Source organism: Meriones unguiculatus, chromosome 9 (assembly GCF_030254825.1).
Source record: "Meriones unguiculatus strain TT.TT164.6M chromosome 9, Bangor_MerUng_6.1, whole genome shotgun sequence".
Classification (NCBI taxonomy): Eukaryota; Metazoa; Chordata; class Mammalia; order Rodentia; family Muridae; genus Meriones; species Meriones unguiculatus.
Window position 1 is genome coordinate 38,885,173 of NC_083357.1, and position 132,077 is coordinate 39,017,249.

The following is a 132,077-nucleotide window of genomic DNA, read 5'->3' on the forward strand; positions in this document are numbered from 1 at the left end:
TTCCAGATGACATAGGTTAATTCCTAGCAACCACATAGCAGCTCACAACCATCTATACCTCTAATCTCAGGGTGTCCAAAACCATCTTTTGGTTTCTGTGGACATCAGGCATGCCTGTGGTACAAGGACATGCATCTGACGAAATAAGCATGTAAATAAAGATTAATAAAAATAAAATAATACACTATGTTGTTAGTGCTGCCTGCTTGTATATGGGTGAGGGATTATCCACTATCATTTAGTAGTTTCCAAAACCCTGAAGAAACATGACTCTTCCTCCCCTAGTATCTATTAATTACCAATATCTATCTGCTCAACTAGGGGTGTAACCTCATGGGTTCTTCTCCAACCATAGAAGAATGTTGGTTGTCTTGATCATATACTATTATTATACAGGTAACCAAAACTTCTTTGAATTCATGAGTGTAACAGACCTGCTCTGTCCTGGAGGCAGTATTTCAGTGCATTCTGCCTCATTCTCTGGCTCTGATGTTCTTTCCACCCTCCTTCTGAGATGTTCCCTGAGCCTTGCAGACAGAGCTATAGATCTCTCATTTATGTGACAGAGCACTCAATAGTCATTCATTCTCAGCACTGTGGGGAAGTCATGAGGATCCGCACTACCAGCTGACCACTGCAATACGAGAGTTCATTGACAGTTGAGAGCAACACATATCTATGGATGTAAACAAGTATTTTGAAGACAGTTTTAAACAATATGACTATTTAGCAAAATAGTTATAGGTTCCTTCCATTGGACCGTGGGACAACCCCAGCCATGGGCTTTTGACCAAATTTACAGTACCTTAAGTCATGAATTGCCACCTGTAGAGCAGGCTTCCATTGTATCCCTTGATTTCATTCTCTTATTACTCTATGATTTCAAGCATTACTTTGAATAAGAGTGGGAAAAGTGGACAATTTTGTTCCTCATTTTACTAGAAATGCTTTGAATTTTTCTCTATTTAATATAATGTTAGGGAATAAATTTGTCATATTTATCATGTTGGTATATGTTCCTTTTACTCTGTGTTACTTTACTACTTTTAGCATGAGGGGATTTTTTATTTTGTCAAAATCCTTTTCTGAGTTTATGAAGATGACCATGTGATTTGTCTATTTCTGTCTATTGTGTCTATTTATGTGACGCATTGCATTTCTTCATTTATGTGTGTCCCTGCATCTTTGAAATAAAGCCAGCTTAATCATGGTAGGTGCTCTTTGAGATATGATCTTGAATTGGTTTGCAAATATATTTTTTTGGAATTTTGATGGTCATCAAGGAGATTAACCCACACTTCTATTTTTTTGTTGCATCTTTACATGCTGTAAGTACCAGAGAAAAAGTTTAGAAATGTTTCCTTCTTTTGCTATTTTATAGAATACCTTGGAAAATAGATATTAGTTAACTTTCTTGAACATCTGGTAAAATTCATCATGAATCCATCTTTGTCTGGACTTTATTGTTTAGTTGGAAGGTTTTTGTTTTTTTGTGTTTTTTTTTTAACTGCCTCCATCTAATTTAGTGAAATGAATGTTTTAAGGTAAGACTTCATTGGTGTTTCATTGGTGTCTTTCACAATGACTCTTTTCTGTTGTGGTCTGAACGTGGGTAATGTTGGTGCCATACTTGTGGACGAGCACTCTGTTTCTCACTGAAGAAGACTGCATTGGAGAAAACATATTTTTCCTATGTGAGCAGTTATCAATCAGAGATAACTTCTGGGTTAGGGATAGAGGCTTGTGTCCACTTCCAGATTATCTTTTCAAATATATATATATATTAATTATATGTTATAATTAATATATATTAATTATAGTTTATTTACTTTATATCCCATCTGTAGCTTCCTTCCTCATTCCCTCCCAATCCCACCTTCTCCCATCTCCCTGCCGCTCTCTATGTCCACTGATATGGGAGGTCCTCCTCCCCTTCTATCTGACCTTAGCTTATCAGGTCTCTTCAGGACTGGCTGCATTGTCCTCCTCTGTGACCTAGCAAGGCAGCTCCTCCCTCTGGGGTGGGGGGAGTTCAAAGAGCCAGCCATTGAGTTCATGTCAGAAACAGTCCTTGTTCCCCTTACTAGGGAAACCCACTTGGATATTGAGCTGCCATAGGCTACGTCTGAGCAGGGGTTCTAGGTTATATCCATGCATGGTACTTGGCTGGAGAAACAGTCTCAGGAAAGACCCCTGCAGATTATCTTTTTATATATTATATATATAGTTGTGTCTAATTAGACCACTGTTTCTTTAGGCCTCATCCCTTCCTGTGGTTTTCCTCTTGTGTCTGATTAACTAAATGATCTCGGCGATCCTGGCAGTAGTGTATTGGTAGACTTTCCTAAACACTGCTTGTGGGATCATCCTTCTTTCCCTTACAGAGAGCTGCATTATAAAATATAAGACTGTACATGTTCCTTTACCAGAGAAATTATAAGTTCAATAGAAGTATACCACACACAATCTATGATATGTTGCCTTTGGTAATATAGATGTATACCTATTCTTCCATGTTAGCTCTTAGCACACAGGAAAAGACTAATGTAGGAACATCAAGTATAGATGCATCACTTTTGCCCAGGGCACTTTCATATTTTCAAGCATTAATTATAAGCCTACTCTCTCTGTGTCTGTCCTTTTGTTGGAAATATTAGGGACTGCTATGATTTCTCTCTTTCTTACAGAAAGAGACAGAAACACTGTCTTAACAGAGGCTGTGAATCCAAGTGGGTAGTGCTTTATTTACTGATATGTAATATATCTCGTAGAAAATAAAATAACTTGGAATAAAAACATTTGCTTTTTTGTTCGGTTTTTTTTGTTTGTTTGTTTGTTTGTTTTTTTATTAGATAAACTGTATGTAGCTCTGGCTGGCCTGGATCTCACTGTATAGACAAAACTGACTCTTGCCTTTGCCTTGTCAGTCTGAGGTTACAGATATATGTTGGCCCACTTAGCTTTGGATTCTGAAATCTTTGTTTTTAAAAGAAAAAGGGATGGTCCCAACATTTGCCAAGATGGCCAAAAACCACCTTTGGATCTTTGGATTCTTTTGTTTAGTTTACTTGTTTTTCAAGAATTACTAACCAGCCACCATCTGCCTGCTGAGCAAGTCCAACATGTCTCCTATGGCATGTGTTGCAGGCGAATGGCACCCCTCAGTCTACAACTTCATGATTATTAGTGCTGATTGCCATCGTGGATTGAAATCTAGGAACTTCCAGCAAGTTTTACTTGATTTCTCATTCTTCTCACACTGGGGAGTTTGTGTCTCTGAGCCAGTTTTTCCTTATGTTTGACGATCTCATAATCCAGGATATTGTGATTATATTTATAGCCCTGTGATTTTTGTTTCCCTTCCTTTCTGGGACTGTTCTTCCTCCCACATATTAGCCCCAGTGGCTACACTATTAGACACCTCCTTTATCCATAATAGATAGCTGAGGGTCCAATGCAACAGCTGCATAAGTAGATAGCAGCGTCTCATGGCTCTTTCCCCACCTTTGGTCATTTACATTCTTTCTGTCTTTATTTCCACAATGTACCTTGAGCATTGGGTGGTGTGATATGAATGTCAAATTTAAGACTTAAGGGGTCATCATTCACTCTCAGAACTTTGCTCAGATCTACTCTCTGCATTAACTGGCACCTTTTGCAAAAAGGAACTTCTCTGCCACCAGCTGAGAGCTATGCTAGTCTGTCCAGTTGGAGGATAGGCTAGGGTGTTGGAAATGTCTTGAGACATACTTTAAATTTTACTAAAGTGTCCTTGATTGATACTCATAAAGTGTTTTCAGAAGGAAATAACAATAGTTAATCAACAGGCTCCATTCTTTTAACAAGATTTCACTGTGTAGTGCAGAACTTGTGATCCTCTTGCCTAAATCTCTCAAGGGTTGGTTTATAGGTGTATGCCCCGACTCCTGGAGGCATACACATACCTAACACTTTAACAATCATTACGCGTCTAGCTGTTCTCTAGCTTTTGACTACAGAGGACCCCACATCATTGCCCTAGTCTTCTGTCTCCCACCCCACCTCCCCTCACCCCCACGAGACAAGGTTTCTCTGTGTAGCCTTGGCTGTCCTGGACTTGCTTTGTACACCAGGCTGGCCTGGAACTCACAGAGATCCGCCTGCCTCCCTGAATGCTGGGATTACAGGCAAGCTCCACCGTGCAGGTAGGTGCCCCGCCGACCTGGCTTTCGTTCTCGTCATGCTCAGGTCCAACCTTGAAACCTCCTGGAATAGGCTCCCCACGGGCCACTCAGCCCGAACTACATCTCCCGTCAGTCTTTGTGCCTCCCACCTCCGGCGTGGCGCGAGGCCTGCCGGGAGCGGGCTAGGAGGTGGCGGCTCGGCCCAATGGGTGCTGGCTCCCGAGGAGAGGGCGGAGGAGAAGAGGAAGCAAAGCCAGTTGTGGGCCAAGTCCCCATTCATTGCAGTAGCCTGTTGGTTTGGGGTCTTGTGTTTCCAGAGTCATGGAGGCGCTAATCCCGGTCATCAATAAGCTGCAGGACGTCTTCAACACGGTGGGCGCCGACATCATCCAGCTGCCTCAGATCGTCGTGGTGGGAACGCAGGTAAGATGGGGCCGGGATGGCGAGGCCTGGCCTGCCCGGTAGGCCTGCAGGTGTCAGCGGGAGGAGGCCGGCCGCCTGTTTCTCCCTGCTGGCCTCGGGGGCTCAGCGGAGCCGAGCGGCCTTGCAGTCTGCGGCCGGCCGCGGCTTGGCCCAAGGGCACTCGGGGGACGCGCGGGCGGGCAGGCGGCCGGCTGTCGCTTCCTTCCGGCGCCTAAGGACGCGATAGGTTTTGGAGTCGCCGTGGGGCCGAGGGTCAATAAGCTATTGGCGAGTCGGCTGCCCACGGAGCATTACAAAGTAAAAATACGATTAAAAGAAAAACCCGTGTGTAGATGGTGTTCTGGGGTTAGGGAGGAGCATCAAGTTTTTCTTTTACTCCTCCATGACTTTGGTGTTCATAGTTTTGTGACTGTGACCCAAATTTGGCATAAGGTTCTCGGGCCTTTTCATGTTGGGTACGTAGATGAGTCAAAATGAAAAAAAGTGTTGAAGAAATAGATATCTAGACTGATCTTATGAGAGTTTCATTTTTTTTTAAATGTCTGCTTTGGGCAGAAGAGGAATAACAGAATGAATATGATATGAATGAATAATATGAATAACAGAATAATATGAATGAATGTTTTCTCTGGTGCTGGTTAGAAGAGGGTATTTGATCACCTGGAACTGGAGTTACAGACGGTTGTGAGCTGCCACAACCGGTTGTGGGTGCTTGGAGCCCAGATCTTCTGGAAGAGGAGCCTTTGCTCTTAACCTCTGAGCCATCTTCCTAGCCCTTTTATAAACATATTTTTAAGTGTCCCTGTTTGTTAGTAGTATTCTATTCTGAGGTGATGGATGGTTTCTCCATTGTCCTTGGGTTTTGTATGGCTACAACATACTACAGAAAGTGTATAAATATGAGAAGAAATAGATGAGAGACTGTCAGAAGATAAGCATATACTTCAAACCCTCCTGTACTTTATTATTATTTATTTGGGCTTAAAATGTTTAAAGCAATCGAATTATTTGTGGACCATTTGCTTGGTTTCTTAACAGGGTAAGGTAACTTAACAGAAGTTCTGTCAATCATGTCTGCCTAGTGATGTTGGCAGCTAGCAGAGGCTCAGTTATTGAGTATACTTTAAACACCATGTACATACATATATAACATTTTGTTCACTAGGGTTATTTAGCAGGTCTCTATAAAGATTTTTAGTGATGCATATTGCTCATTGTAATGAGATGTTTATTTTTAAAGTTATTATTTGTTTTTGCTTTATGTGTTTGCCTGCGTGTATGAGTATACATTGCATGCTTGCTAATTCCTTTGGAAGCCTTAATGGGCAACTGATCCCCTGGAACTGGTGATATAGATGATTTTGCCATATGTGTGCTGGGAAACTGAACTTGGGTCCTCTGCAAGAGCAACAAGTGTTCTTCACTCCTGAGGTATCCTTCAGCCCCTGAGTTTTAAAACACTGGGACTTTAAAAACTAGTTTTTGTAAATAAAATTAGAAAAGATGACATAATTAAAAAATTTTCTTTCATAACAATTGAGAATTGTTACCTAGTTTTAGAACAGAAACTTTTCAGACTTTTAAGAGATTTCCAAGTGCATTTTAACCACAATTCAGTAAAAGAATCAGTGTAAAGAGTTTAAAATCAAGATGGTTTTTCTTACACACAATAATGTCAGTCAGTAGAGAGTTAGTTGAGGGAAGAAGGCAGGCCTTTGAAACTCATCCCAGTAATGATACTTACATGCCGTTTCTGTGTATTAATGTTAGAAATTTTCAAAGGATTGGTTTTTTGTTGTTGGTTGTTGGGTTTTTTTTGTTTTTTGTTTTTTCCAACTTGACAGGCATTATCACTATCTGATGCATATTGCTCATTGTAATGAATTTTAAAATACAATGTTGGAAAAACAGAATAATTTGGGGATTCTGAGTCTTTTTTTTCCCACTCCTTCGAGGCAGCGTTTCTCTTGTGTAGCCTTGGCTCTTTGGCTGTCCTGGACTTGCTTGTAGTCTAGGGTGGCCTTGAACTCAAAGAGATCTGCCTGCTTCTGCCTCCCAAGTGCTGGGAATACAGGCGTGTGCCAACATGTGTAGTACCTGGGTGGCATTCTTAGCAGCACACTGTGTCTTGATTTCTTATGTTGTGCACATACTTCCCTGGGGTCAGGAGTTAAAAGAGTTAGGGAGAAAGAATTGTGTTTAAAGGTACCAGTCATTTATTTTTTTATTACTTAGCTAATGCTTTCTGATTTCTGAGATGGTCTGCAAGGAAAGAAAAGAAAATGGGGAAGAGAAGGTTGATACTTTTAGACCATATTGTACTTTGCAGGTGGAGAAGATGATGAAATTTAACACAACTTTTGTGATTCAATTTGGGAAAATTAATCACTATTTTTTAAGTTGAGAATCAGAAAGGGCAGCCCTGTAGGTATATAATCTAAACCTCCATCATCCAATGCTGGCATCATAGTGCAGATAACATCAACCTGAGGCTATGGCTTACTGTAGCTTATGATGCCATTTTTCTTTGCCCTTTATTTCAGTAATTTCAGCACTTCTTCAATGATTAGGACAAATGTAACATTAATTTAGCAATCACTTTGTAAACTAACTTTAAAAAGTTTAACATTTAGAAAGTTGAAATACTTATACACCATAAAAGTTATAGTGAAGTACACCATTTGGTGATTTTTATTATAGATGCAGAGTGGTGAAATTATCACTAGTGTTTTATTCCATAACTTTGTTGTTCTGGCTAGTGTTTTGACATAAGATAAAGTCATTCAGGAAGAGAGAACCACAATTGAGGTTTTTTTCACGATTGAGAAAATGCTGTTAATAGATTGGTGAGTCTGTGGGTCGTTTTCTTGATTAAATAATTTATGTGGGAAGTTTCAGCCCATTGTAAGTACCACTGCTGGGCAGGTGGTTCTGTGTTCTATAAAGAGGGCTGAGTGAGCTCTGGTGAGCAAGCCAGTAAGCAGTTTTCCTTCATGGTTTCTACTTCAGTTCCTTTTTCTAGGATCCTGCTTTGAGTTCCTGCCCTGACTTCTCTTCATGATAAACTATGACCTATTCAATGAAATAAGCTCTTTCCTCCCCAAGTTGCTTTTGTTCATTGTGTTTTTTTCACAGCAGAAGAAAGCATGCTAGAACCTTTGTACCTTTGTATTACCCCATAAAGAAAGCCTTTTCCCCCAACCTTGAGACCTGTGTAGCCCTGGCTGTCCCATTAAGGATGAAAACCTCTACCCATTAAGGATTCACTCTTTTATTTTACCTTCCCCTAAGTCCTGATAAGCACAATCTAATTTTCATGTATAGTTTGCCTCGAGTATATATTTCATGTAAATAGAGTCCTATAATATGGTCTTTCATGTGGTATCTTTTACTCAGCATGCCTGTTGTGCTACGTATTAGTGTAACTAGAGTATTTTTACTGCAAAAGTGCTCCAGTATCTAAAACTTCTAGCGCTGGCATGATGCCACAGTATAAAATTCCATATGACAAATAGTGTGGTCAATACATAGATACAAGTTAGAGAAATGACTCAGTGCTTGTTGGTTTTGCACATCACGTATTTATCAGCTGCCTATAACTCCAATTCTAGAGGATCCAGCATCCTCTTTCTGGCTTCAGTGGATATACCTGCACATGTGTGGCATCACTCATACATACACAATGTACACATAAATAAACATAAACCTTTTAAAAACACAAGCACATGAAGATATTGATAAACACGAAGCATAAATGAACTGTGTTTAAATTTGTATCATTATACACATGCAAATATTCTAGAATTCTAAGAATCACTAATCAGATGCTTCCATTTTTGACCCAAGCATTTCAGAGAAAAGATATTCAACCTGTGTTTCTTCCTTTCTCCCCCTGTCCCTCTTCACCTTTTTGGTTGAATAATACTCTGTTTTGTAGGTTTGGTATAGTGTGATTATTCACTTAGCATAATTCATAAGTGAATTCATAAGCCTTTTAGGATTTATCCTAAAGGTAAATATTGTGGTACCTACTACTGTAGGTTGAATATTCTTGATAGACACTGGTTGTTATTATGTTTTTGCTTATATAAATAATGTTGCTGCAAATATTTATTTGCCAATTTTTGTGTTGTTTATGTTGTTTTGCTTCATTTGCTTTGTGGTTTTGAGACAAGGTGTTTTTTAGCTCAGGCTGTCCTGGAACTTTATGGTAATGTATCTACCTCTGACTCCTAAGTTTGGTATTACTGGAGTATTTTGCCTTATTTTGTTTAAATTAATCATTTAAAGAGACAATTCAGTGTCATTTAGCACATTCTTAATACAAATTTGCCACCTCTGCCTCCAAAATATTGTATTACAAAAGAAAACTGTAGTCCTTAGTTGCTCCCCATTTCTCTTTATGCACATGTTGGTCTGCTTTATTCTCTAAATTTACTTATTCTGGATATTGTATGGGAGTAGAATACAGTGCATGATAATTTATATCTGGCTTCTTTCACTTTGCATAGTTTTTTTATGTTGTGGTATGTACCAGTATTTCATTCCTTTTAAAGGTTGAGTGGTGTGTGTGTATATATATGACATTTTGTTTATTTTTCATCCCTGATAGGCCTTTGGATTGTTTCTGCTACTTTAAATAGTGTTGCTCTCACCATTTAGGTGTATTTTTGAGGGCCAGTTCTTAATTCTTTGTATATAGCTAGGATTGAAATTGTAGGGCCATTAAACTTATAATAGTGGCTGCACCATTTAAAAATTGCCACGGGAGAGTGGAATTGGGAGGAGCTAAGGGAGGGGCTACAGCTGAGATACATAGTGAATAAACTGTAATTAATAAAAATAATAAAATAATTTTAAAAATTGCCACAAGCAGTATAGGATTACAGTTTTTCTATCCTCACCAGTATTTATCAGTGTTTGAGCCATCCTAATGATGTGTGTATGCTAGTACTATGTTCTTGTAGATTTGATTTACTTTTCCTTAGTGACTAATAATCCTAATTTTATGTGCTCATTGGAATTGCCCTTTTATTGTTGAGTTGTTAGAATTATTTATAAATTTGGACTCTAGAGCCTTACACAGTATGCTTGGAAATACTTTTTTTCTTTCCCATAGATTGCCATTTCACATTGATTACTGTCCTTCGATGTTTTGATTTTGATGAAATTGAATTGATGCTTTTCTTTGTTGATTGAACTTCTACCATGTGCTAAATTCTGGGGCATAGAGGTTTATTATGTTTTATTCTAATGTTTTAGCTTGCACATTTGCATTTTTAATCTATTTTCACTTTTTTTTGTCTGAGGTAGGAATTCAGCTTTATGTTTTACATATGCATATTTACTTGAGTATGTACCATTTGCTTAAGAGTTAGTCATCTGTTCATCTAATATATCGGCATTATTCAAAATCAGTTAACCATACATGCATTGATTTACTTCATATGTCTATTCTTAGGCCCTTTACCACACTTCCTTATTACTTTGCTCTTATTTCTAGATGGTTATGTGGACCCACTGACAATCTATGTGAGTTTTAGTATTAGTTTTCACAGTTCTGTAACTAAGAGTGTTTGGATTTTGACAGGCTCTACAGTTTACTTAGGCGAATATTGTGTACATATTCTTATTGAGTCAAGTCTAGTTCTGTAATTTACTCTTTGGCTTTGAATCTTTCTTTCTTTTGTTTTTATTTTATGTGCATTGGTGTTTGCCTGCCTGCATGTCTGTGTCAGATCTTGGAGTTACAGACAGTGTGAACTGCCATGTGGGTTCTGGGAATTGAACACTGGTCCTCCAGAAGAGCATTCAGTGCTCTTAATCACTGAGCCATCTCTTCAGCCCCTGGTAATCTTTCTGAATCAACTGCCTGAGTGCTGGGATTGTAGGTATTAACGCTGGTTAATAGTTTTTCTTTCAGCACCTTAAACCACTCCATTGCTTAGCTTTTGATGGAAAGTCTATTATATACATTGTTAATTCTACTAAGGATAACTTCTATGTGTTAATCATTTCTCTGATTCTTTTTGTTTGGTATTTGTGTGCTTTTCTACAATTTGATTCTATTTTGCTACAACGGGTTGTTTTGTAGTTCCTATTTGAATGGAGTTCATTAGACAGCTTGTTTGTAGATTCATGGTATATTATGCTTTTCTGGAAAAGTGTGGGGGCTGTATTCTTTAGGTCAGACCATAAGGATTGAACCCAGGGCTTTCTATACACCAAGTGCACTCCATAAACATGAGTTATGCCTATAGCTCTGTAGAGTTGGTGGGGAGGGGTTATGGATGTAAATTTGGCTGTATCAAGTATCTGAGTATTTTATGATCTGGAATTTCATAGCCAATAAAACTTATTTTCTAATGACTGTTAGGAGTATAATAGTTTAGAAAGCCTGAACTCTGGGGGTTGATATGTTAAGATTTTGAGTTATGGATACATTCAGTTTAGAAAGAGTATGGTAATGCCACAGGTTATAAATGCTCTTAAACTTCTTACTTATATTTTGTCCTTAGGTAGAGTGTTATATCTGTAAGGAAAAAAGTATGTTAGTTTAATAAAAATTGGTAAGAATATTCCTAAGAATTCTCTGAGAAATGTGTAAGCAAAGTAGGTATTAAGGAAAGTACTATATATAAATCAGTCATTCCAAATTAAATGAAAAAAAATTAAAATTGTTATCAGTTACATTAATAGCAGGGTATTTATGTAGAAAAAAAATGCAAACTTATGAATTAAAAAGTTGAGTGGGCATGGCAGCACACATCTTTGATTTCAGCACTTGGGAGGGAGCATGCAGCACAAGAGGGTCTCTGAGTTCAAGGCCAGCCAGGACTACGTAGTGAGACCCTGTGACTGACTTAGCCTTGGTTAATGTGTCATAGATGAACTGATGTTAGTTATTGGTGAAAAGAGCTGAGACTATTAATAAACTTTTTAGTGACAGAGCATATCTCAGAATTGAACTGAAAGCACAGTAAATCCCATTACAATATAATTTTTAAGAAACTATGAAATTACTATGCGATCTAGTACACAGCTCATACCCTAAATGCTAAATCAACTTCGGAAGTAGAAATGAAAGAGTTCCAGTAAGTCCAATTTTCAGAGAAAATCAACTGTAATTTTGCTGTTTAGAACTTTTTTGTGATAGCTATCCTACAAACATTTTAGAAAAAGTGAGTGAGCGTAGTTTTAAGTCACCAGCTGAAAACAGGCACGTAATGTATTGTTGAAGAAGCCAGTTCTATTTATAATACCAAGTCTAGAGAAGAAAAAAGGACTAGCAACTCAGATATGTTTTATTTGGTCTGCATATGTTGACATGTACATCATCAACAACAAAAAAATAGTTGATTGTGTTTAAAAATTGCTGGATAGTTGGCTGTACTTTCTTTTTAAAACAAATAAAGCAAACAAACAAACAAACAAAAAAAAAACACTAGAAAATCTGACAACTGAGCCTGAATTCCCAGTGGATGTAAAATAATGCCTGCTTTAATCTAGGTTACTTAGCTACTGCTCCCTTTGTTTCTAGTTGCCTTCCTTGTGCATTCTTATGAATGTGCTTATATATGTGCTTTCTTTATATATAGTGTAATTAGGATACTGATATATTTTGTTTTCTTCATCTGTATAAAAAAAGTGAAAAAAATGAAAAACACTTATGTCATGATTTAGTTGTGTATTTTTTTACCTAAATATGCTCATATAATTTGTGTTGGGGTGGGGGTTGGGAATGGTAGTCTCACCTTGAAATCCATGCTAGCTTGGAATTTACAATCCTTTGCCTCAGCCTCCTAAATCCTGGGATTATAAGTGTGTATCATGTGTTTGACTGCCATTTTTTAAAATGAGACTCAATGAGTCTTAAAGGTATTTGATGTCAATCATGTAAAATGGTAATGTTCAGCAAATGTTAGTGATTAAAGTGGCTATGTAGTTTAAGAAAAATGACATTTTGAGGGACTTTGTGCATGCGAGGTAAGTTTGAAGTTATAATTATAAAATTTTCTCCCTTTACTGCGTCCAACCTCTTTCATGTCTCCCACCTTTCATATTCATGGCCTTTTTTTCTTCTTTGTTACTATGACACACACACGTATATACATGCACACAAAATATGCTTTGTCCATCTAGTGTTGCTTGTATGTATATAATTTCAGAGGTATGATATTGGATAACCAGTTAGGAGGTTCAGTCCTGAGGAAGACTATTTGCTCCACTCTCAGCATTCCTTGGTTGCTTGTAGTTTTTTGTCTGTGAGAATTTCCCCCATTCATGTTAGCATGTCTATTGGTGTTGTGCTTGTTTGAATCTTGTTTAGGCAGTCATTTCTAGGAGAAACAATCTCATGGCGGATGTTGTGTTCATCTGGCTTTTACAATCTTCCTGCCTCCTCTTCTGTGATGTTCCCTGAGGCTTAGGTGTAAGAGTTGTATTGTAGCTGTATACCTTGGGTCTGGGTATCCCACAGTCACTTGTTCTCTGCATTTTGTGGTTTTCTGTAATAGTCTTAATATATTACAAAGAGAAGTTTTCTTGGTGAGGGATGAAATTTACACTTACCTGTGGGTACAAGGATAAATATTTCTAATGAAGTTAGGAATTATGCTAGTTGAATAAAGTGGTGGTAATAGGTTCTCCTCTAAGATCCACAACATTGGTAACCCCAAGAAATAAGATAGGTTTCCAGTACTAGTTGAGTAGTTCTTCAGTACAATCAGCTATTGGTAACCACCAAGGTATGTGTGCTACTGCTTGCCATACTGGTCACTGTGATTTATAAGCATCACGTCTGAGTAGGACTTTTGGATGCTTCCCTCTCATGGAAACTTGAATAGCACATTCCTGTACTATGAAGGTTAGTCCTCTGGGAGGCAACCGAGGGCAACAAAAATAATTTATGCTATTTTAGAAGTCTTTTGGATTTTCTGACTGTTGCCTCAAAGAGGGGGTTCTCGTGACTGGTACAGGGGCATTGATTAGATAGTTTGTGGCACTTATTAGCATTGTCAGTCCAAGTGGCATAAGTTTATATGTATACTTAATGTATTTTATGTAAATAAAATATGATATAATTCTTTATGGCTTTCCCAATAATTCTTAGTATAATTTGTCCCTCCTCCCCCCTTCTTCTGTATTGACCTACTATCTCCCTCTCCAATTAACACCTCCCAAGTTTTTCCCATTTCTCTTTATATTACTTTTATCCTGCTGTTCCCCTCTGTACCACTTCCCCTTGACTCAAACTGTGTTACTTTTTTACTTTCCTGGTTTTTGTGGTTACTCCAGATTATATACTCAAATCAGAAGAGTTGGATCTAGGAACCACAGATGAGAGAACATGGTGTGTTTTCTATTTGCACATGGGTTACCTCACTTAATGTAATAGTTTCTAGATATACCCATTTACCTACAAATTTTAGTTTTATTTTTCTTTACAGCTTAATTGTGTATTTGTACTATGTTTTCATTATCACCTGAAGGACATTTAGGTTGTTTTCATTTTCTAGCTATTGTTAATGAAGTGGCATTGAATATAGCTGAGGAGTGGGATGTTGAGTCCTTGGGCCAAGAGGTGTTAGAGCTGGGTCATATAGAAGATTTATTTTTAGATCTTGGAAAGCTCTCCAAACTGATTCCACCAGTTTGCAATCCCACCAACAGTGAATGAGGGCTCCCATTTCCCCACATCTTCTCTAGCATTTGTTGTTTTGTTGATTTAGATATTGTGACTGGGGTCAGATGAAACCTCAAACATCTTTTGAAATATTTCTTAGTAATTTTGATTTTTTTCTTTTGAGAACTGTTTGTTTAGATCTGTTGCTTTTTGTTTGTTTTGGTTTTGCTGTCCTGGACTCACTTTGTTGAGTTCAAGGCTGGCCTTGAACTCAAAGATCTGCCTGCCTCTGCCTCCTAAGTGCTGGATTAAAGGCATGTGATACTGAGATCAGCTTAGTTGTCCATTTTTGAATGAGTCGTTTTTCAGTTCTTTGTATATTTTGGATATTCAGCCTCCTTCAGATGTATAGCTGGCAAGATTCTCTGATTCTGTGGGTCTTCCCTTCACTCAATTGTTTCTTTTGCTGTACAGAAGCTTTTTTAGTTTTATGATGTCATATTTTTCAGTTGCTGGTCTTAATTCTTAGACAAATGGAGTCCTATTCACAAACTCATTTTTTATACCTATATCACACAGGGTACTACTTATGCTTTCTTCTAGCAGTTTCAGTGTCGTTGGTTTTACATTTAGGACTTTGATCCATTTGGAATTAGTTTTTGTACAAAGTAATGGATAAATATGTGCCTGGTTTTGTGGACATGTAGATTTCTCAGCACCATTTCTTGAAGATGCTGTCTTTTCTCCAGCGTATGTTTTTTGTATCTTTGTCAAATATCTGAAGATGACTATAGTTATATGTCCTTGTGTCTCTGTTTTCTTTATTCCATTGGTTTATATGTCTGTTTTTGTGCCATTACCATACTCAAGCTCTAATATATTTTGTAATCTGGAATGATAATCCCTCTAGAAATTTTGCTGAGGATTGCTTTGGACTGGACTCTCTTTGTAGACCAGGCTGTTCTCAAACTCACAGAGATCCACATGTCTGCCTCCCAGAATTCTGGGATTAGAGGCGTGTGTACTACCACACCTAGCTTCTTTCTGATCTTTTTTTTTCTTTCTTTCTTTCTGATCTTTTAATGCACTAGAGGCATAAATTTCCCTATTAAGGGCTACTTTTAATGTATCCCAAGGTTTTTGCTGCATTTGTTTTCATTTTCAGTTAGTTGCAAGAGTTTTTTGTTGTTGTTATTTTTTCTTTCTTGAATTCTTTGACCCATTCATCATTTTATTAATGAATTGTTTAATCTCTAGGAGTTTGTGTACTTATAAGAGGTGTTTTTATTTTTATTGCATTAGTCTCTATTAAGGATAATTTTAGTTGTTAAACTTGAGTACATCTGAAATAAACTTGATCATAAGATGTTAAGCATTATTTGAAACAGGAAGACTAATGCGAAAGAACACCCTAAGTATGGGCTACAACTTCTGGTGGCAGCCCACATAAAAGAAGGGGATTTTGATTTCTGCGTGTTTGTTCTCATTTTTGCTGGCAAGTTCATCTATCCTGCTAATGAGGTCTTTTTTTTTTTTCTGATGTTAGAACATACTTCATAATTCAAAAAAAGACTGAAGACAGCAGCTCTCCAGGAATCCTTCAAAGACTCCAGTGCCAGAGACTAGGACTACTTAGATATCCAGTCTTGTGATTGTTCTTTTCATATTTATACAGTCATTGTTGGAATACCCCAGCTACAACCTGCAAGCCTGTCTAATAAATTCCATGTACATTTTATATATTTATTAGTTCTGTTAACCCTGGCTGATACAATCAGGATACATGGAGTTACTTCTGTTTTTCTCAGTTTCTTAAGATTTATTTTTTGTTCCAGAATGTGGTCTGTTTTAGTAAAGTTTCCATGAGCTGCCAATAGAATACTGTAGCATTTGAGTGGAATATTCTTTAGATACCTGTTAAGTCCATTTGATGTATGATGTAATTTTATTCTGATTTTTCTGTTTTGTTTGTTTGTTTTAGTAATGTTTGTATTTTTGCTTTTGTCCAAATGACCCGTCTACCGGAGAAAGGAAAAATGATACTGAAATCACTTTTGAAATATTGATTTCAATTGATTGAAATCGATATTGAAATTAGAGGGTTGATTTTAATCTTGTTTCTAATTTAAGTAGTATGCTTTATGAAATTGGATACATCAGGTTTGGTGCACAAATGTTTAGGATTGTAATGTAATTGTTCCCTTGATAAGAGTGAAATGTCTAGCCATTGAGTGTTGATGCATGTCTTTAAGCCTAGCACTCAGGGAGGCAGAGGCAGGCGGATCTCTGTGAGTTCAAGGCCAGCCTCATTGACAAAGCAAGCCCAGGACAGACAAGGCTACACAGAAAAACTCTGTCTCGGAAAACAAAAAAAGGAGGAGGAAGAGGAGAAAATGTCTTTCATCTTTTCTGATTAATTTTAAAGTCTGTTTTATTCTGTTAGTATACAGAATAAAAGTTATATAGCTTGCTTCCTGGTTTCATTGATTTACAGTAACCTTTTTCATCCTTTCACTTTAAGGTATTGCCTACTCTGAGACAAAACTCATAACACCTGTGGTGGTTTGAATGAGAATGGCCCACATAGGCTCATATATTTGAATGCTTGGAACTCAGTTACTGGAACTATTTGGGAAGGATTAGGAGGTATGGCCTTGTTGGAGAAGGTGTGTCAGTAGGGGTGGGATTTTGCCATCCCCAGTTAGCATTGTACTTCGTGGTTGTTGTCTCAAGATGTGAGCTCTCAGTTACTGCTGAAATGATGAAGCCCAACATTATTGGATGGAGAGAGAGAGAGAAGGAGAGAGCAAGACATGATAGGGGAGGGGAAGGGGTGCCCGACAGAAACAGGAAAGAGAGCAGGAGAGAGGAAGAGCAGGCAAGAGCGAGAAGGCAAGAGAGAGACAAAGTGGCAGGTTGGTCCTTTTATGGAGCAACTGAACCATCCCTGCGACTAACTGGCTGTGACATGATGACATCATAGGTTGCTAGGCAACCAAGAAGAAGGTTGCCTAAATACTAACATTCCTCCCTTTTTCTATAATTAAAAAATGAGGAGCTTGAGCTGCTTCTCATGTAAGGCAAGTTAAAGAATATAAATGTAGATTCATTGGAAGCAGCTCTTGGTTGCCATGCAAGGGGGTTAGAGAGAGAGAGAGAAGTAATAGCAACAAAATGTCCAGATTACATAGTCAAGAGGAGAAGGGGACGCCCCTGCCCTAGAAAGTTCAGGTTAAAGGGTTGCCAGTAGAGAGTTGCCAGCCATGTCCAGCAGCAAATAGGGAATGAGGAATGCTGGGAAAATCTGGAACTACTTGTCCAGGGCCTGAAGCACACCATTCCAGCCTTTTGTTAGTAATAAGTGAATTACAGGCGGAGATTCTCTTCTGGCTATTTCCTGCTGACAGTAGGGTCACTGTAGGGAGGTCAAAAGGCTGAAATGCTGGCCAGATCCAGGGAGAATAGGCTGTTTTAATGCTGGCCAAGGTCTGTGAGAATATCTATGGCTGGCAGGTCCAGCTTGATTTGAAATTCTATGAGATCAGACTGTAATCCCTGTGGTAGCTGCTCTGGCAGTGTCGTGGGTGTAGGAAACATCTGGGTCTGGCAGGATACTAGAACATATATAGGCAAAGACAAAGTTAAGTAGGTTATGGAGAAAATTCCTTTAGATGTACATTTAAAACTTTTGGGAGAGAGAACAGAAATGGAAGGTTTGGATCAAAGAAGAGACTTGAACATGAGAACCTCCATTTAACTGAGGGAACCTCCATTTACCCAATCACTGGAGGTAATTAAAAAGGTTTTATTTTGGATCTGTCATCTAAGGGGACTTGAGACCAAGTTTGGTTACAAAGGTGTGTAAGCTTAGAGGCTCTTTAAGCAGACACTAGGTATAGAAATCTGAAATTCTCTAGAAGACATCCCAGAGGAGAATCTGGAAGAACGGACAGACGAATGGATTAGTCCCGTTGGGGAGGTAGGAGTCAGTGACCTGTCAAGGCGTCTGAAGAGCAAGGTTTGACTTAGTAGTGTATAATCTGTTCCAACAGCTTGTCAGCATTGGCCGGAGACCAAGGGCACAGTTGCCTGTAGCAGACACGGTTTACCTAGGTAGGATTTCATAGATGAGCAAGAACGGGAGGGAGGGAAACAATGCTGGTAGAGGGAAAATATTACCAAAGGGAGAAGAAGGTCCTAGATGAAGGATTTGGATGTAGGTTGGCAAGTGGTAGGAAGTGTTTGCACCAACCGGAAGTGAAGATTCACCAATCGACTGGTATTGGATATAGGAATGTATCAAGTAGATAGGAAAGGGAAGTCCAGGGAAAGGGAAGGAATCCCACCCTCTGAGATAGGCATTAGGTGCAGTACTTATCTGGAGCCTAATTGACCTGAGAGGTGGATTCAGGTGGATTTCCTGCATCTTACAAGAGTCACTTTTAAGTTTTACAAAGGAGATAAAACTTTAGATATATTAGCATTACAATTGTAATTTGCAGTGAAATATACATTGTAGAAAAGGCAGTAGATGTAGACATACACCTTTTTGTTAACAGCATAAACATTCTTTAAGGTGAGCCCTGAAAAAGCAGAAGCCTTCCGTGAAGTAGAAGGGACAAACGCTCACTTGATTTAAACTTTTAGTATGATTACACATTATGGAAGAGAGGCTTTTTCCTCTCTATCCAGAAGAAACTCTATGTACGTAAGTCTAATTCTAATACAATGAGAAACAATTTTTAAGTCTACACTTAAAAGACAAACCAAAGGCGATTTAAAATCTTGAGCTTGGAACCATGATAGTGGGTGGTATAGTAGAATGTTTTTGTATTAGAGTTAGATTAATAAATCAGAGATATCTCTCTATTCATGAAGGTCAAAGCTCTTGACAGTCGATATAACAGTAGCATAGCAACAGGAAGAACTATTAAGCATTTTTACCTATTTAGGACACCTTAAATCACCTTAGACCTTGCAACCTTTATAACTTGTATTTACCATGTATTTACCAAGTTTAAAACACATTTTTAGACCCTCATTTTTCTTAGGCCTTTGTGTCTAGTTATTTACCATGAGGCATAGGTGAGACTGCTGTGAACATTTATTGTTCTTTAGCTAAAGGTTACAGCTGAGACTTGAGTCTGGTAACAAAGCATATTTTGTCTAGACCTGACAGTAAGAGTTCTAGAAGTCTTAAGGCTTGGTCTCCTGCATATGAAGAGGACTGAGAAGACGTCTGGAGCCTCCCAATACAGAAGTTGGCAATATGTCTGTGGGACCAAGTGTGAGGTTAAAATAGACCTGCAGCATTATCTGGGCTTGGCAAGGCTGGTGGAAGTTACTGAATCTAAGAGCCATTTTTCCTTCGCCAGGCCAAGGAGCTTGAACGCTGGAAGTGTCTGTGGCTCTTGTGCTGGTTGAGCCTCCATGGCTGGGCACAGAGGAGCATTTTGATTTCCAGAGGCCAGTTAGCAGGCAGGGTGTGGCTTGTTGAGGCAGCCACAGGACTAACGTCCTTCCTGGCTACATTTGAAACAGCTGGTGGAGTTGACTTTTGGCTATACCCCAGTGAGATGGGGCATTGTAGACCTCTTGGGTTTTGTTTTGTTTTGTTGTTGTTTGGTTGGTTGGTTGGTTTTTTTGTTGTTGTTTTGTTTTGTTTGTTTTGTTTTTGTGCAGGAATCAGCACAGCAGCACAGCCTCAGCAGTGAGACCATGTTTGCATCTGTAGGACTATAAATATATTTTTGAACATGTTAAAGGACTTGATCATCTATGAGATGATTGATTATTAACTTGCATTTGTTAGCCATTAAATATTAGGACTTTAGGTTTCATCCCTATTAAGTTGGAGCCTTAAAAGTCATAAATATAGTCCATTAAAGTAGGAGCATAACAGTTTCCTGTATGATTTAGGATATAAAAAGCTTATAGCTTATGAAAGTCTAAGGCTATACTATAGATTAATAATGTTATCATATTTAGAAAACAAGACCAAGCATATTTAACCTTGATAATGAAGATACAGCACAATGACCAAGTTTTAATAAAAACAAATAAATTTCTCTAAAATTAATAGATCTTAATTTAGAGTATCCTTGGAATTTATATTATGTGGTCTAAGGGTATTTAGGCAAAATTTTATTTAGTAATCCCTGAGTTAAAAGTTTTAAAGCCAACAATATAGTAGAACAGTATAAAACAATTTTAAAATTATATTTTAGTTTATTATACTAAATTCATTATCCAGAAAGCTTAGTGGTGAATCCTGATCACAGGCAGCTCATGATGGGAGAAACAGCATTTATTAAATCAGGAATTGATAAAGACATAGGCAATTAGACGTACATTTTAAATTAGCTTAATTTGAATAGACCTTTATAACTTTGAAATTTTAGCATCATATAAAAATTATTTTGAACCAGTCATAAATACAGCATGTAAAAATATAACTTTGAATTTAAAAATCCATACCCATTTATAATGAGACTTATTGCTATCTTACTCTAAAAAGAGATAAAATAAACAATTAATTATGATTAAAATTGTTCATACCATGTGGTCACCTTAGGGTTTACAGTTTAATCTTAAGATTTTTTTTTCTTTTTGAGAGTATATAAAGAAATAAGAGAATATTTTTATTTAGTGGGATAGCAGAGAAAAACAGACAGGACTTAGAGAAAAGAGATACAGGGAATTGCTTTTTCTTCACTGATTACTCTTAGTGTTACTAGATATTAGGCATTTAAGTAGAGCAAATGTCTACAGGTGTAGAAGCTAGAGGTTTCTCAGAGGAGGGAGACTATGAAGAAGCCATTCCTGTGAATGAGAAAGAGGAAATGGAACTGGACCATGTGGCTAGTGGTTTGTCAGCCAAATAGCATGGCAGGTCAGGGACTTAGCCTGGCTAAGCCGGAGAATCTCTGTGCCTGGTACCAGGGCTTTATTAGCAGTAAGGTCAAGTTCTCATAGAGAGAATCTCATTTACGGGAAAGAATAGGGGCATATAGGCAGCTTTAAAGTGTAGGTAGGAAGGGGCGCAGTGGCCTTTTAGGACCTACAAGAGGCTGCAGTTTTGCAGCTTTGAAAGCAATGGGACAGAAACAAAGCAGTAAAAGCAGCTGGCAGCAGGGGAAACCACAGCGGTTTTGTTTGTTTTTTTATTTTGGAAGAGGTTTATTGGGTGGAGATGGAGAGAGGGGAGGAGAGAAAGACATTGAAATAATGATATGTAACCGATATTGTTTGAAAGAGGTTTATTGGATGGAGAGAGAGGAGTGAGGGAGGGAGGGAGAGAGGGGTTGCCCTGACAGAGAAAGGGGAGAGAGCAGGAGAGAGGAAGAGGGCACAAGAGCAAGAAGGCAAGAGAGAGAGGAAGTGACAGATTGATCGTGAACCATGCCTGCCAGGTGCAACTACCTGGCTGCGACACATGATGACATCATGGGTTGCCAGGCTTCAGAAGCAGGCTGCCTAAGTACTAGCAGCTGCTCCTGCATCATGCCTGCCTGATACCATGCTTCTTGTGGACATGTTTTTAACCCTTTGCAACTGTGAGTGCCCCACCCCCACCCTCACCATCTTCTTTGGCCATGGTAGTTTGTTTGTAGTAATAAAAAAGTAACCAAGATAACCTGTTGTTTTTTAATGTGAAGATAATATATCAAAAGGGTACAATGTAAATTAAAATTTTCACTTCATTGAGGTATGATTGACTTTCTCATAGCTTTTGACCAAAATCTATGTTGATTTTTCCTAATTTATTTCTATTGTGGATGATGAAATATGTACTCTGCATTAGTTTGGTAAGGCTACCATAACAAAAACATATAAATTGGTTGGCTTACTGTTATTACAAAGACAACACCTTGGTGGTCTTATTTTAATTTAGCTTCCCTTTTTAAAAGCACTGACTCCAAATACAGTCTGAGGTGCTGGATGATCAGGCTTCCAATTACAAATTTAAGGAGGGTCATATAATAATTTGACTTAACATGTTGTCTTAGGGTTTCATTACTGTGAAGAGACACCATTCCCACAGCAACTCTTAAAAAGGAGAACATTTCAGGAGCCCCACAAGGAAACCAACAAAGCTAAAAAACCTGAGTCCAGGGGGTGGGAGGGTCCTGCAGAGAATGATGTACCAACCAAGAACTATGCATGGAGAGGACCTAGGCCCTCTGCTCAGATATGGTCAATTGGCATCACAGTCTCTATTTGGATTCCCAAGTAAGGGGACCAGAGGCTGCCTCTATCATAAACTCAATTGCCTGCTTTTTGATCACTTGCCTTGGCGATGCAGCCTTACAAGGCCACAGAAGAAAAGGATCTAGGCATTCCTGATGAGACTTGAAAAGCTATGGGCAGATGGCAGAGGAGGAGAACCCCCCCTTTCAGTGGACTAGGGGAAGGAGATGAGAGGGAAGATAGAAGAGGGTGGGGACTGGGAGGAGTTGAGAAAGGGGGCTTCAGTTGAGGTATATAATGAATGAATTGTAAAAAAATTTAAAAAATAATAAAAATGGTGGAGTAAAAAAAATAAAGGAGAACATTTAACTGGGTTTGGCTTAGAGTTCAGAGGTTAATTCCATTAAACCTCTGCCATGTTGGGAACCATGACAGCATGAAGGCAGCCATGCTGCTGGAGAAGTAGCTAAGAGTTTTACATCCTGACTGGAAGGGGACAGGAAGATAGAGTGCCAAAGTTCATTCCCAATGATACACTTCTTCCACAAGGGCATATCTTCCAACAGTGCCACTCCATATGAATCTATGGAAGCCATTTTCACTCAGACCACCACACATGGTGGTGTGGTGTGTGTGTGTGTGTGTGTGTGTGTGTGTAACTTAATCTGGGAGCCATAAAGAAGGACACAAAAGCAAATAAAGTGGTAAAAATGAGTTTATCCGATTCAAAAGAATATTTAAAATGTAGTCTCTATAAAATACCTCATTTAACACCAAAATGTTTACAAAACCATAGTTGCCAAAACATAACTTGTGTAATAAAGAAGTAACTTGGAATTCACTTGGAATTCTTCTGAAAGATCAAAAGCATAAGTTATGGACTTTATTAGAGAAAAGAAACTTAAAAGTTTGGTTTGGAAGAACAGATGACAAAAGAAACTACTCTAATCAAGACTTGATGATCCCCAAGGGATAAGAACTTCAGATCTCAGCCTGGTGTGGTGGTGCACACCTGTAATTTCAGCACTAGGGGCTGGAGAGGTAGGTGGATCTCCCTGTGCATTCAAGGCCAACCTGGTCTACAAAGCAAGTCCAGGACAGCCAAGGCTACACAGAGAAACCCTGTCTTAAAAACAAACAAACGAAATAAAAAAAAAACAAACCCTCAGGTCTCAGCTGCAGAGCATAAATGCTAGGCTAACCTTTCTGATATGGTCACCATTGTTTTCTAACATCCATGCCTCTGTGCTGTCCCATGGATCTGGGTCTTAATAGGTTCCACAAGGTAACAAAGATCACCAGCAAGCCATGGCACAGCCAGTGCCATGAAAGCCACACCAAACATCAACTTTGTGGGAGAAACAGTTCAGAGAGGTGTGTCTTTGCACCTCTTAAGATTTCCAAGAATAATCAGGCACTCAAGTTTGTCAAGAAGAGAGTGGAGTGCACATTCAAGAGGAATCACAAGGAGCAGAGTATGCTGCCATAGTGAGGAATATTGCTGCTAAGGATTGATCCCACCCTACTTGTCTTCTCCCACAATTACTATAATAAACTATAGTCAAGTTTTCATGAAATCCAACTAAAACGAAATACAAAGTTCTGAATAGAGGGATGACATGACAAACTGAAAGCAGTCTTACAAGGGAAGTGTATAGCTCTAAATACCTATGTTAAAATATCAGAACACAAATAAATGTCTTAATGATACAACTCAAAAAGTTGGAAAAACAAGAACAAACTAGAATTAACAGAGTCCAAAATGAACAGGAAACATACACCAAAGAAATTCAGGAATATTTAAAAATATCTCTAAAAATATTTTTTAAAACCTGTAAAATTTAAATGAAGCTGTAAAATCTAAATGAAAGGGATGATTTCCTAGATTCATTGAAACCACCAAAATTAAACCAAGAAGAAACCAACAAACCACAACAAAGAAGAGATTGAAATATTAATAAAAAGCTTCCCAGAAAAAAAGAAAAAGACAGCTAGGGCCAATGAATTTACATCAGAATTCTGTCAGACTTTCAAAGATATCTATATCCAGTAGTTTATTTCCTAAACTATTTAAAACAATAGAAACAAGGAACACTTCCAAATTCCTCCAAGAAGCTAGTATCACTTTAATACCCAAACCACACAAAAATTCAACAGTAAAAGAAAACTGCAGACCTGAGGAACATAGACTAGAAATACATAATAAAGTAATTGCAAACAGGATGCAGAGATGCATCGGAAAGAATATATACCATGACCATGTTGGCTTTATCTTTGAGATGCAGGGATAGTGTAATATGTGCAAGTCAAAAAAGTAATAAATAACATAAATGGACTAAAAGACAAAAATCACATAATCATTTTCAAAGATGCAGAAATAGTCGTTGACAAAATCCAATATTCTTTCGTAATAAGAGTCTTAGAGAATGTAGGGCTGAAGGAAACACAAGAAAAGCTATATATGATTAAAAAAAAAAACTAAATAAACTGAAAAACCACTCTACAGCCAAAATTTTCCTAAACGGAGAAAAGCTTGAAGTAGTCCCACAATGTCAGGAACAAGACAGGGATATCCATTAGGTCCACCCTTTTTCAGTACTGTGCTTAAAATACTAGTTGAGCAGTAAGGCAAGAGAAGGAAATTAGAGTAGAAAGAAAAGTCAGACTATCCCTATGCAGATGACATGATACTATAAAGTAGAGACCCCAAAAATTCTGTTTGGAGAAACCATAAACAAATTCAGTAACATGGCAGGGTACAGAATCTGCTTGCATGGATTAATAGCTTTTCTGTATACCAATAACAAACAGAAAATAAAATACCTAGAGATGTTGACGTTCTTTTTAAAAACTCTTTTTATGTTTCTTGTATCTCTTTCTCTCTACTCCACCCTAATCCCTTCCAACACCCCAACATCGGGTAGCAGAGAGAAAGGGTTAGATAGGGGGAGAGAGGTTATAGTTTTCTTAGCTGCTTCCTGCTGGTTAGGGTGGTTAGGTTCCTTGGAGCCAGTCCAATTCTCCTTTCAGGAGATCTCCAACTTCTTCTCTCACTGCATCAGCAGCAACCAGAAGCCGCAGGGGGAAGCAGTAGGAGCCTTGTTCTTGAAGCTCCTCCACACTCTCCAGGCTCTGGCATTTATTCTCTCTCCAGAGTCCTAAGATTTAAACTATCTGCAGGTGGCAAAGAACGCCTCTCAGAGTCTACATGAGGCAAAGGGTTTGCTGCTGTGGACTATCTGAATCAGTCCCATATCCCACCCCTGGAATATAAACAAAAACATGTTTATATCCACAACATAAGCATAAACCCAACCAGGGAAGTATAAGACCTCTACAATGAAAACTTGAAGCCACCGAAGAAATAAATAATGACAGTAGAAAATGAAAAGGCATCCCATGCTCATAGATTAGTAAAATTAACATTACAAAATTGACCATTCTACCAGAAGCTCTTTACAGATTTGCTGTAATCCTAGTCAGAATCTTCATCTCATTATTAGGAGAAATAACTGAAACTATCTTAAAATTTATATGAAACCACCAACATGCAAGATAGATAAAACAATCCCAAGCAAACAGAACAACAACAAAAACAAAACTCCACAATGTTGGAGGTATTACCATTCCAGGTCTTAAGATATGTTACAGAGCCATATTGAAAACAGTTAGTATTGGCACAAAAACAGACACGTACACCTGTAGAACAAAAATCAAAGACTCAAACATAAGCAAACATAACTTTATCCACTTAACATTTGATAAAGATGCCAACAACATATACCGGAAAAATAAAAACATCTTCAAAATATGCTAGGAAAACTGGTTGTCCACATGTAGAAGACATGCGTGAAAATTAACTACAAATGGACCAAAGCCATAAACCTGAGACACTGAAACTTGTAGAAGAAAACAAAGGCAGTTTCTATCAATAGATAGCAACATGAAATAGATCTGTCTATAAATCTGACAGATTAATATCTAGAATATATAAAAAACTAAAAAAAAAGTAAAAACAAATTAGCCATTTAAAAAGTGAGCGTGGGACCTGAATAGAGAGGTCTCAAAAGAAGATAAAAGATAAAATAGCTAAGAAGTATTACTTCAAAATTTCCCATAGTAGTTAGAGAAATGGAAATCAAAACAACTTTGAGATTTCATCTTACACCATTTAGAATGGCAAAGATCAATGGAAAAAAACGACAGTAAATACTGAAGGGGATGTGGGGGTTGTGGGGACTTTCACTTCCTTTTGGTAGGATTGCAAACTGCTATAGTCACCGTGGAGATCAGTTTGGAGAATTCTCAAAATCTTAATATTAAACATACCGTATGTCCCGTTCAACAAGTGGGATACCATGCCTGGTACTGGAAATCTAGTTACCTAATCAGTGCTGGTAAATCATGGTTTTTGGAGGAGAATCTACAACCACTAATATACTAATCCAGAATAATCCCTAACATCAACCTATAAACATTTATCTTTATACCTCCAGTGTAGTTTTCAACCTTCATCAAGGAAAGTTGTTTTGCAACAAGTGGAGACCACTACAGAAAACCACAATCAACTGATATGCAGACTTGTGGAACCCATCTACAAAACACTACCACACCCAAGCCCTAGGGAATAATCACAGAACGATTGTAAGACAGGATTAGGACTGTTTTGAGATTGTGTCTCCTAGTAACATCAGAAGCTGTATCTATAAAGTTTCACCAACATGACCACTTAAATGTGAGAGCTGAACAAGGACATCAGTGAACATGCTAAATTGGATGGGGAAAAGCTCGTGAGGCTTCAATCCTACACAAAGAACCACAGGCTGGCTACTGAGTAAATATGGAAGCAGAAGCAGAAGAGATGGCTTTCTCCAGGGAAGAACATTCATCCTTGAAAACATACATACAAATAAAATGGATTCAGGCTGGAAAGATGGCTCAGTAGTTAAGAGCACTGTTCTAGAGGACAGGGGTTCAATTCCCAGCACCCACACGGCATGTCACAACTGTCTGTAACTTCCAAGATCTCACACCCACAGACATACATGCAGGCAAAACACCAAGTACATAAAATAAAAATAAATTTAAAAAAATAACATGTATCCAACAGGTTGTATTTGGGAGTATGTGTGTGTGTGTGTGTGTGTGTGTGTCTACATATATATGCATGCAAAAATAGTTGATGATAAAAGAGGCCATGAATTGAAGGAGAGTGGGAAAGGGTATATTAGACGGGAGAAAAAGAAAGGGATAATTGTTGTAATTAAAATACATCTTAAAAATAACAAAATATTTTCTCCCCATGTTGCTTTTGGTGCTGGCTTGTTTTATGTCAAGTTGACACAAGCAACAGTCATTTGGGAAGAAGGAACCTCAAGTTGAGAATGTGACCCTACTAGACTGACCTGTGGGCGAGCCTGTTTTTTGGTTGATGATTGATATGAGTTGTCTCAGCACACTGTGAATGTTGCCCACTCTGGGCTGCTGGTCCTGGGTTTTCTAAGAATGCAGGCTAAATAAGCCATAGGGAGCAGACCAGGAGGCAAGACTTCTGTGGCTTCTGCTTTAGTTCTTGTATTTAAGTTCCTGCTCTGATATCTCTGAATGATGGACTACTAGTTTTAAGATGAAATAGCTTTTTCCAAGTTGATTTTGGCCATGGTAGATGTTTTATCACAATAATAGAAACCCTAAGACAAGCAGCAAAAAGTTTTAAGTATCCACTTCCTGACATTTAGTTTTACACAGAATACTGCCTTATTACACATAGAAGTTGTTTTATATTGTTGTAGGGTTTCTATTGCTGTGAGAAACACAACAACCAAAAGCAACATAGGGAAGAAGACTCTCAGGTTACACTCCATCACTGAATGAAGTAAGGGCAGGAACCTACGGCACGGGGTTGAAGCAGAAATGATAGAGAGACACTGCTTTCTGGCTTGCTCCTTGTAGCTTGTTCAACTGTAGGGGTTGGGGGGAGTAGGGGCCAGCCTCAGCAATTGACATGTTCCAGAGTGAGTGAGTTAGTCAGGTATAGTTGTCCAGAGAATCTTGCAGCTCTAACTGACTAGCAGTCAAGTTGCTTCTTGAGGTTTCACAGAACAAAGACAGACTCATCATTATCCAAAATGTACAGATTATATCACTTTATCTCCAGACATGTGTTTGATTTTTCATTACATGTCTGAAATTACAAGTTCAGTCACAGAAGGTACAAATAGAACAGATTTTATTTTGTTATCAGCCCTATAACTCTAATTCAAAGAATCTAAAGAATGTCTCTGCCCAAGCAAACACATTTGTTTTATATGACACCCTGCTTTTAGGCTGGCGGTATTTGCAGTTTTAAAGCACTCCAGACAAAGAGAAAGTATCTGAACCAGTCTTTTTATGAATAGCAAATACTAATACCCAAGTCTTCATCACCTACTCTATTAAGTATGAAAGTTATTTTAGTTAATCTGTCTTATTTATTGAGTTCTATTCCTCCAAGGGCATATCTTGTATTAACCTCTGTTTTTAAACTACATTTTCAGACTTTTTACATGTAGTCTGAAACTACATTGTAAAAAGAAGCCTTTAATCTGTTACCAATTCTCCTGGCCAGTTGGAGTGTGTCAACTATCTCTAAGTTTATCCTGTTCCAGTTTTACTGTTTGAGTTTGCTTAGGGACTGATACCCCAAGAAGATTTCTGGAGTCATGGTGTCATAAAGAAATTTCTAGTGTTTTAGTGCTTATCATGATCTCCAGGGTATATGGAAGACTTCCAGATATGGCCAGATAAAGTTATTTTCCTAAAAGCAGAAGAGATAGTAAATTTAGGACTTTCCTAAAAAGACTCAGACCAAAACCTAAAAGTGAGAGACAGAATGGCAGCGGTTACAGCATTCGGCTAAGCTTTGCTGGAACTATGTCAAGCAGCTGTGCTGTCTATAAAGTCATAAGATATTCTCTATTTCCAATGCATATGATTGTGTCTCTCAACCTGCTCTCTTGTTCCTGTTCCCAGTGAGTTTGGCCTTTCCTATCAATAATTAGTCAAGCAGTTGGCCTACAGACTTGCCTACAGGCTATCAGATTAAAGTATTTTTTTCTTTGAGGTTCCTCTTCCCAGACAGCTCTGGCTTATGGCAAGTTGACAAAAACTAAACATGAGATATATGATTAGAGGATTTAATTCCTGTTAACTATGTTAAAAATAAAGTTATCAATGCCCTATTTATAGTGAAATTACTATATTGGTACCTATATCATATAGGTTTTAAGACTTGGTTAAGAGACTATCAAAAAGTCATGTGGTGGTGCACGCCTGTAATCCCAGTGCTTGGGGAGGCAGAGGCAGGTGGATCTCTGTGAGTTCAAGGCCAGCCTGGTCTACAAAGTGAGATCAAAACACAAGGCTATACAGAGAGACCCTGTTTTGGGGCAGGGGAAAGAAAGAACAAGTGAACAATTTGGGGGAGAGTGACTTTTTTAATATAATTTTTTATTTATTACAATTTATTCACTTTGTATCCCAGCTGTAGCCCCACCCTCACACCCTCCTAATCCCACCTTTTTTTCTTCCCTCTGTCATCTCCTTCCATTCCCCTTTCCCAGTCCACTGATAGTGTAGGACTTCCTCCCCTTTCATCTGACTCTAGCCTATCAGGTCTCATCAGGACTCTCTTTCATAGTCTTCCTCTGTGGCCTGGTAAGGCTGCTCCCCCCTTAGGGGGAAGTGATCAAAGAGTCAGCCACTGAGTTCATGTCAGAGACAGTCCCTGTTCCCCTTACTAGGGAACTCTCTTGGACACTGAGCTGCCAAGGGCTACCTCTGTGCAGGGGTTCTAGGTTATCTCCATGAATGGTCCTTGGTTAGAATATCAGTCTCAGAAAAGACCCCTGACTTTTTTTTTTTTAATGTATCTTAATTTTAAGTGAGGATTTTTATTTTCTCTGAATTTGAATTATGTAACTTGTGTGTATACGGCTTTGTTTTTAGTACAGTCCATTTAGAGAAATCATTAATTTGGTCTTGTATATTCTGTTTTCAGAGCAGTGGAAAGAGCTCAGTGCTGGAAAGCCTAGTGGGAAGGGACCTTCTTCCCAGAGGGACTGGTGTGGTTACCCGGAGACCTCTCATTCTGCAGCTGGTCCATGTTTCACCAGAAGATAAACGAAAAACAACAGGAGAAGAAAATGGTAAATTTCAGAACTGAAATAAGAATTATTTTAAAATGTTATTCCTTTTTAGTCTGTTTTCAAGATGACTTTCTAAGTAAAAAGTTCATTAATTAATTGGACTAGAGCCTATAACAAAATCAGAAATCCTGTGGCGTGGTATCTATCTTTCATCCCAGCACTTATGTGTCAGAGGCAGGTGGATATCTGAGTTGGAAGCCAGTGTGGTCTACAGAGTCAGTTCCAATACAGCCAAGGCAACACTGAGAAACCCTGTCTCAAAACAAAACACACACAAAAAAAATTTTCGTTGATTTGAAATGCTGAGTAAAGCTGTTGGGAATAGTACCTTTTGAATAATTTAGCTTAGTAAACTGTGGTTAAATAGAAATCTGTTACTTAAAGTAAAAGCAGTTCCTATTTCTTTAGCTCTTTCTGTTTTCATCATGTGCTCACTAATTTTTATTAAATTTTCCTTTAGTCTTTGAGAAGGGCTATTACAGAAAGATTTCTTGGTGTTGTGAGATAGCATAGTCCAAACTGGCTTTAAAAATACTTCAGAAGGACCTCAGACTTGTAATCCTTCTTGCCTCTACCTCCCAAGTACATGCTTACAAACATATGTTACCAATGACAGACAGTAAAATAGGGAGTCCAACCAAGGTGGGCGCCATGGTGCACGCTTGTAATCCTAGGACACTGGGAGGCAAAGGCAGACAGATCTCTGTGAGTTTGAGGCCAGCCTGGTCTACAAAGCAAGTCCAGGATAGACAAGGCTATATAGTGAAACCCTGTCTCAAAACAAACAAACAAAAAAACCAGGGACTCCATAATAACTAAAGAAAGTTAATGAGCTTTGTAAATACCCATATGTAATATTTTATAGTAGGTGATCAGCTTTATAGAAACCCTTTAATTATTAAATATCTTCTTGATATACTAGTATTACTTTATATTTTAATGTTTATTATTGAAATTCTTTTTGTTGTATTTATTTTATTTTGAGATAAAATCTTGCTACATATCCCTTACTGTCTTATAGTATAGATCAGGACAGCTTATCATTTGTAGTGATGCTCTTACCTCTGCCTCCCAGTTTTTGGAGTTACAGACATGCATGACTATGTATTTAAAGTTTGAACCTTGAATCTACTCATTCTTGACTAACCTGTGGCTTAGCCTCAAATACCTAGGATAAAATTTTCAGAATTTCAAAAAAAAAAAAAAAATTTTCAGAATTTCACCATCACTAATTCTATCGCACATATTACCTAATACCCTTAAACCAAGATATTTAGGAACTATATGGCTGTAGGTCTTTTTTTTTTTTCTTCAGCCATTTTGAAAGAACAGTATCTCTATCAGACACTATTTGCAGATGTGGTGTTTCCTTAAATAAATTTTACTTTGTTAAGAAAGGGTGTAGACATGTCAGTTCCTTGATGTCACCTTGCCCAGCATGTTTTGTTGATGTAGGGGTAGATCAGTAGAACTGCATATTTTTCCTCTGCAGTTACATTTATTCTTGAGCTTAGTCCATGTTATGTCTATGTGTGTTTGCACATCACTGTGTATGTGTGTGTGTGTATATATATATATATATATATATATATATATATATAGTGCTTCAGCTTACAGTGATATCTTAGCTACTTTTGAATGCAAAACAAATAGAAAGTTGAGCATTAAATTTCATCTTTATTGTACCATAATTCTTCGGCTTCCTTTTTAAAAACATTTTTATTTTATATGTGAACATGTGTCATTGTGTGTGGATGTATTTGTGTGCTATGGCAAGTGTGCTCCAGTGAAAGATAACTTGAGGGAATTGGTTTTCTCCTTCTACCATGTGGGTCTTGGGGATGGAACTCAGGAAATTAGGCAGCAGAGGTCTTTACCTCTGCGCCATGGTGCTGGCTATCCTTACCTTCTCATCAAAACCACTTTCTCCTTTGGACAAGCAGTTTAGGCTTACAAATCATTCTAACCATGTGGAAATCAAGAACTAATGAAACATTAACATGTAGTTTGGATTTAAAAAACATGAATAATGAGAGAAAATAGTTTTGAAGAAAGCATCACAAAAAAAAGCCAATACAAAGTTAAAACAAATCTAAAACCTTTTTGTATATGATTCTTTTTTATTTTTACTTGTTTTTTAAAGATTTGTCTATTTATTATGTACATAATGTTCTGCACACCTGCATGCCAGAAGAGGGCACCAGATCTTGTAATAGATGGTTTTGAGCCACCATGTGGTTGCTGGGAATTGAACTCAGGACCTCTGGAAGAGCAGCCAGTGTTCATAACTTCTGAGCCATCTCTTCAGCCCCTTATTTTTACTTTTTACAGTTCCACTTTCATTTCTGTACTTTCTGTTAGTTTAAATACATGAGGGCTATAGCTTCACAGAGTCTGTGTCCGGTACCCTTTGTGCAAGTTTGCTTTGGAACTAGGCACAAACCATGCCACTGTTTTTAGGGCCTGAGTTACCAAGATTACTCTTTATTTTCTTTAGCTTGCCTTTGGGAGTTAGTGTTGCTTTGCTTTATACAAACATGAACACATCTCTTGCGTAATAGAATTCAGTTTCATCTTGGATATAAAAGCTTATTATAAAGCTCCTTAAGATTTTATATGTAAGAGAGCCCCAGATAATGTGTAAAGAGCAGCACATTGTAAGATAAAACGAAGTGTAATTTTTAACTGAGGTCTATGAAAACTGGCTAAAATATTTTGTGTTTAATGTATGTAATTAACAGGAAGTGCAAGAATTGTGACAGTAGATTCCGTTGCATTGAGTTCATGAGTTGGAAGAGTTCATGTTTTGTGGTGCTCTGCTAAATGAAATTTTTATTTCAAAGGAAGTACCCTTATAAATAGTCATTTTTAGCAAATAGGCTAATTGCATTTACTTACTAATTATGATAGTTTCAAAGGATGTGCCTATCATATTTCCTAGGCTCTTAAACCACACAATTTATCTTTTCCCACAGTAGGCTTTCATATATCTGAGACAAACTTTTGAGGGTAAAATAAAAATTTCTTTACTGAAATCCTTAAAAAGTTGAAGTATTATACAGAATATGCTTTGCTTATAATATGTAAAAATATAGTTCCTACAATTCTAATAAGCTGTGAATAATTAAATACTTAATGTACATTTGAAATGTTATGTTTTTACACATTTGAGGTTTTTTTTTAAGCTTAAAGTTTTAGGGATGAGCACTAAAATTACTTTGTGCTATTTCTCTTTAACTACAGACCCTGCTACATGGAAAAACTCAAGACACCTTTCTAAAGGTTTCTTCTATCCCTTTGTTTTTAGCTCTTCTTTTTTTTATGCCTGCATGTGTGCTTATGGACCCCTACATGCTGTGTGCATCTTTCTTCTTCCATTTTTATTTGCTTGTTCACATTGATTGCAGGTTTTAATGGTTATTGTTAGTGTTTTGGCATTGCATTTACATGCAGGCCTTTTTTGTGGTAGATTTGATTTTTACAAAATCGTAATTGTGAAGATACTGAAAATTTACATGGCAAATTAAATTTAAAATACCACTTTGTTATATAGTAGCACCTCTGTGAGTCCTGTACTTTAATTAGTCCTTCAAACAAAGAATGATAATACCTTTTACTAAATAAATATTGATGTGAATATCTTAATTTTTATTTCAGATGACTCATAATGCATTAACTACTTTAAATTATTAAGATATTTTAAGCTTCCAAAATTGGTGAAAGCAGAATAGCAGTGCTTGGGTAAGGTATCAGGAGAAGCAGAGTGTGACTAGAAACTAGCAGGAGGTCAGTTCCTTACAGTACAGACATACATCTATTTTCATCCATTTCTGTTCTACAATTCCATGAGAAAACATAGACTTGACCTTGGGAGAAAGCACCTTGGCAGTGTGCATTACAGGACAGCTACTACCCTATCACTGAGAGCCTTATATATAGCCAACAGAAAACCAAATAAAAGGCAGTGATTTTTAAAAAATGGAAAAAATAGCTATTTCATTCATATATTGCATGTATATTTTTAACTTCTATATTATGTATACATTTGTTACATGAGGGTTTTTTTTTGCATTATCTAATGGGATTTTCAGTTTTTCTTTCTAGTTCTTTAAAATTTTTCATTGAATAAACTTTCATATATAAGATATTTAAATAAATCAGTTATCAATTATGTGATTATACAAACATTAGGATTTGTGATTATACAAACAAATAGGAAGTGAACAATGTATTTTTAAGAACTAGATTTTAAATTCTGGGAGTACTTGAAGTTAGTCCTGCTTTTGTAGTCAGTGCCATGGTTTAAAGCTGTGAATGTGTATTTAGCAGACCTTAAAGTACTTATTAACTTGTAGTTAGTTAAAACAAAGTTTATTGTGTTATCTTTTTAAGTTCCTAACCAGAAAACCTAATTTTCATTCTCTAAGAAATGAGTTTTTCTTTCTCTAGGAGTTGAAGCAGAAGAATGGGGTAAATTTCTTCACACTAAAAACAAGGTAATCACTCACAAATACAATGAAGTAATATATAGAAAATATTGTTTTATAAAGAAAGTAGGAAATAAAGTTTCTTACTGGAAATGTGTGCCTTTAAAATAAAACTTGGCTCAGTAATACATCTAACTGCAGTAGTTTAACTTGATCCTTTCTAACTTCGAGATTTTTAAGTTGTGAGATCAGGCAACTTTGAAACATCTTAGAAAAACGCATGTATATATGAGAAATGTAGACTAATTTTCTGCAGTAAATCTAAACATATTCTTTAATGTGCCCTTTACCCCTTAAGAATGTCTGATCTTATTTAGAATATGGTTCTTTTTGTTTCAATAATTTTTAGCTTTACACAGATTTTGATGAAATTCGACAAGAAATTGAAAATGAAACCGAAAGAATTTCAGGAAATAATAAGGTAGGTATTGTTTCAAACCTGAAAGACTTTAAAAAAGTAAATATATTGGTGATTGCTGTCTGTGTATAATAATATATAAATGCATTGCTAAGTCATAATCTTCCCCTCCCTCTAGTACTGACAGTGAATGTGGGGCATAGTACATACTAGTTAATGTTCTATTACTGAGCTATATCCTAAAGCCACTTTTTTAATTATTATTTTGAGACAGTGTCTCATAAAATTACCCAGGCTACTCTTGAACTTGGGGTCCACCTATTTTATCTTCCTTAGTATCTGGGAATTACAGTTATGTGTTGATTTATAAATTTATAATCTTAATCATTTTTTAGTGGCAGTGATGGCATATGCATGCCTTTAATTCCAGCACCTGGGAGGCAGAGGCAGGCAGATCTCTTGTGTTTGAAGACAGCCAGGGCTACACAGAGAGACCCTGTCCCCCAAAACAAAAATAAACAAAAAACAAAAAGGAATACTCCTACTCCACAAACATAAAAACTTACGTGTAGTGGTTTATATCTGAATTCCTAGGATTGAGGAGGTAGAAGTAGAAGGATATGAGTTCAAGGCCAGCTTGAACTAAACACTGAAGTAGTTTCATAAACACCAAAGGCTAGGGACATAAATCAGTGATAGACTGTTGAGTGGAAAGTCCTGGGTTAAATCAACAGCAATACACATTGTTATGAGTTCTTTTCTATTGCTGTGATAAATACTCCAACAAAAGCAAGCGAGAAGGTTTAATAGGGAAAGGTTTATTCCCACTTAAAGTCCATTGTGGCAGGGAAGTCACAGCAAGAACTTGAGGCAGCTAGTCGTATTATATTATGTTCAATATCAAAATAGCTCAGTGAGTGCATGAATACATACTAAATTTTAACTGTCTTTTTCTACCTGCTTAGCTGAGGTACCACTCATAATTCAGATGGGTCTTTCTAATTCAAGAGTGATAAAGACAGTCTCCTACAGGCATTCCCTTTTCAAGGTGATTCTAGTTCCTGCCAATTAGTAGTTAACACAGGTTATCAGACAAACATGCGTGTGTGCGTGCGTGCGCATACACACATACACACACACCTTAAAACTTTTATACCTATAAAGTACTTTATGTTTTGTGAACTTAATTACATAGAACTTATTACAGTCAAATATTTTCTAAGAATGTGAGAATTTAAATCAAGGATCTAAGATATTTTTAATATCAAAGTCAGCTTCTTTTCCTTTTTGTGCCCTTTATTGTAATTACTGTTTTCTTATTGGTTTTATTGCTAGTCTGTGTTATCTGGGGGAACATTAAATCTCACAGGTGACCTTGAGCCTAGTAATATTCAATATATATTTGCTGCCAGATACTGTGATGTAGAAGTTATTTCCTGGCAGAAAGACATTTTGTGCCTGTTGAAAACATTTGACTCTTTCAGTAACTGTTTTTGCTCACTGTCAAACTATAAACTGGTACCTTGGAGTAACTGCTGCTCCCACCATACTTTCCTAAATTTCTTGGAATATGACAGGAATATAACTAGATTATGTCAGGGATAGCTTTTTGTCTTGGGGATCTAAAAATTGAGATGTATTCCCTGAGCGAACTTAGTATATATGTATACTGTATATGTACGCTTAATGTTTAAATGTCTGGGACCAAATTAATGTGAAGAGCTGCTTATCTATTACTTTCTCAACTTAGCACCATCAACTTGGGAACATCATAATTTTGGATAAATGAAGAGTGCATTGTTCTTTAAGTTCTTAATCTGTTAAGCCTTTTTAAAATGGATATATGAATATAGAAAAAGTGAACTAGTATAGGGAAAAGAAATTTTATACATTAATGGTATAGATTTGGGTAGGATTATAACCCTACTTGTCTTCTCATTCATGTTTTGTTAAGCTTTTATTATTGAAAGATTTTAGGAGCCACAGTTTAATAAATATTTTGTAGCATCTAAAGTCTATGCATTTGAATGTAGTTTGCTCTAGCATTTCATAATTAATGGAAAATTAATATGATTGTAATATATTTGAAACTTGTTTTTAGGGAGTAAGCCCTGAGCCAATCCATCTTAAGGTTTTCTCACCCAACGTCGTCAATCTGACACTTGTGGATTTACCAGGAATGACCAAAGTAAGGAATATATGATACTTATGTTTTCATATAAAGAAATGTTTTGTTTTCTGTTTAGCATTAACCTAATATAAGAATGAATTGATTTTGTTGTTACTGTTATTATCAGAACATTTTAAAAAGTTGAGCCCTTCTTTCTCCTTAAAACACTTTCTTCCTAGGGTATCATAGTCTACAATTTTATCTGTAATCTCACTGGCCACCCCTTTTCATTATCTTTTGCTGGTTTCTTCTCCTCTCACCAAGTTTATAAACAGTGCCAATTTTTTTTGACCTCTTGTCCTCTTCAGGTACATGTAACACTCTACTTAGATTGATAGTATTAGCAGATCTTAAAGCACTAAGTGCATGAATTTGATATGTTGACATTCAAAGTATTTCTAGATCCATATCCAGCTATCCTGTTGGCATATTTAAATGCTCTAGTAAGCACTACAGCTTTGTTATGGCTACCAAATTTCCTCATTTTTCTGTCATCTTCCCAACTCAATACATGGCAATTTCACTGTATTAACTGATCAGCCAAAACCTTACAGTCATCCTTGATATTTCTTTGCCTTTTATCTCCCTTCCTTTCAGCAAATCCTCTGGGCTTTTCTTATTTTTATAATATATCCAGAATCCTATCACCTCTTAGCATATTTGTGGCAGAGGTAGCTATTATTATTTCACTTGGATTGATGTAATACATTGCAGGATATATAGTAGGTCTCCTTTGTTTTTTATTTTTAAGTAACCACAGTATTCTACTAAGGTGAAAATTAGATTGTATCATTTCTTAGCTTAAAAATCTTCTTCAGTAGGGCTGGAGCGACGGCTCAGTGGTTAAGAGCACTGTTTGCTCCTCCTAAGGACCTGAGTTCAAATCCCAGCACCCACATGACCGCTCATAACTGTCTGTAACTCCAGACCTGACACCCTCACACCAGTGCATATAAAATAAATAAAATTAAGGAAAAAAAAAATCTCTTCAGTGACTTCCCAGTTTCCTCATTATTGGGAACCTCCTGTATTATTTTCTCACTTTGTTAGTTTATTTCAACATCTCAGGATGGCCTTTAACTGTCTGTGTAGCTGAGGATGACCTTGAATTCCTTATTCTTCTAAATCCTGGGATTAGACTCAGCTCATGTGTTATTTCTCTCTAATTTCTTTTTCCTGCACATCTGCCATTATTCACTCAATGTAGAATGTTCTTTCCCTAGATATTTATGTGGGGTTTGTTTTGTTGCTTGTTTACCTTTAATTTCTGCCTAGTCACCTAAACATCATTATCTTATTGAAGTAAATCCTGATTATTCTGCTTTAAAACATCATTTAAAGCAAGAATTTAAAAGCATCATTCCCCAAACTCTGTTCTGCTCTACTGTGTTTTCTTGATAGGCCTATCTGCTACTTGGATGATATATTTGTGTTTGCTTATTAATTGCCTCTTATCACTAGGACACATGCCCTACAAAGGCAGGAATTTGAGTCTCTTAATTTTATTGCTGTGACCTAACACATCATGTAAAGGAGTACCAGATCACAAAACATTGTATGAATGAATGAATGAATGATCATCTGTATGCAGTTGATACCCAGTAGACTTTAATGTAAGATTTATTCAATAATGAATTTTTGGTATTTGGAAGAGTTACATTTTTTGAGGCTTTGTATATTACCAGATTCACAGATAACTCTATATAGTACATTGTTAATTTACTTTAGCTATTTGTAAGTACAAAAATACCTGTATTCTATGAATTCAATGTATGGGGAAAAGCTGAGTTGATTTTGATTATTGCTTGTCTTTGTTTGGTTTAGGTACCTGTAGGTGATCAACCCAAGGATATTGAGCTTCAAATCAGAGAGCTTATTCTTCGGTTCATCAGTAATCCTAATTCCATTATCCTTGCTGTTACTGCTGCAAATACAGATATGGCAACATCAGAGGCACTCAAGATTTCCAGAGAGGTAGATCCAGATGGTAAGGACAGATGTTTATATTTAATTGATGTTTGATTTACAGTGGTAAATCTTTCCTCAAGAAAAGAGTATTATTGAAAAGAGTGCCTCCAGTTAATACATATCTTAAAATGCTTTCCTACTTTTCTAATAATTTTAGGATACTTGATTGCTAAATTACTTGACTGCTAAAAAGGATAGGCAAAAATACTTCCCATAAGATTTATATTTGCAGTAGCTACACAATAACTTTAACATCAAATTATTTGGTACAATATTTCCTTAATTGTGTAAATGAAATTTCAGTTTTTGAATAGCCAATATTTAGGAATAAATAAATTTATATTATGATATAGGAAATAATTATAAAATCTTTCTGCAGATTAAAAAACAAAACAAAACAAAAAAACACTAGACAAACTCAGTATAAAGGGGAGTCTTTGAAGGCATCTCTTTTATAAATCATTCTTTACACAGATTATGATTTAGTGATTATTGGAAGCTTCTGAGTCTGTATGAAATGCTAGCTTTGTGGAGTAGATAATTGACCCATATGGAAACCTTTTTTTTTTTTTCAACTAGATTCCTGAAGACCTACATCTGTGTTACAGCTTTTTTTGAGTGTGTGCTTTGAAAAATAATTTCAAATAAAAATTTGATGGTAATGCTACAAGTGTTAAAATTTCTATAATTAGTCAGGTATGGTGGTGCACACTTGTAATCCTAGCACTTGGGAGCTAAGAGCAGGAAAAGGACATCTTCAGCTACAGTAAGTTTGGAGATAGCCTGATCTACATGAAAACCTGTCTCTAAATAAATCAATAAAGACATAAATAATAAAAAAAAAAACAAGCAATAAGATGGATATATATTTGATCTAGTAATCTTAGTTTTTGAGACAGTGTCTTACTATGTAGCCCTGGCTGGCCTGGGTCTTGTTATGTAGATGATTTAATAATCTAAATTGTCAAATATTACAGGGAGATAATTTCATCCAATATTAATATATAGTATCAAAAATTTAGAATTATGGAAGGCCAGTTGTAGTGCATGCCTTTAGTCCTAGCACTTAGGAGGTAGAGGCAGGTGGATCTCTGTGTGTTCAAGGCCAGCCTGATCTAAAAAGCAAGTCCAGGATAGCCAGGCTACACAGAGACACCCTGTCTCTTTAAAAACAAAAAACAAACAGAAAATTTAGCAGGAGAGATGGTTCAGTTGGAAAAGTATTTGCAGTCCAAGAATGAGGACCTAGGTTCAAATTCCTAGAAGGCAGACACAATGGAACACCTTAGTAGCCCCAGTACCTGGGCAAGGGTAGAGGGGCTTACTAGCTTACTGTTCAGCTAGCCAATTGGTGAGTTCCAACTTCAGTAATAGACCCTGCCTCAAAGAATAGGATGGAAGGCAATGGAGGAAGACATCCCATGTATAGACTTCACATAACTACATGTGCACATAAACAAAAGCAATTAGGTACAACTTAAAAGTAATGTCTTTTTTGTTGTTGTTTTTATTTTTTGAGACAGGGTTTCCCTTGGCTGATCTGGAACTCACTCTGTAGACCAGGCTGTCCAGGAACTCACAGAGATCAGTGATTGCTTAGCTTGCCCTGGGTTTCTTCCCAAGCACTGCCAAAGGATTAGGTACTGGGTGTGGAGGGGAGGGGGGTCAAAAAATTATACATAGTAATTAACTCCAGCTCCAAGGGATGCTACACCCTTTTTGGCCCTCCAAAGATAGCACCAGCACACGTGCATGTAGATACAAACATGTAGATGCACACATAAATAAAAAAAAAATCTTTAAAAAATCACAATTAAAATTTAAAACGCTTAGAGATCTTGACCTACAAACTAATAAGAAATTACTTTTGGACCCTGGAGAGTTAACTCAGTGGTTAAGAGCACATCCTCTTCTGGCCCCCATTGCATGCACATACATAGACATGCTTATATATGCATAATTTTTAAAAATTACTCGTGAAAACAAGTTTTAAAATTGTATGCCATATTTAAATTTATTTTAGATAAAGGTCTGGAAGCAAAGAATAGAAGAATATTACCAAAATGATGAAAAAGGCAAAATGTTAGGTAGAATTATAGTTGAAGATTTTCCTTTACTAAAAACTTAATGCCTTTTTTTAAATGGTTCTGTCTTCTCCCTCCTTTTTATATTTACCAGGGCGCAGAACTCTAGCTGTAATCACCAAACTTGATCTCATGGATGCGGGTACTGATGCCATGGATGTATTGATGGGAAGGGTTATTCCAGTCAAGCTTGGAATAATTGGAGTAGTAAACAGGTTAGCAATTAAAATGAAATGAAGGGGCTAGAGAGTTGGCTCAGGGGTTAAGAACATTTGTTTCTCTTACCGAGGACCAAAGTTTGTTTCCCAGCATCCACATTGACTCACAACCACTTGTTGGTGGTAGTGGTTTTGTTTTTTTAAGATTTAAAAAAAAAATGTTTTTTTTAACATTTATGTGAAGGTCAGAGGGCAATTTGGCAGGAACCAGTTCTCTCCTCCCATTTGTGTTTTGGGGGTTTAAACTTGGCTGTCAGACTTGGCAGCAAGTGCTTTTACTCATAGAGTCACTTCGGTGGCCCTCTTAAAATTTTTTTCTTCTTCTAATGGAAACTATTTTTAAGGTGAACACAATAGAAGATGATTTCATAATTAACCTTCACAAATTCTTGCCTGCTACTTAAGGTATATATGAGAAGGGCATTGGGTAAAGAAAAAAAAAGTATCTAATTTTTACCCAATCAGGACAATTTAAAGGTGGTGAAATTTATTGACTTTTAACCACATATTATTAGTAATGCTGTGCAATTGCCAGGATGTCACTTGGAAACTTTAAAGATGTATTCTGAAAATTGCTGTTATTAAAATTCTATAGGAAAAAAAAAAACTACTGTTGCATTGTCTGTGTTTTAGACATTTTATAGTGAGCACTTTGCAATGGTATACATGGAATTCTTACAGAGTAGTTGGGCTAGTGTGAGGCAGTGCTGTGCTCAGGTGACATTTTTCTCTAGGTCAGAGCTTCTGTATGGTAAGGAAAACATTTGTCAAAAGACCAAATTCTAATTCTAGTTTTTATATAGTCCGGATATAGTAGACTTTTAATCACTTGTGACGTCTTTGGCCCTCAGGTCATTTAAAAAAATAAATATTTTATTAAGTGATATCTAAGGTTCATTTCAATTGTCTGTGTATATTCCTCCATACATTCCTTTTCCCATTTAAAGAAAACTTTCCGCTATTTTCTTTTCAGGCAAGCATGTGCTATATATGCCTCTGCATTCTGTATTTGTAGATAATTACACTTCAAGTTAACATTTTTTATTCTTGGTAGAAATTAGTCACCTGCCCAAGGATAAAATATAGATGATTAAGATATACTTGCATTTTTATATCAGTCTACAACTTACTTAAGGATACTGCTTTTGGGTGGGTTAACAGTAACAATAAAGCTGATACTATTCAGCCTAAGTTAAGTCATACAGTTCAAATCTTGGCTGTTTTTGCCTTCCTTGGATGAATCCATTGACTGAGACATCTGTGCGTTATGAATGTAAAGATAATGCTTGTTGTAAAGCACTCAAGGACTAAGTAAACAATTAGAAGCCAGGAAACATTATCTAGTGCAAACAGGCAGCCAGAGCAGTGAAAGTATGGTATTGGTTTTAATTAAACAAGTTTTTATTTTTCAACCATAGGAGCCAGCTAGATATTAACAATAAGAAGAGTGTAACTGATTCAATCCGTGATGAATATGCTTTTCTTCAAAAGAAATACCCATCTCTGGCCAACAGAAATGGAACAAAGTATCTTGCCAGGACCCTGAATAGGTAACATTTTTATCTTTTGAAGTTGAGATGTTTTTGTTTTGCCAACAGTTGTCTTAGAATATTTCTGTTTAGTTTCATATGTTCACTGTTCCTTACAACTGTACTTCTGGGTCCTTGTAAAGCAAATGTCTCTGTTTTTATTCGGATGCTTGGTATTAAATCAGGTAGTCTAGAATGAATATTCAAATAATTTTCTTAATTAGGAAATGTTTTTATTTTTTTAGTTGAAACTCATTTCCCAAATTACTGTTATATGGTTTAATACTGAAAGAAAATTTGTTGAAATACAACATTTCATTAGTGTTTACAATCAAGTAGCTGTAGCAGCAAATCTTTGGCAAGCTCATCAAAAGGAGTTTACGCTTCATTGAGGTCCATCCAGGTCCTGTGGAGTGCAGATTCTAAGTTCATTTAAAGTTGATCTAAGTTCCTGGATAGGGGTAAATTTGCTTATGGTGTCTTTCTTTGTCCTTGATAGCCTTCAGAATATAAACAGCACCAGCAGAGTTATATAACTTCCACATGCTCATAAAGCAGCATCAGTGATTTGGTGCTTGGAATCAAATCATAGCCAAGGAGTATGTTCATCTCTTTAGGCAATTCATAGCCATCTATGTCTGGCTTGTTGAAGTATCACTTAATCAACATCAGAATACTCATCCGCTTGATATGACCCATGAGAACAGTAGCAAGCTGACAGCGGTCAGTATAGGTGCAGGAAGCTTTGGGGACTGGTGTTAGGAGGGCAGTTGCAACTATAGTACCCTGACTGGTCAGGTAAGAAAATGTTAACAATTAATTGTGTTTTGAACTTTACTGAGATATCAGATGATTTCCAAACACTGTAGATTACATGAATTTAAGTAAAATTTTCAGTTATCACGATATGCCTCAGACATTACATGTGACTATTACATGATACTTAATTCCTTTTACATTTATTCATAATAGAAATAACATGAGTTTCATATAAGTGACTAGATTGAAAACCATTTTCTTTTATCCTATAAATTGAAGGCAGATGAACTTAGATCTTAATAAGAAGGATTTACTTATAATACTATGCTGAATACCTCTTGTAAAAGTTAGACCATTAAAACAAAATTACAGGTAGAATTGAACTGAGTGCCTTACTTTAGATTATAATGAGATAAAAATAATGTGTATTATTTTAGTTTTATTTATGGTTTTCTAGCAATCACTACAGTTGGTGGGCTAAAGGCATATGTCAAAAGTATTGGTGAAAACCAGTTACTTTTATATAATTTTCTTTAGGCTAAGGATTAAGATTGCTTTATTTCCTGTTCTTATGATATGGGGGGGTGCTAAAAATTTTCTTATTCTTACAGTTACTGAAATGAACAGAAAGTATATCTGACAGCAGAGTTATATAGGGTTTTCACCGTGTACTGTACAAGTAATTCTTCAGTAGATTGTAACTAGATGCCTTCTGACTTCTGACAATATTTACATAGAGACAGCATCACATCCTGTAGGTTAACTCCTCAGAGTTTTATAGATTTCCCTTCTACTTCAGGTGTCAATTGCCAGCAAAGGTTATATGGATGTGCTTCTTAGTAACTATTCCTTAGTGGGATAGGTGCTAGGTCTCAGGGGTCATAAATTGTTTACTCATGCACAAAAAAAAAAGATTATTCTAAAGGACATAGATAAACCAGTTAGAGATAGATAAGGTGAGAAATATGGAATATTGAAAAGTGAACCAGGCTTTATACCCTCTCTGGGCATGCTATTCTGCAGAACCTTTTAGTTTCATGAACTCTGCTTGAGTTTTCATGACAGCTTCATCATATAGATATGATCGATTACCTCACTAGCCATTAGTGATCAACTCAATTGGGACTGATCATCCCAAATCCTTGGGTCTTTAGTAGTTTTTCTGGTGAATAGTCATCAGTTCTCAGACACTTTTAGACTCTGAGTACTAGGATGTTTTCTCTTCTTACACATTTTTAATTGACTTGCTTGAAGTATCTGGTACCTAATTTTATGCTACAACTCTGCTTTTCTAATCTTTAGGTTACTTATGCATCACATCAGAGATTGTTTACCAGAACTAAAAACTAGGATAAATGTTTTAGCTGCTCAGTATCAATCCCTTCTAAATAGCTATGGTGAACCTGTGGATGATAAAAGTGCAACTTTACTCCAGCTTATTACCAAATTTGCCACAGAGTATTGTAACACCATTGAAGGAACGGCAAAGTACATCGAAACTTCTGAGCTGTAAGTAAGAAGTTTTTGCAAAGATTTGTTTGCTTGGATTGCAAGGTTACTTTAGCTTTGAAGTGACTTAGATCATCTGACTGATTTATTATCCATAAAACAGGAATATAAATTTGTCAAAATGACAGGAAGAGGAATATTATTGCATCAAATATTTATAAACTGTATAAAAACATGGTGAAACAACTTAAAAAAAAACTTTTAAAATCCTGTGTTGCTCAGGCTCTCCTCAAACTCATGATCCTCCTATCTCAGCTTCCTACATAGCTAGAATTGTAAGGAAATGCCATAATGGCAGGCTTTGAAATAGTTCTTTTTTTCCCCCCCAATGTTTAAAATGAAATGCTTGGTCTCTCCCTTGCTCTCCCTTCCTTCCTCCCTCTGTCTGTCTCTGTCTTTGTCTGTCTGTCTGTGTCTGTCTCTGTCTCTTTCAGTAGACCTGTGGAGGTTAAAAGACAACTATCAGAAGTTGGTTCTCTCCTGCCACCTTGTGAGATTGAGAGATTGAGCTTGGGTTGTCAGGTGTATGTTCAAGCACTACTACTCACTGTTTCTTTTCCTGGGGAAGCACAAATGAACATCTAATCACCCCAGATATCAGATATGAAGTGGCTGACTTCACCAAAGTCCAACTGATGAGACTACTGAGTATATTGTACTTGTTTACAGAGCACATGTAAAGAGTTTGTTACAGAAGTGTGGTAATCTCATAATAGCTACATTGATGCCATGTCCCACCCCATGTTGGATGGAAGCCTCATGGATTCTGCATTATATGTCCCACTTTCAATCTTAACTTTTCACTTCCTTTTCTAGTCTCATCTCCCAAGATGACTTGCAGCTGAGGGAGGGAATAACTGCTGGAATACTTGGTGAGAATCTTCTGATTCTCTGTAGCAGCATTTCTCAACCTATAGGTTATGACCCCTTTGGAGGTTGACAACCCTTTCACAGGGGTTGCCTAAGACCATCAGAAAACACATATAATTTAATTCATGTAGTAGGAACAGTATAGTTATGAAGTAGCAACAAAAATAATTTTATGGTTGGGGGCACACCACAATATGAAGAACTGTATTAAAGGGTTGAGAACCACTGCTGTATAGTGTGAGTAGTTCCACTGATTGTCATACACCAGACTGCCACTGATAATTGTTCTGCTCTAGTTTCCAAGTCTATCAGGGCAAAGTGCAAGATAGCATCTTGTTACTATGCAATACTTACTGAGCCATCCCACCAGCCTTTAACTTTTAAAATTGTATTAGTGGGTTTTCTGTTGCTATGATAAAACACTCTGACCAAGGCAATTTATATTAGGAAGTAGTTTTATTTGGCCTTATGGTTCCAGAGAGACTAAGAAACTTAGCACCATCACAGTGGGGGAAACATGGCAGCAATCAGGAGACTGGAGCAGCAAGCTGGGAGTGAACTAGGAATGGAGTGTAGCTTGGAAACCTCAAAGCCTGTACCCAGTGACATACTTCTGAGCAAGACCAAACCTAACTTTCCCAAACAATGCCACAACTATAGATGGAGGATTGAAACATTTGAACCTTCTCATCTGAACTTTTTCATTCAAAGTACCACAAGAATAACTGTACTTAAAATAAATTTGGGTCAGTGTTGTTTAAGCAAGTACTCTGTCACTGAGCTACATACCCAGCCCAGTTGTTTCTTTAGTACACTTATATAACGTTCTGGGTTTGAGGCCAAGTGGGCAGATTATCTTATTTGTGAGTTTTACTAGAATAGATTTTAAATTTTAATATCATAGAAGATAGGGCAGACAGCTGCATGGGGAACAGGGGCTCTGAGGAGAGATCAGGTCCACATGGCAGAATGGGGGTTATTCTTAAAGGTTTTAGAGGAAGGAGGGTGGGAAGGATGATTTTTTTCCTCTTTTGTCCATTGTTAAGTATAACCAGTGGGAGTTTTCAGTTTGAAGAGCAGTCCTGGGATTGATACGCATCTTTCTTGACTGGCCATAACTGGGATTGGTAAGGCAGGCATGTTGGTTAGTTTTATAGCTATCTGACAGGAGCTAGAGTCATTTGAGAAGAGGAACTCTTCATCTGGGAAGATGTATAAATATGGTTGGCCTATAGGTGAGTTTGTCAGACATTTTCTTGACTGATTAATGTGGGAAGGCCTAGCCCATTTTGGATGGTGATCCTGAGTTACATAAGAACACAGGCTAAGCAAGCTAGTGAGCAGAACTCCGCCATGACTTCTCACCTCCAGATTCTTGCCTGAGTTCCTGCCCTGACTTACCTTCATATTGGACTGTATGCTGTGAGACAGAGTGAACCCTTTCCTCTCCAAGTTGTTTTTGGTCATGGTGTTTATCATAGCAAAAGAAACCTAAGTCAGAGGGGAAAGCAAGGAAGCCGCTGTCAGACTCAGACCGTTCTTGAGTGGGAAGTGAGGATAAAGAAAACTAAAACCAACATACTACACATGGGATCTGTTTGAGAGGGCTGCCAGTGGAAACTGTCAGCCCGGTTTAATACATAATCCCTTTTCATAGTCAGAGCAAAGCAACTCAGTACAATGAAGAGGTTCATGGAGAAGTCAAACTTGTTTACCTCGACCATCTGTATGATCCTCACATAAACAAAAGGAACTTTGCAAAACATCCTGCCTGCTGTCTCAAACCAAAGGAAGTGAACTTGACAAAACATCTTGCTTATCCCTGACGACAGGTGAAGGCCAGGGTGAAAACATGTTTGTTTTGTTTTGTTTTGCTGAGAGCTCAATAATAAAGCAGCCTGACAAACAAGTGGCTCTCCACAGGTCTCCCTTTTTTGTATTTTAAAAATTGACCATAACTTAAGAGCTATGGAACAGAAGATTGTGCCTGTTTTAGGTTGTCTCTCTTGAAAGATTTATTCTTACCCATCATTGGTACATGAAACCCATCATTCATGCCCTGTCTTAGGTTGAATATTCTTCAGCTATCTTTGGCTGTAAACTTCCACTACGGTAGACACTGGAGTTTAATCTTACGCAGATCAGCTTTAACATTCTAAAAGGCCTTGATGAAGGTTTTAATTATCACTGGTAGGAGACATACTTCTAGTAAGAGTAATAAGCCAAGTCCTATAACATTCCATAAAAGTGACTTAAAAGATGACCCCTTATCAAAATACCAAGCCTGAGAAACATTCACAGGAACCACAATGAAAGGCTGTTGAACAACAAAAACTGTTGCCCATTTGAAAGCTTAGAATATACAGTTGTTAGTTTACATTGATGGCAAGAAACATTAAAGTTTGAATCTTGTATAAAAATGTTAACATTTCCAAACTACAAAGCATAAGGAGAATATACATAGGCAGTTACAGGGCCTCCAAGAGTTTCTGTGGCAAACTTCCAAATGTAGGTCTGCTGAAAACCAGAATCAGATCACCAAAGTCCCATAGACAGTCTTCTTTTTCATTCTTCCTGATTTTGTTGAGAATTGTCCTGATTACCACATCAATTAAGTACAGTCACATTGTATCTTAAGAGGTTTCTCTGCACATCTTCTCTCAGGAGCAGAATGTAACAAAAGTGGGTCAGGAGCATAAGCCCAATATAGCTCTCCATTCACCATCAGGACAGAATTCACCATGGTCAGCAGCAGGAACATCCTCCTTCTGGGGAACACCTCCTTCAAATCGTACCAACCTTTCCGGGATCTACCTGGCTCCTTCAGCATCCTGCGGAAAAACCCAAACATCCCCTCTTCCCCATATTAATACAGGGTCAGGGCCCTGCCATATTCTAGTAATTAGGTGTTTCCATTTCACTTGGGAATAATTATCGATCAGGCGTAGAATGGCCTTGTAGATCCACATTCAAAAACTTTAAAATAAAGAGAGCATCATTAATATAATTCTGTGGTGTTTAGGGATATAACTTGTCCTTTTTTATTTTTTGTAATTGTTCTTAAAGAGATCCATGGGCATGCTCTATAATTTTTTGACCTTGATTATATGGAATATCTGTTTTATGACTTATATTCATTTGTTTATAAAATTGTTGAAAAGCTTGATCCATGTATGTAGTATCATTATCAGTCTTTGTAATGAAAGGAATACCATTGTAGCAAAACATTTTAAGCAATGACTTAGAATGTGTTTGGTGGTTTCTCCTGTTAAGGGGGTTTTTATGATAAGTCTTGAAAAAGTATCAATTGTTATGTAAACATATTTTAGTTTTTATTTTTAATTTTGGGATCTGAGTTATGTTCATTTGTCATAAATGATTGGGAGTTAGTCCTCTAGGATTGACATCTTATTGAGGTATATATAATGTTCAGGACAAGAAAAACATAATTTGTCCAGCCGTTTTTCTGATAATAAGATGATGTAAGGCATGAGATTGTTGAGCCAATTTTTGTTGAATTAATTTGATCGTGTGTGGCTTGATCTGTTAAATCACTGCCTAAAGTTAGAGGTCTAGGAAGTGCTGAATGAACTCTAATATACCCTATACAATAAGGTTGTGTATGGCCCTGGATATTTTGTTATATATTTTAAAATAGATCTTGTATTTGTTTATTAGTTGTATCAATATATGTTATAGTCTCTAGGATTTGTGAAGCCTTAGCAATATGATGGCTATTAGTGTACAAGTTGAAAGAGGTGGAAGCCTTATTTTTAAAGACTGTGAATATAGTTCCTAATTCTACAGTTTGAGCTGAGGCTGGTAAATGTTTGTAAAACAAAAGTTTGTCCCTGCTGTATATATACAGTTTTTTTATTTGAAGATCCATCAGTGAATATTGTTGGAACTTGAGGTAATGGTTCTTGTTTAATTATTTTAGGAAATTCAAAAGCATGTTGATTGACAAATTGAAGTAATTTAACTTTTGGATAATGATTGTCAATATGGCCTAAATAAAGAGCAAAGTTATGGCCCAATAATTTGTGTTTTGAAATAACCAGTCTATTTGTTGTTTGGTAAAAGGAACTCCAATTAAGGAAAGCTCTTTACCAAAATATTTGCAAGATTTTATGCTCGCCATTTGAATTAAACTAGCCAGTGTTTCATAATATGGTGTTAGAACTTGTATAGGAGACATAGGCAAGTGTAACCATAATAATGGTCCTTTTTGCCATAATATAGTAGTTGGAGTCTGAACAGTAGCCAAAATATATATATCCCATTTTTTGAATAATGTATATATTGAACATATTGTTTTTTTAATAGCTAATTTTATCTTTTGCAAAGCATCATGAGCTTCTTTGGTAAGTTCCCTTTTTGACAAAGGTTTAGCCTCTCCTTTTAAAATGTCAAAAAGTGGTTTTAGTTTTCGGTTTCCTAGTAGTTAACTTCAAATGGGATCTAAGCCAATTAATATCACCTTTTGAAAATCATTTAAAGTTTTTAGGTTTTGCCTCAATTGAGTTTTTTGAGGCATAATAGTCTGAGGGTATAATTTATGTCCCAAATGCAAATAAGGTGACTCTGTTTGCACCTTTTCTGGTGTAACTATTAAACCTTGAATCCTTCAAAGTTTGTTGTAAGTGTTCAAAAGCACTTAATAAAATCTTTTCATTCTTATGAGCCAGTAAAATATCATCCATGTAATGAATAATGAATAATATAATGAAAAATATGCTTTTCTAGTTTTAACAGTTTGAGCCATAAATTTTTGACATAAGGTTGAACTGTTTGCCATACTTTGAGGTAATAATGGCCCTTTTTCCAGTTTCCTTGAAATAAAGGGTTTCCTGCAGCATCTCTTTTAGACTTATATTCATTAGCCCAATGCTTTCCTCTTTTATATCTTGGACACAGACCTTTTGACTCCCTTCTTATCAAAATGAGGACAATTTTTTCTTTGATGTCCCATTTGCCCATAACAACTACCAGATATTCCATTCTTTGGGCCTTTTTGTTGTTGAAATAATACCTTGTTAATAGTCTTCTTTTGTAGGGCAGCAGCCATAGCCATTCCTTGAGTATAATGTGGTCTGATGTCAGAACATAACCTAATATAGTTAGAAATATTTCCTTTTTTCCTAAAGGGTCTCAGAGCTGTTTAGCAGGCACTGTTAAGCATTTCATAGGCCAATTGTTTTGCTGATAATAATTCAGAATCTATATCACCCAAAAACCTGCTTGCTGCTTGCATTAATCTTGCTACAGAATCTTGAAATAATTCTCCAGGTCTCTGATAGATTTTTAATAAATTCTTCATCTGTCTACTTGTTTGCAAAAGTTTATTCCAGGCCTTTTGGGCAGCAGCATTTACTTGAGCATAAATGGTCACATCAAAATTCAATTGTTTTCCTGTTTCCCTTCCCAGCAAGCACAAAGTTATAGGTACTCCTTGAGCTCGATTGAGTTCAGCTGTAACTTGCCAGTGCTTTGTAATTTCTGACTTCCATAATAAATGATCTCCTCCTGATAAACATACTTTTGCTAACTGCTTCCAGTCCCCTGAGCAGAGGACCTCGGTAGACAAGGACTCTTAACAGGGCTTGAGTAAAAGGCTTAAGTTTTTAACACTCATAGCCTGAATCGGAGGGTATCTCTCAGAATACATGTAGCTGCTTTTTCCTCCAACTCTGCAACCTTATCAGGATCTAAGTCATCCTCACAGTCTTCTTCTAACAAGGAATTATTATCATCAGTAAGGACATAAAACTCTCTGGAAGAGCTGATGGTTTAATCTCATTTTGTCCTAAAGCCTCCCATCTTTCCAACCTCTTTCTCTCTAACCCTGAACGTTTCACTTTTTCAGTTCCACACCACATATTCAGATTATCTTTAATTAAATTCCCTACAAAAACCATGAAGCTGCCTTGTCCCATTTTTACTCTCAAATTTTACTCATTGCACTCTTTTCTCTTTACTTTATGATCCAATGTCCTTCATTGTTTCACTGTATCTCAATATCCCTGTTCAGACACCAAACTGCTGGAGCCCACCAGCAGAGTTGAACAGTTCTTGAGTGAGTAGTGAGAATTGAAAGAAAATTTAAAAACCAACACACTATACATCCGGTCTGTTTGAGAGGTCTGCCAGTAGAAGCTGTCAGCCCAGTTTATTACATAATCAGAGCCTTAGAACAATGAAGGAGTTCATGAAGAAGTCAAACTTGTTTACCTCGACCATCTGTCTGTGTGATCCTCACACAAACAAAAGGAAGTGAACTTGGCAAAATATTTTGCTTATTCCTGACTCCAGGTGAAGGCCAAGGTGAAAACATGGTTTTTTGCTGAGAGCTCAATAACAAAGCAGCCCGACAAACAGGTAGCTCTCCACACTCTAGAAAAGAAGTCACTTTAGTTTTAGAAATCAAGTTAGTGGTCTACATTTAGCATGTTAAACCAATATGGAAGAGCTTTACATGATGGTCTAGGCATGGCCAGCACACATAGTGTAAGTGGTAGTGAAACTTGTAACTTGTACAGGTAAATAAAAATAAAACAGAAAAACAGAATTACCATTAATTTCACCAATGTGAGATTATTCCTTCTGTTTACTTTGACCTACACATTTCTCTACACATCTGCTGTAAGATAGACTAATGCCTGAATTTTATCAGGTGCTATATGTACTATCTTTGCATCATTTCTTCAGAATCTTTGATCACAAACAACTGACTGCCAGCAGTAAATGAAAGTACCTAACTAAACATTTTCTCCCCCCTCCTTTTTTCTCTTTCCACTCTATCCATATAGTCATTTTAAAAACAAACAAACAAACAACACTTGATTTAAATGTCAGGCTATATGTTTTACTCCAGCATAGATAACTCAAGTCGTTTTTTTATAGATTGTTTTTGTACTTATTAACAGGTTTGGGTAATTGCAACAAATAATAAAAAGCCTAATATTTATTATCTATCCTTTTAGGAAAAAAAAATTGGCTGACTTAGAAACAAATAAGGTACTATTTCATGGAGATGTTAATAAGCTACCTGAAGAAAACTAGGGCAGGGAAACACTATTTTATAATTTTTAGTTGCGTCAACCCTTATTTCACATAATTATATACTAAATCATGTGAAACCATAATATTCATAATCCTGAAATTAATTTTAATAGAGAAACTGGCTCAAAAATATTTTGAGTTGAAGACAAGTGAAAGACATAAAAGAGGGAGGGATAGGTAAGGAAGAAGTCAAAATATCTGTCTTAGTAGATGATGATTCTGTTATTTAAAAAAACCTCATTATCTCTTATTAGAAAACTCTTAACCCATTAAACATAACATAAAATCACAATATAAAATAAAATATAAAATCAGTATCAAAAATCCTTTATGTATATATCAACAGCATACTCTAAGAGAAGGAAATTGGGTAAAATATCCCATTCAAATAACTACAAAATAAATAATCAGGAAAAGAGAACTTCAAGCCCCTAGAAGCGGAAATCACAGAAGATACTAGATGATGACAAGAACGTCTATCCTCCTGGATTGAGGAAATCAATATTTTGAGAATGGCAGTGAAACCAAAATTAATTTACGGATTTAATGGAATATTTGTCAAATTTGCGATGTCATATTTCATGGGTTTAGAAAGTACAAGAATTTGTATGGGACCACAAAAGCCCACATACCAACCTCAGAATATTCAGTAGTACTACAGTGATAAAGACAGTCTGATACTGGCATTTCAAAACAAACAAACCAACAAAAAAACAGATAGATGGAATAAAAATAGTGGACCAAGAAAAGAGAAAGCTATGCCTGTTTTTGACAATGGCAAAATACTCATTTGGAAAAAAAAAAAAAAAGAAAGCCTGTTCAAAAAGCAGTGCTGGCAAAACTGGATGTTCACATGCAGAATGACTTTGGATTATTTAACCTTGTATAAGAATAAATTCAGAATGGATCAGAGACCATTGAAACTTGTAGAGGAAAACATACGGAGTATCCTTCAAGACATTGGGGTAGGCAAGAACTTGAATAGAACACTAAAACGCAGGAACTTGTCCCAAGTATCAACATATGGGGACAGAAAAATAAAAATTTTTGTGTAGCAAAAGAGACTATTAGCAGAGTAACAACCCATAGAATGGGAGTAAAACTTCACTTCAGACAGAGGCTAATGTAAATTCTGGATTTACAACTAATTGCAAAAATTAATACCCAAGGAAATAAAAATTCTAATCAACAACCAGGCAAATAAATGGAATAGTTTTAACAAAACCGCATTGATGGCCAATAATTATTTTAAAAATTGTTTAGTACTTTGAGATTCTACCTCAGCCCAGTCAGTGGTGTTAATCAACAAATTTGCTAAAATGTTAGAGAGAGAGAAATTTTTATCACTTGGGTGCAAATTAGTACATCCATTATGAAAATGATTCTGTGTATGTGCATGTGTGTGTGTGGTTTGGTTTGGTTTTGTTTGCAACAGGTTTTTTTTCTGTGTAGCCTTGGCTGTCCTGGACTTTGGAGACCATGTTGGCCTTGAACTCACAGAGACCCACCTACCTCTGCCTCCCTGAGTGCTGGAATTACAGGCGTACACCATGGCGCCTAGCTGTGTTTGAAATTTTTTTTAAAAAGGTACAAATAGTACTACTGTTTGACACAGCTACTTCACTTTGAGGTATATACTCAAATATATGAAATCCATGACCTACCATAAAGATAATTGCTCCTCATATTTATTGTTGCTTTATTCACTATAGTAAAGAGTTGGAATTAACCTACTTATCCATCAACAAATAAATGTATAATGAAAACTTGGTATATCCATAAATGGAATACTGTTCAGCTTTAGAGAAAAAAAAATCACAAAATTTGAAAGAAAATTAATAGAATTAGAATAGACTTAAGAGTATATATATTAAGAGAGAAACCTTTATTCATTGTTGGTAGGAGTGTAGAATAGTACAGCCATTGGTTAATGAAAAGGCTTTCTCAGAAAATGAAATGGCCTTAAAGCTTAAAGAAATGTGTAACTTTTAGCTTGTTTTCTTTATAGCAATGCATAATAATATAATTCATTGCTTTTCAGATGCGGTGGTGCTAGAATTTGTTATATTTTCCATGAGACTTTTGGGCGAACTTTAGAATCTGTTGACCCACTAGGTGGCCTTAACACTATTGACATTTTGACTGCCATTAGAAATGCTACTGTGAGTATGCTTAACAAGAAAAAGGTTAAAGCTTTGTTTGAGCATGTTTTAAGTTGATGCGCAGTTTATTTTGTTTTCATATTTGAAACATTTTTCATGAAAATGAACAAGAATAAGATTATTTTTTAAATCTTTTGGAAGACCTAAACTTGTACATAGCTATAATAAGAGAGCCAAGTTTTGTTGTTTCAGGGCCCTCGTCCTGCTTTATTTGTGCCTGAAGTTTCATTTGAGTTACTGGTCAAACGGCAGATCAAGCGTCTGGAAGAACCCAGCCTCCGGTGTGTAGAGCTTGTTCATGAGGAGATGCAGAGGATCATCCAGCACTGTAGCAATTACAGCACACAGGTACACATGTGACGGAACAGGCTTATCAGGTCCTTTCTCAGAGTGGGCGGTGTGAGCTAAAAGTCAGAGCACTCATTTCCTGACCTAAGAGTGATTTCAAATGGCATTCTTAAATGTAAGTTCCCAGTCTAACTCAGTACTTCAGTGATTATTTAATTCTCAATTAAACAGTCTGACATTTTTACTTCTTTATTGCATACAGGAGTTGTTACGGTTCCCTAAACTTCATGATGCAATAGTTGAAGTAGTGACTTGCCTTCTTCGGAAACGGTTGCCCGTTACTAATGAAATGGTAAGCCACTGTCAGGTTTGAAAGGCTTAAAACTTTGTTGTTTTTCAGTATAACATTAGGATTGTTTCAGGCATGTTTCCCAGTATACTTTGCAAGTCATAGGTATTTAAATCTTACTCCCAAAGAAAGTTTTTAGTAATTCTAGTATACAGTATTTTCTGACATTTTAATCATTGCTTTCCTGAAATTCCAAATTTTTATGAGGATGGAATATTGTTGAAGTTCTTGAGTAGCTGATTCTCATCTGTGCTGCCATTGATTTTTCTGGGAAATTAGTTCTATCTCTGGACTCAGTAAACCAGACCTTTACAGCAAGTTTACATTTAGTCTGAAGCACATCAGGGTAATTTGGCCTCTTCCACATTTTGCTTGTTCTATGTCCTAATAATTGTTACTGTAAGTGTAGCTGTCCACCCCTATCCCCATAAAAAAATGCTAAAATTGACAGAAATGTGAGCTGAAGCATTTGAAATTACACTTATGGCCCTAATTGGTTAGGAGCTTTTTGTTTTTCTTTTGACCACTAAAACTACATTTGAGCATCACTTGTAGTGTCCTTGGAACTCTTGGTTGAGTGGCTGCTTGCTTAGCAGGAATTACTGTTAGAGTCAGAGGCCCAAGCCTGATCTAACACTATAGAATCATGGGAACTTCATGTCACCAGCTCTGCACCATTAAGTGGTATTCTGGAACTTGAGGTAGTACTGGGCAGTCATAAAAGTCTTGGTTTCTTTTGTGCTATCTGCAGAAGAAATCTTCTGTTGTTTTTTTTTTTTCCTCAGCATATATTTTTAAAAAGTTTTATTCTTTTTTTACACATATTTTGCCAGAACCAAATCCCATTACAGATGGTTGTGAGCCACCATGTGGTTGCTGGGAATTGAACTCAGGACCTTTGGAAGAATGGCCAGTGCTCTTAATCTCTGAGCCATCTCTCCAGCCCACGGTCCTCAGCATATTTCTATCTATATCCTGTGATTTAACTAGAAGCACTATAACCTTGGCCAACAAACAACTATTGGGTTAACAAGTAGCTCACATTGTGTAATAGTTCATTTGGTACTTGATAAGTAATGTTTTGATAACTTTTCTTTTATTCAGAATTGGCAGTGGGGGAGTCAGTTTTGGAGAAAAGCTGTGACCAGAAACATTTAAAGGCTAGAAGATAAAAACAAAAAAAACCAAACAAACAAAAAAAAAAAAACACTTTAAAGGTGGCCATGGTCCTGTAAACAATCCCTTACCCTCTTCAATATTTCTGTAAGCAACCCTAATGAAACTCAGTGGGTCATTAAAGACAATTGAAAGAAGAGGGGCTGCTAGTTGTGAAGAAGAAAGGGATCAGCAGGAAGGGGAGGGGGACTTCCGGTAGTGGTGAGTATGATTAAAGTACATTATAAACATGATGAAAACATCACAAGTAAAGCCAGTTATGAATAACTAATATGTATTATTTTTTAAAAGATAAAGATTGATGCTTAATCTCTGTAAGCCTTAGGAATTCTGTAGAAGACTAAAAACATAAATTTTCACTTTTCCTTTTGATTGCTGTCTCATTGGAATTTTAGCCCTGTTGATTTCAACTATGTGCTTCATGGTTAAGGCTAAGTTATTACTAACTTAGGCTTAAATATGTTTACTATCAGAAGAAAATTAGCATCTTTAACTTATCTCTACTGATGAACTATTCTTGCTAAAACTGAACATAAACTTTGACACTGTAATGCATGGTCTCAAATTTGAATAACAAAGTTGTTTATTGAACTTAAAATTACATCAGGTAGATAACTTTCTGCAGTAATAGGAAAGCTTCCTTAATATCATGTTTCCTTAGAAGTGCAATTTTAAATTTGAAAGGTAAATAATTTAGAGCTAATTGTCATTGGTAATAGAATATTATTTGAGGTACAGTCATGAAGTATTTGAAAATGTTTCTTAAACTTTTGCAATATTTCTATATGTTTTTATATTTAGACTTCTCAAAGTTAGGTTTTCCTGGTAATTTTTTTAATATTAGCCTTATTTTGTTTTTTTTAGGTACATAACTTAGTGGCAATTGAGCTAGCTTATATCAACACAAAACATCCCGACTTTGCTGATGCTTGTGGGCTAATGAACAATAATATAGAGGTAAGTCATTATTTTTCAGAGGTTGGAGATGAGTTGCAAGTAATTTCATACAAGAGATTGGCATATTCTTGTATGCCTAGGAAATATGCTAAAGTCATTACATTGTTCTCATAATTCTAGTTCTCAAAATCACCTGGAACAGTTAGTTTTACTTTGTCCTTACCAAACAAAAAGGATTTATTGATTCGCGTATGGTTTTTGTTTTGCTTTTGTAGTTTGAGTGACATTTAAGGCTTTATATTTTCTATGAGGTATATACGTCTTCAAATTCTTCATGGTGTGTTGAAAGCCTGTGTTCCGTATGGACGTGGAGACAGTTTAAGTCAGTTTGCATAACTTCCTAAGGAAGAGATGTTTGTCAACTCCCTTCATTTGGGAGCTCCTGGTAAAGGAGCCACTGTTGCTATGTGTATTGAATCCCGTAACAGATATGTTTGTGTAAAAACAAACATACGGAAGCATTAGGTTTCATGACTTTGTTTTAAAATATAATCAAGTATGGCGTAAGTTCCAAGAGTAATACAGTAACTCTGTGAAATACTCCATAAAACTTTTCAACTAAGATAAACATGCTGTACTAGGCCCATATCTCAATATTCTGGTAATTACAAAGGCTTGGTTACATTTTATAGGAACAAAGAAGAAACAGGCTAGCAAGAGAACTACCTTCAGCTGTATCACGAGATAAGGTAAATAATCCCCACACTCAAAGATCAGCCTCAAGCCGGGTATATTTCTCTGTGAGAATGTATTTCTCTTCCTCTGTCTCTAATACTTTAAGGGTTGCTGAAATAAGAGTATACAGGTTTTTTAAAGCTTAGAATAATTTAATAATGGCTTTTAGGTGTCAAGGTTTCTTTTTTAAGATTCGTATTTGTTCAACAGTGATTTTATCATAAGTGCTTTTGGAAAGACGAGGGAAGGCAGCTGTGTATGTAATAAGTTTTAATTTTTAGCAATAACTTTCAACAGTTCTTATACCTCTTACCTTGAGTTTCTTGTCAGAAAAGATCTTACTAAGAACCCTTCCATCCACTCCATATCCACCCCCAGATAAAGCAGCAGCAGCAGCTTTTGGATTTGGGTTTTCTTGTTAATCTGCAGAAAATCTTAACAAGTGACAGTGGTATGGGAAATAAGGAATATATCATCTCCATGGTTCCTTTTATTTATTTTATTTTTTTGTATGACTTTACTATTTCATTATAGAAGGAAAATTTTGTCTATGAAATGTTTCCAAATGCATTTTTGGCATCCTTGATTTTTTTTTTCCCTCCCCTGCATTTTTGCCTTTAGTCTTCTAAAGTTCCAAGTGCTTTGGCACCCGCCTCCCAGGAGCCCCCCCCTGCTGCTTCTGCTGAGGCTGATGGCAAGGTCTGTTCTGATTCCTAATCTAAGCCTGCATGCCTAGTTTGGAGACAGTACACTGAATAAAACAATATAATGTCGGATATTGTAGTTAGACTATGTTAGCCTAATGTAAGATTTTAAATGGTAAAACAAAGTATGTGTCATACTATTGTTGACATTCTTTCCTTTGCTTGCGTTATAGAAGATATACACAGAAAAATAATTCTAAAAGGAAACTATCTTCTACTTTAAAATTTTCAAGCCATTGCTATGTAAATCTTGCTTGTTAAATTGCATGTTTTAACATATCTTTTAACAGTTAATTCAGGACAGCAGAAGAGAAACTAAAAATGTGAGTCTCTTGCTTCAGATGGAAATGTTGGTTCCTTTGGTTCTTACTAAAACACTTCAAGTTCATCAAGAACCTGTTTGTACAGTGGCCTCCATTTTTTGTTGTCTGTGTTATAGTCTTAATGTTTAACCCTTGTAAGGTGGCATTAGTCTAGCTTTAACAGTTTTAACTAACCTTTCTTACTGCTGTTACCTTCAAGATTCACTTTCAATGTCTTCTTTTGGAAGAGATTAAGATTTCAGAGATGGAAATGCTCTGACCTCTCCAGTGCTTCTGTGTTTCCCATTCTCTTAAGTATAGCATTTCACATGTGCTTTCAAAGCTTAAGCAAATTCAAAACATGGAAACTGTGAGAGTTTAAGGCTGGTCAATTCTTGGTAATAGTATTTCACAGAAAATCACGTGTAGGATATCCAGACCTATTCCTTTTCCACTTTTTTCTTTCATTACATACTTTCTAAGTTTATCTCACCCTCCAATCCTTACAGATATCTCCATGTCTCAGCTATGATCTTCAGAGAACCATGCAAATCACTGCACAAGTTTTATTTCATTCCTTGTTCATTTTCCTTATGATTTCATTTGATTTATTATAATTAATGTCTATTTTAACAAACACGAACATCTATATACAGACATTGCTTTTATATTTCTGACACTTTGACAGATTTTTAAAATTTTAATGATTCTCCAAACTATTGTTTTTCTTACAAGTACCATAGCACTCCTCCGTTTTTATGATTTAGTCTATTACAAGACCTTAAAGAGTATCTAAGCACTAGTTTTCCAACTATGGTAAATAGTTGTTTTTTTGTTTTTTGTTTTTTCTTTTTCTTTTAAAAGTTAAGTTCTCATAAAACAAGGTTGCAGAAGCCATTGTGATGAAAGGTAGTAATGGATTCTCTCACTAGATTTTTTTTTTTCCCCTCAGGAATACAGCTCATGAGGGAGCTTATATTGTGCTTGTGTTAAATTTCACATTTTAGGTAGTTTGTTAAATCTAATAGTTGGGTTTAAGGATGTGTCTTCTTCCTTTAAAGAGATCTACTTTTACTTTTGACTACAGGGGATATAGTCTAGTTTTAGAAATATGTAGGGCCATAAGCTCACAGCACTGTAAGATCATAGTTCAATGGTTAAGTGTTAAATTACTCTGAGATGAAACCAAGGGCAGTTCTGTTTCCTTGTGTGCTTTTAATATAATGTTTGAGGAGTGGGGGAAAATGTAACATTTTGAAAAGCCAGTAAATAATTAAAAATAGTTAAATAGTTCATGAACTGGCAGAAAGCTTCAAACAGAACCCCTTAGATTTTTAGCATTATATATACAATGTTCTGCCTGCATGTACAACTGCACAGCAGAAAAGGGCACCAGATCTCATTATAGATGGTTGAGAGCCACCATGTGGTTGCTGAAATTGAACTCAGGACCTCTGGAAGAGCAGCCAGTGCTCTTAAACCTCTGAGCTATCTCTTCAGCAGATTTTTAGTGATAAATGCCACCATCATCTCTGACTTCATTATCTGTCTGAATAAATTCCAGATAGTTACTACCTGTATGTTCTTGATTACCGTCAAAGAAAATGAACCTCATTTGTTGTCAGAGTACAGGGTTGGAACATGTGTTTCCAGGTTGCATCTGCAGGTGGTGGGATTGGAGATGGTGGTCAGGAACCAGCAACAGGCAACTGGAGAGGAATGTTGAAAACTTCAAAAGCTGAAGAATTACTTGCTGAAGAAAAATCAAAACCGATTCCAATTATGCCAGCAAGTCCACAAAAGGGCCATGCTGTCAATTTGCTGGATGTGGTAAGCCATGACAATTTTGTTTAAATCTACAAGTGAACCAAGTTAGTAGTGGACACTAAGCAGAAATTAAAGTCACAAAAAAATTTAAATTTAAAGGTTCCCATTTCAAAATGGCACAGAAATAATATTTTTTCCCTCTTTCAGCCAGTTCCAGTTGCACGAAAACTGTCTGCCCGTGAACAGCGAGATTGTGAGGTTATTGAGAGACTCATCAAATCATATTTTCTAATTGTCAGAAAGAATATTCAAGACAGGTTAGTATTAGTTAATATATAAGTACTGCTGGGTGAGTTCATGATCTGTTTTTAAAAATACATTAAAAATTTTAGATTAGCTTTGATTCTAAATCTTTTTTTATTTTTGAGGCAGGGTTTCTCTGTGTAGCCTTGGCTGTCCAAGAGCTCACTTTGTAGACCAGGCTCGCCTTGAACTCAGAGATCCACCTGCTTCTGTTTCCAGGTATTAGGATTAAAGGTGTATGCCACCACTTCCCAGCTTTATTCTAAATGTTTTTGTTTTAATTTAATTTTTTTATTATTAGTTACATTTTATTAACCCTGTATCCCAACTGTATCCTGTTCCCTCATTCCCTCCCAAGCCCTCCCCCCTCCCTACCTCATCTCCTCCCTGCCCCTTTCCAAGTCCACTGATTGATGAGGACCTCCTCCCCTTTCATCTGACCCTGTTTTATCAGGTATCTTCAGGACTGGCTGCAAAGTCCTCCTCTGTGGCCTAGCAGGACTGCTCCTCCCTTGGGGGGTAGGGAGGTCAAAGAGCCAGCCATTGAGTTCATGTCAGAAATAGTTCCTGTTCCCCTTTATTCTAAATCTTAATGTCAGCTATAATAGCAAGACTTAAGTCTGTTGACATGGAAGGATTAAGATATGTATCAGCTGGATTTTTTTTTTTTAAATAAAACTATCTGGGAATACTAATATGTCTGCGATCACAGGTGCAGGAAGATTAGTCTCAAGCAGAAAGATCACAAATACAAAGCCACCTTGAGACATCCACCCCTCCTTAAAACAAAACAGAACAGGGTAGTGGTGTAGTGTCGTGGTATAGTATACACTAGTATAGCTTAGTGTTGATGAGGCCCTTGATCCAATCACCTGCCGTGCTCTGAAAAAAACTGAAAAATATTGTTCTAGTAGTCTGCATGGCTACATTTTATTCCCTTTGTCAGTAATAGCTTCCTGTCTGCCTCACCTCTAATATACCATGTCTGTGAATTAGCCTATCAGACACTACATATTAGCGGGAACACAATTAATATGTGGCCTTTTGTCTGTCTTGCTTCATTTGTGGGTGTCCCTCCCCTTTTAAAAAATATTTGAAATTCCTTGTGTTTTGATCCTTTTAACTCTAACTCCCCCAACTCTTTCCAGATACATCCCCTTCTGCCCTTTCTCACCCAATTTGGGTCTTTTCCTTCTACAGTCAAAGCCAGTTTGTGTATGGCCTTCTACTAGAGCAGGGCTAACTTACCACTCAGAGCCTTTCCTAGCAGATGAGAATTGCCATTTGCTCCTCTGCTGGGGATGGAACTTTGTACCCTCTACAACCCTACTTGTGCTCAATTTTGGTCTTGGTTTAGGCTTGCACTGATCTTGTTTATTTGCAGCTGCCCTGCTGTGTCCAGAAGAGCTTCTTTGTCATCCACCACCTCTTCCACAATGATCCTTGGGAAGAGATACAGGTTCTCCATTTAGGGCTGAACGTTGTTCAGTGTCTGCATCTTGGCCACTCATGGGTCTCTTGTGTTCCTCACCATCTATAATAAACTGTGGGTCTAGAGATAGGAACTGGTTTATTGCTATATACACTTAGTATAATAAGAATGGTAGGTTCTCTTTTAGGTTCTGTGATCTGTCTAGCCATAGCTTCTTGGCCCAGTATGGGATTTATCTGGTAGAGCAGGTTTAACTTAAGTCTACTTGTCAGTGTGTTTTAAACCTTGTCATACTATGGTGTGGAGAAGCACGCCCTTTTTACAGTTGACTGTAATACTGGATTATGATATACCATACTTTGCATATCTACTCATCACACAGTGAATATTTTTCAGTTTTGGCTGTTAAGAGGACTGGTGTTTATGTATGGGATAAGTCAGAAGAATAGAGCTAAGATATCAAAGATTGTGACTTTGTTTATGCTTCATTAAATGAACACTGAAAGAGTATTTTACTAAGCATATTAAATATTCAGTTTATTTACTTGAATTATTTTACAAAGCCTATTATTTAAAGTCTAAACCAGTGGTTCTCATATGTGACCCTTTAATATAGTTTCTCATTGTATAGGGACCTCCAACCATGAAATTATTTTGTTTCTTCATAACTGTAATTTTGCTACTGTTATGAATCATAATTAAATATCTAATATGCAGGAAATGTAAGGAGTTACAACCCACAGAATGAGAACCACTGGTCTAGATTTTTGAAAATAGAATTGTTACCAAAACTTCATAAATTGACTTTGCTTTGCAGTGTCCCAAAGGCAGTAATGCATTTTTTGGTTAATCATGTGAAAGATACTCTCCAGAGTGAATTGGTAGGACAGCTGTATAAATCATCCTTATTAGATGACCTTCTGACTGAATCTGAGGACATGGCACAGCGTAGAAAAGAAGCAGCTGATATGCTAAAGGTAACTATTAAGTTGTTTGAATTTCTCTCCTTGGATGTACACATACAAAATTAAAACTGTTCTGATCTTGCCCAACCCCCCCAACCAGTGGTACTTGATTAGATTCAAATTTCAGGGAAGATACTGCCTTTTTTAAATGCACTGAAAATGGAGACATTTCTTTAGAAAATTCAGATTAACATTATAACTTGAGTTTTTAATTTCTTTTAATACAGGCGTTACAAGGAGCCAGTCAAATTATTGCTGAAATCCGAGAGACTCATCTTTGGTGAACAGATCTGTTTAACACCCAGATTTTGTTGACTTGAACCTCCTAGCTACTGCCTAACTGAGTAGAAGTTTATTTATGAACTCTTGTATATTGCAGTGTATGAGTTTGCTCATGTGAAGACTGGCTATACGCTGAAAAGTATACTCTGCATTATGAAACAAATCACATGTCTAATTCACATTTTTCAAGTTCCCTTTGATACATGTATATCAAGTCTGTCCGTTTCAAACTTACAAGTTTATGTTGTACTTGTAAAAAGGAATTTTGCCTGTGCATATGATGACCCGTGTAACATTTTTTAGTCTAAAGCTGAAGCTGTAGTCCTCAAAAAGGAAGCTCCAGGACACTTCATGACTATAATGCATGCACTATTTTTATAGACTGGCCTGGCTTTAAAAGATGCAGGTTCCTCACATAATCAATGTATCCATCTATCCTTCATTTTTATAGTCTTAAAAAACAAAACAAAACTCTTAAGACTTGCTGTTATAAGTAATGTAGAAGATCTGAAAGACTCAAAGATGAAGAAAACAGACTGTGTAGCTAGTGGCTCCTCTGAGTCCATACTGCCTTAGAGTCTTAGAAATTAAAATATGCTTTGATTCATAATTAAGGCTGAAAACATGAATTGACTTTCTGCATTAAAAACATTGGGAACTGTCTTGGTAACAATGGCCAGTCCTGTTAGTTTCTGAAAAATCTAATGGAGACCTAAAATTTTTCCCTTACTTACAAATACAGCAATAGCAATTCAGATACACCCTTAATACACCCACTTGCATTGGGCTCCAAGAAGTGGTTCTTAAAATTCTACTCTCTTGTATACACTGGTAATGGTTACTTTAGTTCCATACCAACAGAATACATAAGAAAAATTGTATGAAAATAGCAGTGGAACTTAAAAAAAAAAAAAAAGACCTGGACATAACATATACACCTAAAAATTTGTAAACTATTAAATCTTATTCAGAGTTGAGGGTAACAAAATACAACCTATTTTGTGAAAATTGCCTGGGCAATTCATGGTGTAAACTAAGCATTAAAATTTTTTCAGACCAAAGTAGAAATCTTTGATGTATCTAGTTCTATCTCTGACCAAATAATACATTAGTTTTATAAATGCTAAAATCTCTTTTCAGGTTATGGCCAGGCATTTCATGAAGTATTATTAGTAAGGAAAACAAGGACATGTTATCTTTAGTTTATGATACACATTGAGTAATCTCAAATATAAAAAGGCTCACTTCAGTCTAATGATACATACTCAGTCTGTTAATAGTGACAGCTTGACTGTGAGTGCACACTGCCTAAATATGTTAGCACACTTAAAAAAAAATATTCTGCCTTCCAACTATTAGGTATCCATGATTTATTTTTCAAGAGAGATGACTACCACTGTAGCCTTTTTAATTTGTAAGGGGAAAAGAATGTACCTTTATCCAACATTTCAAATAGGTTATAAATGGGAGATGTTAGCTTTTAAAATACCCATATAATGTACTTGTTAGCACTACACACTTTGTACAAAGAAAAACAACCAAGAAATGTAGGGAGAGAAGCTTCTTTTATGTCCTTTTACACCGAGTTGTGTTCTGAAACATGGAGATAATCTGGCATATTTACAAGACCACTGTATGTTCTTTCTATGTAAATAAAAATGCTGGTATGAAATGGCATTTAGGTTTGCCAGTATATTAATTTTTCCTGACTTGCCTCAGAAAAAGCTTCATATAGCTGTATCTTTTAAGCATCTGAATCTGCTTCATAATCTACTTAATGTAACTAAAGTTAAATTACTTGTACTGCACCAAAACTTTTATGGCATTTTTTTCTATTAGACTGTCACCACCAAGGCCTTGTTACATCTCCATGTCTACAGATGAAGACAAACTTGTCCCAAGTAATCCAGGGATGAATGCTCAGAATGTGAACATTATACTTTGCTGCAAGACTGAGAAGCTACTACACACTACTTCATGCTTCACTCGCTCCCTGTGCACATTGGGGTGGCAATTTTTACAGAAAGTTTCGGAGAATGAACTTTCCTAGTGTGTACAAACCTGAATGAGTTTGACCTCAGGACTTACTGTATCTTTGCGCTGATGCCTACATACTTGATGATGAGATACTTTGTTTCTTTGGTTCCTTAAAATGTCTGCCTTAGGAACCCACTGACAAAAACAGGCAATTATGAGCAAATGAATTATATTGAGACACAGGCACAGAAGTGAAAAAACATACTACAAATGAAGTCTGGTACTCTTTGTGTTTTGTTTAAGAAACTCTTTCTTACTACAGTTCCTACTGGCAAACACTGCCACATTCTGCTTCATTTCTGTTTACTTCTTAGCATCAGAAATACAAGTTTCCAACCGATTTCTCACCTTTAACGGACACCAGAAGCTTGACTAGTTTACAAAACTGTGTAACACTACTGAAGTAAGTGTTCTGCAGCTTACATAATGTATAATCTCATAGGTCTTTATAAAAAAAAACCAAACTATAATTAAATAACACTTTATTTATCTTAAATAAAATTTTTAAATGCACAAGAAATATTTACATTGTGAGGGAGACCTTGTATATATTCATTCTTGCTTTTTGAAAATAGATGGACAAATTTTGACAAAATTACAATTGAAGCCATTTTATAATGTAGAAATTTCTTTTTCCTATTTTAAGTAAGGAAAGTCCATTCTTGAGAATGTGTTGTCCAATTACTAGGACACTCTCAGGATTTGTTACCTGTCTGTGATTTATACTGACTCCACCTTCTGTTATCATCCGATACCTGCAAATAGAAAGGTTTTATAACTAGAAGCATCCAGTTATCCTCACCTGACCTGATAGCTGCTCTTGAGGTGTCAGTAAGGTGCCCATGCTAACCTGGACTCACACTGCAGCTCAGACAGGTCCTAGAGTTTTGATCTTCCTGCCTCAACTTGCCAAGTATCTGAGATTACAGCCTGTACCAGCAGGCTCAAATATATCAACTTTTTGACACATTCACCTCATAATAGTTTTAAATGAAGATTCACTTTCAGAATTTATTCTTGTGGAGAGAAAAATCTCCCCGACAAATTCCTGAAAAAAAAAAAGAACAATTTTGCTTTACAAATACCCCTACTTGAATCTTTAGAAAAGTTGATAGGAACTGGAAAATTCTGAGACTATGAATAGTAGTTTAAAATAAAAACAGCTGATTTTATAAGTGGGAAGCTGGTTTAATAGCTATGATAGCAGAAGTAGGTTTAACTGAATTTAATATCCAGTTCATTAAATAAGGTGCTTATGATGTACTCAACATTACTATCATAGAGATAAAGACAATGCTACCACACCATGTCTTAGCACTATGTTGTGCTTCTCTGGGGGCACACTGAGGGTTAGGTAAGAGCTGTGGATTTTCCTGACAGGTAAGATGTGAAGACACTGGATGACTACAATAATTTTGAAAAGGAGAGGAAACATAAAAGAAAGTCAATGAATAAAGTAAATACTGGCTTTCTTGTATCAATAAAGCTAAGCAACTCACTGAGACAGCTTTATAAAATCAGGAACTTTCCATTGAGACATACAGTGCTTTCCTCTAGGCAGACCGATCCTATTTATGGTATGAAAAGTACATTATTCTTCTGACTCTGGCCAATCTGGGTGCTTTAAGTAGAGGTAAAACTTAGTAATCAGCAAATTACCAGAGTGGAGTTCACAAGAAAATGCATAACACTAGACTTACTGTATTTTGACTACAGGCTTAAATTTTGTGCACTTTAATTAAATAGAGAATAAATAAGATAGTCATGAACAGAGAGCGATTTGTCTACACACAGAAAATTAGGTATCACTGGAAAGGCAAACATTCCAAAACAACTGAAAGAAAGCAACTGTAACAAATGTCATTCATGTAATAACCACGAGCAAATGACAGGGACTCTGTACAGAGTACCACAGATAAGGCATCAGTGGTTTTTTTGACTACTCCTTTTCTTTCTTGTTGCTGTTCAGTTGTAAATGGAAATTACATGCCAAATCACTTCTTTTAAAGCAAAAGTATTATTCTCTAATAATATGGTAGAACTGAGGAATTATAATATGCCATTTCCTTCTACAAAAGAAAAATACAATTCTTAAAGAATACTCTCCAGTTTATAAGTTTTATAAAATTCTATTTATATGCTCATTTCAGTAATTAAATTTTAAAATTTAATTACTGTCCTCCAAACCAAGGCTACAGGATGAGTATGAGGGAGGTCATGAGAATCAGATCCCTGCACTGACTGATCCTAGTGAAACATTGAATGAAGGAGTGCTGTCAGTTTTACTTTATGCTTGGCCTTAACCTACCTTCTGTAAGAAATAAGTTACATTAAAGCATTATCAGGAAAACACTCCAGATACATACTATCGAGTACAACATTTCATAGTGAATTAAGAATCACAAAGTAAAACCTTACCCTCGGGGACCATCTGGAATGGCATTTGCTTTACGGCATGTGTCTATGACACTTGTTCCAGGGTCGAGAACTAATTCAGAAAATGAAGCTTCTTTAAACAATTCTTTTAACTCTTGGTCAGACATGACCTCCAGTGCCTCTATGCTGCTATGGTACAGGGCTTGTGTACATCTGAAAAACATTAAACCACATTAGGGTATGCTTATGTGTCCCTCCCCCCTCCCCCATTATGGAGTGCCACTATGTTCCACAGTATAGTTTTTCGACAGCAGCATCTATTTTGTGTAATTCAATAAGTTAATATTTATCCAATAAGATAGTTAAATACAGTCCAGGCTAGAAATTCACAAAAAAATCCCCCAACGACATAATTTCTAATTTGTCTTGTCTACCCACTAAATCACATTAAGTATTGACTTCTCTAGCATTCCTTAGTTGCTGGTAGCTCTTTGTTGAGGTGTGGGGCCTCACAAGGTTTTCCCCTTCCCTGTTAGAATGCCTATTAGTATACTTTTTTAGGCAATCATATTGCTGTCTTGTGGGGGAAGCTTCCCTGTCATTTCTAGGAGACACAATCTCACAGCTAATTTCTCAGTCCTCTGGCTCTTAAAATCTTTCCTCCCTTTATTTCAAGATGTTCTCCAAGCCTTATGTGTAGTATTGTAGATATACCAAACTGGGACTAAGATCATTAACTATTGTAAAGCCAACCTTTTAGCAGAATCCAGACCTTCTTGTCCATGAACAAGCTTTGTTACTTCTGCAGCAAGTCGTTTCTGAGGACCCCTCTTTTCTGGTTCTTTGACATGTAGCTGCATAATGTGCTCAATCTCTGGAAGGGGCAGGAAAGTGAAGAGCTTCAGGTACCTGCAGGACAAAGGATAAACACTTCATGAGCATCATCTACCTGCCCCCTTATCTCGGGAATAATCATCTAAGTTCACCTTTTGAATTTGAGTGAAAAAAATGTAGAATGAACTTCTCAACTGTACACTTACACACATGTAACCCCAACAGACAACATTTTCCTTATGTAACAAAATGACACAGAAATAAATGTAGCCTCCAGCCCCATTTCCTTTCCTTTTTTTCCAAGAGATAATTTGTGTGCCTCCTTTCTAAGCATACTTTGATATTTTTGTTTTATGTGTATCCAAGGTATAACTCAAAAACTGATATGAATAGTATTCTGTATAATTTTTGAAAAATGCTATGTAGAAAAAGCACATTTATCACAAAGTTTATATGAAGCTAAGACCTATGAAATCATCCTTGTAAGAAATACAAGATTAGGAATAAAATCATGCAGAATACATTTTTATTTCTAACTACTTTGCACACCAGCATGTTCAGGAGATTTATGAAGTCCTAAGTACAGCTTTTCAAGCTATTAATATTCTGTGATTTCCTCTATTGTGGGCATTGTGTGTACTTTTGAATATATGCTAATCATGCCATGAATACCTCCATATTTTTGTTGGTACACACATGCATGAATTTGTTAGGTATGTACCCAGTAGAGGTTATGTTAGAGCATAGCTTATGTACAAATTTATTTTAGTAAGGATTAGCAGTTACTACCTGAAAGATCTCTAAGTTTACTCTCCCAACTCTAGAATAATTGATACTGTCATTCATGGGGCAAGAGGAGACATACCATCACATCTGACTGAGATGGTCTCTTCCCCCTTTGACATGCATTTCGGGGAAGCTGGATCCTTGAGGACAAAACCAGAATGAAAATTAAGATTACAGTACACAGCCAGGTGGTGGTGGTACACTCCTCTAATCCCAGCATTTGGAAGGCAGAGGTATACAATTTAGACTCCCATGACTAGGTATCATCACACAGCAACCTACATACAGGATTATGTGGCTAAGTCACACAGCTCAAAAGGCGTCATTTTACCACAGTGTTTAAAGATTAGACAAAACTAAAAATGTAATCAAAAACAAAGAAGCTGGCTTTTTAAAGAACATCTTTTTGGAAGTAAAGTTGTATGTGGTACACCGTTTAGATTTAGGGATGAGAGTAGGGTCTCATGAATTGTCCAAAATGGCCTAGAACTTAAAAAACTTCCAGCCTAAGCCTCTTATGAGTCTGGAATTAAAGGCACATTCACTGTCTGGCTCCAGTTGAGGAAAAGGAAAAACACCTACAGGTGTTTTATGATACACTGAAGAAAAACTTGAGAGTCCTGTGAGATGATTCAAAGGGAAAGGATGTTTAAATTTAAGATAAAAAGAAGTGAATAACCTAGAATATGCAAGTGATACAATCCTTGCTAGACAGAAAAACCATTTGGTTTCTAGCCAGTCATTGTAGTGTTTATTTTAACCGGCAAACCTAGAAGTACTGTGGTGCAGTTTCATGCTCATCTAGCATGAACCCTCAGCACTTCCAAACAAAAAACAAGTTTGTAGAGAGTCTGTAACCCCAGTTTCTTTGTTGTTTTGAAACAGGACTTCTCTGCATAACTGGCTGTCCTGGAATTAGCATATACAGATACTAAGCTGGTCTTGAACTCGAGATCCACCTGTCCCTGCCTCCTAACTGGGATTAAAGTGTATACCACGACTGCCTAGCAATTCTTATGGGGCTGAAGTAAGACTGAAGCCAGAGGCTATCCTGGGCAATTTTGAACATCTCAATTTTTTCCCCCAAACCTGGGATGTTGCTCAATGGTTAAGTACCTGCCTAATAGCCATTCAGCCCTGGGTTCAACTTTAGAATTCTAAAATTAAACAAAATTATGACAGCTAAATGACAATATCCTGTGACACAATGATTTACACCTTAAATAGAATTAATGTTTAAAAAAAAAAAAGACTATGAAGATTCAACAGCTAAAACTAGATCATAACTACATACTAATTATCTCAGCTATTAAAAGCTCACCTTTCTACAGAGTCATCTTGCTGTCTGACAAAGAACTGATAAAGTTCAAATGGTGATGTTTTCTCTCTGTTTAGCCAAACCGCGTTGCCAGCAGACTTTCCCAGCTTTGCTCCAGTTGTACTTGTAATTATTGGAACAGTGATTCCAAATACATCTTCTCCAGTCAACCTACATATACAGTGATGATACTCTGTGAGCACAATTAGTTCCATCAAGCACAATTCCGATTTGAGTCTGGTTATTTGTATGTTTTTGTAATAGCCCTTCTCAATCTGGACTCTGGTCCTTAAGAACTGTAACAGCATGCACTTTATATTTACATTTGTCATGCTGAACTGCAAACTGCATGAACACTTCTGAGCAAGCCAAAAGGAAGAGATTTTTTCAAAGATCTGGCAGGAAAAAAAAGGCAAAAATGGGCAAAGGGGCACCAGGAAAGCATATTTAGCAGGTGTTTTTTTTTGTTTGTTTGTTTTTTGTTTTTTAATGAGTTCTGTCGTACACGTGCCAGACCTATACTACATGTTCAAGAAAACGCTGTGAACATGTTTATGAGGTCCAAGAGCTAAATTAATGCAAACACTACTAAATAGAAGTCCAATTATTTTCAGGATAACTAACAGAAGCAATTTCTCAAGTTAGAAACTAAGGGCGACTAAGGAAAAACAGACATAATTCAAATCTTGACTAGTGATCTCCTTCCAGCAGTTCTACAATAAGTCAGTAACTCGCAAAGGCAGTATCTTAGCGTCTTCATAACGAAAAACGGGAATACTACTGTGTAAGTATTCGTCCCTGGATTTCTGTAGGATCTAATAATCCCAGCTTACTTGTGGATGAACTCGTATCCAGACATGATGTTGCCCAGCTGATCTGATCCGCCAAGCTGAACCCGGCATCCATAGTGCTGGAAGAGGTAGTAGAAGTCGTAGGCCTGGAGCACCTGGTAAAAGAACTCGGCCAAGCTCATGCCCTCGGGGCTCTTGAGACGAGACTGCACGCTCAGCCGGCTCAGTAGAGTGCCCATGCGGAAGTGGCCGCCCACAGTGGCCAGAAAATCCACTAGGTGCTGCTCCTGGAACCAGGCCGCGTTGTCCAGCACCGTGAACGTGCCCCAGGGCCGCCGGTCCGCGAACAGCCGCTCGTGGTTGGCTGCTAGGCTCTCGAGCCCTTGCCGCAGGGCGCGCGCGTTGGCCTGCACGCACTCCGCGCTCAGCGCCTCGCGCCCCTTGGTCCGGCCGCTGGGGTCTCCCAGGAGGGCTGTGGAGCCGCCCACGAGCGCGATCACGTTGTGGCCGGCACGCTGGAAGTGGAACAGACCCAACACCGTTAGCAGGTGTCCCACGTGCAGCGAATCGCCCGTGGGGTCGAAACCGCAGTACACTGTCTGGGGCGACGAGCCCGCCCTGCGACGGTCGAAGAGTTCGGGGAGCTCTGTCTTCGTGCCGCTCTCGGGGAAGAACTGCTGGAACAGGCCCCGGGCCCTTGGCGCTGCCAGGATTCCCCGAGCGCCTGAGCGCACCGCACGCAGCCTGCGCGCCCAGACTCGCGACTGGGGTACCCGGGACAGGTGTTTCAGTGTGGCAGCCGCCATCTTGCGGCGCACGCAAAGCCTGCTGGGCCTTGGTGTTTCTGCGCATGCTCGGGCGAGGTGCATCTGGATAGGCTGTAGTGCTGTGGGCTGTCCTGGAATGTGGGCCATGTGAGTTTCCTCTTGTGGGGGGCCCCGCCCCTCCCCCCAGTTTCTTAGTGAGCCTGGCAAGATGGTACTTTCTGTGTCACCGCTGTTGTGAGAGACAGCACTTGGCTGTCTACAGTAAGCACTCTACAAATGTTTACTGTCATTTAAATAATCATGCTAAAAGCTTGTGATGCACGGTTTCCTTGTAAGTCTCCGGCCAGTAGAAAGAGATTAGGAAATTTCGTTATACCGATTTCCCATGTTAATAAGTCTCAGCACCCCTCCCCCGTCTTTAGTGTGTGTCCTGACGGTGGCAGTCTAAGCTATAGCGAGAGGAAAGTCAAATAAAGACTCCCTAATGTTTATTACTTAACTAAACTCGGAGTCATTCAAATTCAGGTAAGGTGCTTTTAGGACTCCATTCACCAGAATGAGAATTCTCATTGACAGCTGAATGGCAGGTGAATCCCATTGTAGAATCAGACTCATTTCCTGTAAACATTTTAATTGGCATACACGAACTGTACAAAATAATGAATTTGTTCTGAAGTTTTCATACCCGAATAAACTATGGCCATACTTTAAATTACAATTGCCGTTTGTTGGACTCCCTGAACTGCCAATGCAGGAGGATTAGTGAGATGTCATTTGTGGACAACACCCACAAGAGAGTGAGAGAAGTGGAGGGTATGGTGGTAGAGAGAGGGCAATTGAGTAATTTGCAAAAGGTGTGCTGGCTAGTTTTATGTCAACAAAACAAAGCTAAACTCATTGAGGTACTTCAACCAAGGACATGCCCTCAACCAGACTGGCCTATGAACAAGGCAGTAGTGTATTTTCTTGATTGGTATGATGTGAAAAGGACCAGGTCACTCTGGGTGGTGACCACTCTTGGGCTGGTGGTCCTGGAAAGCAGGCTGAGCAGGCACTATGGAACAAGCCAGTAAGCAGCACTGCTCTGCGACTTCTGATATAGTTCCTGCCTCCAGGATTCTTTCTGCCTTGAGTTCTTGCCCTGACTTCTTTGAATGTTGCATTATAAGCTATAAGATGAAATAAACCAAGTTGATATTGGTCATATTGTTTTATCACAGCAATAGAAACCCTAAGTAAGACAAGAGTCATTGAGTGCTTCCAGGGGAAGTTAGGAGCTGGGATTTCCTTCTGTAGTCATCTGAATTGAAACAAAGAGGTAGGCTGTTTTATTTTACTATCGACTAATCTTTAAATATGGGATGCTCTTGGAGAGGAATCTAAACTTGGGGCAAGTCTTTTGGCTGAGAGCTATATGCAGATGACATGCACACTTGTAGCAGTTTACAGACTTGGTAGCATGGCCTGAAGCAGGATCCTGACCCAGCCCAGACTATTTCCTACAGATCGTTCCATTTTCTAACACTATTAGGAATAAGCATAAGATATTATTTACTTTAGTGATTTATTAATTAGTTATTTTGATTAAGCTATGTAATTGCTTGTGTAATTATCAATAAGTTTAATTTCTTGTTGCCAATAATAGACAGGTTTCTATAATAGTAGAGAAAATAGCCAGAGTATTCCTTCATGTTGTTACTCAAATTTTTTTTAAAATTCTAGTTAGAAAAAAAAAAAAGTCAGGTGGTGGTGGCACACACCTTTAATCCCAGTACTTGGAAGGCAGAGGCCTGTGGATCAATTTGAGTTCCAGGCCAGCTAGGGCTATACAGAGAAACCCTGTCTCAGAAAAAAAAATAAAAAAAAATCTGGTCAGAATCTGCTGATCTGTAGTTTTATGCCCTACACTTTGATCAGGAACTGACTATAAAATGCATAACAGGAAGTTCTTTTGAGCACCTAGCAGATTCTGTACTTAATACCCAGCCTGGGAAAAATCTTTGACTCATGAGTTTTGGGTTAATATGAGAAATACCTACGTATCTGTGGCTTTAAAGGGCATGTCAACATTTTTATATTAGAAAGTATGACTTCATGTTGTACTCACTTCAGTACTGCTTCTCTTTACAAATGTATGCATCATGTCAACATTACATGATGACCCCATACTTAGTAGAGAAATTTTTTAGATGATGAAAATTAAAAACCGTTGTTTAGTATTAAAGTTTACTTTTAACTCTTTAAAAAATAGATTTGACTCTGAGCATGGTGGTACCAGCTGTTGCAATCTACTATTTGAAACAAATCTTCAGCCATCTTTGTATTCCACTTCCATTTTGTTTCTAAGGTGAAATTAAGTTCAAATTTTTTAACTTTTCAACTTAGCTTCCTGGAAGTGGTTATTCATAGCTGGCACTAGCAGACCCTGCAAGAGGGTCAAGCTGACCTTATATTTTAATATGATTCAATAGTATTAAAACTCATGCTTTATTATCTATTCACTTGATTACATTCTGGTTGTACCCTTCTTATCTATACATATCTGGCTACACTTTGGATGTACTCTAGAAGACCCTAAGCCATGCCACTTACCTCATTTAGGACTAATCAGCCTAAAGGTTAACTGACAGTACTTTGTCTAGTTAGCCAAAATGTGTTACTGCCATTCCATATCTTTTGCATTTGGTTCTTTCTATAAAAAACCCTGCTGAGAGAACATGTAGATGTCACAGTTAGACTCCTGACTCCTTACTATGGCCCTGATCGATCAGCTTGGAAAGGGCATTCTAATAAACCATCCGTATCTAACTGAGACCAGAGTCTGAGTGGTTTGTGCAGCTATTTTTATACTAGAACACCTGTAATCTTAGTATTTGGGAAGCTGAGGCAGGAGGGTTGATATAAATCTGAGGCCAGACTGCCCTACAAAGCAAGTCATCCTTGCATCCCCACGCCCTGTGTTATTTTGGTTCTTAGTATTTCATAAAGGGACAACAAAGCAGGTGCTACCTGAGACTTGACAGTGACAGCAACAATCTTGGCAAATGTATTCACATAATTATCTCCTCTTTATACCCCCGTATGATAGAGAAGCTGAAGCTTTGTCCAAAAGACAGGCAGGAGCAACTCTGAGGTTACATCTATAAGTGTTTCAGCTGTAAAGAAAGAAGAGCATGAAACTTGCAGGTAAATTTATGGTTCTAGAAAATACTATTGTGAATAAGGTAATGCAGATCCAGAAAAACAAGTGACTTATATTCTCTCCCATCTGAGTTTCCTAGCTCTAAACCTTCAGGTGGGAGTATATAACCTGAAGTAATGGCAAAAAACAGAAAAGTCAAGTGAGACTATTGGGAGGGGGTGGAGAAAGGTCTCTAGAGAAGGGAATGGTAGGACACAGATGCAATAAAGGAGGAAATAGGGAAAATGAGGGTGTCATTAGCTGGGGAGAAGTGAAGAAGGACAGTTGTTGCATAGCAGATCTAAACATTCAATCCTGCAGGGAAACTCCTTAAGCCAGAAAGTAAACCTAAAAGAGCTTCAGGAATTCCCTCAAAGTGCCCAGATTCTCCAGGCTCCTCTGTCTAGGAGTAAGTAATAAATATTGCTGAGAATCACTCTCAGGCAAGACAAGCTGCAAAGAAGACTCTGAGACCAGATGAACTGCCTAAAAGATCAACCTAATTTCTTGGAAAGGACACTCTCCAACCTGGTGAACTGCTTGCAGGCTATGTGCAGAGTGTTCCAGGTTACTAGCTTTGTGACCGGTCACACATGCTGGGAGTCCTTGGGAATATGTCTTTGAGTCATTTCTGTTCCTGTAATAACCCCTCACCCCAATAAAACTCACTGGTTCACCAAACATTTACCATTACTTTGTGTTAATAGTACTCAAAATCCTCTACTTTAGGTGTTTTGAATTGTTGCATTTTCTTCAAAGTAGTTTTAATCCATATTTCCAAAATTGCTATAGATGTTGAATACTTTTTGAAATATTTATTATCTGTTATTATTTCTTCTTTTGAGCACCCTTTTTAAGATGCATAGCCCATTTTTTTAATTGAGTCACTTCTTGACTGTTTTGTTACTTCTGTATATATTCTATATATTAATTCTCTATCAGATGTATAATTGACAGAGATTCTCTCCTATTCCTGGACTTTCTCTCATTTGATTAATTGTTTCTTTTATTTTTTATTTTTATGAGTTCCCAGTTCTCAGCTGTTGAGAACTGGGCAAATGGGTTCTTATTCAGAAAAATCCTTTCTAAATTTATATCTGGTAGAGTACTGCCTATGTTTCATTCTAACAATTTCAGTGTTTCAGGCTTCATATTGAAGTCTTGATAAATTTTGAATTGATTTGTGTGTAAAGTGATAGATACAGGTCTAATTTCATTCTTCTGCATGTGGGTATCCAGTTTCCCAGTTCAGTGTTTTAGTTGCTCAGTACTAATTCTTGGATGGGTTGGCTGAGGCAGTCCCAGCTTGGACACAAGAATGTGTAGCCTGTGACCTCTTAAGCCAGTACTCCATACAAGCTGACAGAGAAAAGTTGGTGGTAGGGATGGCAAGGGTGTGATCTTTGAACCTGTGTGGCACACACAAGTTCCAAGCATGTACTAAGGCAATAGAAGCTGGAGTACAAGGTTATGGTGGCCTTTGACTTGAGGAGGAGACAGACATGACATTCCCTACTTTCTTAGGAGGTTCAGCATTGGAACAGTAAAAAGCCATGCTGTGTATGAGAGTATGTATGACTCTGTGTGTATGAGACAGTGTGTGTATGTGTGTGTGTTTGTGTGTGTGTGTGTGAAAGAGAGATAAAGAATTTATCCCAGTTTTTTTTTTTTCTTTTCTCCGTTGTCCATTGACAAATACTTTTGCTTCCATGCCTTTGCAATGTCAGGTCACATTATTTTACAGATTATGTTTAAAGAACTGTATTTTAATTTTATTTTTCCTAGAATACACATTTCTAGAGTAAATCTGAACATAAGTGAAGGCTATTGAACATAAGTGAAGGCTACTTGTAAAGAGCATTGTAATGAGATAAAAAGATCTACCTGAATGAACCCAGTTCTTTTTCTGTGCATTCTCTGCATTTGCCAGCAACTTTTCCCAGTAGTTGTTCTGCAATCTAGGCTAGTCCTTGTACCTTCTGGGTCTAAATTCGTTGTTTTTGTTTTGTTTTGTACTGCAAGAGATCAAATTTCAGGGCTCTGCATATAAAAAGTAACCTCTCTACCTTTAAGCCACACCACTCCTGCCTTGTCTTTAATCAGTGTTTTCAATTTAAATCATAAAAAATAAAATAATGGTTTGTTTGTCAAGCATCACATTTTGTGCATATTATTATCATTCCTAGTGAACTAGGAAGCTCACTCTAAAGATCTAGTGAAGTGGAGGCTGAATACTTTGAAAGAGATGCCTTATGAGAAAGGAAGAGCAGTCAAAAGGCCATTAAGATTGTCCTGGATCATATTAAAACTATTAGTCTTCAAATCTGGAACTGAAGTTTTTACATAACATTTACATGGGGTGTAGATTACTATGCCTGTTAGGATTGGGCAGAGAAGTTCACAAATCAAGCCACGTGACTGGTTCCCCGTTGAAGGTTTATTAAGGAAAGGGGGAAGAGGTCACAGAGACTGTCTCTGGGTAGGGCAAGAGAGTGGGGCCAGGTAGTATGAGTTCTCTTATAAGGTAACCCAGAGTATGCACAGGTGGTTTCAGGTGGTTTGTGGGTAGTCCATAGATGGCCTCACAGATGCCTGATATCCATTCCCTTGGGGTTGGCCATAGAGATACCTGCTTACAGATCCCAGCATTCCTCCCTTTTTGTTTTATTAAAAAGTGAGGAGCTAGGAAGGGGGTGATGGTGGGGAGAGCATAGAGGTGACCTTTGCGCTTCAAGCTACTTCCTACTGTTAGGAGCATTGTCATTCTCTGCAGGCCCCCACCATCAGGGTTGAAAGAAAGGTCATTGTCATCTGGTTCTTCAGGCAGGGGTTGATAATCCTGTAAGATTAACTGATTAATAGTTTGGTTAGATAATTTTAGCATTTGTTGTTGGAGAAATGTAGAGAGGAAGTTAATAAAGCAGGATGCAAAAAGCAAAAGCAGAAAGATGAACAGAAGAGGTGTGAGGAAGGGCAGAATCCATTTCCTTATAGGATTCTCGAAAGCCCAAGGGCTAGAGGCCTCAAGCTGTTCCCTTCACTTTTGTAGATTTGTCTGGAGTTGTTGGATTTTGTCTTTTACTATACCCAACTGGTTGACATAAAAACAGCATTCCTCCTGGAATATGCAAAGGCCACCTTCTTTAGCTGTGAGGAGATCCAACCCACATCGGTTTGAAATACTATTGCTGCTAGTGAGTCAGTCTATCCTTGGAGAGTTAGTATTGTCTGAGCCACTTGCTGGAGGTCCTGGATGAACTGAGAAGAAAGCTGATAATAAAGTTAGTGAAGTGGCTTGTCCTGCTGTCCTGGTTTCGACAACTGCTGTGATTCCTGCAACAGCCAAGAGGGACAAGATTTGAATTGCCCTCTTATCCTTCTGGGCAGCTATTGAGTCCACGACTGGGATTGGTAGGGGCTCCTTTTCATTTATCACCCCCAGCTTGGGGAAAGGGAGCACCAGCGTGCAAACTCCTGACCAACCAGCAGGTAGACTATGGTAGACCAGAGAACCATAAAGAATTGAGGTATTATTAGCAGTAGGGTATTGGGGTTGAGATGAGGTATCAAGGATTATAGTTCTATTACAGTCTAAGGAACTTAGAACTTAGACTGTCCCGGATGCCTTGAAACAGCCTGCCATGCCAAAGAAGGTGATATGAAAAGGTAGGGGGTTGTGGCAACATCAGAGTCAGTGTAGTTAGTGAATGGTGAAGTAAGGTTACTTAACAGAGTCAGCAGAGAAGCTATAGTTCTAAGTTGGTTCCAGGTGGGACTCATAGCCAGCAAGCTTTAAAATGTCCCAGTTGGGACATTAAGGAGCTTGTAGGCCAAGGTCAAAGTCTGAAGTAGGAGATGAAATGACAGGTTTGTATTATTTAGGAGAGGGGATGTCAGAGAGGCAATGACCTTAGAGGAGTGTTTAATTACCTTCTCTACTTCTCCCATCCCCAGGGACCCGGTAATTGGGACTTATTTTCTCTGGATATGGATCATACTTATTGGTAAATTGGGTGTGTAGTGGTGGTAGAGCTTTCCAAAGACACCTGTTTCCCATCTAGAATCCCAAGGGTCTCGGATATATAAGTAGAAAGTCTTTTTTATATAGGTGAAGGAGCTTCTTCTGTGCTGGTGCATGGATTTGGCAAGACCAATATGGGCAGCCTCCATATCTGTCCAGCCTTTTTTTTGCAATAATCTTTTGTTTGATCAAAAAGGATGCAAACAGAAATTCTATCAAATAAGAGAGGAGAGATAGATGTAGGGGTGATGGCTATTTCAATAGGCTCCTGACAGCCTCCCATAGAGCAATTGCCAGAACCTATTTGGAGAGACTGTTTATTATCAATGATGGTTTCTTGAACCTCGAATCTCGATATGTAAGGATTTCTCTGGACAGGAATAGGCAAGAGAGAGAGGAGAAAAAAATACATATCCAATCCAGTAGGGTTGAACACAGCTCCTGTAGTGAAGCCTCATTTCTCTGAAACCGGTGACAAGGTGGTTGATCTTGCTTAAGTCCCCTGAGACTCTTGGGAGGGTAGGAGTCAGTGACCTGCCAGAGGCACCCCAAAGGCAAGGTTTGGCTCAGTAGAGTAGTATGGTACTAGCTGATCTAAAATCTCATGAGTATTGGCCAGAGCTGCCCATAGTAGACATGGTTTACCTAGTGCTAGGATTTTCATAGATGAGCGAGGGGCAAAACTGTGCCAGTAGAAGGGGAAAAAAAAAATCTCACCCAAGGGAAAGAGGAAGCCCTAAATGGAGTTCAACAAAAAGGGTCAACTGTGGCCAGTGAAGGCTGTGGTTAGGGGTTTCTTCCGTCTCAAAACGTACAAGGAAATTGCCGGGCGCTTAACAGTCAATCTTCCCCTACCAAGAGAGGCGTTTATGCTGACCAATGAGGGGAACTCAGCAATCCAGTGTTGCATGTAGGAGGTAACAATCTGGTTGCCAAAAAAGGTCATGGGCAGATTTGAAATGAAATAGGTTTCCAGCAGCTCCAGTGGGGTGCTGGTGCCCAAAGCATGTGGTGTGGCCGATGAAAGTACCTATTTTGGCCAATGTACCAATGTTAAGATTATGCAGCAAAGTTACACGGCGGGTTCACAAATCATGCTATGTGACTGGGGTCCATGTGGGAGGTTTATTAAAGGAAGCAGGAAGGAATCTCTGGATAGGGTGAGAGAGAGAGAGGGAGGGAAGGAAGGAAGGGGGGAGAGAGAGAAGGTGGTACGAGTTAGAAGGTGACCCAGAGCATGTGCAGGTGGTTTCAGGTGGTCCTCGGGTAGTCCATAGGTGGCCTCACAGATGCCTGATTCCAGTTTGTCAGGTCCCTTGGGGCTGGCCATAGAGATGCCTGCTTATGGATCCCAACAATACGTAAAACCAAGTAATCAAGAACATGGTTTGTCTTAATGGACTGAGGGTTACACTTGACACAAAAATCTAAAATAACCAAAATGTATATACTTTAAATGAGATTGATTTTTTTTCTGCCTGCTTTTGCCTCCCTGAATGCTAGGATTGAAAATTACTTATTTTTGTTGTTGTTTTTTCAAGACAGGATTTCTCTGTCTATTTTCTTTCCTAGAATTCACTCTGTAAATCAGGCTGGCCTCAAACTCAGAGATCTGCCTGCTTTTGACTCCCAAGTGCTGGAATAAAGAAATGAATGCACTGCCACTGCTGCTGTTGCCCAGTAAAATTTGTATATTCTTCTTTTTATCGAAAACATTTTTTTTTTTAAAGCTGGGTGTGTGTTGTGAATCCCAAAACCGTGAACTGTAAAATCCTGTTTTTTGTTTGGGGTGGTTCAGCCAGCCCTATCACACACCTTTAATCCAAGAACTTTGTTTATTGTAAATAGATGATTATGGTGAGGTTCACCCAGCCCTAGCATACACCTTTAATTCAAGAGCTTTCTGCACACAGGATTTAATAAAGTTAACCCTAGGTCAAGAGGTGGAGCAAGAAACCAGCTGACAGGGATTAAAGAGTAGGAGGGACTTGGAAATGAAGGGGTATTTAAGACATTGTGGAGAAGTAGAAGGAGCTCTCTAGATCTTGAGCTTCAGCTACCTGGCTTTGGGTTTTTTGTTGTTGTTGTTTGTTTTGTTTTTTTTTTTTTTAAAAAAAACGTTTATTTATTTATTTATTACAGTTTATTCACTTTGTATCCCAGCTGTAGCCCCTTCCCATGTCATCTCCCAATCCCACCCTCCTTTGCTCTTCTTCTCCTATGCCCCTGCTTTTGGGGCTTTTTGAGCTTTAAAGCTAGCAAGCCTTTGGCTTTGGGTTTTTTGGCCTTTTCCTGTTGGGCTGTCAGCTGAGCTAGTGATCCTTTTAGGCTTTTTTTCATTGGGACATGAGCTGAGAATGTAGGTCAGATGGGTGTTTTCTCTGCCTTTCTGAGCTAGTAGGTTTTTACCCCAGAATCTGGCTCCTGAACCTTTATTGGTAAAATAGAATGGTTGGGATTTTCGATTTTTAATAAAAACAGGCATGGTGGCTCACTCCTGAATTCCAGCACTCAGGGAGGCAGAGGCAGACAGATCTCTGTGAGTTTGAAGACAGTCTGGTCTACAAAGTGAGTCCAGGACAGCCAAGGCTACACAGAGAAACCATGTTTTGAAAACCAAACAAACAAACAAAAAAAAAAAAAGGAAGAAAGAAAGAAAATATATTTTCCTCAAATAGCATATCCTGATTATAGTTTCCCTCCTTGTTCCTTCCCATGTTTTACCTACCATTCATATCCGCTATCCACTACCTTTCTGTTTCATTAGAAAACAAACAGGCTACAGACACCAGACTCTCCAGCCTTCCGAAGGACAACTCCTGGGTTCCAGGGTCATCCTCAGATCCATGCTTCTACCAGTCTCCCTGAGGAGTCCTGCCAGAAAATAGGATCACATAGAGTCTCACTTCAAGATAGTGGCTCCAAGCATGCTCAGGGACAGTGCTGGTAACTTTGAAAAGAGCGTTCCTGCATCCCTGGAGAGAGAGTTTTCTGGGCTACCAGGTACTCATGGTTCCAACATCCAGTTCACAGTGTTACTACCCTTCCTGAGGAGACCTGCTGGACCTCAGGATCATATAGGTTAGACACCCCTTCCCAAACCTCTGGCCTGTAGGTCCCACTAAGACACACCAAGCAGAGAGCTTCTGGCGATTCATTGAGATCCAGACTCCAGTGCATATCTTTATCCACTACCATGAGGAGGGGCTGCTGGATTCAAGGCACATTTATCCTCTGGCCCAGGGCTCCTCTCGCATACCTGAAAAGCCACAGAACACCTTGAACAACCAGCCAATCACAGAGACAACCAAATGGCTAAAGGCGAGCATAAGAACACAATCAACAAAATACAAGGCAATATGGCATTACCAGAATCCACCTATCCTACTGCAGCAGGCAATGGAAAATGACCTTAAATCTATGCTTATGAAGATGATAGAGGCCTTTAAAGAGTAAACAAATAAATCACTTAAAGAAATACTGAAAAATACAATTTAAAAAGTGAAGGAAATGATTAAAACTGTTCAAGACCTGAAAATGGAAATAGAAACAATAAAGAAAACACAAATTGAGGAAATCCTGGAGAGGGAAAACTAAGGGAAGGGAGCAGGAACTACAGAAATAAGCATCACTAATAGAATACAAGGATGCAGGAAAGACTCTCAGATGTAGAAGATATAATTGAAGAAATTGATACATCTGTCAAAGAAAATATTAAATCTAGGGTTCTCTGAGCAGCTGTGTCGGTAATTGAAGTTGTGGTGATACTGATGTTGAGGTGGCTGCTGACCTTGTGTCTCATCTTCTTGATTTTTCTTATCCTCTTTATTACCATCATCTCTAGGCTGTCTTTAGCAAGGAGGGCCCCTGCGGAATCATGGTCTGTAACCCCGATACATATTCTGTCTCAATGGTCTACTTTGCTCTCCTGCACCCAGGTTGTCAGCACCTTCCATTACTTCTCCTTGCACAGGAGGGTTGGAATACTGTTGCCGACTTAAAAAAAAAAAAGTCAACAAACTGCAAGCACCTGTTAATAAAGGTCTTAAATAATAAAAAAATAAAATTAATAAAAAATAATACAAAATTCCTGACATAAACATCCAAGAAATCAAGGACATGATGAAAAGACCAAACCTAAGAATAATAGGAATAGAAGAAAAGATTCCCATCTTCAAGGACAAAAATATTTACAACAAAATCATAGAAAAAAAATTCTTCAACCTAAAAAAATGCCTTTAAACATACAAGAGGTACCCCAAATATTTTAGACTAGAAAAGAAATTCCTCCCACCAAATAATAATCAAAACATTAAATGTATAAAACAAACAAAGAATGTTAAAAGTTGCAAGAGAAAAAAAGCCAAGTAACATATGAGGATCACACCTGACTTCTCAACAGAGACTCAAAAAGCCAGAAGGACCAGGGCAGATGTCTTTCAGACCCTAAAAGATGTTATCCCAGACAACATACCAAGCAAAACTTTAATCACTCTAGATGAAGAAAACAAGATATTCCATGACAAAACCAAATTTATGCAATATCTAATCACAAACCCAGCCCTACAGAAGATAGTAGAAGGAAATCTCCAACTGCAGGAAGTTAATTCTACCCAAGAAAACACAGGAGATAAGTAACTTCACTACCAAAACCAAAAGAAGACAAGCACACAAACACACCACCACCAACAACATTGAAATGAAAGGAACTAACAATCATTGGCCATTAATATCTATCAACATCAATGGACTTAATTCCCCAATAAGAAGAAATAGGCTAACAGAATGGATGTGCAAACAGGACCCATCATTTTGCTGCATGCAAGAAATAAGCCTCAGCCAGGAGTGGTGGCCCATGCCTGTAATCCCAGCACTTAGGGAGGCAGAGGCAGGCAGGTCTTTGAGTTCGAAGCCAGCCTGTTCTAGAAAGAAAGTCCAGGACAGCCAAGGCTGTCCTATCTTGGAAAAAAAAGAAAAAAAGAAAGAAAGAGAGAAAGAAAGAAAGAAAGAAAGAAAGAAAGAAAGAAAGAAAGAAAGAAGAAAGAAAAGAAAAGAAAAGAAAAGAAAAGAAAAGAAAAGAAAAGAAAAGAAAAGAAAAGAAAAGAAAAGAAAAGAAAAGAAAAGAAAGACATCTCAGCATCAAAGAAAACCTTTACCTCAGAAAGGGCTGGAAAAAGGTTTTCCAAGAAACAGACCCAAGAAGCAAGCTGGAGTAACTATCCTAATAAATAAATCTAATAACAGACTTTCAACCATACTTAATCAAAAGAGATGGGAAAGGACACTACATTCTCATCAAAGGAAAAATCCACTAAGAGGACATCTCAGTTCTAAACATCTATGACTCAAATACAAGGGCACACACATTTGTAAAAGAAACATATCTGAAGATGGAAAAATCTCCCATGCTCATGGATCAGTAGGATTAATAGAGTAAAAATGGCCATTTTACCAAAAGCAATCTACAGATTCAATGCAATTCCCATCAAAATACCAGCACAGTTTTTTACAGACTTTGAAAGAAAGAAAAATTCTCACCTTTGTATGTGAAAAAAAAAAAAAAAAAAGCTAAAAACAATTCTGTACAATAAAAGAACTAACTTCTGGAGGTATTTTCATCCCTAATTTCAAGCTGTACAGTAGAGCAATAATAATAAAAACCACATGGTACTGGCATAGAAACAGACTGGTTGATCAATGCAATTGAATCAGAGACCCAGAAAATCTACACACCTAGACACTTAATTTTTGACAAATAAACTAAGACCATACAATGAAAAAAAAAAGCATCTTCAACAAATGCTGCTGGTTTAACTGGATGTCCACATGTAGAAAAATGCAAATAGATCCATATTTATAACCAGAAACACTAAGTCTATTAGAAGAGAGAGTGGGGATCAGCCTTGAACTCACTGGCATAGGAGACAACTTTCTGAACAGAACACTAACCACTCAGGTTTAAGATGGGACCTCATGAAACTGAAAAGCTTCTGTAAAGCAAAGGACACTGTCAATAGAATGAAACAGCAGCCTATAGATTGGGAAAAGATCTTTACCAACTCTACATCTGACAAAGGGCTAATACATAAAATAATACAGAACTCAAGGAATTAAACTCCAACAAACCAAATAATCCAATTTAAAAATGAGGTACAGAACTAAACAGAATTTTCAACAGAGGAATATCGAATGGTAGAGAAATATTTAAAGAAATGCTCAATGTCCTTAGTCATCAGGGAAATGCAAAGGAAAATGACTCTGAGATTTTCTACACCCATCAGAATAACTAAGATCAAAAACTCAAGTGACAGCACATGCTGGTGAGGATGGGGAGAAAGGGAAACACTCCTCCATTACTGGTGGGAGTGTAAACTTGTACAGTTTGGAAATCAGTCTGGTGCTTTCACAGAAAATTAGGAATAGCTCTACCTCAAGACCCAGCTATATACCCAAAAGAAGTTCTACCATACAACAAAGACATTTGCTCAGTTATGTTCGTAGCAGCTTTATTCATAATAGCTAGAAACTGGAAACAGCCCAGATGTCCCTTAGGTGAAGAATGGATTAAAAAAAAACCTGCAAACAACAACAACAAAATTCCGTGGTAATTTACACAATGGAATACTACTCAGCTATTAAAAACAAGGAAATCATAAATTTGCAGGCAAATGGATGGAAGTAGAAAATATCATTCTGAGTGGTAACCCAGACCCGGAAAGACATACATGGTATGTAGTCACTTATGAGCGGATATTAACCATACAGCAATTCACAGACCAAAGCAGCTAAGTGACTAGGCGGATCCAAGGAAGGATGCTTAATTCTCACGCAGAAGGGGAAATAGAATAGACAGCAGAAGTGGATAAACAGAGGGAAGAACAGGGTAGGAGAGGAGGTAGAGAGGGAAATATGGGTGGGATCAGACGCGGGGAGAGCAGGAGCAAGAGACCAGAGGGCTTGGAGAGAGAAAAGAAATCGAGGTCAAGGGCATCTCTGAGACAAGTTGGATAGGCTCTACAACAGGATAGGCTCTTGGGAGGATAGGGGGTGACTCTACCCAAGACAGTAGCAGAGGTAATGGATACTGAAGAGACCAACTCCCAGCAAGACAGGACTTCTAGTGGAGGAAGGGGAACACCAACTCACAAAACTTCCACCCAAAATTTACCCTGCCTGCAAGATATGCAGGGATAAAGATAGAGCAGAGTTTGAGGAAATGTCTACCCAATGGCTGGCCCAACCTGAGACCCGCCCATGGAAGAGATCCAACTCCTGACACTATTGACGAAACTGCTAGGCTTAGGGATAGGAGCCTAGCATAGCTGTCCTCTGAGAGGCTCCACCTAGCAATGGATCTAAACAGGTGCTGAGACTCCAAGCGAAACGTGGCGGAGCTCAGGGAGCCTTGTGGAAAAATGGGGAAACGATAGAAGTACCTGGAGGGGACAAATACTCCACAAGAAGACCAACAGAGTCAAATAACCTGGGGCCAGTGGAGCTTACATAGACTGAAGCGCCAACCAAGGATCATGCATGGTTAGACCTAGGCCCACACATATGTAGCCGATGGGTAGCTTAGTCTTTATGTGGATTCTCTATAAAGGGAACAGAAGCTGTCTCTGACATGGACTCTGTTGCCTGCTTGCCTGCTTTCTGATCATGGCCCCCTAGCGGGCTGCCTTACGTGGCCTCAGTGGAAGAGAATGAGCTCAGTCATGATGCAACTTGCATGCTGGAGTGTGTTGGTAGAGGAGAGGGCTTCCATTTTCTGAGGAGGAGTGAGGGAGAATGGGGAAAGAGGGAGGAGGGAGGGAGTTTGATAGGATCAGGATGTGAAGTGAATTTTTAAAATGGTCAAAATGCGAAAAGAAGAAGAAAGATAGAATATGAAAATAAGCAGGCTTTTAAGGGATGATAATAAAAATAAGATAAGATAAAACTAATACATCAGAGAAAGAAAAAAAAAAAAAACAGACCAACAGATAAAAAAAGGGCTCAAAGAAAAGGCATAAGAATCAAAGACCCATTCATTCATACATTCAGGAATTCCATAAAAACACTAAACTGGAAGCCACAATATGTATGCAGAGGACCTGGTATAAACCTGTACAGGCCCTGTGCATGCTATCTCAGGCTCTATGAGTTTATAGAGACTTTGATCATGTTTATTTAGAGGGTTGTTTTTTGGTGTCTCCCATCTCCTCTAGCATTTAACACTCTTTCTCCCTCCTCATCCACTGGCTATGGATCTCTGTATTTATTTCCATCTGCTGTAGGAGGAAGCTTCTCTGATAATAGCTGAGCAAGTTACTAATCTATGATTATAGAAGAATGGAATGTCATTATGAGTCATTTTATTGCTCCATTTTTTTTTAAGAAGTATTTTGTTTTTCTCTAGGCCTCTGGTCTATCTAGTTTCAGGTTCTTTGTCACCCAAGCCATGTTGCATAAGGATTCTATTCATGAAATGAGCCTATGACAAGCCAGATAATTGACTGGTTATTCCCACAAGCTTTGTGCCAACATTATCCTAGCATATCTTGCAGGTAGGACACCACAGAAGGTAGAAGGGTTTGTGGCTGGCTTGGTGTTTATATTTCTCTTATGATAGTGTGTAGAGTACCTTCCTGTACCAAAGATTCCAGAACACAGGGTGAAGGCTCCATGTAGACACCAGCTCCACTTCTCTATGTTTAATGAGTCGTGGGGCATTGTCTTCAGCAATGGGACCTTGCTGACACTTTGTGGAGAGCAACTTATTGTAGAGTTTTAATTCACTGAAAAAAAATAAAGACTTAGACTCAATTCAAATTCAGATCAAATAAATTCATTCTTACAGCTAGCAGAAGGACAATAGCCTTAGAGCTTCAAAAAGCATCCTGTGTCAGAGGAGCTAAAGGAATCATTTATAAAAGTGAACATTACAATTATCTCATGCTTTATGGAATCCACAGCTGGGTGAGAAAATTGCTCTACTCCCCTCTGGTATAAAGAGACTTTCTCATCCCTGTCCCACAGTGATAAGCATGTTTACAAAAGAAAGCAAGCAGTTAATTAGATCACAGCAGTAACACCTGCATGCCACTAGGATCTCACAGGCATTTCAGGTCAAGGGTCAATGGCCCATGAGGGGTGCCTGGTACTTTGTTAAGTTTTTTTTTTTTTTTAAGCTATCACAGGGGAGTCATTATAAATTATCATAAAAGCCTGACCAGTCTGGGAAAGTGTCACTAGTGACTGGGTAGGAGCAGTTTCTTCCTGAGCCACCAGGTTAGTAGAGCTGGTTATCACATTTTCACAAACTATACTCTTAGAAACAGCCTGGACTATTTGGGAGTTCCCTTCGGCCAAAAACTCAAGTAAATGTAACTCAGTCTCAGTACTGAAAGCTTCATTTGGTGACAAGAGATGGCCAGTTGGATCTCTATCTCTCCCATTACTTGGCCATTTCATTTAGATTGCTTTCATATATGTACATATTTTAGGAAGCTTCTGCTGTATTAGGTTTCCATTCTACCCCTCAAATGGCCCTTACTTTTAGCTGTCTCTCCCTGTATTCCCTCACTCATCATCCCACCTCCTCTCAATACCCTCTCTACTTTCCCTCTGCACCTAATCCTCTTGTTCCAGCATCCCACAACTATCTATTCTATTTCCCTTTCCTAATGAGATAAATCTGTCCCTTATACAGATTGGTTACATAGACTTAACAGCCAATATTCACATAAGAGTGAGTACATACCATATTTTATTTTTTGTGTCTGGAATACCTCACTCAGGATGACTTTTTTCTAGTTCCAAACATTTGTCTGCAAATTTCATGATACCGTATTTTTTAATGGCTGAATAATACTCCAATACATCTATGTACCACATTTTTATCCATTCTTCTGGTGAGGGACATCTAAGCTGTTTCCAATTTCTGACTATTATGAATAGAGCAGCAATGAACATGGTTGAGTAAATATCTCTATGGTAAGATGAAGTGTCTTTTGGATATATGCCCAAGACTCGATCTTGGGGTAGGAACTGGCACACTGGCTTCCATAGTGGCTGGACAAGTTTGCACTCCCATCAGCAATGGATGAGTGTCCCCTTACTCCACATCCTCACCATCATGAGATATCACTTGTAATAAATTATCTTAGCCATTCTGATGAGTGTAAGCTGAAATCTTACAGTGGTTTGGATTTGCATTTCCCTGGTGGCTAAGAATATTGAACATTCTTAAGTGTTTCTTAGCCATTTGAATATTTTTCTCTTTTGAGAATTCTCTATTTAGAAATGTTTTAACTGGGTTGTTTGTTTTCTTGATATCTAGTTTCTTGAGTTCTATATCTATTTTAGATATTTAATCAGATATGTAGTTGGTAAAAATCTTTTTCCATTCTATAGATTTGTCCAAATGATGGTAGTCTTTGTTATACAGAAGTTTTCAGTTTCATAAAGTCCCGTTTATTAATTGTTCTTAGTTCCTGTGCTAAGTGTTCTGTTCAGAAAGCCTTTTCCTGTGCTTATGAGTTCAAGGTTGCTCCCCATTTTGTCTTCTATCACGTTTAACATATCAGGTTTTATGCTAAAGTCATTGATCCACTTAGAGTTGAGCTTTGTATACTGTAATAATTACTGATCTATTTGTATTCTTCTACCTATAGATATTTAGTTGACTAGAACTATCTGTTGAGGCTATCTTTTTTTTCCAGTGTGTAATTCTGGATTCCTTATTTAAAAAAATCAGGTATCCATAGGTAGATTTATGTATGAATCTTAATTCTACTATATTGATCAACATGTTTGTTTTTATGCCAACACCTGTTTTTTGTTTGTTTGTTTGTTTCTGACTTTGAGGTTTTTTTTTTTTCAAGACAGGGTTTCTTTGTGTAAAGCTGGATGTCCTGGAAAAAAATTCCTGTTGAAATTTTGATGGGGACTGAATTGAATCAGTACATCAATTTTGGTAGAATGACCATTTTTAGTATATTGATTCTACTGATCCATGAGCATGGGAGATCCTTTCATCTTCAATTTCTATCTTCAATTTCTTGAAGTTTTTATCATATAAATCTTTCACTGGCTTGATTAGCATTATCCCAATATGCGTTATTTGTTTATTTATCTATTTATTTATTTATTTGGTTTTTTAAGACAGGGTTTCTCTGTGTAGCATTGGCTGTCCTGGAACTTACTCTGTAGGCCAGGCTCACCTCAAAGATCCACTTGCCTCCCCAATGCTGGGATTAAAGGCCTATGCTACTACTGCCCAGCAAGATATTTTTATATTATTTGAAGCTATTGTGAAAGCTATTACTTATTTGATTTCTTTCCCAGTCCATTTGTCATTTGTATATAGGAGGGCTGTTAGTTTTTGTGAGTTAATTTTTTACCCAGCTACATTGGAAAGTGTTTATTAAATGTAGGCATCTAACGGAATTGTTAGGCTGTTTTGTTTTGTTTCTAATATTAGTGGAAGTGCTTTGAGTTTCTCTCCATTTAAGTTGATATTGGCTATGGGCTTGCTGTAAGCTGCCATTATTATGTTGAGGTGTAACACCAGGATCATGGGACCCTCAGAGACCACCAGGAGACAACTCGATGCAATAGCAAGAGAGCTTTATTACAAGAGTGATCAAACTCAGGACCCAAGTCTCACTGACACAGCAGTAGAGAAGTGGGACCCCCAGCTCTGAGTGAGCAGGGTTTTTAAAGGGAAAGCCTGTGAGCATGGGGTTTCCATGAGAGCAAGCAGGGGGACACATGTTTCCATGACAGCAAACAGGAGGGGCACATGCCTTGATGTTACAGAAGTAGGTAAAAGTTAGAGGGGCAAGGTGACCTTCTCTGAAGCACATAATCACAATTGCTTAAGGCATATAAGCACAATTGATATTCTTCTAAACTATATCTGAAACATTGGGGAGAATTTTCCCAGCTGATTCCCAACCAATTCTCATTGATTATTGCCATAGAGATTCTCTCTATTTCCTATGAAGTATTTATTTTGTGATATTTCCTGGAGGCTGTTGCTACGAGAGTTAACTTTGTTGTCTGCCAAGTGTACATTCTGTGATATTTCCTGGTACCTGAGTTCAGCTCCCAGTCAAGATGGCTCTCTATTTCAAAATGGAGTTATACCCAGGCTAACTTAAACTCTTCAGAGGTATATCCCTTCTATCCCTAATCTTTCTAGGATCCCTTCTATTCCTAATTTTTGATTTTGTCAAAGGCTTCTTCTGTATCTAATGAGATGATCATGTGGCTTTTGTATTTCAGTTTGTTAACATGGTAGATTTCATTTATTGTTTTATATATGTTGGACCATCCCTGCATCTCTGGGATAAAACCTACTTGATCATTGTGAATGATCTTTTCAATGTGCTCTTGGATTCAGTTTTTAAGGATTTTATTGAGAATATTGCACTTATGTTCATATTGGAAATTTGTTTGTGATTATTTTTCTTTTATAGGCCTCTATGTGGTTGAGGTATCATGATACCTATGGCCTTGTACAATGAATTGGGCAGTGTTCCTTCTGTTTCTATTTTGTGAAAAAAATTGATGAGTTTTTAGCTTTAACTGTTCTTTGAAAGTCTGCTAGAATTCTCTAGTAAAATCATCTGGTTCTCCTTGTTGTTATTGTTGTTGGCTTCTTTTAATAATGACTTCTCTTTTACTAGGGGTTATATGTCTGTTTAAATTTCTTGTTTGTTTTCAATTTAACTTTGAAAAGTGGTATATATTGAGAAAGTTACCCATTTCTTTTAGATTTTCCAACTTGTTGGAGTACAGGTTTTTAAAGTATTTGTTGGAGGAAGGTCTCATTGCATTGTGTTTTCAGAGGCCGATTTCAGTGCAGAATAAACTCTGAGAATGGTGTGGAGAGGAGCCACCCAGATGGAAAGCATGTGCAAATATTTATGGGGATATTGGTTGGGAAGTAGCCCAGATAGGAATGACTAACACCAGTGGCATGGGATGTGGAGCTGGTGGTAATGAGGTAGTGTAGGGGATAATATCTGCCCAGCCCCAGGTGAAATAAGGCTTATTTAAAATACAACAGGTGTCTGTGTCTTTTACTGCTATTGCTATTAGCATTTAAGATAGTAAGTTAATAATAGCTGCCAAAATAATTATTTTTAATAAATTTTTTAAAGATTTATTTATTTTATGTATATGAGTGTTCTATCTGCATTTACACCTGCCAGAAGAGGGAATCAGTTCACATTATAGATGGTTGTGAGCCACCATGTGGTTGCTGGGAATTGAACTCATGACCTTTGGAAGAGCACTTAACCACTGAGCCATCTCTCCAGCCTTCTAATTATTTGTTTTAATAATAAACATTGTTAGCAATTTCTATTTACTACAACAAATATGTCCTTATGATTCTCTAGATTTCCTCAGTGTCCCCCTTTTCATCTCTAATGTTGTTAATTTGGATAGTATTTCTCCACCTTTTAATTAATTTGAATAAGGGTTTGATAATCTTACTGATTTTTCTTAAAAATTGTTTTGTTGATTCTTTGTATTGTTTTGTTTCTATTTTGTTGGTTTCAGTCCTGAGTTTTATTATTTCTTGCAGTCTATTCCTTTTGGGTGATTTCTTCTTTGTCTTTTAGAGCTTTCAGGTATGCTGTTTGAATGAAATAAAAAAAAGGAAGGACGTGCTGTTTTTTTGGTGCAGGAGAAGGTTTATTATAAGTAGATGGAAGAGCATAGCCAGAGATAGGGACATCTTGGAGAGCCCAGAATGAACATGACCCTTACCTGGGCCATTTAAGGAGATGGGGGAGACCAGAGGGACAAGCCAGACCAAGAGGTCAGGAAGGTAAAGGGCCAGGTAACTAAATGGTTTAATTATATACTGAAGGATACCTGGGAGAGAAAAGCCCAACCCCTGGGCTGGAGTTTAAGGTAGGGGATGGTGAGGTATGCCAGCCATATCCTGTAAGAGGTAGGGATTAAGGAATGCAAGGAGAACCTGATGGCCAGGTCCACTTTGATATGTTAAATAGGCACCTCAGTTAGCCATTTGTCCCAGGTTTGAGATCTAAAACTGTTAAGGTATGTTTCTTGGATGCATCAAAAGAATGGATCCTGTTTTCAAGTTCGTTTATCTTTATCTTTTTATTAGGGAATTGAGACCATTGATGTTGAGAGATATCAATGAGCAGTGTTTATTGATGTCTGTTATTATTTTGTCATTAGTGGATATATGTGTGTGTTCCCTCTTTCTCTCTAGAATTATTTATTCTTTGTGTTTTCTGGGGTGCTGTTAACTTCTTTAGGTTGAATCTTTCCTTCTAGAGCAATGGTTCTCAACCTTCCTAATGCTGCAACCCTTTAATATAGTTATTCATGTTATGATGACCTCCCTAACTATAAAATGATTTTCATTGCGACTTCATAAATGTAATTTTGCTACTGTTATGAATCATAATATTAATATCTGTGTTTTCAGATGGTCTTAGGTGACCTCTGTGAAAAGTTCATTCAACCCCCAGGTTGAGAACCACTGTTCTAGAGACTTCTGTAGATCTGGATTTGTGTTTAGATATTGTTCAACTTTTTAGTGGCACACTGTGGGGCTTCTGGACCATGCTTCCAGAGGAACTGGCACAAAACTGCAGAGATAGAGCCCCAAAAATCTCAAACTTGAGATTTAAATCTCATCATGAGAATGGAAGATGTGGGACAAAGCTCTTTCCCTGTTTCTGCTCCTGACTCAGGAGTATGTGACACAACCACAAGGTGACTACAGGTTGTCAGTAATGTAGGCCTGTCATTTTTTCTCTTTCTTTCATGCAAATAGAGAATCACCAGCATCCTAGTTCCAGCCAATCAAATGCATTCATCCCCCAAACCTCTTTCCAGCGCCCAAGGTTTATAATGTCCCTGTTCATGAAATAAAGCCCACCATCTACTTCATCAAAGATTGTATGAGACTCTGTTTATTCTGAGCTGCAACATTGGGGAAAGAAGGGCTCCTCTTTTCCCCAAAGAATTTCTCAGACTTGATTGCCAGTCACACCATTAGGGTCTGTCTACTGCAGTGAGCTGCAACTGTTTCTGATGAACCTAGAATGCTCATCCTTAAGGGCAGATGGTGTGGGTGAACTATGTTCACCTGTACACGACCAGGTTACAGCTGAAACTCTAGAGCTGGGTTGTAACAATTGCTACTCTTGAAAACAGCTCCTCAGGCTTAACACTGCCTGTCTGCCTTGGCTTCAGAGCCCTGAGCTTTAGTGTAGGCAGTCCAACTAAAAGAGCCATAAACCATTGCTGTGAAGAAAATGTTTTCTTGGGCATCTCCAGCCACACAGGATATCCTGTGGCACAGATCTTGTTCAGTGTGCCATCCTTCCCCATTTGGAGACCCATGTACCTGTGAGAAGCTAAACTACACCCCACACTTTACCCTTTTCTGTCCAGAGGCAGACAGTGCATGAATCTTCCAGAAGAAAAATTGTACACTGCTGTGCATTCTGAGGAACAAGGAACCATAGTGTTGTGCTAGATTTGTGAGACCCCAAAAGACCACCAGGAGTCAAATCCGTTGCAAAATACATGAGGATCTTTTTTATTGCAAGCTATAGCTTGAGCTCTCACCCTCACCACCAGATCGGTTAAGAGCCTCGTGCTCAGGTTAGGTGGTTGATTTAAAGATTCTGGTCCCGCCTAGCTTGCCCAAAGCAGGGGAAGTCCTGCCTAGCAAGCATCTATTGGTTGAAACATAAAAGGGGATGTTGTGTTTTGAATTGATTAGCTATATGAAGGCCCACAAACCATTAATGGTCTGGCTTCCCTTGTTTGGCTGTCCTAGGGGAGAGGGGCAATCTGGGCTGATTTCCTAGCAGCTATATCTCTAGTGGGTAGGAAAAGAATGCAGTAAGACTGGTTCTTCCTTGCAGGTGGCTGAACATATCTCCACCTATCTGGCCATTGTTCAGGCTTTAAAGATGTGCTTTAAACTTTAATTCAATAACTCAAAAAAACTAGTTTTTAATTCTTTGGTCTTTCAATAGCACATTCCTTTAATCCAGCACTCAGGAGGCAGATGCAAGCAGATCTTTGAGTGTGAATCCAGACTGGTCTACAGATATCCAGGGATATAGAGACACTCTATCTTTAAAGTAAAAAAATAAAATAAAATATAAATCTGTCTTACGGAATGTCTCATTTTCTCCACCTAGTATACTGGAAATTTTGTTGATATTGTAGGATGGTCCAGCATCTATGTTCTCTTAGTGTCTACAGCACATCTGTCCAGGCCCTTCTGGCTTTTAGCATCTCCATTGAAAAGTCAGATGTTATTCTAAAAGGTCTGCCTTTTTAGGCTACTTGTTCTTTTTCTGTTGCAGCTTTTAATATTTTTTCTTTGTTCTGTACATTGAGTGTTTTTTGATTATGTGCTGAGTCAACTTTCCTTTTTGATTCGGTTTGTTTGGTGTTCTGTATGGTTCTTGTACCTTCATAGGCATCTTCTTTTTTAGGTTAGGGAAAATTTTTTTTTCTAAGATTTTGCTGAAAATATTTTCTGTGCCTTTGACCTGGGTTTTTTTCTCTTTCCTCTATTCCTATTTTTAGATTTGTTCTTTTCATGGTTTCTAGATTTCCTGAATGTTTTATACCAGGATTTTGTTTTGTTTTGTTTTTATTTTTGTTTTGTTTCTTAGATTATCTGTTTCATTTCTTTTATTCTGTTGGTGAAGCTTGACTCTAAGATTCCTCTTCAAGATTCTAACATTTTCATTTCCAGGTTTTCCTCAGTTTTTTCTTTTTGTGGGTATGTGTGTATGCCTGTGTGATTCTATTTCCTCTTTCAGCTCCTTCTACAGTTTAATGGATATATTCATTTCCTCTTTAAGAACCTCCATCATCATCAAGCTGCTTTAAGGTCTTTTTCTTGTGTGTCAGCTATATTGTAATATTCAGGGCCTACTGTGGTAGAGTTGCTGGGCTCTAGTAGAGATATCCCTGGCTGCTATTGATTATGTTTTTACACTGGTGTCTGGACATCTGGGTTTGGGAAGATTTTAATTCCAGGTGCTAATAGTTGGTCTTGTCTTTTTTGGGTGGATATTTTGCTCCTTGGTTTTTGTTGTTCTTTCTGCTGTGTGTTGTAGGAATTCTCCTGGGATCCTGAAAGGCATGGCTGTTGGGGATTCCAGGTAAATGTGTTTCTATGTGTTGGGAGCTAACACTTAAGAATGGGGCTGAGGAGGGAGGAAAGCATAATTTTTCACAGGATCTGCTCAGTCCCCTGGGAATTGGGGCAGAGAGTATTGTGCCCAATTTGTGAGACCCCAATAGACCACCAGGAGTCAAGCTCATTGCAAAACACATGAGGATCTTTTTATTACAAGCTAGCTTGGGCTCATACCCTCACTGCCAGAGCAGTTGAGAGCAAAAAGCCTCGTGCTCAGGTTAGGCAGATGATTTAAAGAGTCCATGCCCTCCCACTGTGCCCAAAGCAGGGGGATTCCTACCTGGCAAGCATCTATTGGTTGAAACACAAAAGGGGATGTTGCATTTTGAATTAATTAGCTATAGGAAGACCCACAAACCATTAATGTTCTGGCTTCCCTTCTTTGGCTGTCTTAGGGTAGAAGGGCCAGTTTCCTAGCAATTGTATCTCTAGTGGGCAGGAAAAGAATGCAGTAGAGCTGATTCTTCCCTGCAGGTGGCTGGACATGTCTCCATCTGGCTTGCATTTGTTCAGGCTTGTGCTTTAAACTTTAAACCAATACCCAAAATTCTTTGATCTCTTAAGAACAAGGGAGCTTACAGCAGAAGTTCTGTTACAGAGCTGGGATGAGATTGGGAAACTGGGTGTGGAGAAATGGAGGGAGAAGTGAAGGTCTTTAGTTTACCTACTTGTTACCATGGTCAGAGTAGCCTTTGGGTTCCCAGGGAGTGCCTGCTAGAATTGGAGGCTGGGATAAAGCAAGGAGTGGAGTAAGGGAAGTTAGGAGGAAAAGATCTGTGGGATCTACTAGAGATAGGCAGGGGAAGAAGGTGTCCCCAGCTGGTGGTCTGCTGCAGAGCTGGAGATGAGACTGAAGGATTGCATTTGGAGAAATAGAGGGAAAGGTGAAGATCTGCAGTCAGCCTATCTGCTTTGCTGGCTGCTGTGACCTGTGGGTTTCCAAGGAATGCCTGCTTGAGTTATGGACTGGAATAAGTCAATGAATAGAAGAAGGCAGTTTAGAAGGGAAAGATCTGTGTGATCTTGTGATGAACTGGAGATGGGAGTTAGGGGCAGAGGCTCAGCAGGTGGTCTGCAGAGCTAGGGGTGAAACTGGAGGATTAGATTTGCTGTAGAAGAAAGATAGGTGAACATGTATGGTTATCCTGTTTCCTTTGTTAGAATGCCTTTGAAATTTACATATTTTAAAGAGAAAGACTATATTGTCTTCACTTTATTCACAGTTATTTGCATTCTGTGAACTATCTTATTTGTATTTAAATGGCTAGAAATAGGACTTTTGAAAGAGTCACAGCAGTATTGTCTTTCCTTTATTACTAAAATGCAAATGCTGTTTAATCATATTTAAACCCACATAATTGAAATACAGAACATTTTAGATTCTAATTTATTGAAGAAACATTACTACTTAAGGCATAAAACATCAGGAATGTTGTTATTAGACACTGATATCTTTTGCATAATTTTGGGTAAGAAGATTTAATCAAAATCTTTGGGTAGAATAAAAATCTAGCTAGGATAAATGGAGTTAAAATTTACTTTAATATTAGACTTTCAACATATATGTGTACACAACACATATTTATAAAGACAATGAAAAACTGACTCTTGCTAACACTTTTAATTAAGGTAGTGATGTAGGGTAAGCAAACTGTAATAACAAAAAGTTATGATCAGATGAAAAGTCATGTAATTTCATTAAAATCAAAGCTGTTATTTTATCATTTACCAAGTAGAATATTAAGCAACATAATCATTTTATTTTGTTTTATTTTTGAGACAGGATTTCTTTGTGTAGCTTTGGCTGTCCTGGAACTCACTCTGTAGACCAGACTGGCCTCACTCAGAGATCTACCTGCCTCTATTTCCCAATGTTGAGATTAAAGGTGTTTGCCACTATACCCAGCTCCACAGTCAATTTTTAAAATGTAATTATAAGAATATTTTAGAAACATAAAATAATGTGTATTTATTCAGACACTTGATTGTTGCTGCTGTTGAAAATTAGTACATCCAGCAGTTTTAGAGCCCATGTGGATGTGTTCTCAGATAGTGTGAGAAAGGTCCCCAGCTCCTGGGAGTGAGTTAGAAGTACCTGGCTGGATATAATTGAGAGGACCTAATTCCAAAGACTCAGAAGTAACAGGAGCTCTACAAGATAAACAACAGAGTCAACTAACCAGGGTCCAGAGGGGTTTGCTAAGACTGAAGCATCAACCAAGGAGCATACATGAACTGGACCTAGGCCCCCTACAAAGATGTAGCAGATGGCCAGCTTAGGCCTCATGTGGGTCCTCTAGGAAATGAAGTGGAGACTGCATCGGACATGGCTTCACTTGCCTGCTTTCAGATCACTGTCCCCTGGTGGCACTGCCTTGACAGGCCACAGGGGAAGAGGACTCAAGATCAGTCCTGATGAAATTTGATGAGCTGGGGTGGATGGGAAAGGAAGTTCACATTTTCTGAGGAAAAGGGGAGGAGGGAAAGGAGTGAGAGGAAGGGGTAAGGCTGGGGGAGGGGAGGAGGAAAGGGGCTACAAGGATGTAAAGTGAATAAAATAAATAAATGAGAAAAAATATCCTCCACATATAGTCTACTGCCACTCTCTCTGCAGTCCCTTGTTTTCTGCACAGTGACTAATTCTGATTCTCTATAGTACCGCATACTATACCTACTGCAAAAAGAAGCTTCTCTGCTGAGGGACGAGACAGACAGCAATCTCTGAGTATAAAGATAATTATTTAGGGACAGTTTAACGGAGTGATAATAGTAGGTCCTACATGTTCTTGGCCAAGTTAACAGTACTGGGTATGAGTTTCATCGTATAAATCAGGCCTTAGAAGCAATCTCGTGGAAGACAGCTGTAAAACAGTGTTTGCTGGACTTGAGAGTGCTGCCATTGCACAATGAGCTCACAGCATCGGTAGCTGCAAATTCAAAACCTGCACAAGATAAAGCCAGCTGCAATCCCGGCATGGATGGAAATGAAGTTCACAAAGTCCCACCCATCACCATAAGCTGCTGGCAGTTCATGGCTGCTGACAGAGGGAAATGCGCTAATTTTCTTCCCGGTTGTAACTCCTCATAGGCTACACATGTTCTAGTGGATGGCACTAGACCCATGCACGTGTTGGCAGCACTCAGCGGGCTCAAAACAACAGCATAGAATTGTGAAGGGAAGGTGGTGGTGAGACAGTAAGAGAGGGGTTGGATTTATGCAAAACACTACATGCATCTATGTATCAATAAGAGTTCAGGTATCTTTTGCCTTCCCCTTATAGCCCTTCATTACCACTTTTAACTAATTTCCACCCTTTCTTTAAGGTTAAAAAAAAAGATTAACAAGTTTCAGAAAAGCTTCTATCTTGCTTGACATATTCTCATTTAGGTCCAATCTAAAGGTAACTGAGTTGTCAATATGCTAATGTTTTTATTGTGAGATTTGGAAAATTAGACATGAAACCTGTAATGTACGTGTAGCAAGCTGGATGAAATGAAAGTCAAGAAAGTAGCTTTTCTAAAATCTGTAGTTGTTAAGCAGGGCAGCATCGTACACCCCCAGCAGCTTGAACCCAAATCAATTGTCTGAAAATAGGGAAGACAAGGGGACATCAAGGCAGGACCCATAGGCCTGAAGGTGACATCAGCTTGGCTCTACCAGATTTCAAAGTTGTGTGCTTGGGATCTCAGACATGGACAGAAGTGACTGTCTTAAAATATCACTATGTAGCTAGCAACAGAGCTCAGTGGTAAAGGGACTGACACCCTACCGTTCATAAGCATCTGGTTTCATTCCCTGCCCAACAAAATACAAAATAATAAATAATTTGTGTAATGGGAAAATGGTCAAAGGATCTATATAGGTAACAGGAAAAGAAATACCTAAATATATTCAAAACATACAAATAATGATTGTACAAATAATTGTTACTTTATTAAAATTGCTTTTCTTAATTTTTTGTTGTTGAAGATTAATATTTATTATTGATTTATCTTTTAGTTAAACAGTGGTTATTCCTAAGCCAGCTGTATACCCAAATCACCACACAGAGACCAGGATTTATTTAATTAATCTAGAGCACAATGCTGGGTAATAATTACTTCCTCCTTAACCTCCAAGCCCACATAGTTTCCTCCCATTCAGATTTCTCACATTATACTTGCTTTTAGCCATATCTTAGGTCCGGTTCATCTCTCCTAGTGGTTCCAAGTACTCTCTCGATGATCTCCTGTCTGCCTCTTCCCCCTTGCTTCCTGGTCCTCCCCACTGGACCAGGATGTCCCACTCTAATTCTCTCCATTTCTCAGCATTGGCTAGTTGTTTTATTGACAATACAGAGAACAAATGGTGGCATGTTTACACAGACTTGAGACAGGTGACACTTAGAATAAACATCACAATGCAATGTCTGGATTGAAACCAGATAGTGACCAGCACCATTTGTTGAAGATGTTGTCTTTTTTCCATTTCTTCCATTGGTTTTGGCTTCTTTGTCAAAAATCAAGCATCCATATGCATAGGGGTATATTTCTGTGTTTTCTATTATATTCCATCGACCCACGGTTCTGTTTCTATGCCAGTACCAAGCAGTTTTTATTACTGTTGCTCTGTAGTACAGCTTGAGAGTTCACTGGCTCTTGGCTTGCACAGCCATCCCGAAGCTTCTAAGGTTTGTCTATTAAATTGTCTGATAAAGCCTATTCTTCTTTCCATGTGGAGCCCTCATTGATGCTCTCTCCCTCCCCAACTCCTGCTGTAGGCCTTCAGGATTCCAAAAGTGTGCACATAATGGTCCCAGCTCCCATCTCTCCTCTCTCGGTCTCAGATCAGCATTTGTGACTGGCAGTCCTGAGCACACCCAGCCGATGGCTTGCCGAGCCCATGGTGAATGCCCACATTATGCCCAGGTGGAGCCTGCAGTGTGAGCTGCCCAGTTTATTTCTAGGCCCTGGGCTTTCGTGTGCCACGGGAAAGGGGACAGAGCTGGAGGCTGCAACTAGTGCTGCTTGTGCACTAGTTGCACAGGTGAGCTCAGCCTCTGGGAGGGGAAGCCAGCAAATTTTCACTATAGTGGTTCCTAGTTCTCTTATGGGCTCGATGGGCGCTGCTGCAATGAGCATGGGAGGCTACGGCAAGAGGCTGCCGCCAAGATTCCCCGTATCCACTGCAATTGAGCAACGCTGCTGGCAAGCCCCAGTTTCTGCCTGGATTCAACAGATAACAAGATGTTCTTCCCTTGAAATTGCAACTGGAGGAAATAAGGAAAGTTTTTTTGTGTGTGAATATAATATATGGATGTCTGTAAGGCCACTACATGTTTATTGCTAATCGGTCTTATATCTACAAGGTTACTATGCTCTGTATGTCTTGCTTATAGAATATTGGTTATTGGATATGGTGTTTATATATGTGTTTGTAACATCTATGGAAACACAGGTGGTTTTTAAATAGTAACCATGTGGACCACATGGCCTGTAGCCTGCCATGTGATGTGACTCCACCATCTTGAGATAGCCAAATGGCATAGGGCAACAATTACAGAAATTCTTGGTTGTAATGAATTTTCTGCTTATTATCCTGTCTTCTTTTAGACTGAGAAAGCAACAAGTCTCATTTTAAATTAGTATGGACTTTTTAATTAAAAAATTCAAGGTTATATTCTTACAACATACTGTATATACGATGGTAAAAAATTTAAGTTTATAAAGATTGATTCAGATTAACAAGCTATTGTATTGCTGACTCTGGAAATGGGTGATTCTAAAGACACATTAAATTGGGATGTATTAATTTTAGTGACATGCAATTGTTTACAACATTAGAACTTGATTATGGGAAACTATTAATGTTTCATAGTGCTATACCGTAAAAGGGAGCAACACCAAATGGCTATGTTTTTAAATTGTCTGCCACTGCCGGTAAAAACATGCGGTTGACTGCCATGTTGATTCAGGGATAAACAGAGCCATGGTTTCACTGCCATCTTAACTAAGGGCAGTCATATGACTGGCAGTCATCTTGGTGGTGAGAGTCATGGTCTGCCTCCATCTTTGTTGAATGCTTCCAACTGCATTCAGTACCTTATTTAGCGCCAAGTGCAACTTCTGTCCTTTAAGCTGTTGCTGTTCAATCTTAATGCAATGTTATAGGATCGTCAATTTGCCAGTCCTTCTATGAACTGTATCTACGGTTGAAAGTTTTGCTTTGATATTAGTTCAGAAATATATTTAAAATTATGCTTTTGTGGGTTGGTCTGATGCTTGTATTTTGATGCTAAGTACTGGCCCTCAAGATCTAGTTACTGCCTGAATAAACCTATCCTTGTGTAAACCTGCCTGTCATCATCATACCTGATTGTGAAGGAATTGAGGATGGTAGGGGTGGCTCCATTTTGATTCTCAGACTCTATCTTAAGTTGACTGTCCTTGGACTTACTTAGCCTCCACCTTTGGGTTTCGAGAAGGGCCACCTGGCCCTGCACCCCACAGGTTGCCGTGGATACCACAAAATGTGTTAATAGATAACTATAACCAGGCCTCCACTCTGACAGGTTGTCATAAATACCACAGAATGTGTTAATGGGTCCTCCACCTAGCAGGCTATCATACAGATATCTTAGATATCTTGCAGTTTGGCCAGGTGGCTTGGAACTGTTAACCTAAAGGTTACCTTGCTTGCTGAACCTCCCACCCAAATCTTATCCTTAAGCTAAGGCTTGGAATTCCCCACTTGCAGTTTTTCCCCTTTAAAAACTCTGTCCCCATGAGACTTGGGGCCTCAAGATTGGCTTCCCAAGCTTAGGCTTGAATAAAGATCCTCATGTGATTTACAATGGACTTGATTCCTCGTGTTTTTTTTTTTTTTTTTTTTTTGGGTCTCTTGAATTGGGCACAACATCCTGGTGAATTGGCTGGGAACCCCCAAGCCCCTAGGACCCTTGAGCCAGAGGATCAGAACCCCAGGTAAGCACTTTTGTCTTGGCCAAGTTCTGTTTATCTGTTTGGTCATTCTGCGTACTTTTGAGATCTCAAGGTGGTACACAGTAGGTGGTCAGGGAGTTGTAGCATCATAGTACACCAGTCTGAAGCCATGGGGATCTTGGAGACGTTCCAGATCCTGGTGGGGACAGGGCTCCCAAAGAGCACTGTGAGGGACATGGAGCCCCAAATCTGTTTGATAAGGCTAGAAAGTGAGTTGCTCCCACAGAGACAGGAAGTGCCGCCAACATACTGGTTTGGTGTTCTTACCCACTTGCCTGGTGGAATCTGTTGCTTGGCTTTGTGTTTGTCTGTCTGTCTGTCTGTGGTGACTATTCTTGTTTCTTTGGATGAGATTCAGATGATGTATAATATGTTACAGACTCCTTCCACTCCCCTGAACCTGTCGAGGTCCACTTTAGAGATGTTAGGGTTAATATCTCATGGAGTTGGCCATAAAGTCACAGCATCTGCTTTGATAGTCTGCAGGGCAGAGCCTTTCAGAGGCCCTCTGTGGCAGGTTCCTAGGTTTTTTCCTGCTTTCTTCTTCTTCTGATGTCCATCCTCGTTGCCTTTCAGGATGGGGATTGAGCGTTTTAGTCAGGGTCCTCTCTCTTGATTAGTTTCTTTAGATGGACAGATTTTAGTTTTATCCTATAAGTCTATATGAGTGAGTATATACCGTGTGTGTCTTTCTGCTTCTGGGACAGCTCACTCAGGATGATCCTTTCCAGGTCCCACCATTTACCTGCAAATTGCATGATTTCCTTATTTTTCATTGCAGAGTAATACTCCATTGTGTAGATGTACCACAATTTCTGCATCCACTCTTCAGTTGAGGGGCATCTGGGCTGTTTCCAGCTTCTGGATATTACAAATAAGGCTGATACAAATATGGTTGAGCAAATGTCCTTATTATGTACTTGAGCCTCTTTTGGATACATACCTAGGAGTGGTATGGCTGGATCTTGAGGAAGCGCTATTACTAGCTGTCTGAGAAAGCACCAGATTGACTTCCAGAGTGGTTGTACAAGTTTACATTCCCACCAGCAATGGAGGAGGGTTCCCCTTTCTCCACAACCTCTCCAGCATGTGTTGTCACTTGAGTTTTTCATCTTGGCCATTCTGATGGGTGTAAGGTGAAATCTCAGGGTTGTTTTGATTTGCATTTCCCTAATGGCTAATGAGGTTGAGCATTTCTTCAAGTGTTTCTCTGCCATTCGAGATTCCTCTGTCAAGAATTCTCTGTTTAGCTCTGTTCCCCATTTTTTAATTGGATTACTTGGTTTGCTGCTTTTCAGCTTCTTTAGTTCTTTATATATGCTGGATATTAGCCCTCTGTCAGATAAAGGGTTAGTGAAGATTCTTTCCCAATCTGTAGGCAGTTGTTTTTGTTTTGATGATGGTGTCCTTTGATTTACAGAAGTGATTTGCAACGGACTTGACTACTAGTGTTTTTTTGGGGTCTCTTGAATTGGGCAAAACAATTGGTTGATTAAAGGGCTAAAACCTGGGCAGGGCAGAATGGGGTAAGGTTACTGGGCTTTGAGTTCAGGTGAATCATGGGAAACAGACAGACATGGGAAGGGAGGAGGAAGGAGGACAACACCATGGGTTAGTGTGGAGAGGAAATTTTGTGGTCTGGGAGGAAGGACTCCAAGAATAGTATGGATAGAAAAAACACCAATATAAGCAAGTATTTATAAGATTATGGATAGAAGGTAGCCCAGATAAGGATGGTTAAGGCAGATGGCATTATATGGGGGCTGATGGATAGTGAGGTTATTGAGACAGCATAAGTGAAATATCCACCCACCCCAAGGTAAATAAGGCAATTATAAAATCTAACAGGTGTCTGTGTCTTATTATTTGTGATAGCAGGTTAAATATTACTGCCACAATAATTATAGGGCTAATAATAACATTATTTAGCCTAACATAATTTTTAATTACAACAACATTATGTTAATAACTGATGCAGTTGATTACAAGAACTTTACCTAGGCTCTTGTTTACATTTTCACAGTTAAGCCTAGGATAGGAAACTACAAAGTTTGCCTATTTAGATCTACTTGAAACAGATGTGGTCCTAAAACACTTATCTAAAGAATATGCCATAATTATAGATTATAACATTTTGTTTAATGTTGACAGAATGCAGTTTAGAGCAGATAACTAAAGACAGACAAAGATTAACTCAGATATGCTGGCCCTCAAGCTTGTCAGAGAGCTGCTGAATTACACATTTAACTTTATAACATATATAAACTTACACATATAAACTTATTATGACAGGCAGAGAGTCCCAAATCCTAGCAGTAGCTCCTCAAAGTCTCCACGAAGATTTGGGCACAACAACAGACAACTTCAACTCTGGATTGTGGAATGCTGACCACTAGGCAAGAATGCTCTAACTGGCCCACTGCTAATAATCAGCCTAAACTGTGGACAGAACTCAAAACCTGGAGAGTTATTGTCTTATGTTGCTGAAAATGAGGTGAGGTCAGTCTCTCATGTTCTTCCACAGAAACAGCCTCTCATCTTCTGTGCCTGATGGCCAGACTGCCTCTGCCCATGATGCCATGAAACCATGGGAGCCAAGGACAACTGTCTAGGTGGTGGACTGACTAGTTATCTCTGTCATTTTGATTGATACATAGGCTCATCTAGGTTACAGTTTATTCTTCTTAGGTCTCTGATTATGATGATGGCTAAGACCAGGCCTTCATCCTCACTCCTAGAGCTGTTACTGTCAGGTTTAGATGCAGTCCACTCTGTTACCAAGTTAAAAAACAAAATAAAAGAAAACATGTCTTATATGTAACCTTTTATAATTCCTTTAGCCAAAAAACTTACTTTACAATGAATGCTCACAGCAGTCTCATTTATGTCTCATGGTAAACAGAAAAAGACCTAAGGATACAGAAGTTTAAGTTACAAGGATCTAAGAAAATGTTTGATGGTCTAAAAAGGTGCTGTAAGGTATGTAAATGCAAAGTGTAATGCTATAAGAAAGTGATTTAATGAAAAATGTTTCAGACATCTCTCCTTCTTCTATGCTATTATTATATTTTTATAAGATTTCAAAAATTCAGAATTTTGACATTGATCAATGGAATTCTGATAAGCTGATGGGACACCAGCCATTTACTATTCAGTCATTCCTCACTTTCCCCAAATATTAGACAAATTTTAATTTCTGTTCTTAGTCTATATTTGTCTCAGCAGATTTTTACCTGGCCGACAGATTCCTGACAGATTCAGGGATCACCTGTGGATTTTGAACTGCTGAGATCTAGACTTGCTGAAAACTGATGTAAACCAGTCCAGCTGATGTGGTTGTTCCCTGTCTCTTCAACTGGATTGCTAATCAGATGCTTCTGTTAAGTGCCCCATTGCCTAGCCTTTCAGCCTCTTTAGGCCCCTGATAACAACACCCTAATGTCAGCTGAAAGAAGTTATAGAACAAGAAAATGTTGTCCTTTATCCCACCTAGCAGGCTGAAATGCTGACAAAGGGGGCTTGCTGGCATAAGGGACAAATGGCTACCTGTTGATATGCTGGAGAGGCTGGAGAGATGCTCAGTCATTAAGAGCACTGTTTACTCTAACAGAGGTCCTGAGTTCAATTCCCAGAAACCACATGGTGGCTCACAACCATCTATACCCTCCACTGCTCTCTTCTGGTGTGCAAGTGCACATGCAGATAGAGCATTCATGTACATAAAATAAATAAAATATTTTTTAAAGTAGGCCCTTAATTATGTTTTTCTTAGTTGTGCTTTGTGCCCCTTGCATAATTATGCCTAGGATTAGAAAGAATTTTTCTAAAAATCAAGTCTCCATAGTCTGACTCATAGTGCTGAAGTCTCAATACCAGCTCTTGGACCACTCTCAAGGATTTGAGATGGAATCCTATTTGAGGGGGAATGAGAGCACTTAATTCCAAGGAGCCAGCCACTCCCAGTCAGAGTCTCATAGCCCCCCATGGACACTGGCCAATCCCAAGCAAGTTCATATAGCCACAATAAAAGTTCTCCTCTCTGGCTTTAAAAGGGCCTTCAAGGGGCTGGGAGAGATGGCTCAGAGGTTAAGAGAACTGGCTGCTCCTCTAGAGCGCAGGTGTACATGCAAACACAACATTGACTAGCAAATAAATAAATGATAAAAAATTAAAATAAAAGGGACCTTCGAGCTCCTTCAGGGTCACCTTCATTTTGTGAAGGTGGTGACCCCAGCATGCTGGTATTCTCTGCAGAATAAACACTCTTTGCTTTTATACACTACTTGAGCCTGAGGTCTTCCTTCAGCAATTCTCAGACCTAACACAATCATGATTCATAAATCAGATTTGAGTCTTTGATGTCCTTCTTTTTCCTGTCTGGGCCTCTTTTCTTTTTCCAGCATGAGATTTCTGGGGAAATCCCTTGTTGTTAGGGCCAATTCTTCAACAGTCTGATGATCACAGATGGACAAACACAAGTCTCTTCAGAGCATCTTTCTATCTTTTAGACCTGTACCCTGAGATCTGGTGTTATGAAAATGTTCCCCAGAAAATCTGTGTGTTACTACAAATGGCTCTGGAGCAGAGTACAGATAACTCTAGGCCATGCTTATTTTTGATGTTAGTGGCACTTAAACATTTAGTGGGTTTCTTGTTAGAAAAACAGAAGCAAAAGAACACAGAAGTCATGTTTAAGAGGACTAAATGGTCAAATATTAAACAGAAAATCTCACCAAGCTGCTTGAAGATGGATCTCAGCATAAATCCTAGGAGTGCAGGCTGGGGACACAAGACTTAGTTGCCATTTGGTTACATTACATCCTGAGGCATTCCTTTAAGCTGTAGGGACTCAATGCAGGCTAAACTGAGATTTTTGGGTTTAAGGCTGAAAGGAATTTTGGGACAGGTTTGTATCATAGACACTTTTTAAACATGAGAGTTCAGAGAAAACCATAGCTAAGCAAAAGATACAAAAGCCAACTCAAATAAAGAATGCAGAGTCATTGTAGAATTTACTCTTAGTTTCAGCAGCAACTAGAAAAACTTTTAAAATTTGATTTTAGCATTGCATTCAATCCATGTGTGTTTTTTGTTTGTTTGATTGTTTTTGTTTTTTGAGACAGGGTTTCTCTGTGTTGCCCTGGCTGTCCTGGAACTTGGTCTGTAGACCAGCTTGATCTCAAACTCAGAGGTCCACTTTCCTCTGCCTCCCAAGTACTGGGGCAAAAGGTATGCACCAACCCATGTCTATTTTGGAGGGTGGGGAGGGAGTTAGTATTTTATAAAAATGCCATACATACAACTGATCTTATATGAAATAAGTTTACTGGATGGAGACGGAGAAAGAGAGGGAAGGAGAGAGAGACATGGTGAGGTGAGGGGAACCCCAACAGAGAGAAGGGAGAGAACAAGAGCAAAAGAGTAAGAAAAAGAGGGAGTAGCGGACTGGTCACTATGTACCCGGCCCAGACGATGTCATAGGATGCAGGTACTGACTCAAGATGTTGTCAGGACCCTAAAGGTCCCTAAGGGAAGGCTAATTGAATTGCCCGCACAAAATAACATTCCTCCATTTTGTTTAATTAAAACCTTAGGAGCTAGGGAGTTGTGGCAAGGTGGGAATGATGTTGTGGGTTAATAATATTTATTATTGATTTATCTTTTAGTTAATCTGTGGTTATTCTTAAACCACCTGAATACTCAAATCACCACACACAGACTAGGATTTATTTAATTAACCTAGAGCATAATGCTGGGCAATTGTTATTCCATCCTAAACCTCCAAGCCTACATAGTTTCCTACCATTCAGATTTCATCCATTATACTTGCTTTTAGTTATATCTTAGGTCCAGTTCATCCCTCCATAGGGTTCCAGGTTCTCTCCTGCCAGACTCTCTCTCCCTTCTGGACCAGGATGTCTCACCCTATCCTCTCCATTGCTCAGCATTGGGGCTGGTTGTTTAATTGACATGGTGATAATAGAACAAATGGTGGCATGTTTACACAAACTTGAGACAGGTGATGCTTAGGATAAGCATCATAATACAGTGTCTGGATTGAAACCAGATAGTGGGGTAAAGAAATCAGCAATTGAATGAATAAGGGTAAATTGTATACATTCCAAAAGAACATTATACCAACAGAATGAGGACATTGGCCTGCTTCTCATCTAAGGCAAGTTAAAGTATATAAATGTTGGTTCAATGAAAGAAGCTCTTGGTTGCCATGCAAGGGGGTAAGAGAGAAAGGGAAAAAGTAAGAGCACCAAAATGTTTGGATTACATGGTGAGGAGGAGAGGAAGCCCTTACCCTGAAAAGTTTAGGGTAGAGGGTGGTGTTTGCCAACCATCCCCAGCAGATAGGGACTGAGGAATGCTGGGAGGGCCTGGGGCTGTTTGTCCTGAGCGTGAAGCACACCATTCCAGCCCTTTGTTAATAAGTGAATAACGGGAGAAGATTCGCTTCTGGATACTTCCTGCTGACACTGGGGCTGCCGTAGGGAGGTAAAAAAGCTGCAATGCTGGCCAAATCCAAGAAGAACAGGCTGTTTTGATGCTATCCAGGGTTTGTGAGAAAATTAGTGTCTGGGAGGGAGAAATGCAGGTCCAGCTTGACGTCATCTTCGAGGTCAGACTGAAACACCTGTGGTAGCTGCTTTGGCTTTGGAAACACCTGGGTCTGGCAGGATACTGGAACATATATATATGCAGGTTATGGAGAAAATTCCTTTAGATGTAGATTTAAAATTTTTGGGAGTGCGAACAGAGATGGAAGGTTTGGATCAAAGAAGACACTTGAACATAGGAACCTCCATTTATCCAAAGGAGCCTCCATTTACCCAATAGCTGACAGTAATTAAAAAGATTTTGCTTCGGATCTTTCATCTAAGGAAATTGAGGCCGTTTGGTTGCAGATGCATGTAAGCCTAAATGCCCTTAAAACAGGTGCTAGGTGTACAAATTTAAAATTATTTAGAAAGCATCTTAGAGGAGAGTCTGGGGGTGTGGTGGAAAATATGATTCCCATTGGTGAAGAAAGAAAACTCAGTTCTGTCAGTCTTTGGGGTGTCCCCACAAAGTACAGAAAAACCAGACATACAAGGGCATAAGCTGGTAAAGCACGTTGTCACAAACAGTGCCAAGGGCCACAGGGAAGACCCCTGGGAAACATGGCTCACCTACTACTAGGATTCTGTGAAGTAGAAGGGGCAAAAGCTCACTTGATCTTTTTTATCTAGAAGACTGGATGTACATAAGTTTAGCACAATGAGAAACAACTTAAGTTTATACTTAAAGGCAAACCAAAGAAGATTTAAAATCTTGAGTTATGATAGTGGATCTCACAGTGGAATGTTTTTTATTGTAGTTAGATTAATGAGAGCGCTAGTGATAAATGTCAAAGCTCTGGACAGTCAATACAACTGTAGCATAGTAACAGGGAGAAATACGGAGCATTTTTATTTATTTAGGATACCTTAAATCATCTCACACCTTTCAACTTTCATAACTTTATCAACATCTTAAACATCTTCTTAGACCCTCAAATATTTTATCAGAAGCTCAGAAATTGTATATTTTTGAGAGGGCAGCTGAAGCCTTAGTTTTTGCTGTTAAACTGGTCTTTAAACCCATTGGAGACCCGAGAAGGATAAATTACCGCAGGAAGTATAATCCAAATGGGCTATGTATTGATTAAATGACAGGGGTTTACCCATTATCTAGGTGGCCTTCCCATTAGGCTCCTGTGGTGACATTGACTCTTATGGGCAAAAGTCCTAGGGCCACATCACAGCATCAGTCTTTGGGTGCTGGGCCTAGCAAATCTGAGAGTACTTTCCATGGAAGAGGAATTTGGGAAAATGACTGACCTTATTTTGTCTAGGCAAAATGGGGCAGTCAGTTCTCTGGATATCATATTTGTCCACAGTTCAGGCAGTATTCAGGTGGAGTTATCAGTGCTGCCTTTGGTGTCATTGGAGGCCTTAGGGTCACCACTAGGAGCTGGGGTCTCTGTCACATCCAGCTTTTTAATTAAACATCTAAATGTACTATTCTGAAGATTTTCTGAGGGGTTTGAGAACCATGATCTATTAAGTAAAGCTGATCAGAACAAACTTTGATTGTATAGTTAACCATCCTAGGCTTAACCTTGAAAACAAGAGACTAGGTAAAGCTTAATTAGTTCTTTTTTAGTATGACTGTAAATAAATTTTTGAACTAGTATCAAAACAAAACTTTCAATCATAGATACAGTTCATAGACTGACGATCCTGTTGATCCTATCATATTGCATGAGTTATGAGTTTTAGAACTAATAATATAGTAAAACAGTACAAATAGTTTTAAAATTGTACAATTCTACATTAATTTATTATACCAAACCTATTAGCCAGAAGTCCTAATGGTGCATCTGGATTACAGGCAGCTCGTGGCAGGAAAAATAGCTTTTATTTATTAATTGAGGAATTGATTGACACAGGCAGTTAGACATACATTTTAAATTAGCTTAATTTGAATAGACCTTTATAACCCTAAAATTTTAGCATCATATACAAATTATTTTGAAGCAGGGTTGAATCATATAGATAGCATGTCGTAAAAATATAACTTTGAATTAAAAAATCCATACCCATTTAAAATGAAACTTTTTTTTAGTCTAAAAGGAGATTAAATAAACAGAGTTAATAATAATTAAAGACCTTTAAAATTTTGTTTCATCCCACATAGCCATCCCAAGGTTTACAGTTTAATCTTAAGATTTTTGTTTTGTTTTTTTGAGGCAGCATTTCTCTGTGGAGCCTTGGCTGTCTTGGACTAACTTTGTAGACCAGGCTGGCCTTGAACTCACAGTGATTCACCTGCCTCTGCCTCCCAGAGTGCTGGGATTACAGGCATGCACCACCCCGCCTATAAGATTTTTCTTTTTTTTTTTTTTTTAATTTTTGAAAGTAGAAAAAAAATGAGGGAATAGTGGCTTGCTTTTAGACCCCTGCAGACCTGTTGTAGAAAGGGGAAGAGGGGATAGAGCACACACTTTTGTGCTAAGAGTGGGGGAAGGGCAGGCGGCCATGAGCCAATGCTCCACATGAAAAAAATATGGATTTAATATAGACACCTTAAGGGCGGCTGAGGCGAGCGCCCTGACGGTGGTCTGGAGTAACCCAATGTGCGAGCGTACTGCCTTGTCCCTGGTGTGCAGAACACGTGGCAGCAGAGGCGGCAGTGTGCACAGCTGTCTGAGCAACCTTGGGAAGCAGAGGGAGCCGCAGTGCACCTTGGGACAGATGTAAGGCCTCAGCAGCAGCAGAAGAAAGGTTTTTTTGTATGCAGACATGAAAGTGAATGGGGACCCAGAGTGAAAACTATGGGATTGCCCATCCGGTTTCAGCAACAAATGTTAGTATTTATATAAAAATGCCATGCACACGACTGATCTTAAATGAAAGAGGTTTATTGGATGGAGATGGAGAAAGAGAAGGAAGGGGAGAAGGGGGTAAGGAGAAAGAAAGAGACATGGTGGGGGGAAGAACACCCCCTACAGAGAGAGGGGAGAGAGCAGGAGAGGGGGAGAGAGTAAGACAGAGGGAGCGAGTAGCACTATGTACCTGGCCCAGAAGATGTCATAGGAAACAGGTACTGACATAGGACGCTGTCAGGATCCCAAAGGGCCCTAAGGGGAGGCCAGTTGGATTGCCTGCACAACATAACAGAGAGGAGAGTTGGTTTTTGGATTTTAGAGACAGGGTTTCTCTGTGTAGAGTCCTAGCTGTCCTGGAATTCACTTTGTAGAGCAAGCTGGCCCTGAATTTACAGAAACCCACTTGCCTCTTCCTCAGAGTGTTGAGATTAAAGACCTGCACCACCACACTCCATGTGTATTTTTAAGAGCTCTTTATATATATAATTATTACCAATTTTTAAAATTTTTTTCTTAAATGAAATTTTACACGTTAATTAAAGTATGCTGCCTGTCTGTGAAACAAACATCTTCATTGCCTAGTGTTAGGTCCAAAGGAAAATCCATTTCCCCAAATTGTTGGGATTAGACACAAGGCAGGATTCCTCAGGAACTTGTGAAGCTAGTTCCCCTCTTCCAAAGAAGCCATTTCCCTTATCACCAGCAGAAAAGACAATTGGCTATCATTGGCACCTATTAGCATACCAAAGCCCTTGCTGGCTCAAGGATCCCACAGTATTACATGTACTTAACTCTTCTCACCTCCTTCTCTACCCCAAACTTCTCCCCACCAGCCACTCACTCTCTTTATAAACCTATTGTGGCTCTGCTTTCTCTTTCCCTCCTTACTCTCTGTTTTGATCTCAGTCTTCCTCTCAGAGTCTCTTTCTCTTTCTGCTCTGATCCTGCTTCTCTCATAGCCAGGTCCAGTCTGCTGGCTATACTTAGACTACTACTTTCTCCATTTGTTCTGGACTTTTCCAGATGCTTCTGGCTACACTCTCCCTCGAATTTACATTAAAAACCCTCCCCTTAACCATACATATGGAGCTGTCATCTCTTCAGTTTAACACTTTGGACTTAGTTAAGCATAAAAGAGAAACCAGTTTGGCGGTAGTTATCTTTACACATCCTTATATCCCCAAATACTCACATAAGCTACAGCTACAGCTACAGTATCTGATGGTGGTTTATGTCCAAACATTTCTGCTCTTTTTTTGGTAAACCTTGGTGTGTGTCTGCCTATACTACCTAGGGAATATATGCTTTATGTGCTGCTTTGGAGTTTGATTTTGTCAACTATTATCCCAAGACTGTCTTCTCCGCTGGGTTTTGGGTACATTGCACATCATGGTGGTGTTCCCCCTGACTCTTTTGGGTGGGAGGAAACAAATGTCTCTTCTCTTTAGTATCTTTATCACCAGGTTCTCACAGAATTCCTAAGCAAAAGCTTGGTAAGGTCACAGGAGAAGCAGCAGGAAATCACAGAATTTGAGGAGGAATGTTAGTGTTATGTCCAGTTCGTGAGACCCTCAAAGACCACCAGGACTCTACTCCAATACAAATACGTGAGGGTTTATTTAATACAAGCTCGAGCCCGGGTCACAGCAACCTACTTGGTGGCAGGGCTGTTTAGGAGAGCAAGGTTTTTAAAGGGAAAAAATGCAAGTGGTGGATTACATACCTTGGCACTACATGACTGGGTAAGGGAAATTGACTTTTGAAATGATTGGTTTACTTTAGGTGCCAAGACCATAAAAAGTACTCGCCTGGCCATCTGGGTGGGTTTCCTAGCAACTGTATCTCTAGTGCACAGGAAAAGAATGCAGTAAATCTAGTTTCTCTCCCCAGGTGGCCACCTGGCAGGCCTTTGTTCAGGCTTGTGCTTTAAACCAATACCCAAAACATCTCATTTTTAATTCTTTTGTCTCTCATTAGGAGCAAGGCCAACAGATAATAAATCAGAGCTCTTCAAAGCAAAGAAAACCAAGACAGAAACTGAAATGCTTTCAAAGTTTCAAAAGCAAATGTCGAAAATGCCTTTAGAAATTCAGAAGCAAACAAGCAAGCAACCAAACCAAACCAAACCAAACATCTAGATCAAAATGTTTCAAAGTTCTAAAAGGAAACCAAATACTGAAAACAAGGTACACAGCCAGAATCCAAAATGTCTTTAGAGAACTAAAAGCAAGTGAGGAAGCCAGCAAATAAGCTAAACCAAATGTCTAGGCCAAAATGCTCTAAAAGCAAATGAGCAAAATTACATACCTTAAACCAAAACTTTAAAATAGACCAAAAAAGTACCTATCAAAGTAGGATCAATGTTAACACAGCTTAGAATAAATAAAATTGACTATCATCCATACCAAGGGAAGTTCAAAACCCTAGAAAAAACTCACTAACAATTCTCCTGAGGAAATAAGACCAGATAGTTTGGACACAATGGTCTATGCAGGTACTTGGCTTCAGATGATTGCAACAGAGTGATGTCATATGATCAACCTTGACCTCTTGGACATAAGTGAGTATATAGTCCCCAGTGAAAAGAGGGTCATTCTCAGAGCTCCACGTTGAGCACCAATAGTAGTCAACATAAAAATCACAGCTCTCATCTTAAAAGAAATAGGAGGTAGTTTATTCTGGAAGCGTTTGAATGATCACAACTTGGGATAACAAATTTAGGTTTCCCCAAATTCCATGTTCTAACATGGAAGCAATTTCATGACGTTTTTAAAGTTTTATAGAACAAAGAAATTCATAAACTAAGGCAAATTCAAAATACATTGTTGGGTACATCAGAAAGGTGATACATTGAGGCAGAGGAGTATTTTTATTGGTCCTGTTATGCCCAAGTCTCACAGACCCCAAAGACAACCAAGGAACCAATTCTGATGCAAACGCAGTAAGGTATTTTTTATTACAAGCTTGAGCTCAGGTTCACAGTGCTGCTTGACTCAGCAATTGAGTGTAGAGCACAGGAGCTCAGGGGGAGGAGAGTTTTTATTTAGGCTTACAGCAAGGTTTGGGAAATTCTAGCTAGGCAGTTTCATGATTGATTGACATTTAGCAAATATCGGGTGTCCAGAGGAGATTGTTTGCCCAGAGGGCTAAGCCAAAACTGTAATTGTTTTACTCATCCTATTGTAAAGAACACCTGGGTAAACTTCAGGTATTCACTGATTAGCCGTTGCTGGGAGTGATGGTTAAATAACACTGGGTTTTCTCCAGGCTATACCTTGGGTAGGGGACTCCATTTTCTTTTTTCTGGAATTGATGACATATGATCTAGTTAGTGGGACTAGTGGCTTTTGGGATAGGGGTGAGGGTGGGGGTCAGGCCTGGTTCTCTCAGTCCAAAATGTCATCCAATAACATTTTTAGCTTTTGGGTTGGTGGAAGCTAGTGGTCTGCTAAGTTAATAGACTCTAAGAGGTTGTTTAGCTATTAGTTACAGGCTGTTAGTTTGGACACAGATATCTGAGGCAAGAAAGAACTATTCTGGAAGGCTAAAACTAACCCAAGGTAATTAGGTAACTAGCTACTGGATCTGCAATATTCCAGTGTCTCCACGGTACCAAAATTAATCACTCTTTAAAAATACAACTTCTTTTCAAGAGTTTTCATTCAGAGGCTTAAAGTACAATGTATGTTATACACACACAAAGTTCTGCATTAAATTTCTAGGATGACATCCTCCCCCACCCAATGGTAATAGCTTAAGCCCCATAAAACTTAATTCCTTAGTCATATATACAATATCTGAAGATAAGAAATCCAACATTAGTATGAGTAGGTCACTTAACCACCATATGGCAATGTGACTTTCATCTTGTGATCCAGGAAGGCAGCATCAGCATTCCTGGTGTGATATTAAGAGGGAAAGAGAGAAGGGCCAGAGCCTACATACCTTAAGGCAGCTTAAGGGAAGCTGGACTTTACACTTGCTTATATCCAAGAGTTCAGGGCAGATCATATGACTCCATTCTGTTGCAAATGTTTTCTTTCAAAACATTAATTTTTTAAACTAGAAAAGGAAATTAATTTTCACTGGGCAGAGCTAACATTATTTGCCCTGAGTTCTACATTTTTTTTTCTCCTTATATTATGTGTGTAGGTGTTTTGCCTGCATGTGTGTCTCTGCTCCATGTGCATACAGTGCCCATGGAGGTCAGAAGAGGGTGGCAGATCACCTGGAACTAGAATTATAGACAGTCTGAGCCACTATGTAGGTGCTGGGAATTGAACCCAGGTCCTCTGCAAGAGCAGCCAGTACTCTTAACCACAGAGTCATCTCTCCAGACCCAGTTGGTTTTTTTCTTTTTATAGAAAGACATATCCAGGGTTTCCACTTAAGATACCAAAGCTACACTAATTTGCGTTGCTATCTTATCATCAAGAAGGAATGAAGCTCACTTTATGTCTCTGAAGATTCCTCTGATTGAGTTCCCATGAGTTCTGATGGATTTAATGTGTGAAAGAGTTGGGCGAGTAGGAGTGAAAGAGTAGGCAAAAGTTCTCAACCTGTGGGTCAAAACCCCTCTGGGACTCTTAAATTTCAAACCTACAACTAAAGGCTGAGGTACCTATTTAACATATTAAAGTGGACCTAGCTGCCAAGTTCTTTCAGCATCCCTTTCATACCTCCTCCTCTACCCTGAACTTTTCAACCCAGAGGCTGGGCTGCCCTTCCCCTACAGGCTCTTCTCTATATAACCTAGGCATTTTAGTTACCTACCCTTCTGTACCTTAGGCCTCCTGGCTGTTACACCTGGTTCTCTCTCTCCCCTCTTCCTGCCCTTCCCCTTCTCTCCACATGGCCCAGCTCAGACTGGTCATGTCCACTCACCAGATATCCCTGTCTTGGGCTATACTCTTCCACATATCTATAATAAATATTTTCCTCTACAATACCTAGGAACAGTCATCGCCTTTCCTGTTCTTTCATTCACGGTCAAATGACCCTTTCACAGGGGTCTCATATCGGATATCTTGTATATCAGATATTTATATTATGATTCATAGCAGTAGCAAAATTATAGTTATGAAGCAGCAACAAAAATAATTTTATTATTAGGGGTGACCATGAGGAACTGTATTAAAGAGTCACAGCATTAGGCAGGTTGATAACCATTGCTCTAGGGTGTGGAAATGGAACAGAAGAGAAGTGATTGAAATCTGGAGCTAAGAGGAAGGGTTAAAGAGGAATTCATCAGGGAACTTTGCCCTTCTCTTTTAGTATTTCCTTTTCTCCTACTGTAAAATCTACATCCTGCTCTAAGGTGAGGGTCCTGAGGGTCCCAGAAAAAAATAAACATGGGAATAATGTAGGGGAGTGAAACCTGGGAATCAATAGGTAGAAGTCAGATCTACAAAATGGAGGAAATAAGCACAGCCTTTCACTAAGAACTTAGGGTGCTCAGTGTTCTGAAGCATCTCATTTTTTTTTCTACAAACATATGAAGCAATGTGGTAACATACCCAAAATAACTCCCATTGTATCACATAGCTTTGGGAAGTCAAAACTCAAACCCATGTTCTTCCTATCCAGTGAACCTGCTCCCATCTCTGCTGCCTCTGCAAGAAAATTGCAGACTCCAAATTCAGGAACAGACATTCTCCAAGCATATTTTACTATAGTTTAATTTCCCATTCTGTAATTGTTGTGTAAAGGTAAGGAAAGTTGAATGCAAAGAAAAGAGTAAACAGTGCACTCTTTATTGTCATAGAATATGTCTCCCCATGAGAAATCATGCCATACATTAATAAAGAAAGAATTATTTACTAGCATGCAACTAGTCTGGCTAATGAACAAATGGGACCTAGCCTTGAACAGAAAACTTTACTTGTTTATATAGGCCTTGGGATTATATATCCCATATACGATGTCAACCTTAAATCTCCCTATGGTACCAGGTTACATTTTGAATAATTTAAATAGAGAAAGGGGACTAAATGTCTGTCCACTTCAGAAGATGGAGATTCACAAAGCAAAGATAGTGCCAGAATTCATATTTTTTAAGTATACCAGTGCTTTGAATAGTTGCTGTGTTGTGCCAAAAGACCACCAGGAGTTGAGTTTGTTGCAAAACACATGAGGATCTTTTTATTATAAGCTATAGCTCGGGCTCATACCCTCACCACCAGAGTGTTTGACAGCAAAAAAGCCCATTTTCAGGTTAGGTAGTTGATTTAAAGATTCTGGTCCCTCCCAGCATGCCCAAAACAGGGGGATTCCTGCCTGGCAAGCGTCTATTAGTTAAAACATAAAAGGGGATGTTGCATTTTGAATTAATTGGCTATCAGAAGGTCCCTAAACCATTAACTGTCTGGCTTCCCTTTTTTGGCTGCCCTAGGGCAGAGGGGCAGTCTGGGCCAGTTTTCCTGTATCCAGTAACTGTATCTCTAGTGGGCAGGAAAAGAACGCAGTAAGGCTGGTTCCTTCCCACAGGTGGCTGGACATGTCTCCACCTATCTGACCTTTGTTCAGGCTTGTGCTTTAAACTTTAATTCAGTAACCCCCAAAAAACTAATTTTTTTAATTCTTTGGTCTCTCATTATCCTCTTCCCATGATCATTTGATGACCCAATCATGGGTCTTCCAGATTTGACCCATGGAGTCCTCCAGATTTACCTTTCCACAAGGAGATCTGAGTACCATTAACTATATTGCTTCTAAGCAATCCTTCATGAATGCCATCAAGCAATTTAAAATACAAGGCCCAAAGGTAAAAATCTAAATAAGTAGGGGTACCATCAGGGTGGATATAAGGGTAGTAAGCCAAAGAAACTATTAAACCAAGATTTAAACCATCCTCTGGAATCCTCTCCGGCCAGCATCTCTCCAGGCTTTTTGTCATTCTTGCTAAGGATTTCCTAATCATTCCTGACTGGTTAACAGACTCTATTTGGGTCACAGCTATGGACTGCAAGCAATCTGGACTTTCTGGAAGCTAACATGATTGCCTCCTGCCTCTTCAGTTGGATCAACTAACCAGATGCTTCTGAGGACTGCCCCATTGCCCAGCCTTTGGCTGGCATTTCAGCCTTCCTAGCCCCTGATGGCAATGGTCTTATTGTGAGCACTGAAGCAGTTTCAGAAAAAGAGACCTTTGCCCATAATCCACCTAACAGGCTGAAATTCTAAGTCAAAAGGGGATCCCTCACATTGGCTATTATCTTGGGGACCTGCTTAGCTGGAGTAGGAACTGGTATTACAGTGAGAGACCAAAGGATTAAAAATCAGTGGCTATTATTTTAAAGTTTGAAGCACAAGCCTGAACTAAGGCCAGCAAAATGAAGATATGTCCAGCCATCTTCGGGGAAGAACTAGCGTTAGTGCCCTGAGGGGAAGAACTAGCCTCACTGCATTCTTTCCTGCCTACTAGAGATACAGTTGCTAGGAAACTGGCCCATCTCCCTAGGAAGGGAAGCCAGACCATTAATGGTTTGGGGGCCTTCCTATAGCTGCTCAATTAAAAATACAGCATCCCCTTTTTGTGTTTCTACTAATAGATATTTGCCAGGTAGGAATCCTCCTGCTTTGGGCATGCTGGGAGGGATCGAACTCTTTAAATCACCTTACTAACCTGAGCATGAGGCTATTGGTCTCACTGCTTTAGTGGTAAGGGTATGTGAGCCCAAGCTGTAGCTTGATATAAAAAGATCCTCATGTGTTTTGCAATGGACTCAACTCCTGGTGGCGGTCTTTTGGGGTCTCAAGTACTGGGCACTACAGCAGCACTGGACGTTCCAACCCAGAATTATAATAGCTTAAAGGCAGATATTGATAATGATATTCAATGCCTTGAGATATCAATCACCCATTTAGAAAAGAATGTTGATTCTCTGGTAGAAATAAGACTGCAAAACAGAAGGTGCTTAGATCTGTTGTTTCTACAGCAAGACGGGCTATGTGCAGCCTTTAGAGACAAATGTTTTTATGTAAACCAGTCAGGAATGATTAGGAAATCCTTAGCAAGAATGACAAAAAGCCTGGAGAGATGCTGGCAAGAAAGAGAGGATTCCAGAGGATGATTTAAATCCTGGTTTAATAGTTCTCCTTGGCTTACTACTCTTATACCCTGATGGTACCCCTACTTATTTTGATTTTTAACTTTGGGCCTTGTATTTTAAATTGCTTGATGGCTTTTATGAAGAAATGCTTGGGAGCAATACAGCTAATGATACTCACATATCATTATGGAAAGGTAAATCTGGAGGACACCAGGGGTCATATCTGTAAGACCCATGACTAGGCCTTCAAATGATCATGGAAACGGCAGGAAATGAGAGACCAAAGAATTAAAAATTAGTTTCTTGGATTATTGAATTAAAGTTTAAAGCACAAGCCTGAAAAAAGGCCAGGCACTTGAGACCTATCTGGCCTATTATGGGGGAGGAACCATTGCTGCATTCTTTCCACCCACTAGAGATAACATTACCAAGAAACCAGCCTAGATCACCCCACTCCACTAGCAATAGACAAACAAAGGAAACCAAAACTGTTAATGGATTTGGTACTTTCCCACAGCCAATCCTTTTAAAATACAACATCCCTTTTCAACCAACAGACCCTTGCCAGGCTGGAATTCCCCTGCTTTGGGCATGCTGGGAAGGTCTGTGACCTATCAATCACCCTTAATTCAGAGCTCAGGGCTCTCGGTTGCCTTGGTGTCTGTGAGAGTCCCAGCTCGAGCTGTGAATAAAATTCCTCACGAGTTTTGCAACAGACTTGACTCCTGGTAGTCTTTTGGGAGTCAAGACTGGGATGCTACAGCAGCTGCATTAGAAGGTCAGAACCGAAAAGAATATCACCTGCACCAGACACTTTTAAGGTTATCCTAAATTCTACTTTGGGCTAAATTCTACCATATGGCTTTTTTTCCTATGTGGATGCAGTCACCCCCATCCCCTGCAGGATTACAAAAGCAATAGCTCTTTCCTCCACCCCCTTCTAAACTTTAAATTACACTGCTGCCTCAGGCCCCCACAGACTCAGTTTTTAAAATTCCTGCTGCAAACGTACTGCACAAGCATGCTCACCATATAAAAGGGTTTATTTTTTGTTTTTATTATTTTTTTATATTAATTACAGTTTATCCACTTTGTGTCCCAATTGTAACCCCCTCCCTCATTCCCTCCTAATCCTACCCTCCCTCCCTCATCTCCTCCCATGCTCCTCTCCTAGTCCATAATAGGGGAGGACCTCCTCCCCTTCCATCTGACCCTAGCCTATCAGGTCTCATCAGGACTGGCTTCATTGTCCTCCTCTGTGGCCTGGCAAGGCTGCTCCCCACCTCAGGGGGAGATGGTCAAAAAGCCAGCCACTGAATTCATGTCAGAGACAGTCCCTGTTCCCATTACTAGGGAAACCCACTTGGATACTTAGCTGCCATGGGCTACCTCTGTGCAGGGGTTCTAGGTTATATCTGTGAATAGTCCTTGTTTGGAATATCAGTCTCAGAAAAGACCCCTGGGCCCAGATGTTTTGGTTCTGTTGCTCTCCTTGTGGAATTCCTGTCCTCTCCAGGTCTTACTATCTCACCCTTCTTTCATAAGATTCCCTGCACTCTGACCAAAGTTTGGGTATGAGTCTCAGCATCTGCTTTGCTACACTGCTGGGTAGAGTCTTTCAGAGGCCCTCTGTGGTAGGCTCCTGTCCTATTCCCTGTTTTCTCCTTCTTCCAATGTCCATCCCATTTGTCTTTCTGAGTGAGGATTGATCATCTTACCCAGGGTCGTCCTTCTTGCTTAGCTTCTTTAGGTGTATAGATTTTTGTAGGTTTATCCTACAAAATTATATGTTTATTATCTACTTATAAGTAAGTATATACCGTGTGTGTCTTTCTACTTCTGGGATACCTCACTCAAGATGATCTTTTCTAGTTCCCACCATTTGCCTGCATGATTTCCTTGTTTTTAATTGCTGAGTAGTATTTCATTGTGTAAATGGACCACAATTTCTGTATCCATTCCTCCGTTGAGGAACACCTGGGTTGTTTCCAGGTTGTGACTATTACGAATAAAGCTTTTATGAACATGGTTGAACAACTGTCCTTGTGTGTACGTGTATGTGGGTATATTGTGCTATTCCACTTCCCTATGTCATGAGCAAGATTCATATTCTCTCCTCTTTGGGAAACCTCTGGCTTCAACACCTATATTCACCCTCCTAGTCAAATGTCTAATATTATTCAGTAACACTAAGAGTGATCAGTGAAATGAAAAGCAATTTCCTATTTCTTATTCCTCAAAGTCCTGTTTGTTTTTCTCTGTCTGCTGTCCCACTAAATAAAAATATCTCTGATATCTTTATTTGCTCTCAAAAAAATCTTAAGATTACACTTTAAACTTATCTAAAGATTTATAATTAAGGAAATTATATATTGGATATGATGTTTAAAATCTAACTTCAAACTCACATTTAGACTAAATACGTATACATTTCTAAAATCTGTTTATTTTAATTAGCTGTTTAATTTATCTCCTTTTAGACAAACAAAACAACAAGTCTCATTTTAAATGGCTATGGATTTTTATATAAATTCAAAGTTGTATTTTTTTCTTGTTTTCAGGTTTATTGAAAATATGACAGAACAGATTTAAACAGCTCCATGTGGTGTTTTGAAATTCATCCCAACTGTAGGCTGAGTGACTTGTGGGTTGGAGAGACTGCCAGAGCCCAGAAGCTTCAGCATTTCCTTGTCAGGATCTACCTCAGTCATCTCCTGTCTAGGGCTGAGACTTTAGGAACATAGTTATCTCTTCTCTTTTTCTTGCAACTTGATAGAGATACCTCTCACAGGACCTCTCTGAATCTGCTTCATCACATATGTGACATAGCCAGCTGTCCTGTTGTGTAGTTTCTTGCTGGGGGTAATGGTGATCAGGTCCTCGCACACATGCTTGTTTGTGAGGAAGTCATTACCCAGGCCTGCATAGTACTTCTTGATGATGAACCAGGCCGCCTTTTTCACAGTCTTGTGAACGTGGCCCATGTTGGCGGGTCTCCATAAAAGAGCTCAAAGTTGTACTTCTACAACATGCTGTATACATGACTCAACCCTGCTTCAAAATAATTTTTATATGATGCTGAAATTTCAAGGTTATAAAGATCTATTCAAATTCACAAGCTAATTTAAAATATATGTCTAACTGCCTATGTCTTTACCAGTTCCTAAATAAAGGAATGAATGAACTAATGAATGAATGCTGTTTCTCCTGCCACCAGCTGCCTGTGATCCTGAGTTGCCCACTATGCTTTCTGGCTAATAGATTTGGTATAATAAATTCAAATGTGATTTAATTTTTTTCATGCTGTTCTACTGTATTGCTGACTCTAAAACTTGTAACTCAATTTTTGCCTAGATACCCTTAAAGTATGTAATACAATGTTAAAACTTGGCCATTATGCTCTATCTGCACTCCCAAAAAAGTTAAAAATCACTGCTTAGTCTTGTAATATTATTAATCTATAGTATAGCCTTAGACTTTATAAGCTATGGACTTTTTATAAACTAAATCATACAGAAAACTGTCATCATCTCTCTTTATGGATTATGTGCTTTTTTAAGGATCCAACTTAAAAAGGATGAAACCTAAAGACTTAGTTTTTAATGATTAAGACAAGCTAAAAACCTTATTTATTGCAGGATTAAGCTTTATTTAGTATTTAGCTCTACTTAGAATAGACATGGTCCTCAAACACTTACCTAGAAAATGACATAACACAGATCATAGTATTCTGTTTTATGTTTGCAAAATGTAATTTAGAGCAGATAACTAAGTACAGACATAGATTACTTAAGTTTTCTGTCTTTCAAACCTGTCAGACATCTGTTGAATATGGCACTTAACACGTTTAAGCTTATTATGACAGACAGAAAGTTCCAAATCCTAGCAGTAGCTCCCTAAGATCTTCAAGAAGATTTGGATACAACAACAGATGGCTTCAACTCTGGAGTGTGATATGCTGACCACTGGGCAAGACTGCCTCAACTAGCTTGCAGCAAGAGCCCAGCCTAAAGTGTGGAGAAGCTGGATGCCTGGAGAGTTGTCTTGTATTGCAGAAAACAGGGTGAGGTCAACCTCTCACATGTTCTCATTCCACAGGGAAAAAAACCCAAAAACTTATCTTCTGCACCTGATGATCAGACTGGCTCTGCCTGCATTGCCATTGAGACCTGGGACAACTGTCTTGGTAATGGACTATGACTGACTAGTCATCTCTGTCATTTTGGTAAACACATAGATTCATTTAGATTATAATTTATCCTTCTCATATTATGTTGATGGCTAAGACCAGGCCTTAAGCCTCATTCCTACAGATACATTCCTACAGATAATATTGTCAAGTCTAGACACAGTCTACCTTGTTACCAGACTTAAAAAGCAGGTCTCAGATGTAACTTTTTACTATTCCTTTAGCTGAAAGAACTTACTTACAGTCACTGCTCCCAGCAATTTCACCCATGTCTCATGGTAAATAATTGGATACAAGGACTAAGGATACAGACATTTAAGTTATAAAGCCTCTAAGAAAGTATTTGAGGGTCTAAGAATGTCTTTTAAGGTTGATAGATGCAAGTTATAAAGGTTGGAAGGTCTAAGGTGATTTAAGATATCCTAAATAGATAAAAATGCTTCCTACTTCTTCCTATTGTTATACTACTGTTATATTAACTGTCCCGAGCTTTGACATTTATCGCTAGAGCTCTGATTTATTAATCTAACTCTAATAAAAAAAATTTCACTTTGCGACCCACTATCATAGTTCCAAGCTCAAGATTTTCAATTTCCTTTGGTCTATCTTTTAAGTATAGACTTAAAAATTATTTCTCATTGTGCTAGATTTATATACATCCAGTCTTCTGGATAGAGAGAAAAAAACCTTTCTTTCATAATGTGTAATAAAACTGAAGGATAAGCTCAAGTGAGTTTTTGCCCCTTTCACCTCATGGAAGTCCTTTGCCTTTCCATAGCTCACCTTAGAATGTTTATCTTGTCATCACAAGGTGTATGTCTACTGCCTTTTTCTACAATGTATATTTTACTGCAGATTACAATGGTGATGCTTATGTGTCTTAAGTTTATCTTCTTTGTAAAATTTAAAAGGGATTCTTGTAAACTGCAGGAATCTCAATCTATCGCACAGGTCAAATGGAATCCAGATAAGTACTGCCAACAAACAGCCCAAGTTTCCTCCTATTGTCTATCTCAGAGGGTGGGATTCTTCCCCCTTTCCTTGGTTTTGGGACTCCTCTTTTTTGGCTATCTGATCATTACAGTCCTGCACCCAACAATGGCTGATTGGTAAGTGTTCCTGTCTGATTGGCGTAAAAGCTTGCCTTTGTACGAGAGACTGTAGGCACATCTCTGGTTCACTGGGAAGTGGAGGTACCTCCACCCATGGTCTTCACGACTGCCATTGTTCCTTCTTGCTGACATTCAGTTAGAACCTTCTCCTTGGGTGAGATCCTCTCCAGCATGGTTTCATCTGTTGTTGAAAATCCTGGTACTAGGTAAACCATGTCTGTCTGAGCAACTGGGCCCTTGATCTCTGACCAGCTGTGATTGAGTTGCTAGAACAGATCGCACCAATTTCCTTGAGTCAAACCTTGTTTTTGGGAAGCCTTGACAAGTCACTGACTCTACTCTCCTGATGGGAATAATCCATTTGCCTGTTCCCCAGATTTTCCTCTGGGATGCCTTCTGGAGATTTCTGCACCTAGCACCTGCTTTAAGAGCTTCTAAGCTTACAGGCCTCCTCAACTAAACTTGGCTTCAATATTCCTTAGAAGGCAGATGCAAAATGAGACCCTTTAAGCAGCAATCAGGTAAATGGAGGTTCCCAGGTTCAAGTCTCTTTTTATGCTCCAAAACTGTGTCTGTTCAACTCTCTCAAAAGTTTCAAATGTACACCTAAAGAAATTTTCTCCCTAACCTACTTAACTCTGTTAACATATCTCTGTTCCAGTATCTTGGAAAGTCCAGGTGCTTCCTATATCCATGACAGCACCAAAGCTGCTACCTATGTAAGTGCTCCAGTCTAACCTCACAGACTGCGTCAACCTGGACTTGCACTTTCCCTTCCAGCCACAAATGTTCTCACAGACACTGGACAGCACTAACACAGCCTGCTCTTTCTGGACTTGGCCAACATTTCAGCCTTTTGGCCTTCTTATAGCCACCCCAGTGTCAGTAGGAAGTAACTAAAGATAATTGATTTCTTCACCCATTATCCACTTATTACCAAAAAAGGCTGAAATGGTATGCTTCAGGCCCAGGACAGCTTCAAGTTCTCTCAGCATTCCTCATTCCCTATTTGCTACTGGGCATGGCTGGCAGACCCTGCCCTCTACCCTGAACTTCCTGGGAGCGGGGGCTTCACCTCTTCCTCACCATATAGTCTCAACCTTTTGGTGCTTTTTCCCTTTCTCTCTCTGTTACCCCCTTTGCATGGCAGCCAAGAGCTGCTTCCAATGAATCTAGTTCTATGCTCTAACTTGTGTTGCATGAGAAGTAGTCTAGTGTCCTCACTCATACCTTGCCACCCCTCCCTAACTTCCCTTTTTTAAAAATTATAGGAAAAGGGAGAATTGTTACTCCAAAAGTTGATGCAGTAGCTCACTCCTCGATTGCTTAGCCAACTGTGATGTCATCATTGGTCGCCACCGCCAGGGGCCTAGATAAAAGGACCCCTGCCTGCTCTCTCTCTTTTGCTTTCCTCTCTTGCATGCTCTTTACCTTGCTTCCTTTCCTGGCCTCCACCATGTCTCTCTTTCTCTCTCTCTCTCTTTCCCCCTCCACCTCTATCCAATAAACTCTTTCATAATGTTTGTTGTGTGCATGGCATCATTTTAAAATAAATATTAACATGAACTTCTGAGTAATAATGAGAGACAGGCATGGAGAAAGACAGAGAGAGGTAGGGGAGCCTATAGAACCCTTGCTGATAAGAGGTGAGGTAGCTATGAAAGTTTGACTTATTAAAATAGTGGGATGGAAGAGAGGGATATTTAGTTTAGTTCTTGGTCACCATACTCTGAGAATGGAATGTTAGGAGCTAGTGCTTAGTATTTTGTGAGAATGAAATGACAAAGGACAAATTCCAGCAAGTTGAAGACAGTCCATCAGAAAGAGGGATCTTAGATTTATTCCCAGGGTCTTGCACAGTCTATATTCAGTTTATCATTGAGTTAAATCTCTGGCCCAAATACCTGGGTTCTGTTTTTTTCTTTTTGTTTTGTTTTGTTTTGTTTTGTTTTGTTTTCTTCTGAGATAGGGACTTCCTACTTAACCCTGGCTAACCTGGAACTTGCTATCTGGATTAGGCTGGCCTTGAATTTGCAGCTATCCTGTCTCTGCCTCCTAAGTACTGGGATTATTGGTGTGAGCCACGATAATCCATACAACCCAAAGAATTGTGAAATAACCAAATCTGAGACTAGCCCTATTGGCCTGATACATTACTTGTTTCACTTTTTTGTTACTCCAATGCAAATGAAGTGATAAACTGTGACAAAAAGAGCAGGAAGCAGAGTCAGGCACTGACTCAGTGCATATCTTAGGCACTGAGCCACCAAAGGCAGTGACAACAGTGTCACTTAATTCATGAGTAATTTTAATATAGAACCATCAAAGCAGTGTCACTAAAATAGACTTTATCTACTTTTAAAATCCCCCAGGGGTCTTTTTTGAGACTGATACTCCAAAACCAAGGACCATTCATGGAGATAACCTAGAACCCCTGAACAGATGTAGCATATGGCAGCTAAGTCTCCAACTAGGTTCCCTAGTAAGCAGAACAGGGACTGTCTCTGACATAAACTCAGTGGCTGGCTCTTTGATTACACTCCCCTCAAGGAGGGGTGGTGGTGCAGCCTTACCAGGCCACAGAGGAAGACAATGCAGACAGTCCTGATGAGACCTGATAGGCTAAGGTCAGATGGAAGGGGAGGAGAACCTCCCCTATCAGGGGAGGGGCATGGGAGGAGAAGGAGAAAGGAGAGTGGGATTGGGAGGGGAAAAGGGAGGGGGTTAGAGCTGGGATACAAAGTGAATAAACTGTAATAATAAAAAAGATAATGTAACCCCCCTCCCCATTAGATCAAAGAAAAAAATTGGTATGCAAAAAGTCTTGTCTATTTCCTCTATTTTGTTGGTTCTTTTGCTGGTTTGGTTTTTTATAATTTTAACTTTTAATTCTTTTTAAACGTGTGTGGATGTTTTGCTTGCATGTGTGCCTATGCACCATGTGTGTTTCGTACCCACAGAGACCAGAAGATGTTTCTTTGAGATTGAAGTTACAGACAGTTGTCAGCTTATTATAGAATTAATGTTTTCACAGTGAGCACTTGCTCCCCACACTTCAGGTTATTAGGATAAAGGAATAGGCTTTGTAATAATAACTCACAGCTAGTTTTGGCTAATGTACAAAAGGCTTGAACAGAAAATTTTACCTGCTTATGATCCTTAAGGTCATACACTCACATAACACTGCCATCTTTAAATCTCCTTTAGGTTCCACTCCGAGGTTCCACTGATAATATAAACAGAGGCTGGAAACCGCAAATCTGGTTACTTGGACAGAATTGTTTTTTTTTTCTTTTTTGTTTTGTTTTGTTTGTTTTTTGAGACATGGTTTCTCTGTGTAGCCCTGGCTGTCCTGGAACTCACTCTGTGGACCAGGGGACTCAAACTCAGAGATCAGTCTGGCTCTGTCTCCCAAGTGCTGGGATTAAAGACATGAGCCACCACACCATGTGTTTTTTTGAATAATTGTTAGCCAGGGTCATCTTGTCCACTTGGCAGAATATGCTTCTCCTGATAAGAGGGCAGAGGAGGACTTTAACGTTGGCTGTGATCCCTGTCGAGCTGCTCCTTGAGAGTCCGATGAGGGTGGGCCTAAGGGCCAGTTATAAGTCTGGGTTGTCTCCTATTGTTATGGGAATGGGGCCTAATTGAAGATCAGTGAACAAACACTATATGAAACATTTATTCAGCAACCCTAAACTTCAATTATTCTATACCAATTTCCTTTCTGCAGTTCCTAACAAGCATGATGAGTGTATTGGTCATACCGGAGGCAGCACATGTGATTTAGAACTTTCACCTTCACAGCTACAGCTGTAAAATTCTGCTGTGTCCTGAAACAAAGGACACAGAAAACACCAGAACATTCCATTTCGGTGAGGTCAATCTCAGTGAGGTCTATGGGCACGTCCTAAGAGTTAGATCTCACCAGGCCACAGCTACAGCATGAGGCATTCAGTGCACTCCTTAATGCTCAAAGATGTAATTAAAAGGCCCCTTCCAGCACCCCCAGGACTGCTGGTTATTGTGAAAACATCCAGAAG

The 132,077-nt window shown here is 38.4% G+C and overlaps 2 protein-coding genes and 1 pseudogene across 11 annotated transcripts; 1 reads left to right on the forward strand and 2 right to left on the reverse strand.

The window, feature by feature from the left end:
* Positions 1 to 4,324: 4,324 nt before the first annotated feature.
* Dnm1l (dynamin 1 like) lies at positions 4,325 to 67,215 on the forward strand. Of its 8 annotated transcripts, XM_021658730.2 has the most exons (21): positions 4,325 to 4,586; positions 30,440 to 30,587; positions 33,831 to 33,869; positions 35,037 to 35,083; positions 35,424 to 35,495; positions 37,534 to 37,620; positions 39,427 to 39,589; positions 41,749 to 41,869; positions 43,291 to 43,422; positions 45,463 to 45,669; positions 55,643 to 55,763; positions 55,956 to 56,111; positions 56,314 to 56,403; positions 58,441 to 58,533; positions 59,166 to 59,222; positions 59,830 to 59,907; positions 60,203 to 60,235; positions 61,868 to 62,044; positions 62,189 to 62,298; positions 64,534 to 64,693; positions 64,909 to 67,215. In XM_021658730.2, the coding sequence occupies exons 1-21, from the start codon at positions 4,485 to 4,487 to the stop codon at positions 64,963 to 64,965; spliced, it is 2,250 nt and encodes a 749-aa protein (XP_021514405.1). In that variant the 5' UTR covers positions 4,325 to 4,484; the 3' UTR covers positions 64,966 to 67,215. The 8 variants fall into 8 exon arrangements, with proteins under 8 accessions (XP_021514405.1, XP_021514406.1, XP_021514410.1 ...); XM_021658731.2 differs by lacking the exon at positions 60,203 to 60,235; XM_021658735.2 differs by lacking the exon at positions 59,830 to 59,907.
* Positions 67,216 to 67,465: 250 nt separating this feature from the next.
* Yars2 (tyrosyl-tRNA synthetase 2) lies at positions 67,466 to 73,944 on the reverse strand. 3 transcript variants are annotated; one of them, XR_009594176.1, is made up of 6 exons: positions 73,148 to 73,944; positions 72,318 to 72,485; positions 70,130 to 70,285; positions 69,419 to 69,589; positions 67,851 to 68,048; positions 67,559 to 67,755 (listed from the first exon to the last, which is right to left on the reverse strand). XR_009594176.1 is itself a non-coding variant. In XM_021658739.2 (5 exons), the coding sequence occupies exons 1-5, from the start codon at positions 73,909 to 73,911 to the stop codon at positions 67,596 to 67,598; spliced, it is 1,419 nt and encodes a 472-aa protein (XP_021514414.1). In that variant the 5' UTR covers positions 73,912 to 73,944; the 3' UTR covers positions 67,466 to 67,595. The 3 variants fall into 3 exon arrangements, 2 of the variants coding, with proteins under 2 accessions (XP_021514414.1, XP_060247035.1); XM_021658739.2 differs by lacking the exon at positions 67,851 to 68,048 and having other exon boundaries at positions 67,466 to 67,755; XM_060391052.1 differs by lacking the exon at positions 67,559 to 67,755 and having other exon boundaries at positions 67,762 to 68,048.
* Positions 73,945 to 125,321: 51,377 nt separating this feature from the next.
* On the reverse strand, positions 125,322 to 125,745 carry LOC110562066 (small ribosomal subunit protein eS17-like; annotated as a pseudogene).
* Between the last annotated feature and the right edge of the window lie 6,332 nt (positions 125,746 to 132,077).

What these genes read in the sequence shown, in the direction of transcription:
- Dnm1l (XM_021658730.2), top strand. Translation starts at nt 4,485, where the DNA reads ATGGAGGCGCTAATCCCGGTCATCAATAAGCTGCAGGACGTCTTCAAC. An exon ending in CAGAGAGGTAGATCCAGATG is followed by an intron (nt 39,590 to 41,748) that starts GTAAGGACAGAT and finishes TATATTTACCAG; the next exon opens with GGCGCAGAACTCTAGCTGTA. An exon ending in CTTGCCAGGACCCTGAATAG is followed by an intron (nt 43,423 to 45,462) that starts GTAACATTTTTA and finishes TCTAATCTTTAG; the next exon opens with GTTACTTATGCATCACATCA.
- Yars2 (XM_021658739.2), bottom strand. Translation starts at nt 73,911, where the DNA reads ATGGCGGCTGCCACACTGAAACACCTGTCCCGGGTACCCCAGTCGCGA. An exon ending in GGATACGAGTTCATCCACAA is followed by an intron (nt 72,486 to 73,147) that starts GTAAGCTGGGAT and finishes CTGTATATGTAG; the next exon opens with GTTGACTGGAGAAGATGTAT. An exon ending in CAAGATGACTCTGTAGAAAG is followed by an intron (nt 70,286 to 72,317) that starts GTGAGCTTTTAA and finishes TTTGTCCTGCAG; the next exon opens with GTACCTGAAGCTCTTCACTT.